The sequence below is a fragment of the Rattus norvegicus genome, chromosome 10, assembly GCF_036323735.1.
Source record: "Rattus norvegicus strain BN/NHsdMcwi chromosome 10, GRCr8, whole genome shotgun sequence".
Classification (NCBI taxonomy): domain Eukaryota; kingdom Metazoa; phylum Chordata; class Mammalia; order Rodentia; family Muridae; genus Rattus; species Rattus norvegicus.
This window is the reverse complement of record NC_086028.1, coordinates 95,739,212-95,871,845: the sequence shown is the minus strand read 5'-3', so window position 1 is coordinate 95,871,845 and position 132,634 is coordinate 95,739,212. Positions and strand designations below refer to the sequence as shown.

The window sequence follows — 132,634 nt, the reverse complement described above, 5'->3', positions numbered from 1 at the left end:
GATTTTTTTTTTAACTCGCCTGAGGCAGGCGGGGATGAAGGAGAAAAGTCCCTGGCCTTGAGCAGGAGGGGCGGGGGTGGAGGTGGGGCAGTAACCTTAAGTGAATAAAGTCGACTATCTTGAATGTTTTTCGATACCATCGAGAGATGTTTGTTGGGAGCCCGGAGCTTGCCAGGCATATTCCAGGGCTTTGGATTTTCCCTTTTTCCTGCAGTGCTCGAGGCTAGAGCTGGGCTGTTTTTTTTTTTTTGGGGGGGGGGAGCCTCTCCCCTTCACTAGGAATTTGGAGATGCAAGCCTTCTCCGAAAGGAATAGAAAAAAATCTCAGCCTCTCCCACCCCACCCAACCCCCTTTTTTCCCTTCATTTTGAAGCAGGGAGCTCCGGTTTGGCTTCCATTGCACCTAGTAGAACACCTTCTGGAATGTTCTTTCAAGGCAAATAGGGAGAGAATGATGGCTTCGGGCATCTGGTTTACCGAGAAAGCAATGCTAGGGAATAAGGGCCACCTGTCCATTCCTGGGACACACAGTTGACTTCTAAGCGAGCCCAGCGGAGGTCAGAATTTACCTGGGGTGAGGGATTTTACAAGGCTTTAACTGTTTGGACTTTATTCCAAAGCTCATGGGAGGAGGTAAACAGTTTTGAAACCGGGAACTTAATCAAAGCGTTGCTTTAAGAATGTAAATTTCCCCCGTAGTGATCTTGGTGGGTAGGAACTGGGAGAGGCCAGAGATAGGTCAGGGCAATTGTGGAAAAGCCACAGAGCCACTCTGAGAGAAGATTCATGTGTGATGGCTGCTAATGAAAATGTCTGGAATTGTATTAAGAATTCTAGGAAGCCAGGACTATCTGAGTAATGCCGGAATCAGAGAGAAGGCCACCATGTGTCAGCTGCAGATCAGCTTCTCCCACCGACACCCCCTCCCTTCGGTACCGGAGATTGAATCTAGAGCCTAGGCATTCCAGGCCCGAAGTCTACCACTAAGCCACAGCCCCCTCTCTTTTTTCTTTTTGAGGCAGGATCTAGCTGAGTTACCAGGTTGGCCTTTGAACCCAGTCTGCAACACAGACAGGGTCTGGATTTGTAATCCTCCTGCCTCTGCCCCATCCCAACACCAGTTAGCAAATCAGCTCTTAAAATAAAAATGCATTCAATTACTTCCACTGACCTTTGCTGACTTTCTTTCAGGGTTGTTTTTGTTTGTTTGTTTGTTTTGTTTTGTTTTTTGTTTTGTTGTTGTTGTTGTTGTTGTTTTAGTCTTGAGATCTTACCTTGGCTGGCTGGCTTAGAACTCAATGTGTAGAATTTGCAATAATCCTCCTGCCTCTGTACCCATGAAGTGCTGGGGATTATGGGCATTTCCCACAATTCCTGGCTCCCTTTACTGACGCTCAGAAAATTAATCAAGGCAAATTCGCGTACAGAGGGGCAGCATCTACCTGTGAGACAGCAGTTTTCTGTTCCATGTGTTCGGTTGTAAGGACTTCCTTTTATCTTCTGTCTGTCAGGTCTAGTCCGCGCTATTCCTTCTTCTACATATAGGCAGGCTTAGAGCCTCCTCCCCCCTGAGAGTCTCATTGAACCAGGACATACATGTGTGTCAATCCATTTCAACACACCCCCACTTTCCTTCGGAAACAATGCTAAGAACACCTGCTTCCTTCGGGTCCCGAGATAGCTTCTTGCAGACTGGCTTAGCCTGAACAACCACCTAGAGAGCTAACCCTTTGTATTGTCAACAACCGCGCTGCTCTTTCACGAGCCCGGCCTTATTTATGAAGAGAGTTCTATTCTCTGGTTAAAATTATTTAGTGTGCACACAATTATTTAGTGCGCAGACGGACGTGTGTCTGCATGAGCACATTCGTATACACGCCTAGCACGGAGCACATGTGAAGGTCACGGGAGGGACAACTTAGCAGGAATTAGTTCTCTCCTCCCGCCATGTGGGTCGCTGGAGTCAAACCCGGGTCATCAGACTTAATGCTAATTGTCTTTTCCCGCTGAGCCATTTCTGCAACCCTAGAAGAGTTCTAATCTCAGCTGGTGCGGCGTGCATCCTGCTGTCATGATTTGGCATGATCTTTTGTCTGCATAAGCGCACACGAGCTACAGCTGGTAAATGGAGCGCGGCCTGCGAATCGATCTGCCACTCACTCTCCACAGAGACAACGCGAGGGTCAACAGGCACTGGGCATCTGCAAATGCATGTACGCAAAACACCCTTTCGCCACAAGCCAACTGAACCATAGACTGAGAAATGACAGAGTGGGCCATTTGTCTTATATCTCCTGGTTTCCGAGCGAGCTGCTGGAATGACGGAGAGTTCAAGCCCCCTTGAAAAGGTGTGAAGAGGAGGTTCTTCCCTTGGCGTGAAAGGGCGCCTTCCCCCTCCCTTCTCTGCATGGTCAAGAAGCTGTTCCCCTTGTTCTGCCGGATTGCTGTACTGCGCAAAATCGAGAGAAAATTCCGGCAGTTTCTTCACAGGTTCAAAGAGGGTTTATCTTGGGATTTTTCCCAACTTCAGATCCTTCTAAAAGGCAAATCTGACAAGTTCTGCTTATATTCAGAACCAGTACCCAAACTTCTTGGCATAGCACCATCGGATGTTCGATGCCTGAACCTACATACTCCCGGGTTCATTTCTCATCCCAGGCTGACACCTTCCGTACCCAGGAGAAGGCAGGATTTCTGGCTCTTTTGAATGTATTTGCCCCTCTGCCTGAAAGACTCGTTCATGAGCTGATGGTTCTGATTTGTCCTTGACCACTCTCAATGTGTTCTGCATATCGAGGGGGTCCCTTCCAGCACCCTCCCTGTGAATTGGGTGCACGTTCTAATTCTGTAATACCTCGCACGTGGATCTTACCCAAGTCTCATCTCTAGAGCTGACAAGTGTTTCTTACCTATGTGTCTCCACGGGAGGCTAGAATACTAAAGATCAGAGACTTGACCAATGTCCCTGATCGTCTGTGCGCAGCACAGCATTGCGCACACCTTGCACTCCAAAACCTGCTGGAGTCCGGCCTGCATGGAGTAGATGAGGTAAGGACCTGTAACTTTGGCTAGCCTGGAATAACTACATTCCAGCAATAGCGTTAACACCTCTGGGGAACCCAGAACACCTGGAGAAACACCTATTCTGTCAGGTTGAAAGTGTGGAATTCTTGGAAGGAGGCCCTTAGGTTAGGCCATACTGGTTTCTGAAGCTGTTATTATAGACTTACAGGTTGGTGGGGGAGGAGGTAGCATGAGTAGCAGGAACAATCCATAGGTCAGGGAAGGCACCTGCTGTAACTTAGTGTCAATAGCTGTCGTCAGTTTGCCTCCTGGGGAGGTTGGGCAATACGTGCCTTGTAATACGGAAGACTGGGAGAGGCTAGCATCTGCGAGACAGGACTAAGGAATGCAACCAGCATACCACAGTACACAGGAAGTCCCGCCCTCAGCCAAGAACTATCTGGTTCGAAATGCCAGTGTGGCGTATGGGAATTGCTGGTGCAAAGCATGAGAAGTCACTCTTTGCTCTACGTCAGTTCAAACCGATGCCTTTTGGTAAGATGCAATTATTTGGAGGTGAGAGATTTAGGTTCTAATCCTGGCCACAGACATGAGTTGTGTCTTCTGAAGTAGATCCTCCCGCCTTTCTGCAATTCTTTGGGTCCCAGTGTCGAACATGGAGGGTTAGCCTACGGCCCCTGAGATTTTGGCATTTCATGGCTCCCGACTCACCTGACTATTGAAGCCACTAATGATTTAAGAAGAACTTTTTTTTTTTTAATTAGCTAAATGTCTTTCTATTCGGTAATTAGAAGGGTTCCTGATCTCTTGTTTGGCAAGGCAAGGGATAACCATCCTAACAACGCATCTTAAGAGATGAGACAAAAAAATGCTCCTATGACATTTTGCAAACTGGCCTCCCAGGGAGCAGTACCGATTTAGCAGAAGTGTCTGCTAGATGTCAGGAGCACGGGAGAGGAAGGTGGTGAGGTGAAAAGCTGGGAGTAGAAGGATCAAACTCGAAGTATGATAGAGAGAGGCCTACAGGGGAACTCGTTTAGACGTTCGATTGCCTCTGTACAGATGTCTTTGAAGATTTTTGTGCAGATGTGTTGTCTGTGTGTAGGTATGTGTCGTGAACATGGGTAACTGTGAAGGCCAGAAAATGGGGTCTGACCCCCAGAAACTGGAGATACAAGTGATTGTTGGCCAACCAATGTGGATGCCAAAAAACAAAACTTGGGTCTTTTGAAAGAGCAGCCTTGTTAACCACTGAGCTATCTCTCTCCTTCCCCTTGTAATTAATATATGTTATATATCATATATTATATATCATATTGTATATTATATATAATATCTATGACATGTGTGACTATATGTCATAAAGATCATATATAAATCACACACATACATACATATATACCTACCTACAATTATGCATACATTTTACGTAAAACATCCTAGGGAATGATGATTAGTGGCAGAAACCTTGTGTGGCACAGGTATACCTGTAGCCTTACCTTGTGCTCTGCAGTCTAATTAACATAACATTCTCATTAGGGTGTGAATTTACGTCTCACCAGCTCCGCATAGTTCAGTCCATGGCTCCTGCTTATTCTGGTCTCCATTTGGTGCTCGTTTTCCTCTCCATCTAAAACCACCTCTCCTATAAGGGTGTCCTTGATGATGCCATCCCTCTATCCTGTTTTAAGAGAATCCTCTCCAATTAGTTCTAACTCCACCTTAGTTCTTAGGAGGCATCTATCCAGTGAGACGTACACTTACCAATATCTCACAGTGATTATACTGCATATAAACCTTACCCTTTTTTAAGATTTACTCTTTGTTTACTTATGCCTATGTATGTGTGCCTGTATGAGTTTATGTGCAGCACGTGTGTGGAGAGAAGCAGGGAAGCCAGGAGAGGGCATTGGATCCTCTGGAGCGGAAGTTACAAGCTATCGTGAGTAGCTATCCATTGTAGGTGCTAGGAAATAAACCAATGTCTTCTGCAACACCAGTCAAGTGCTCTTAAACACTGAACCATCTCTGCCAACCTACAATGCTAGCCCACTCCTTTGGGAAGTCATCCTCACTGGACTCTTTTTTAACCCTTGACTCTAAGCTCAGCTGCAAACTCTCACATGTTCATGAGGTCTTTCTGAGTTGCCACGGAGACAAAATATAATACTCAGCTTATATTCGTTCATCCAATTGTGCTCATGCATTTATTACCTAATAAACTATCTATTAACTTACCTAATAATGACTATCTATTAGCTTAAATTGGCCATCTTCGTTAAAAGTTAAATAATGCTTGCATAGGGATTTGTTAGAAAGTTAGTTGTGATATTTAGTTTAAATATTTTAAGACTCCTATAATGATTCTGGTTTCAAATTACTGTGAGTTTTCCTTCATAACTGGCCGTGCTTGAGAAATACTGGCTGGCTACTCAGTTCTCATCTGACTGCATTTGAAGTGTGTGTGTGTGTGTGTGTGTGTGTGTGTGTTATGAATATTGGATGTTACCTAGCAACTCAGAAGTCATGTAAAGCTCCAATATAATAGGATTTTTAACCTTTACTCCCAAATCAGAGTCCTGGATAGGAATGTTATCCTGAGCTGACAAACAAGCAGTTATCATTTCTAGGAAGGTAAAGTGTAAATTAATCTACTCTGCCATGAAACCTACAAACATTTCAGGGTGCCATTTGTGTGGAGTATAATGTGTTTGCAAGTAGAAAATATTCCAAATCATTAAAAACCAACACAGGCCCCTCAGAGATTTCTAATTCTGTCCAAGGGGGAAAAAATGGGATCAAAACTTCTGCAATATGCTTGTTTCGTTTCCTCCACCCAATGCCTGATTCTTGCTTTTCATATGGAATTACATGCACACATGTACACATATACTAGACACATGTATGTCTAAGTTAGGGTTCCAATGCTGTGAAGAGATACCATGACCAAGGCAACTCTTACAAAAGACACATTTAATTGGGGCTGGCTTATATTTTTCAGAAGTTCAGTCCATTATCATCATGGTGGGAAGCATGATATTGTGCAGGCAGATGTGGTACTGGAGGAGCAGAGAGAGAGAGAGAGAGAGATGAAGGGAGCCAGAAGAGACTCTCTTTCACCCTGGGCAGAACTTAAGCCTAAGATCTCAAAGTCCACCCCCACAGTGACACACTTCCTCCAACAAGTCCATACTTCCTAATAGTACCACTTGCCATGGGTCAAACATATTCAACCCACTACAATTTATATATCCATGTATATATATCTGCATAATTTTCTCTCTGATACAGTACTGGTAGGTAGCAGTCTCCTTCAAGATAGAACATTCCATCTTAACAGGAAAGCCTGTTAAGATGCAAGATATTCTACAAGTGGGGGGAGGGTGGGAGTGAAGGGGAGGATGTGAACCATCCAAGTCTTTCAGAGAAGCTTATTAAGACTTAATAAGAGAAGTGAAACATTCTAACCTTCAGGGAAGCTCCTTAAGTTTTGGAAGCAAACAACTCAAAAGTTCCAGGAAGTCCCTGAAACTGATCAAACTCACCAATACCCTCCTTCCCCAAGCAAATATTAGTATTAAGGAAAGCTGGGAAACTCTCAGACTGGCCAAGGTGCCTGGAAGAAATACTGTCCAATCTGTCAAGCTTCCAAATTTTGTGTAATAAGCTCCAGGTTTCCAGTTTCCATGAGTCACTATCTGTGTTGAGGTGGGCTTTCAGAGGTTCAGCTGTCTTTGAGTCATTTCTACTCTTAAAAATAACACCTCAGGCATACTCCTGTGAGTAACTCAAATATAACTCGTTGGCTCACCAACTTGAACTTTGGTGATATTCTTATATAGTTCTGTCCTCCTTGGCTCCCTATGTAAATGAGTCCAATGTTTGTTTACTTTTCCTTAGGAAATAATATCACACAATAAATACTTATGAATTTCCTACCAGAATCTAAGCCCTGCTCTGTCTGACTTCAGAAAAATGAGAATAACCTACAGCTTTGTTTTGTTTTTTAATGATAGTATCTAAATCTGGAATCTCTATGACATAGACATTTGATGTTCCTTTGCAACATACCAAATCGATTCCACACTTAACTCGTCACTTCCTTGAACTCTACAGGACAACTGCAAAGGAATTGCATACTGTCCACCCAAACCCCTAAATATCTCAACCCTGTAACTTTTTCAGGGAGGGTGCCCCCACAGCCTCACCCTGGTGCTTCATCTTCCTTTAACCATGAAGACAGGGAAGATTCATTGTGGCTCCCTTTTCAGATGTCAAAGGTATTTTGCCAGCCGAGCCCACATTAAAAGGCCGAGAATGGCAGTGCATGTTTATAGATAGTCACAGTGCTGGAGAAGGAGAGACAGGTAGCTGAGATCTGCTAACTAGCCAGTCTATCAGACTTAGCATGAACACACACACACACACACACACACACACACACACACACACACTCATACACACACATACTCATACACACACATACTCATACACACACATACTCATACACACACACATACACACACACTCACTCATACACACACACTCATACACACACACACTCATACACATACACTCATACACACACACACTCATACACACACACATACACACACACTCACTCATACACACACACTCATACACACACACACTCATACACATACACTCATACACACACACACTCATACACACACACATCCATACACACACACACACACACACACACAACAGAGCTGACATCTTTTTATCTAAGGAACCAAAGGGAATATAAATTGATGTATTATAATCAATGTGTTTTATTCTACCTTTTAAAATAATAAGACTTTGATTAAGGTCTACACTTTTGAGAGATAGAGTATGGATTAGGAAAGAAGGGAAGCATGGTCCCTGGTGAGGACGTCATAAAGTCTTCTGGGTACTGCACGTAGCATTTCTGTACTAAAGACACTAAAATGGATTGCCCCGCAAACCCTAGTTTACCATCCCTTTATGTGGTTGCTTTGACTTTTTCCAAAAGCAGATGCTTGTGAACCACCCTGTGGGTACAGGAAACTGAACCTTCTGGGTCCTTTACAAGGACATCCAGGACTCTTAAAACCATCTAGCTATTACTCCAGCCCCATTTGGTACCTTTTGATATGAGCTCTAAAATGTACCTTCTTTAAGCTAGGGGGGGAAACGGTGGCCTGTTGAGTCATCTTATTACAGTTTAATGATACGACTTCATCTCATGACCAAGTAAGTCCTTGGACAAGACACTGTGACGACTCAGTAAATACCATAGTTTTTGAGGGTGAGTCAGAAGTCCTGATGCAGGACATAGTGTCACGCCCTTCAAGCCTCCTTGGTCTGTTTACGTTGATATTAATAGATGGTTCTGGGCTCCATTCATAGACACGAACTATTCCGGTCAAGCTGACCTGATGCACTTTGTTTAAAAAAAAAAAAACTATTAAGTATTCTGGGAAATTTCTTAGGTAGATGTCCTATTAAAGATATAGCGAAAGGTATGAATGTCTGCAGAAAGTTAAGCTATTTGCACTACAGTGGTACACAAATAGCATAACAAATTTTTCGTAAAATCACTTCCTTTGGGCTAATATCCAGAGGGTATATTTTGTAATCGACAGTGTGTGTTTATGCCAGAAAAGCTAAAAATGGTACTGATTTTTTTTTTTAATTTTACTCTTCTTTCTTAAGATTCGTTATGTTTATGAGTGTTTTGCCTGAGGGTATGTACATGTAACACATGTGTGCCTGGTACCCACGGAAGTAGGCATGTGCACACTAGTGAATCTTCCCTCAGAGGCCAGAGGCATCCACCTTATCTCGCCTGGGGCTGAGGTTGCAGGCAGTTAAGAGTTGCTCGATCTGGTGCTGGGACCTGAACCATGATCCTCTCTCTGGAAGAGCAGCCAACGCTCTTAACCTCTGAGCCACCTCTCCAGCCCCTCCCTCTCAGCCCCTCCCCACTTCTTTAAGATATGTCAGCTAATGCTTCGATTTCTACACCAAATTTAAAAAAAAAAAGTGAGTGTGATCTATCTTAATATATTACACAACCGAGGGATGTTTTATAAATATTATGTAAATATAAAGTATTTCTTAGGCACTATTTGAAAATGTAAAAGTATCCTATTAAGGTGGTCTTCCCATCAGCCATAAAAGGTAACGTTGGACTGGAGAGATGGCTCAGCGGTTGAGAGCACTGGCTGCTCTTCCAGAGGTCCTGAGTTCAAGTCCCAGCAACCACATGGTGGCTCACAACCGTCTGTCATGGGATCCGATGCCCTCTCCTGGTGTGTCTGAAGACAGTGACAGTGTACTCACATACATTAAATTAATTAATTAATTAATTAATTAATTAATTAATTAAGGTCAGCAGCATGACCTAGATACGATGTACATCGAAGTTCTGCCTACAGTATAAGGAGAAAGGTTGCAGGGCCACTTTCCATTTAGCATTCTTTGGGACTCTATCCTGAGGCCTCTTACTAGAACTTTTTGGAACAATGCAAACCACCAAGGTAAAAAAGTACATTCTGCTGCTCATCCTGTATCTTTAGCTGCCTGCTGTTTTGGTCAGTTCCGTGGGAGTCAAACCGATTCTGATTTTAGCTTGGTAGAGTGAAGGAGCTGTTCAAGTTTGTTCTGTTTTATTTTTAGTTTTTTTTTTTTTTTGAGACTCTGTCCGTCTGTGTGTGTATCCCTGGCTATCCTGGAAGTCACAGAGATCCACCTGCCTCTGCCACCCCCACATGCCCCCACGCTCACACGCCCACACCTCCACACCCCACACCCCACACCCCACACCCCCACAGCAGTGCTGAGATTAAAGGCATACAGGACCACCTACCAGCTTCATGTCACTTTTTTTTTTTAATGTGTATGCTTGAGTACATGGTAGCTGTGTTCAAACACCAGAAGAGGGCATCAGATCCCATTACAGATGGTTGTGAGCCACCATGTGGTTGCCGGGAATTGAACTCAGGACCTCTGGAAGGGCAGCCGGTGCTCTTAACCACTAAGCCATCTCCCTGACCCCTCATGTCACAATTTTAAATAACCTTTATATGAGGATGACCTCTAGCCAGTAATAAGGTAAAATAGCAAATCATTACTGACTAGACTCTTTTCTATCAAACTGTCTTCAGAAAAACAAAGGCTTTGAAAATAGGATTAAATAACATCAAACTGGATGTTACCAAAATAATAATGTACTTTCCAGTCCGGACGCAGACCTCGCTCAGTTGTTTCAGGTTCAAGCATTTACATAATCAATAGGCATAGGCTTTTATTTGTAGAGTTATTTTTTTAATGTCTGTCTGTCTGTCTCTGTCTCTCTCTGTCTCTCTCTCCGTGTGTGTGTGTGTGTGTGTGTGTGTGTGTGTGTGTGTGTGTGTGAAGTGTGCACAAATGAATTCAGTTGCCCAAGAAGGCCAGGAGGAGCATTAGATCCCTCTCAATCTAGAGCTAGAGGCTGTCATGAACCATGCGATCTGGGCGCTGGAAATTCAACTGTGGTCTTCTGCAAGAGCAGTGCTCAACCTGAGCTGCTGAGCCATCTCTCTAGCCCCGGTGCGGATTTGTTTCCAATCGGCACCAGAGAGCTAAAAGATGTAATTTATTGGCTGATAGTGACAGTGTATATAATATGTTTGGGGGGAGGAGTATTTTGAGTCCATTTTTAGTTAGTTTTAACAATGTGTGCATGTTGCGGGAGTGAAAATGAGGCTAAGTACACATAAGGTGCCCTTGGAGGCCAGAGGCCTCAGATCCTCCTAGATCTGAAATTACAGACAGTTGTGAGCCGCCTGACACGGTTGCTGAGAACCAAGCCCTTATCCCCCTCAAGACAGTGCTGTGTGCTCTTAAGCACAGAGCCCTCTTGCCACCTGCCTCAAGTCCATTTTTAAAATAAGGAGTTAACATGCATTGCATGAAAAATTATTCTGATGTCTTCTGGATAATTTTTTTCTTCCTCAGATATTCAATTTTAAGTGGGAAGAGTAAATTTAACCGATAAGGCATAAGCCTGTGCTGGCTTTTCATCTCTTAACTTATGGTTGCTATGGCTTTGGGCTTAGCAAATCACTTTCCTATGCTTTGTTTTACATCACCTTTGAAAAGATATTAGTGATAGGACCTACCTCTCCGTGTGAGAGGAGTATTTCGAAGCACTAAGAAAGGTCGCTGGTACTTGTGTGTTCCAAAAATCCTATTGAGAGCTTTTCCCCCCCTTTGTTTTGTTTGTATGTGTGCTTTGCATGTATGCATGTCTGTGCATGGCTTGTATGCCTTCAGAGCCCAGAGGAGGGCACTGGGTCCCTGGAACTGGAATTTCAGGCAGTCATAAACCAGTATGTGGGTGCTGGGAATCAAAACACAGGCCTTCTGCAACAGAGTCACGCTCTCCAGACCGGCTGGTGAGGGTTTTAACTCTGGGTGTAACTGTGTTGCTTGGAACCACACTTCCTTTCTTGAGAAGGAAGGCATTTGATATAGAATGTGCATATCTGTATCCTATCAAGGAAAAGGGAGGAGGGAAAACCTCTTATTTTAAAGCCACAGGAAAGAAAACTCTGAAACTAGAATGTAACTACCAATTTGAAGAAATATGAATAGAGACTCTCAGACAAATGGGAAGAAAAAGAAGGAGAAATATATATATATATATATATATATATATATATATATATATATATATATATATATATATCAAATCAAAACACTGTTGGATGCTTGCTTAGAGGAAATGGAGACCATCTGGAGAAAATTTCATTCCACAGAGTGAAATGGATTTTAAAAAAACAAGGACTAGCTAGGGTTAATGAATCACATAGGCCTTGGGCCACAGGGTGTCAGAGCTGAACAAGGCATACAGCAAGGCCCTGGTGGTGGTTAATGAGGGGAGGAGAAAGTTGTCCCAAGCCTATCAGCAGGACTTAGGATGTGGTTTTTTACTAAAGGAATAACAATATTTGTGATCACCTGAGGATCTTAAGGCCTTAATGCTGTGAGCTTCTGGCTTACTTACCCTGCCTCTATATCTATCTTTCTTTCTTCCTTTCTTCCTTCCTTTCTTTCTCTCTCTCTCTCTCTCTCTCTCTCTTTCTTTCTTTCTTTCCTTCCTTCCTTCCTTCTCTCTCTCTCTCTTTCTTTCTTTCTTTCTTCTTATCAAATTAACTCTCTGACATCTTCATTCACGTGTAACATGAATTCTAGTCGGTGTTCCCTCCCATCCCTGTCAATCCCCTGCCCCAAACCCCTTGCCCACATTCATGTCCTTTTTTTGTTTCATTTTTGGGACCAATTGAGCTGAACCATGGCTGTCTGTTATAAGCAGGGGTTCTGAGCTATGCACTGGAGTTTGGCGGGCACAGAGCAAGTACCCAGCTGAAAATGGTGATTTCTCCCTCTCGCCAAATCTTTCAGTAGCCAACATTTCAGCAGGATGGGCCTCTCTAAGTACTTCGTATGGCCGTTGAATTTGCATCTGTCCTTCCTTTGTAGCCATTACTAGTGGTGGGTTCCTTTTTGATATTTAGCTTGTCAATTAACTTACGTTAAGCATATTTTAAAATCTTTTAGATGGGTTTTTCCCACTTTCTTTCTTATCTAAAGGATAAATAGTAGAGGGATGTTTCATTATTAATCAAACGGCAAAAACCTTTCATTAGTGATCAATGGAGTCTGTATTTAAAGTAATTGTTTAATGTCTGTCCAAAGTGATCCACATAATATGTTTCGAATTAAACAGGGCAGGAGAAGAACAAGAAAGTGGGGGGGAGGGGGACTTAGATGGTTTTCCTTTTAGCTAAATACTTTGCTTTCCATCGCAGCGAGTTTTAGGAATCCTTGAGGAAGTTGGATGTGGTGGCACTTGTCATCTCATCACCTGGGTGGCTGAGACAACAGAGTTTTAAGTATGAGGCTAGCCTGGGCTACATATCAATAGCCTGCCTGTCTCTATATGGAAATTGAACAGCCTTCCCTCTTTGTATTAAGGGAAGTCAATCATAAACAACCTTCTGTAAAAATATGCAAAGCCTAAAAGCTTAGAATGTATTATACTGAAAATTTTTACATATTCAAAAAAATTTTCAAAAGCCTAACCTATGCTAAGCAGAACATACATGCTGCCACATTTTTCAGAAATGTCATTAGTATTTCCTCTGGTTGCTATGACTTCTAAAGCCAGGTTTCTTACTTCAAGGAAAAATGCACATACATTTAACCATTTACTTATTTATTCTGGTCAACTTATTTTAGGAAGTATTGGTTTTGAAAAGATAACAAGTGAAAAAAATTAAGATTTCATTTTTCAGGATGCCTGAAATTCCATTAAAGACATATAAGTTCCTGCAGGGCTAAACATCTATCAACAGGGCTGGAGAGATGGCTCAGTAGTTAAGAGCACTGACTGCTCTTCCTGAGGTCCCGAGTTCAAATCCCAGCAACCACATGGTGGCTCACAACCATCTATAATGAGATCCGATGCCCTCTTCTGGTGTGTCTGAAGACAGCTACAGTGTACTCATATACAATAAATAAATCTTTAAAAAAAAAATCTATCAACAACCCCCCCTTCCAAAAGTGAACTGAGCCTTGTCTCTGGAAAACGGTACCTAAAAAAAACAAGATCACCGGAGGGTTGGTGAGGCCCTACAGTGGTTAGAGTCGCTCTTGCAGAGGACCTAAGTTTGTTTCCGACCATCCATGTCAGGGACCTCACTACGGCCTGTGACGTCAGCTCTAGAGGATCGGACACCTTTTGGCTTCCACAGGTACCTGCACACACACCCATTTAAATAAAGTTAAAAATTAAATAATCATTCCTAGAGAAAATGAAGACCTGGAGAGCGATAACTCTCAGTGGTGGGTGGTGTTCCAGTCTCCTTTTCCATCCATTTTATAGTACTGCCTTGGATGCAGAACGACACCTAATGTAAAATCGTCTTTCAAGTCGCTGTGTGCACACACTCTTCGTTCTATTTCTGTGTTCATTGGAACAGACAATTTCGGTGATGCACTTGAAATACTCCCGGAACAAAGGCCAATTTCCCTGAAGGTTATGAGCACTCTTGAGTTTTACAAACACAGAGGGGAGGAAATCATTTCCCTGTTGTTGTAACATTTACATAACCAAATGGGTCAGGTTTACAGTGTCCCCAGGATGAGCCTCAGGAAGCAGCCCACTGTGTGTACTGATTTTATTTGGGGATTCACAGAGTGGCTGTAAACAGTTCCCAAGGAGCATCGACAGCAATAAGTAACAGTGAGCGAGCTTTGTGGATTGCGGAGGGCTGAGAGGATGTGGGCCTTAGTTCAGAACGTGGGTTATCTCGGTTCTTCTCCCGAAAGCAAGTATGCTATTGGCCTGTTTATCTTCCTTAGCCTAGGTTTGGGGATCAGAGCGCGAATCTGTGTGCACTCTGACTGCAACCAACCACCTGTTTTCTTCAAATGGAAGTGAGAAGGTCGCCTAAGGACAATGCATTAATCCCCTTGGCTTCGGGTAGCCGTTTGCTTGTTTTGTTTTACTTAGAAGAGATGCTTGGAGCTTTGAGTAGAACTGCCTTCCATTTGGACCCGTCACGTGACTCCACGTGACCCCACCCAGACTCTTAGCACGCTGTGCAAACACACAGTAGTAATGTAGGAGATTCCAAAGTTCAGAGTAACCCTGAGCCTTGGCTCCCTCTGCCTTTCTCCGGGGATGTTTACACAGTGACGCCGGCTTTAATTGCACCAATGGTGTCTTGCAGAACTGAGTCCCTAGACACAGGCAGGAGCAGTGTTCGTGTTTAAAGTGTTCCTAACCGCCTGGTAAATAATCAGACGTGCAAATCCACGTCTCACAAGAAGCGCAGCCCCTGCACTGCGGCTTTGCTTCCCTTTTCGTGTAAATGAACCTGCAAGGGCTGAGCCCAGAGACTGGTTGTTTTGTCTGCTGCACAAATTTCCCCTGAAGTTCCTCCACGGTTGGGGGCGCAGTCCTGCCTAAACTTGCTTCTGTCACATTCCACACCCAGGGCAGAGTTCTGCATGTGGGAACACCATGCCCTTGCCCGGGACCTTGTTATATAACAGCCATAAATGCTCTGGTGTGCCTGTGTAAAAGCTAGGAGGAAGAGGGGAATGAAAAACTCAAGTTTTGAAGCCAGGTGTGGTGACACACAGAGCCGCAGTGCCAGCAGCCAGATGGCTGAGGCAGAAGGATGGAGAGTTTGAGGGTAGCCTAGGCTACACAGAAAGACTCTTGTCTCCAAGTAAACCAACAACGACAAGAAAAAAAAAGTCAAACTAAGCCTTGAGTTCATTTCTACCCAAAAGAAAGCGTTGGGGCACTCTCTAAGTGTGTAAGCTCTGGTGTAAGGCAACTTCGCCTGTTTTACTGAACTCAGAGCACAGAAGGCAACCAAGACAGAAAAAAGGGTAGACGCTTATAAGTCTTGTTTTAGCTCTGAGTGCAGAAAATTATGGCCGGTTGAAAGTTTTTAATAATCTCCTTTTTTAAATTAACTGATAGCTGGATTCTAGCTGCTAAGAGACCAACATGCTCACCCAGGTATATCAGACCAGTTGTCGAATTCTGTGACTGGATGGACTCTTTGGTTGGGGGTGGAGGTGGGGTGGAGTGAGAAGAGGCCGGTAAAGGAACAAGGACCTAAAGTGAAACTTCGAGCAGAAATAAAGTCTGAGTATAACTCCACAGATTGGCCCAACAGACCGAGAGGGAAAATACAGTCACAGAGATATGACAGTCAGCCTCTTTAGTTATTCAAATGCTGTTTTCATTGTTCATTAGCTCACTGATTCATTTATTCATTCATTCACTCGCTGATTCATTCATTCACCCATTTGTTCACTCACTGATTCACTGATTCATTCAGTCATTCGTTTGATCTGTTTTGCAAGGAAGATCAGAATAGGGATGAGAATGGACCTACCTATCACCTTTGTCGACCTTTTTCTTCTGAAGTCATGTACTTTCTTGTGTTGTAGATAGAAAGACTTTTGATTGTAAAATCAATTTTAGATAGCTATAGATACTTGGTAGTCACAGCAATTGTTTTTTCTTGGAGATGGATTTTGGGGCTTTGGAGTACAGCTCAGTTAATCCTCATCACTGAAGGAGGGAAAAAGAAGAAAAGAAAAAGAAAAAGAGAGAGAAGCAAAGAAGGGAGGAAGGGAGTGAAAAAAGGAGGGAGGAAGACATCCTATTTTGACAGTCTAAGAAGCTATTACCATCAATGCTATAGCCTTTGGTCATAGAAAAAAATAGATAAAAATATTTTAAAAATAAGGGTTGGAGAGATGGCTTAGAGGTTAAGAGCACCGGCTGCCCTTCCAGAGGTCCTGAGTTCAATTCCCAGCAACCACATGGTGGCTCACACAGCCATCTGTAATGAGATCTGGTGCCCTCTTCTGACCTGCAAGCATACATGCAGACAGAATGCTGTATACATATATACATACATTAATACATACACATGCATACATATATTCATATACATACATATAAAATAAAATAAAACATACATTTTAAAAAGCTAACAAAATAAAGTCACAGCGAAACATACCATACTCTTTAGGGTAGCCATTAGCAAACATAAGCAAAGCCAAAATAAAGAAAACAGAGCTGAGCATGGTGGTGTGTACTCCTTTGGCCTCGGTGCTCTGGAGGAAGAGGCAAGAGGGTATTAAGTTCAAGGACAGCCTGGCTGAAAAAAATATGACCCTGTTTCAAAACAAACAAAAAACAACAAAACAGAAAAAGCACATGTATAGTTCTAAGTTGATAGAACTCAGCCGTAGATCCAGTTCTAAGTTGATTCTTAACCGAAAGCAAGAGCTTGAAGAATATTTGTGTTATCTGTATTGTATCAGAGTCCAATGACTACGGGGGGAGGGGCAACTAAATATTAATCTGTAAGAGAATGGATAGAGGAAAGAGGGTGTCTGTGTACAATAAAATATTATTTAGCCTTTTAAAAGAATAGCATTCTAATGTAAGCTACCACATGTATAAAATCTTGAGAGCATTTTGCCTTCTGGAAAAAACTAGTTACAAAAATACTCCGGTATTTATTTTCTGTGCAGTTGCTACCATGGTGAAATAGAAATAGAAAATAAAATGGTTTCCATGAACTAGTGCTAATAAAAGGGAGGTGGGGAGACTTACTGTTCAATTGGTATAGTGTTTCAGTTTTATAAGAAGAAAACTTTAGAGAGATCAGTAACAATGTACAACAAAATGCATATTGTGGAGTGACCCCCATATTTCTTTTTAAATTTATTTTGAATATTTATTATTTGTGTGTGTGTGTGTGTGTGTGTGTGTGTGTGTGTGTGTTCATGTCCAAGGAGGTCAGAGGGATTTTAGCTCCCTGAACCAGAAGATCCAGGCAGTTATGAGCTGACTGATGAGGCTTTGGGAATCAAACTCAGGTATTCTGCAAGAACAATGTGTGCTCTTAACCACTGAGCCATTTCTTTTTTTTTTAAAGATTAATTTAAATTAATTTATATATTTTATGTATCTGAGTATGTTGAAACTGTCTTCAAATGGCTGTAACGGGCATCAGATCCCATTACAGATGGTTGTGAGCCACCATGTGGTTGCTGGGAATTGGACTCAGGACCTCTGGAAGAGCAGCCAGCACTCTTAAGCGCTGAGCCATCTCTCCAGGTGAACCATTTCTTCAACCTCAGGCGCATATATTTCTATACTTGGTCCCAGTTAGTGGAACTACTTGGGAAGGTTTAGGAGGTGTGGCCTCGTTGGAGCATGTATGCCACTGGATGTTGGCTTTGAGGTTTCAAACCCCCCCTCCCCCGCCATTCTCAGTTAGCTTTCTCTGCCTCATGCTGAGAGGAGATGGTAAGCTCTCAGCTACGGGCTGGGTTGCTTTCTCCCGTGATGGTTGTAAACTCTAACCATCTGGAGTTGTAATATCCCAAATTGAATGTTCTCTTTTTACAGGTTGTTTGGGTCATGTTGTTTTGTCACAACAATAGAAAAGTAACTAGGACACATAATAAACAACACTACGATACTACAGATCTACAGTCAGAAATCAGAGTCTTGGATGCTAGTGCTCCTCCTCCCCCGGTACAGGACCTCAGCTGATTGGCTGGCGCCACCACAGAGGGCGGGTCTTTCTATGTCAGTTAACCTAACCTACAAACTCCCTCAGTTACCCAGAAGACTTGGATCCCAGGTGATTCTTGAGCTCATCAAGTCGACAATCGGCGCTAACCATCGCACCTCCCATGGCTCATCTACTGAGAGGAAAAACTAAAGTCTTCTCGTGACCCCAAAGCGGCTCACAGCACTCAGCGTTTCACCCATACCAGTCACCTTGACACTCCTTGAAATCCACGTGCACTGATCTGTGAAGGTTTTCCTATCATTTTCTTCTGCTTAGAACCTCTCCCTTACCCAGATAGCTATGCAGCTTACTTCGTTATTCAAACCTGTGTTCTGTCACAGGGAGACTTTCTTTGACTGTTCAGTTGAAAGGCACACCCACACTCTCCCTGGGTGTGTGTGTGTGTGTGTGTGTGTGTGTGTGTGTGTGTGTGTGTGTGTGTTTTAAAGAAGTTTAAACAATTATTTGTACATGTGTATGTCTTTGTATATATGCCACAGACGTGCATATATACAAGGAGGTGAGACAATAGTCTGAGACTCCCTGGAGCTGGACTTCACAGGCTATTGTGAACCAACCAGCTGATGTGGGTGCTGGGAACAGAATTTGGGTCCTCCACACGAGCAGCACGTGCTCTTAACACAGAACCATCTCCAGCTCCTGAATTGTCCTAGACAAGCTAGACAGAATAGAAGCGAGTGCAATACGGTGCCTATGGTCTAATCAAGACACACACACACACACACACACACACACACACACGATAAATAAATAAATGAACAAACAAACAAATAAGAAAGAAAGAGATGTATGGCATACAGATAAAAAAAAAAGGTAAAGGTTTGTGAAGCTTGCCGAAGGGCTCTGTGCTGAGATGTAGGGAGGGACGCTACTCAAGAGCCTTTCCTGACTGTCCATCTCCAGTCTGTTTTTTAGCCGCAGAGCCTCTGCTGTACAAATGTACCCTAAGCGGTGATGTCAAGCCTTGTTCCAGTGACTCTTCATCCAGCACACCTCCATATGCAGGGTGGAAGTGCATTTTATCACATGATCAAGGTAGGTGACTCAAATCTTAGCTTCCTGCCCAGACTTGCCCGTTGCTATTCTCCGGAGTCCTTCCCTCTGAATAGATTAATGGAATATGGGGCAGATGAGTCTATTCAACTACTTTTAAGTATTTTAGATTTGTTGATTTGTGTGCGGATATTTTGATAGTTTGCCTACATGTGTGTAAATGTACCGTGTGCATTCCTAGTAATCTGGGAGGTCAGAAGAGAGTTGTGAGTGCCCTGGAACTGGAGCTTCAGAAGGTTGTAAACTTAGCGTGTAAGTGCTAAGAACTAAGCATGGATTCTATAAGTGCTTTTAACCCATTAACGAGCCATCTCTCCATCCCCATTCAACTATTTCGAAAGGTGGCTAACCCAATCAAGTAGACCAGAATGGTTGTTATAACCAAGATTCAAATGACTAGAAAGTATGATATAGAATTGTATCTCTATATGACTATTTTCTATTTACTCAGCAAACAAATGGTCCAATATTAGGTTGATTGTTAAAGTCAATGTTTAATTGAATAGTTCTGTAATTGGAAGCCTAAGAGTTGTGCTAGTCCTATTACCTCTTCGAAAACCCTGTAGAATACATTTTCCTCTCCACTAAAGAAAGTGAGCCAGGCATGGTGAGGCACACATTTAATCCCAGCACCAGAGATTGGCAGATCTCTGTGAGTTCCAAGGCAGTCTGATGTAGATAGTGAGTTCTAGGACAGCCAGGGCTATGTAGAAAGACCCTGTCTCCAAAAAATAAAAGAAAACAGAAAAAAGAAAAACCTGGGCAACTTATTGCACATGGAAAACTCAAGGACTGAACCGAGTTCTTTCCAAAGCCAACCAACGGTTTTTTAAGTGTATGAATGTTTGCCTCCGTGAGTGCCTTTGCAGCACGCATGCGCAGTGCCCTCAGACGAGGACATCGGAGCCCCTGAAATGGAAGTCAACAGTTTCTGAGCTGCTGAGAATCAACCCTGAATCCTCTGTGAGAGCAGCCAGTGTTCTGTGTCACTGAGCCACCTCTCCAGCTCCTACTTCTTAACACCACTGTGCACGTCTGCCCGCGTGCAACTTAGTTCCAAGATTTCATCGCAAAGCTACGTAAATCCGAATCGAAGAAATCCCTTTCAACCAAACATATCGATACTTGGATGGCAACTTGGATACCACCAGGAATTATGATTATTCAGAGACACTTGTCTGGGCGATTTGTAATTGTATTCTAAACTCATTGAAATTAATAAATCAACTGGTAACAGTCTGAGTTCAGCGCGTCGACTCGGGCAGGTGCACGGCAGGCATGGTATCTAATTGCAGAGTGAGCTTTTGTAAGGACAGAGAATCTGAAAGGCTTTTGTCAGCAATTCCTGAATCCCAAGAAGCAGCTGACAATCCTTTGAAAACCACCCTGGGGTACGAAGGATCCCATTTTATATGAAAATGCAAAGCAATTGGATTTTTGCGGCTGAATCCGTGTACAACTCTTTTCACTTATTTCTTGATGCTAATCTTGGTTTCTCGCAACTCTGCAAAAGTATTGGGGAAGATGGGAAAGAGCCTGGGAGATGATATACAAAAGAGAATATTTTTAGGCTAAAGAAAAATGTTCGATCACAAACTCATCTAAGTCTAATGAGTTGTTTTTCCAATTGTGAATGCCTGGTTTTCCATTTTTATTTTTAAAATATCATTTTAATTAATTTTTTTGATAATGTAATGCCATGTTTTGGTCATATTCACGTTCCCTTCCCTCCCTCCTTTCAGATCCTCCCAAACTCCTTTACTTTCCAAACATGCCCTCCCTTTTCTACCCAGGAAGTTCGATTTGTGCCGCTTAGATACTCTTAGGTGTGGGGCCAACTCTGGAGCATGACTGACTGACCTACCAGGGGTCAGCCCCTTAAAGAAAACTGACCCTCCCTTAGAAGCTATCTGTTGCAATAGGTCCTCAGACCTCCCCTTTCTCACGGGATTTCTTACGTTCCCTCCAAGTATATACAGTCATTTGATGTAATTAAGCCAAGAGAGGTATATAAAAGTTTGAACATTTAAATGCTTATGGTTTCAACATGAAATAGCAACATAGGAACCACTCGTGAGTAACAAAAATATTGGCTTTTTTTTTTTTTTTTTTAGTGTTCAGATAAAGGATGGGTGCTGGGCTGATAACAAGATTGAAAAGATGCTCCTTTATAAATAAGTATGAATGCTACTGTAATTAAAATATTAAGCTTTCTTGAATTCTGTATAAGACAAAAAACAAAAAAAAAAAAAAAAGGAAATGAAATTGAAGGCATTGGTGAACTTCACACGTTTCTTCACTACGAAAGAAGTCGTCCCCTGAAATATGTCTGCAAGGTTAACAACAGCAACAGAAAGAAAAGACAGGTACAAACACTGATCATTCAGCTCTTTCCTTTGCTTTGTTGCCTTTCGTTTAACTTGTGTGGGGTGTTGCAGGTGGAGGTATAACTTTTCCCTGCTTAGGCAATTATGTTTTAAAATACATTGTAACTTCTGTCTTGGTACCCATGGAATACCTTCTGCGGAAAACTGAAATAGTCTTTCTCCCATTTCTCATTGTGAGAAAGAAGGGTTTTAACGTTATCCTGTCTGTGTGTCACCTTCACGTCCCCTTTCTCACGACAGGCTTCACGGATGTACGGCTCTCTGTTCCGACAGATTCAAAGTCAATACCCCACTTTCACTTCTTCTTTCTTTGTTCCTAAATTCTTTTCTTCTTTGAGCCATCTGAATTTTGTTGTCTAGCATTCAGAAGGGCTTGTGACTGCTACTCTTTAGATCGTTCCGTGGTTGAGCATGTGACCTTAGAAACAGAATGTCTTAGCAAATACAATGTTCTTTGCAGCGTCTCCCCGTTAGTGTGTGCAGATGCTCAAACTTCAGGATGCATAAGAATTACCTAAGACTTGACAGGCTGACTCTTCTTTATGTAAAAATAAAATTATTATTATTTTTTTTTTGTTCTTTTTTTTCGGAGCTGGGGACCGAACCCAGGGCCTTGCGCTTCCTAGGTAAGCGCTCTACCACTGAGCTAAATCCCCAGCCCCAAATAAAATTATTATTAACATAACTAATCATACAAGTTTGGTTTTGGGTGACCACCTCTCCTCCCATCCCTGTCCATCTCCCTGCCTGCCCCGCTTCCACTCCACGTACACCTGCCTCCCCTACTTTCATATCACATATCACGTGTGTTGTACTCTCTCCCCACCTTCTCCCTTCAAGTCTTTTTCACCCCCGTCTTGGGCTACTCTCTGGTTTCCTGGTTGCCATATAATTATACATATAACAAAATGCGGGCATTAGAAGTCAAGGAGGAAGATCTCCTTAACTGGAACCCTACAAAGAACTCTAAACCTTTTTGACGGCTAGCCTTCTGGAAGAGGGAAAACTGGTTTCAGCTGGAGTCTCCTTGTTAGACTTTCTTTTCTTTCTTTTTTTTTTTTTTCTTCTTTTCGGAGCTGGGGACCGAACCCAGAGCCTTGTGCTTGCTAGGCAAGCGCTCTACCACTGAGCTAAATCCCCAACCCCTCTTGTTAGACTTTCAATGCTGGTGTTCACCTGCCTCAGGTCCGGTCCTGGAACCCCATCCTCCCACCCTCTATGGCCTCAGGGAGGACTCTTTGCCCTCCTTAAAGTCTTGGCTCCAATGTCCCTTTCTCTGACCCCTGCTGACTTCCGCCCTTGTTCTGCTTGTCTATGTTCTAGCACATCCTATGCTTACTGCCTCTTTAATCTCCCATCAGCCTCTTCTGCTCTACTCGTCGCTTCCCAGTACATCTTGCGAGAGCTGAGCGTTTTCTGTCCATCGTGCAACGCCTGGCATGTGGTACTTCATCAACGGGGGCTGAATTTGTTTGTTTGCTTTTCTTGCTCGGCACGATAGGGAGGATGGAAATCCTTGGGTTTTTCTACTGCCATCTCTGTTCTTCTCAATCTTCTCTAGAACCCTTTCCAGAGACTCTGATGAAAACAGTCTTGTACTGAGAAAACTTGTCTAAGAGTAGGATGAGATTGTAATCAGGAACCTTCCTGTTCTCCCAAACTGCATCGTTAACCTTAGCCAGCTTAGAGTGCTTTGTTTAATGGGGAAGTATAGAAACACACATATACACATATTAATATATATTAAATGTGTTATTAATATATATTAATATATATTAAAATATGTGTGAGAAACATATATAGAAAGAAACATGTAAACACATACATTAACATATAAGAATATGTAATATAGGACACCGCCGGAACCTGAGGGAAACAGACCGGATAAACAGTTCTCTGCACCCAAATCCCGTGGGAGGGAGAGCTGAACCTTCAGAGAGGCAGACAAGCCTGGGAAACCAGAAGAGACTGCTCTCTGTACATACATCTCGGACGCCAGAGGAAAACACCAAAGGCCATCTGGAACCCTGGTGCACTGAGGCTCCCGGAAGGGGCGGCACAGGTCTTCCTGATTGTTGCCGCCGCAGAGAGCCCTTGGGCAGCACCCCGCGAGCAAACTTGAGCCTCGGGACCACAGGTAAGACCAACTTGTCTGCTGCAAGAGAGCTGCCTGGTGAGATCGGGACACACTGAGGCAGAGTTCATCTAGGACCGGGCACTTCCTGTGTTTGCCGGAGGTCCCACGCCCGCGGATCCCGGCCCGCAGCAGCTCTCTGCTCCCAGACCCTGTGGGAAAGAGACCTCACCGCCTGGTCAGGTGGGCACTCCTGAGGCTGCAGAGCGGAAGAGACCACCAACACTGCCCACCCCTGCCCACATCCCTGGCCCAAGAGGAAACTGTATAAGGTCTCTGGGCTCCCGTGTGGGAGGGCCCAGGAGCGGCAGGACCCCTGCCTGAGACACCGCCGGAACCTGAAGGAAACAGACCGGATAAACAGTTCTCTGCCCCCAAATCCCGTGGGAGGGAGAGCTAAACCCTCAGAGAGGCAGACACGCCTGGGAAACCAGAAGAGACTGCTCTCTGTATATACATCTCGGACGCCAGAGGAAAACACCAAAGGCCATCTGGAACCCTGGTGCATTGAAGCTCCCGGAAGGGGCGGCACAGGTCTTCCTGGTTGCTGCCGCCGCAGAGAGCCCTTGGGCAGCACCCCGCCTGGTGAACTCAAGACACAGGCCCACAGGAACAGCTGAAGACCTGTAGAGAGGAAAAACTACACACCCGAAAGCAGAACACTCTGTCCCCATAACTGACTGAAAGAGAGGAAAACAGGTCTACAGCACTCCTGACACACAGGCTTATAGGACAGTCTAGCCACTGTCAGAAATAGCAGAACAAAGTAACACTAGAGATAATCTGATGGCGAGAGGCAAGCGCAGGAACCCAAGCAACAGAAACCAAGACTACATGGCATCATCGGAGCCCAATTCTCCCACCAAAACAAACATGGAATGTCCAAACACACCAGAAAAGCAAGATCTAGTTTCAAAATCCTATTTGATCATGATGCTGGAGGACTTCAAGAAAGACATAAAGAACTCCCTTAGAGAATAAGTAGAAGCCTACAGAGAGGAATCGCAAAAATCCCTGAAAGAATTCCAGGAAAACACAATCAAACAGTTGAAGGAATTAAAAATGGAAATAGAAGCAATCAAGAAAGAACACATGGAAACAACCCTGGATATAGAAAACCAAAGGAAGAGACAAGGAGCCGTAGATACAAGCATCACCAACAGAATACAAGAGATGGAAGAGAGAATCTCAGGAGCAGAAGATTCCATAGAAATCATTGACTCAACTGTCAAAGATAATGTAAAGCGGAAAAAGCTACTGGTCCAAAACATACAGGAAATCCAGGACTCAATGAGAAGATCAAACCTAAGGATAATAGGTATAGAAGAGAGTGAAGACACCCAGCTCAAAGGACCAGTAAATATCTTCAACAAAATCATAGAAGAAAACTTCCGTAACCTAAAAAAAGAGATACCCATAGGCATACAAGAAGCCTACAGAACTCCAAATAGATTGGACCAGAAAAGAAACACCTCCCGTCACATAATAGTCAAAACACCAAACACACAAAATAAAGAAAGAATATTAAAAGCAGTAAGAGAAAAAGGTCAAGTAACATATAAAGGCAGACCTATCAGAATCACACCAGACTTCTCGCCAGAAACTATGAAGGCCAGAAGATACTGGACTGATGTCATACAGACCCTAAGAGAACACAAATGCCAGCCCAGGTTACTGTATCCTGCAAAACTCTCAATTAACATAGATGGAGAAACCAAGATATTCCATGACAAAACCAAATTTACACAATATCTTTCTACAAATCCAGCACTACAAAGGATAATAAATGGTAAAGCCCAACATAAGGAGGCAAGCTATACCCTAGAAGAAGCAAGAAACTAATCGTCTTGGCAACAAAACAAAGAGAATGAAAGCACACAAACATAACCTCACATCCAAATATGAATATAATGGGAAGCAATAATCACTATTCCTTAATATCTCTCAACATCAATGGCCTTAACTCTCCAATAAAAAGACATAGATTAACAAACTGGATACGCAACGAGGACCCTGCATTCTGCTGCCTACAGGAAACACACCTCAGAGACAAAGACAGACATTACCTCAGAGTGAAAGGCTGGAAAACAACTTTCCAAGCAAATGGTCAGAAGAAGCAAGCTGGAGTAGCCATTCTAATATCAAATAAAATCAATTTTCAACTAAAAGTCATCAAAAAAGAAAAGGGAGGACACTTCATATTCATCAAAGGAAAAATCCACCAAGATGAACTCTCAATCTTAAATATCTATGCCCCAAATACAAGGGCACCTACATACGTAAAAGAAACCTTACTAAAGCTCAAAACACACATTGCACCTCACACAATAATAGTGGGAGATTTCAACACCCCACTCTCATCAATGGACAGATCATGGAAACAGAAATTAAACAGAGATGTAGACAGACTAAGAGAAGTCATGAGCCAAATGGACTTAACGGATATTTATAGAACATTCTATCCTAAAGCAAAAGGATATACCTTCTTCTCAGCTCCTCATGGTACTTTCTCCAAAATTGACCATATAATTGGTCAAAAAACGGGCCTCAACAGGTACAGAAAGATAGAAATAATCCCATGCGTGCTATCGGACCACCACGGCCTAAAACTGGTCTTCAATAACAATCAAGGAAGAATGCCCACATATACTTGGAAATTGAACAATGCTCTACTCAATGATAACCTGGTCAAGGAAGAAATAAAGAAAGAAATTAAAAACTTTTTAGAATTTAATGAAAATGAAGATACAACATACCCAAACTTATGGGACACAATGAAAGCTGTGCTAAGAGGAAAACTCATAGCGCTGAGTGCCTGCAGAAAGAAACAGGAAAGAGCATATGTCAGCAGCTTGACAGCACACCTAAAAGCTCTAGAACAAAAAGAAGCAAATACACCCAGGAGGAGTAGAAGGCAGGAAATAATCAAACTCAGAGCTGAAATCAACCAAGTAGAAACAAAAAGGACCACAGAAAGAATCAACAGAACCAAAAGTTGGTTCTTTGAGAAAATCAACAAGATAGATAAACCCTTAGCCAGACTAACGAGAGGACACAGAGAGTGCGTCCAAATTAACAAAATCAGAAATGAAAAGGGAGACATAACAACAGATTCAGAGGAAATTCAAAAAATCATCAGATCTTACTATAAAAACCTATATTCAACAAAACTTGAAAATCTTCAGGAAATGGACAATTTCCTAGACAGATATCAGGTACCGAAGTTAAATCAGGAACAGATAAACCAGTTAAACAACCCCATAACTCCTAAGGAAATAGAAGCAGTCATTAAAGGTCTCCCAACCAAAAAGAGCCCAGGTCCAGACGGGTTTAGTGCAGAATTCTATCAAACCTTCATAGAAGACCTAATACCAATATTATCCAAACTATTCCACAAAATTGAAACAGATGGATCACTACCGAATACCTTCTACGAAGCCACAATTACTCTTATACCTAAACCACACAAAGACACAACAAAGAAAGAGAACTTCAGACCAATTTCCCTTATGAATATCGACGCAAAAATACTCAACAAAATTCTGGCAAACCGAATCCAAGAGCACATCAAAACAATCATCCACCATGACCAAGTAGGCTTCATCCCAGGCATGCAGGGATGGTTTAATATACGGAAAAGCATCAACGTGATCCATTATATAAACAAACTGAAAGAACAAAACCACATGATCATTTCATTAGACGCTGAGAAAGCATTTGACAAAATTCAACACCCCTTCATGATAAAAGTCCTGGAAAGAATAGGAATTCAAGGCCCATACCTGAACATAGTAAAAGCCATATACAGCAAACCAGTTGCTAACATTAAACTAAATGGAGAGAAACTTGAAGCAATCCCACTAAAATCAGGGACTAGACAAGGCTGCCCACTCTCTCCCCACTTATTCAATATAGTTCTTGAAGTTCTAGCCAGAGCAATCAGACAACAAAAGGAGGTCAAGGGGATACAGATCGGAAAAGAAGAAGTCAAAATATCACTATTTGCAGATGATATGATAGTATATTTAAGTGATCCCAAACGTTCCACCAGAGAACTACTAAAGCTGATAGACAACTTCAGCAAAGTGGCTGGGTATAAAATTAACTCAAATAAATCAGTTGCCTTCCTCTATACAAAAGAGAAACAAGCCGAGAAAGAAATTAGGGAAACGACACCCTTCATAATAGACCCAAATAATATAAAGTACCTCGGTGTGACTTTAACAAAGCAAGTAAAAGATCTGTACAATAAGAACTTCAAGACACTGAAGAAGGAAATTGAAGAAGACCTCAGAAGATGGAAAGATCTCCCATGCTCATGGATTGGCAGGATTAATATAGTAAAAATGGCCATTTTACCAAAAGCAATCTACAGATTCAATGCAATCCCCATCAAAATACCAATCCAATTCTTCAAAGAGTTAGACAGAACAATTTGCAAATTCATCTGGAATAACAAGAAACCCAGGATAGCTAAAGCTATCCTCAACAATAAAAGGACTTCAGGGGGAATCACTATCCCTGAACTCAAGCAGTATTACAGAGCAATAGTGATAAAAACTGCATGGTATTGGTACAGAGACAGACAGATAGACCAATGGAACAGAATTGAAGACCCAGAAATGAACCCACACACCTATGGTCACTTGATTTTTGACAAAGGAGCCAAAACCATCAAATGGAAAAAAGATAGCATTTTCAGCAAATGGTGCTGGTTCAACTGGAGGTCAACATGTAGAAGAATGCAGATCGATCCATGCTTATCACCCTGTACAAAGCTTCAGTCCAAGTGGATCAAGGACCTCCACATCAAACCAGACACACTCAAACTAATAGAAGAAAAACTAGGGAAGCATCTGGAACACATGGGCACTGGAAAAAATTTCCTAAACAAAACATCAATGGCTTACGCTCTAAGATCAACAATCGACAAATGGGATCTCATAAAACTGCAAAGCTTCTGTAAGGCAAAGGACACTGTGGTTAGGAGAAAACGGCAACCAACAGATTGGGAAAAGATCTTTACCAATCCTACAACAGATAGAGGCCTTATATCCAAAATATACAAAGAACTCAAGAAGTTAGACCACAGAGAAACAAATAACCCTATTAAAAAATGGGGTTCAGAGCTAAACAAAGAATTCACAGCTGAGGAATGCCAAATGGCTGAGAAACACCTAAAGAAATGTTCAACATCTTTAGTCATAAGGGAAATGCAAATCAAAACAACCCTGAGATTTCACCTCACACCAGTGAGAATGGCTATGATCAAAAACTCAGGGGACAACAGATGCTGGCGAGGATGTGGAGAAAGAGGAACACTCGTCCATTGTTGGTGGGATTGCAAACTGGTACAACCATTCTGGAAATCAGTCTGGAGGTTCCTCAGAAAATTGGACATTGAACTGCCTGAGGATCCAGCTATACCTCTCTTGGGCATATACCCAAAAGATGCCCCAACATATAAAAAAGACACGTGCTCCACTATGTTCATTGCAGCCTTATTTATAATAGCCAGAAGCTGGAAAGAACCCAGATGCCCTTCAACAGAGGAATGGATACAGAAAATGTGGTACATCTACACAATGGAATATTACTCAGCTATCAAAAACAACGACTTTATGAAATTCATAGGCAAATGGTTGGAACTGGAAAATATCATCCTGAGTGAGCTAACCCAATCACAGAAAGACATACATGGTATGCACTCATTGATAAGTGGCTATTAGCCCAAATGCTTGAATTACCCTAGATACCTAGAACAAATGAAACTCAAGACGGATGATCAAAATGTGAATGCTTCACTCCTTCTTTAAAAGGGGAACAAGAATACCCTTGGCAGGGAAGAGAGAGGCAAAGATTAAAACAGAGACTGAAGGAACACCCATTCAGAGCCTGCCCCACATGTGGCCCATACATATACAGCCACCCAATTAGACAAGATGGATGAAGCAAAGAAGTGCAGACCGACAGGAGCCGGATATAGATCGCTCCTGAGAGACACAGCCAGAATACAGCAAATACAGAGGCGAATGCCAGCAGCAAACCACTGAACTGAGAATAGGACCCCCGTTGAAGGAATCAGAGAAAGAACTGGAAGAGCATGAAGGGGCTCGAGACCCCATATGTACAGCAATGCTAAGCAACCAGAGCTTCCAGGGACTAAGCCACTACATAAAGACTATACATGGACTGACCCTGGACTCTGACCTCATAGGTAGCAATGAATATCCTAGTAAGAGCACCAGTGGAAGGAGAAGCCCTGGGTCCTGCTAAGTCTGAACCCCCAGTAAACTAGACTGTTGGGGGGAGGGCGGCAATGGGGGGAGTGTTGGGAGGGGAACACCCATAAGGAAGGCGAGGGGGGAGGGGGATGTTTGCTCGGATACCGGGAAAGGGAATAACACTCGAAATGTATATAAGAAATACTCAAGTTAATAAAAAAAAAAGAATATGTAATATATATTCTTGATTTCTCTGCATTGTTTTGACGATGAATTATACATACATGCACACACACAGAGAGAAACATTAATTATAAGGATATATATATATATATTTAAGATTTATTTATTCTATGAGTACACTGTAGCTGTCTTCAGGCACACCAGAAGAGGGCATCAGATCCCATTACAGACGGTTCCTGGAATTTGAACTCAGCCAGTGCTCTTAACCACATCTCTCCAGCCCGAAATAAATATTCTTAATTTCTTTTGCATTGTTTTGATGATGAATTAGGCTAAGAGGAAAAAAAAAATTAAGGCACTTGGGAAGTAATAAGGCTGGGGGTGTAGCTTGGTAGAGTGCTTTCTTCGCTACCACAAAGACCTGGAGTCCTTCTCTGGTACCACAGGAACCAGGTATGGGGTCACACGCCTGCCATCCCTGTGCTCTGCAGGCAGGGGCCGGAGGAAGAGGAATTCCAGGTCATTCTCAGCTGCAGAGCGAGTTGAGCCCTGCCAGCCCTACATAAAAAAAACCTGCCGCGAAAAAGGAAGTGCCATTATTTTTTAAGCCGATTTTTATTTATTTATTTATTTTAATTAAAGATATTTTATATTCTGGGACTAAAAACCAGGGTCTTGTGGATGCTGAGCGCTGAGCTACATGGCCAGTCCCTGACTCCCTCCTTCTTTCTGAAAAAAGTTGCCTTTTTTCCTGGCTACTTCTGCCGCGGTGCAAAAACCCTTAGTATAAATTGGTCTTCAGTAGCAGGCGATTTCCGTCAGCGTCAAAGGTATGCTACAGACGTCAGGGCCTGCGTCATAGACTGTTTCCTGGAACCTCTGAATCCCGGGCGCTTTTGGTGGAACCTACGATGATCCCACCTCTCTCCTGGGTTTCAGGACTACTTAGTCGAAAATCAAAATGCATCTTACCGTTGTCCATGACCGTAACCGTGCCTTCGACGCGGCGCTGGGCCCAGCGCTTAAGATACACCGTCTTATCTCATCCTCAGGGTAGCTGGATGATTTAGGCAAATTAAAAACCTTTCTTTTCACTGCTGGGGGTTGAACTCGAGGCTGAGCGAGTATTCTACCACTGAGCTTCACCTCCAGCTCAGGGATGGGTTTTAAAAGACGGAAATGGAGACTTATGTTTATAAGCATAAAACAAACACATGTCCAAGTTCTTATGAATGGCGTTCGGTAATAAGGAAACGTGTATGTTGTTGGTAATCGGTTCAGAGGAAAACTTTATAAGCCACTCCTGTACAGCCGGAAGTGAACTTACGAACACATGCACAGGGAGGTAATATTAGCAGCAAGGGGCAAACGTTAATGTCTCTAAAGTGGCCTTTGTTTTGATTTCACTAAGAACCTTTTCAGAGAAAATTAAGTTGGGTGATGATCAGAAATAGATCCGTCTGTCAGACTTCTAACAAAACCTGAGGGGACCGGAGGATCTCCATTTGGCCACTCTAACCTGTTGAACACAGACTCTACAACCGTGAGCTAAGTAGCCCCACGTACCTGTCTAGTTTCTTTCCTTCTTGACTTGTCCAGAAAGGGTTGCTAGGCCGTAAACTCTTGCCAGTCCTCTCATGCCACACTCCGCTCCTTAATTTACAAACCGCGCAACAAGCTCGCTGCCCTCTCATCGGAAAGAAAAGGAAGTCAGCTGCTCCACGTGCTTTCTTGGAGCTTTAACCTCATCACTAACTACAACCACCCTCCACCCCAACCCCTCGGGAGCCAGCAATTCCCTAGATTCCCCTCAATATGATGAATGGCTAATCTCCCGCTGACGGTGCTTGGGCAGTTATAAGTCACTGAAGGGAAAACTCACAGTACCATGACCCACAGGGTCACCAGCCTGAGGGATGAGTATTGAGAACTTTACGATCACAAAGGTGGAACTGGCCAAGGTAATCCCACTAAATACTCCCTTCTCCTTGCCACCTGTTGAACCTGAAAAAGCAACACCCCAGGTATCCCTAGTGTGGTCCTCGCTGTGCGGTCCCTACATTGCTTTATGCTGGGTATGCTTTAAAAACAAAACCAGACACCTTTCCCTTCTAAATAAATCATCGGTTTGCTGGTCTTCTGTGTCTATAAATTCTTTCTTTTTTGGCATCATATATTTTAGAGTAACACACGTATGACATGGCATGTAGGTGGAAGTCAGAGGGACATATTGTGGGAGTTTGTTCTTTTTTTTTTAATCATGGGGATCCTAGGGATTGAACTCGGGTTGTCGTACTTGGTGGCAAGCACCTTTATTCACTGAACCTCCTTGCCAGCTCCTGCTTCTCTGTCCGTCAATGCTAACGGTTGAACTGAGGGTTTTCCGCAAACTAGACAAGTGCTTCCCCAAAGCTCAGGAATATTGTTATGTAACAGGCATTACAGACCAAAGCGCACCTTTTATAGATGAGAGTCCTAGGTGAAGCAGATTGCCCCAAATCAGAAAGCTGGCTCTTAGCAGACCCGAGAGATTAGCAAAGTAAATTAGGGTTTCCTCCTTAAGTATTAGTAAGAGGCAAACGCCAATTAGGATAGCTTCCCCAAGCAAGATTAGAGACTGCGCTGGTACCAGGAGGCCTGTTTTCTTCCACACACCCAAAATATCATGAATCCTCATTACTTAATTATGCAGCTATAATCATTTTAAATTATGAGTATGTTCTCCAACTCTAAGTTCGTACCGAGCTAATGATTTGATTTAATATATATGCAAGGAGACATGTTCTGGGAAGGCACGCTCATCAACTGACATTCTCTTTTTAATTAAGTCAAAATATTCCTCTGTCTTAAAGATAACATTATGGAGGAAGTTCAATTATAGATGTGAAAGCTGGCTTTGTATCATTAAGGGTGTGCCTGCCATTTAATCCAACAGAGTGCTACAAAACTTCAATTGAAAGTTCAATCCTGGGCCAGGCCCGGGGGTGCACACCTTTAATGCCAGAGGCAAGCAGGTCTCCCTGAGTTCAAAGCCAGCCTGGCTAACAGTGAGCTCCAAGCCAGCTAGGTCTACATAGTGAAACCCTATCGCAAAAAACAAAAACAAAAACAAAAAAACAAAAAATGCCATCGTGTTCTGATCTGACTCCTATGTAACAAATTTGTGTTAGAGGAAAAATAATTTTTTTTTTCACTTAAGCTGCTAAACCGAAATACAGGGCATCAGGCAATATGTAAATATTTTAAGATGTTGGAAAGTCCTAGAAAATCACTGAGGTGTTTATTCATTTTTATAGTAAGAATATGATGACGAAAATACACGAAGGACAGACAGCTGAAGTAACTCTGTTGTTCAAATTTATCCCACTAACGCCTCTTGTTTGATTTGAGAACTACACAATCTGATTTGGGCAAGGCATTTCTTCTTCGATTATAGTCACTGATCAGTCAGCTAGAGTTTTGGAGAAAGATCGCTTAATTCTTCACTTGTTCTCAACCCAAAGGTCCAGGAACGATGGCTCTCCAAAATGACCCAAAGGCCGGGGCATACCTGATCAACAGGGAGAGCGGTGTTGCAATCTGCGTTTGGAACAGAGTGTGCCCGTCTTTGGGATAATGTGTGCTTGGCTTGAAATAATCCTTTGTGCTAACAAGGGCACAGGCTTTTCCAACATTCGGTGATTGTCTTTCCAGGTAGGCCTTGCGCTGTGGGAAAAGAAAATGTGGGAGGATTTTCTGCGCATGTCCATTTTTGAAAAACTGCCTTTAAACAGTCCTTGACAAGTTCTTGGGGGCTTTTCTTGACAGACAACAGAGCACCTGGTTATCTGAAGAAGGCTAGACCCGAACTATAGCCTGCCATCTGTCATTAAACCAGCACCCAGTAAAACAACACAAAATGGGCTTTGGATTATATTACAGTCTTAATCTGTTTGCGCTTTAATATCAAAAGTCCGTAAGCTGGTTGGCTTACATTCCAAGTATCTACTTCGCTTTCTAAAGGCAGAATCGTGGTTTGGGCTTTGAAGTTTTATTTTATTTTGTGAGTGTGTGTGTGTGTGTGTGTGTGTGTGTGTGTGTGCGCTCATGTGTGTGGGTATCAGCAAAGCCATAAGGCTTTTTAGCTCTCCTGGAGCTAGAGTTACAGGTAGTTGTGATTTGTACAATGTAGGTGCTGGGAACGAAATCCAGAGCCTTTGCAAGAGCAGAAAATACTTTAACTATTGAGTCATCTCTCCAGACCCTATTTAAAGCCTGATTTTAAAAATTATTATTATTGTTGTTGTTGTTGTTGTTGTTGCTGCTGCTGCTGCTAGGCTGTGGATACAGCAATGCAGTACCTAGTGAGGCCAAAAGGGGGCACGCGATCCTCTGGACTTGGAACTACATAAAGAGCCTTACGAAATTTCAGATGTGGATCTTAGGGGTCAAACTCTGCTACTTTGCAAGAACAGTACTCACTCCTGCCCGCTGGGCCGTTTCTCCAGCTCTTATATTTTTAATGCTATTTATTTCCTCTCTCTATCATTAGAATAGTGCCTGCGTTTCTGCTACCTCCGTAGCATCTAGTGTGGGGTAGCTAAGTATGCAGTAGGTACTGAGCACATATTCTGTTGAATAAACGAACAAATCAAATTAAACTGAAATGATTCAAGAGGCCTCTGATAAACCTTACACAATCTATCTTAGTTCTAAGAGGGTGGAGATGATACGACCCAATTGGAAGCCAGGATACCCTGGGATATACTGGCTTAGAGACAGAAGAGTCGCATTTACTGGGTTCTAGATTTAATAACTAAGAAGTATGGAATGTATCGTGGGGCTACGTTGGCCCCACTCTGAGCTGCTAAGAAAGCTGTATCTTTTGAAGATGCTCGGCAGTCCCTGAACCCTGCTACGTCTCACATTGTGGGGCCCAGCGGAACCCATTTCAGAACCGGCACCGGTAAAGCACTCACACCAGGCAATCATTTCAGATGAGCTCTCTTTGGGGGTCTGGGGGTGGTTACAGCAAAATCTATTTAATAGGGACAATATCCCTCCTGTTCCATGTGTTCAACACACCCGGAGACTTTTACACGTTCTCCAAGTCAGTAGCCGCACTTGGTCATAGGACTTTAGCTGGCAGAGGGTCCGTACCTATGGCCCGTAGTACTTTCTCGACTTGATTGGGCATGCAGCACTGACAGATGCCGTGATTCAGACTGAAATGAAGCTGGCTGTGGTGGGTGTCCTTGTTCCTCAGACTGACCACAGATGGCCGATGGTTTATATCATCTGTTTCCTCTAAAGGGAGAGAAAAGACCCTCCACGGGTCTGAGTTGCTTCTGGATCTCGCAGTCCCTAGGACGGATGACGGTAAGACTTTCATCAGAAAGAAGTGGCCCATTCTTCTTACCTGGAGGTCTTCCTTCCGCTGAAAAACACTGGGCAGTGTCCTCCTAGCTGACTCCTCCACGAAGAGGGTGGAGATGACCCCGTGCACGCCCATGTCACCTGTGGCAGAGCAGACGTCTTGATGCAGTGCATCTTGACATGGGCTCTTAGTTTTTACTTGATGGTAGCAGCGCTAACAATGTCCCAGGATAGCCCTGGTAGGGCGGCTGAGAACTCATTCTTGACTGAATTGTGTTGTTATCTGTTGGTGCTGCCGCAGTGGAGGATGGCATGGGTAAGAATAAAATAATATCATTTCTATAAAAATTGTTTTAAAATATATGGCTGGAGATAGGACTTAGCAGTTGAGAGCAGTTAATTGTGCTAATGGGTTTGGTTTTTGAACCTGGGTTTGTTTTTCAATATCCACAAGGAGGCTCGCAACTACCTGTAACCCCAGTTTCAGAGGCTTTGGCGCCCTCTGCTGGTCTCTATGGGAATTACATATAAGGGCCACACATTTTTTTTAAAAAACGGGCAGGGAAAACGCAACACATAAAATAAAAATAAGTAAATAGTTTTTATTGTTGAAACAAATCTCTGACTTTGTAAGTCGTTTTCTTATATAGACGATATGAAATTATAGTCTAGCATACAAAAAGTGACAGAATTGAGTTAGCAGGGAGTGTTATATATTTATAGAAGAAATGTGGGCATGTGGTTACACAAAACAAATGTTTTCAGATACAGCTATATAGCCGTCTTGTTATTTGTGGAGCTGAAGTAAAAGCCATTCGGTAGATTTCTCTAGAACTTTTATATTTTTCATAGGAAACTAATGTATATGTGTGTGTGCATATACATATGTTTCTATGTCATATGTATAATATATTAACTAAAGTAGATCTAATGTACTGTAATCTATAGTGTATATATATATATATTTGTTTTTAAGAAATAGGTTGAGTTAGTCCTTCTATTATGTTTTAACTTGCCCTTTATTTTTATATTATATGTGTGAGTGTTTTGCCTCCATATATAGATCTGTGCCTGGTGCCCTCAGAGGCCAAAAGAGAACATTGGATCCCCTAGGTCTGGAGTTCCAACAGTTGTGAGCCACCACGTGGATTCTGGGAACTGAACCTTGGGTCATCTGGAAGAGTAGCCAATACTCTTACTGCTGAGCCATCTTTCTAGCCTGTATTGTGTTGCTTTTGTTTGTTTGTTTGGTTTGTTTTTTAAGACTTGTTTTTAATTACACGTGTATATACACGTGTGGTGGAGGTGGTGGGGTGAGCGTGCACATCCGTGCAAGGCCTGTGTGCTCCGGAAGAGGGCACAGGATCCTCTGAAGTTGGAGTTGTGATCCAGCCAGCGTAAGCCCTGGAAGAAAACTCGGGCCTTCTGACGACAAGTCTGTGCTCTTAGCCACTGAGCCATCTCTTCAGTCCCCACTCTATCTTAGTCAGGTTTTCTATTAGTGTTGTGACAAAACACTATGACCGAAATTCAAGTTGGGGAGGAAATGATTTATTTGGCTTGCACTTCAATAAAATTGCTCTATATCCTTGAAGGAACTCAAGCAGGGCAGGAACCTGGAACCAGCAGGAGCTGATGAAGAGGCCATGGAGAGGTCCTGCTTCCTGGCTTGCTCATCATGGCTCACCCAGCCTACTTTTTTTTTTTTTAATTTATTTTATTTATTTTTTTTTTATTAACTTGAGTATTTCTTATATACATTTCGAGTGTTATTCCCTTTCCCGGTTTCCGGGCAAACATCCCCCTCCCCCCTCCCCTTCCTTATGGGTGTTCCCCTCCCAACCCTCCCCCCATTGCCGCCCTCCCCCCATAGACTAGTTCACTGGGGGTTCAGTCTTAGCAGGACCCAGGGCTTCCCCTTCCACTGGTGCTCTTACTAGGATATTCATTGCTACCTATGGGGTCAGAGTCCAGGGTCAGTCCATGTATAGTCTTTAGGTAGTGGCTTAGTCCCTGGAAGCTCTGGTTGCTTGGCATTGTTGTACTTTTGGGGTCTCGAGCCCCTTCAAGCTCTTTCAGTTCTTTCTCTGATTCCTTCAATAGGGGACCTATTCTCAGTTCAGTGGTTTGCTGCTGGCATTCGCCTCTGTATTTCCCAGCCTACTTTCTTATAGAACCCAGAACTACCAGCCTAGGGAATGGCACCACCCACAGTGGGCTAGGCCCTCCCCTGTCTATCACTAATTAAGAAAATGCCTTCCAGCCAGATCTTATGGGAGTATTTTTTTCAGTTGAGGTTCCCTTCTCTTGATGACTCTAGCTTATGTGTCAGGTTGACATAAGGCTAGCCAGCCCAGCCTCTATTACGGCTTTAGATTATGGTCATATGACAACCAGCTGGCAAAATAATACTCCGAACAGATATTCTGTCTTTGGATGGTAGACAGTTTCTGGGAAGGTGATAATTTATGTATAGGACATAATGGTTTTGAAATCTTAAAACAATTACAAGGCTTCTGGAGGTTTCCTAGAGATAGAATGCTTGCCTAGTATAGGATAGGCTCTGGGGTTAATCTCCAGCACCAGAAAATAAACAAACCAACAAACAAAATGTCAGAAAGGAAGAGGTCAGGAAACACTTGGGACGTACTTGTCTTCGGAAGATGGGTAAGGGTAACAGTCACAGGTTTGCCAACTCTCTTCGTTGAGGACATGGTTGAGACCATGCACATAAACAAAATAATTAAGTCAGTGTGAGCAGAAATAAATATATTACAAAACCGTGTTGCCATCCTAACTACACACAGGTGTTGAGACCTTGTTCCTGAGGTGGTGGTGCTGATCAATGTTTTGAATGTATAAAATAGCGAAGAGGTCACGCCCACAGCACGTCCTCACGCAGTTCACTACTACACTGTAAGAAGTGTCTTGGTAAGGACTGGGAAACCAACTCAGTGGGTAAAAATGCTTGCCTTGCAAACGGAAGGACAGGAGTTCAATCCCCAGCACCCACATGAAAATGCCATGGCTGGTGGTGTGAACTTGTTAATTCAGCAGTGGGGAGGGAGGTGGCTATGGGAGGATCCCAGGGGCTTGACAGCCAGTTAATGAGCCTCAGTCCAGTGGGAGACCTTGTCTGAAAGAAAGCTGATGACATCTCTGAGAATGACACCAGAGCTCATCCTCCAGCCTCTATACTTGTGCATACGTACATGCACAAACATACAAACACACACACACACACACACACACACACACACACACACATTTTTAGAACATCTTCTGGTGGATCCGTAAGACAAAACTCAAAGAATGCTGGCCTCATTTTTCTTCGATCTGTTTCAAACTTTCTTATGCCTTAGATTATAACTTGCTTGGATTTCTTTTAGTGCATTGATGTGTTATTTATTTATTTTTTTGCCTGACCTAGAGGAATAATGTTACCTGGTTTACCTTGTTGATGCTCTGGAAATCTATTGGGCAAGACTCTTATTTTTTTACTCGTCTGTGGTTTTATGCAGGAGGTGATGTGTCCAAATATCTTGCCTACATCTGCAGACTGCCACATACAGTGAGTGAATGTAGAATGACGTATATCTGGGTCACCAGTAAGTCTTTCACGAAGCTTCAGGGAGTCCTCCCATTTTATAACACATAAGATTTGATTATATTTCTATATTTTTGGTGTTTAAATACAGTATATAGGATAGAGCCTGAACACATAGTAGCTGTTCAGTGAACACAAATGAACGGAGGTCTTGTACAAACATGATAACCACCCAAGTTATTCCATTGAGGTTATCTCCATCCCTGTAAGTATAAAATTTGACCACGTCTGAGGGCTGAGCCTAGGAATACAAAAGACGGATTCATAGCATGTGAACTCTAACGTCAGCTCTCGGAACATCCAAATAACCACTTCTGTTGCTGTGCGTAGTGCCAGGGATGTGTGGAACCCCAGGACTTCAAGCCAGGACTCCACAGCTGAGCCATAGCCCCAGTGGAAAGAGTATTGTTGCAAACCTAAATTCCATTTCCCAGCGCTCGTCTTCTCTGAAGGACAATCACAGCTGGCGTTTCAGGATGGGACATTTAATAAATAACCAGTAGCAAACAGAGACTTCGATGACGAACCAGAACACTTTGCCTCCCACCCTCGTCTTCGTCCAGCTTCCCAAACTGTAAGAAGGTCAGCCTGGACTTAAGGGGGTCCTTGATGTCCTTTGCCCTGTCCCCTATAATTTGTTCCTGAGAAGGGAATGAATGTTACAGTTCCGAGGTCCTAAAGCAGAAAGGACTCACGTGCTACCTCCCTGGTGAAACCCAAGGATGCAGTCAATCAACTACAGGGACTTTCCCAACCCAGAATAGTGCAACAGTATTCCAGAGTAATGCTGTCATAATCTCAGTGGCTTTAAATATCAATGCGACAAGACCTAGAGTCATCTAGGAAGAGTCTCCATTAACGAATCGTCTAGGTCAAATTGGCCTGTGGGCACATTCATGGGTCATTGTCTTGACTGTGAAACGGGAGAGTGGGCGACACCATCCCCTAAACAGGCCACTTTTAGAAACCTGAAAAGCTATGTGGCAAGCAGCATCTTTAAGGTTCTCGCTGTACTTCTTTAAAACTATGAAGTGAGTTCTTTGATCAGAGGCCACGCTCTGCAGAATGCTGATCAGGCCAGCCTTTAAGCTCCTGCCTTGACTTCCCTCACTGGTGGACAGTCACCTAGAATTGTCAGTCAAATGAGCCCTTCCTCCCTAGAGTTAAGGTCTTGTATCACAGCCACAGAAATGAAACCAAACAACTCTCTCCTTCAAAGATCCATTGGATCTTGAAAGACTATTTCTGTACCTACGTATAATGAAAATGAACTTCATGAACTTAAAGTGTCAAAATGGGAGACATGTGGGGCTGGAGAGAGCTCAGTGGTTAAGAGCACTTATTTCTCTTGGGGATGACCGGAGTAGGTTCCCAGAACCATACGGTGGCTCACAATCATTCTAGGGATTCCATGCCTGCATCTGATCTCCATAGGCAAGAGCCATCTATATGGTATGCATACGTGGGTGCAGGCAAGACACTTACCAGCATAAAATAAATCTGTAAAAAAAATGGTAGACGCGTGATGACTCGGTCTCAGCAGAGAGCTGCAGAGGCATGAGGCAAACTCAGCGAAAATGGAGAACCTCAAAACAGATGTTACTGGAGGGCAGAGGTTTAAAACAGGTCTGAAATCCTCCCAACAGCGATTCTGTGAGCACCCCCACTCCGCCACACCCCATCCTATCCCCCACCTTGTCGACTACGTCAAATACCTGAAACCTTTTAGAGGAAGATCTATTTCAGCGCACGATCTCAGAAGTTCCAGTGCGTCGTTGGCTCTGGACTTGCAAAGGGGTCCGTGTCAAGAAAGGGCACAGTGGAGCCGATCTGCTGATCTCATGGTGTCTGGGAAGTAGATAGGAAAGAAGGGGCCTGGAGAAGACAGAGTCCCCCAGGGGTTGGGGATTTAGCTCAGTGGTAGAGCGCTTGCCTAGCAAGCCCAAGGCCCTGGGTTCAGTCCCCAGCTCTGAAAAAAAGAAAGGGGGGAAAAAAAGAAAGAGTCCCCCAAACCCATCTTCATGGCCTACTTCTTCTAGCTAGACTCTTCCTCAGATAAAGCCATCAAACTATGAATCTGTGAGTAAGGACTAAGGCTGATACACCTAAGCTTCCATTTAGGGTTTCAGACCAGTCCCTTCCTTTAGTCTCCACCATAGTCTGTTTCACACAGAAGGGAGAAAGTGCCAAAAGTGGAATCCCAAGGTCAGAATGTACGGACACTGTTCTAGGGACATTGCTCTGCCGTGAATTGTGCTGCCCTTAAATCCACACACTGGAGACCCAACCCCAAATATGACCAAATCTGTTAATGGACTTACTGGTAGGTAATAGTACCAGACTGGACCCCAACCAAAGAGGACTTTATTATACACAGAATATATTTCTTGTTCTCTACCTCACTTCTGCCCAGGCAGCAACCTGCAAGTAGAGTCCTCCCCACATATTAAATCACCCAGGAAGTTGATCTTGGACTTCAAAGGCACTTAATCTATGCCATTTTGTCGTAGCAGCAAGAGCAACAGACTAACACATACACATATTAAACAACACGCATGACCTATATCACATCGGTTTTAGGAAGTTCTTAGCAGTATAAGCTATTCCAGCGGCCAGAGAGATGGCTCGGGAGTTAAGAGTGTAGATCGCTCAGAAAACCTGAGTTTTATTTTGTTTTTGTTCAAGACCCATGTTAATGAGGCTCACGGTTGTAATTGTAGCTGAAAGGGGTCTGATGTCCTTTACAGACCTCCCCAAACACCCCACACACTAACACAAATGTACACGCACGTGCACACACACAAACACACACATGCACACACACACATACAAATAAAGACAAAGAACATCTTTAAAATAAACAAACATTCTATCAACACATAAGGAAGCTCATTGCCTTACATCCTCAACCTAACATTCATAGGACATAAATTGTTTAATTTTTTTTTTTCTTTCCACTTTCCCACCAAGGTCTATGCTAACACTGCACCACTGGGCTCTCTAAAAAAAAAGTAACTATTCACAGCATGGCTTCTTTACGGTTGAACAGTGACAGAGTGTGTCTAGAGATGACTGTTGATAATCATCAATCATGAAGACAAGCAGCAATGGCGTGGGTCAGCGTGTGAGTCACTTTTCCATTCTGACTCCACTCCTGTCCTCACCTTCTCCATCCAGTGTCACTTTCCTGTGAAGGCCGCTTTGCTCCCCTAACTTTGCCCTGAATTGGCACCGAGTCTCCAGAGATGAAAATATCTCTCACGTCAGTCCTCCTGCCTCATACCATTCTCAAGCCGTTATTCCCCGTTTTAGCTTCTCAAGGGCCATTCTGTCCCACTGCAGCCTCTGAAAGATGCTTGGGTTTCTGGGAATGCGATGCCTACAGAGTCGATAACTGAACAAAGAAAACCAGATCCCCCTGTATTGGTTAAAGCGCTTGTGCGTCAGTATTGGCCCAAGGGAACTTCAAAAGCCGATTAAAAAGGAAAGGCGTAGTTATTGTGTGTGTGTTAGCGCTTTCTCTTCCTGTGTCTGTGCCTTACCCTCATGCAGTGCGCTCAGAGCCCAGAAGAGGGCACTAGATTCCCCCTTGAACTGGAATTGTAGACGAATCAGAGCCTTTATATAGGTCTTGGAGTGGAAGATCTTTGCAAAAGCAACCAGTGCCCTTAGCTGCCCAGCCATCTCTCTCTAAACCCTCAAAAGCCAGTCTTAATGGTGTTCTTTTCTCATGGAAAACTCAAGCAGGAATGTTCTCAGCCCAGAAATATTTTCCTATGGACTTTGAGTTTGCATCTTAATGTTATTTTTATACCCTGTGTGCTGGTTTTCATCTGTCACACAAATAGAAAAAAAAAATCAAAATCAACTAGGAACTTAGTTGAGGAATTGAAATAGAAATTTGGGTAGTGAGGTCTGGAGAAAATACAAAATAAATTAAATAAAAAACCCCCACTATTTTCCCTTGAGATGGTAGTCATAGCTGGATGTGGTGGTACACTTAACCCCAGCACTTGGGGGGGGGGCAGAAGCAGGAGAATTTCTGAGTTCTAGGCCAGCCTTGTTTACAGACTGAGTTCCAAGATAGCTGGAGCTACACAGAGAAACTCTGACTCAGACAGACAGACAGACAGACAGACAGACAGAGACAGAGAGACAGAAGCAATGAAGCTTCTTTTGTTCGATTTAGAACTACAGATGTGCGAATCCTAGTTTACTTATTAATGTCTAATGTGCTTTAAACAGAACAGAGATCATGCAACTGGGTTGCGTGCCATTTACTTGAAATTAAATCAGTGTCAAACTTAGTATTTTGTTGTGGTCGTTGAAGTGTGGAAAAAGATGTCTTCCGGTCCTATAGAAAATCATGTGACTCTCTAGTAAAAGGTAATATAATTGAACGCAGCGTAGATGATATTTTTGTTGGTATTCTTTTAAAGATTTATTTATTTTTTTGTATACAATTACACACACAGATCCCATTACAGATGGTTGTGAGCCACCATGTGATTGCTGGGATTTGAACTCAGGACCTCTGGAAGAGCAGTCAGTGCTCTTAACCGCTGAGCCATCTCTCCAGCCCTTGTTGGTATTTTCAATGTAGACTTTTTTTTTTTTTTGTTTGTTTGTTTCTGTTTTTCAAGGCAGAGTTTCACTATGTAGCCCTGGCTGTCCTGGAACTCATTCTGTAGACTAGAACTCACAGAGATCCACTTGCCTCTGCCTCCTAAGTGCTGGGATTAAAGGCATGGGCCCCACCACCTGGCTTCACTGTAGACTTTTTAGAAAGACTCAGATATGAATCAAAGAACAGGAGCCGGGCAGATGACAGCGGTTCAGTGGTTAAGAGCACTTGCTGCTCTTGCAGAGGACCCAAGTTCTCAGCATCCGTATGGCGGCTCACAACCATCTATCAATCCAGTTCCAGGGGACCTGGAAGTCTTTTCTGGCCTCTGCAGGCACCAAGTACACAAGAGATGCCCATGCATAAATATAGGCAAACATCTATATACATGAAAAAAGCACGTTTTAAAATTAGAAAGACATGTTGACTCCTACACAAGAAGATCAGGCGGATAGCATTCCTTATATTTTCGGCGAGTAAACTGTGTCCCCTTTGAAAGATGGCAAACTATGGCAATTCCATGTCACGATACTTTATCCAGGATAAAGGGAATTTAATGTGTTGGTGTTTCCCCACCAAAACAAAACCTCCTTTAAAACATAAAACTATGACGTAAGAATACTAACTCATCTTTATCAAGACTACTCAAATGACATGTATATTGAAAACATTTAGACTAATTGGAGGTTGACAAACCCTGACCTAAAAACGAAGTAACACTATTATGTGATTAATTTGTGACAGTGTGGGTGTCACCCACAGCTCCAATCCCCAGTGATCTCAGACAGTTTTGGTCTTGGCTGACAAGACTACTCTTGGTCTTAGAAAATAGCCTTCCCCCACCACCAGTATGTAAGGGGCAAAAGGAAATAATATACACAACTCACTCTCAAGTAGCCCAAAATATAAAAACTACATATAAAGATATATTATTCTCTTAGATCTTCAAGAAACAGAACATGACTGTTACTGAAGATTTCTCATCTTCTGTCTCTAATTAGGGTCTCTCTCTCTCTCTCTCTCTCTCTCTTTCCCCTCCTTCCCCACCCCTCCTCCCCCTCTCCCTCCTCTCCTTCCCCCTCCCCCAAAGTATCTACATAACCCACTTCCCTAAGACCTATGTAGAGACACATAGCTATCACTCATAAAACATATAGGCAATGAAAGTCTGTGCCTTCATTCCCTCTTAGCCTCAGATCATCTCACAGAGTCCTCGGACTTGCCAGGGCTTTATCTGTGTGTAAATGGTTAGTTTTTAATGTCAACTTCACTGGAGGAAGAAACTTGAGCTGTGCATTAATGATACGCATCTTTGGGTATGTGTGTAACGGCATTTCTAAAGAGGACTGATTAAGAGAGGAAGACCCACCCCTAATGTAGGTGGCGTGGTCCAACGGGATAGGATCTCTAAATAAATAAAAGGAGGAAAAGGAGACAACCAGAAGAGTTCTGGAACTCCCTGTTGGGGATTGGTTCTAGTGCTTTGATTTCATCTGGAATCTGCGTGTCCAAATGCTGAAGGTCCTTTTCCCCAATTGGCTTTTAATCAATCAATAAAGATGCCAGCAGCCAATGGCTGGGCAAAGGGAGGGGGGCAGGACCTTTAGATTTGCATTGGCTAGGATGAGGGAGAGAGGAGGAGAATCATCAGGGTTCAGAGGGAGACGGGTCAGATTTAGAGCTGCAGAAGGACAATCATCCGAAATGTAGGTGAGAAGGAATGCGCGCCCCCAGAAACATCTTGAGCAGCAAAGTCTAGGGGGCTGCCCAGAAGGAACAGGGCAGCAAAGACAGACCACAGACTTAGAGGATGTTGAGTTAGGAGTACTGTGGCGGCTAAGGATTAGAACTGCCCAGCCTTTGAGCTAGCCAAGACATTTCAAAAATAAGCTTGTGTGTGTGTGTGTGTGTGTGTGTGTGTGTGTGTGTGTGTGTGTGTGTGTTTCATTCTCTGATTTCAAGAGCTCCCGGCGACCAGCTCGGAGCACAAAGCAGTGTAGGTAAACACACCCAACACACCGCTACAACGCTGTTTTCTGTTTCCTGATCCACCTACAAGTGAGTGAGCAGCTTTCCGTTGCTGCTGCTTCAACTGTCAGCAGCTCCTGTTACTATGCACCCCACCCTCCCACCACGACGGCCTGTAACCCCAGACAATTATTTAAAATAATTTCTTTGTCTTTGAGAGGTATTTTGTCAAAGCAAGGAGGAAAGTCATTAATTAAACTATTTTTATTTACTTTTCTTTTCTTTTCTTTTTTTGAGACGGAGCCTCCATGTAGCCCTGTCTGTCCTGGCACTCAGTATAGACCAGGCTGGCCTTGAACTCACAGACATCTGCCTGCCTCTGCCTCCTGAGTGCATGCCCAGCGATATTCTATATTTTAAGTTGGGCTGGAGTCGTGGATCAGCTGTTAAAGGCTAGGCTCGCCACCAAAAAATTATGTTCTCAAAACGTGATTATAGCACACCCCTTTCCTTGAGAATTAGGTACATGGGAAAGACAGTGCAAGGTAACATGAGCCCCGTTCTTCTAAGTGTTCATAACAGTATTTATCATGACTATTCTCAATTTTGGCCAAGAATCAGAACCACATGGAAGGCTTTTTAAACTTCCAAATTAAATCGGTATTTCATAACTCTTCTCCCATCTATAAAAGTGATTAGGTGCGAAAACGCCAAATTAATATATATATTCAGTACTTTAATATATATTTAAATTTCAAAATTAATTTATTTACTGTACATCCCAATATCAGCCCTCTCTTCCTCCCAGTACCCCCTGACACAGATCCTCCATTTCTTCTCCCTTCCTCTGAGAAGGGGGAGCCTCCCCCAGGTGTCACCCCTCCCCCCAGTCAAGTCAGTCTCCCACTGAGGCAGACAAGACAGGCTGGCTAGGGGAACAGGATCCACAGGCAGGCACCAGATCCAGGGGCAGCCCCTGCTCCAGTTGCTGGAAGGCCCGCATGGAGACCAAGCTGCACCTCTGCTGTATACGTGGGGGCCTGGGTCCAGCCTATGCCTGCCTTTTGGTTGGTGGCTCAGTCTTTGGGCGCTCCCTATAAGAGCTATTTATTTAATATGTATGGTCCGGTGTGTGTATGTCTGTAGCACAGGAGCTCACAGAGGCCAGACGAGGGCCTCAGATCTCCTGGAACTGGAGTTACGGGTGGTTGAGAGCCACCAGATATGGATGCTTAGAATCAAATCCAGGACCTCTGCAATGGTATCAAGCGCTCTAAACCCCTGAGCCAACTCTCTAGCCCCTAGAATTGGCTTTTGAAAGGTGAGAATTGGTGACTTTTTTTTTTTTTTAAGTTTAGGAAACGCTTATCAAGAACCATGAATCGAGTGTGCTATCTACCTGTTTCCCGCGTCTCTGGCAGACTTGACGAGTAGACAGAAATGCTCTTTTCACAAAGGTCGGATTTGGCTTCATTATTCCTGTTCACCCAATATCCCACACAGTTAGTAATGGGTTATGGTGGCGCGGAACGCCAATGAGGAAGTGATTGTCCATCCTTGAAACAAAGGGAAAAGTTATCAAGTTTGACGGATTAATAAAAAATTCATTTCTTAATTTCTGTCAGTCCTCTCTCGCTGCCCTTTCAATCCCCCCTCGCTTCCCCTCCCTCCTTTCTTACTGACAAGCTCTGCAGCTCTACCTTTTAATTGAAGGCGAGCAGGGAATCATCTTGGTGTAGGCGACTAAGAGAGACTCATAGACCGAAGCGAGGTACAGAAATGACTCTTTACAGAAGTGATCACAGCACAGAGTGGAAAGCCAGGTTAGGCTACAAATGCATTTAGAAAATGCTGTATTGGTACAGAAGGATCAAAATTACTGAACGGAACGTCCTATCCTGAGGGAGGTCTTCCCTCCCACCCTTCTGCGTCATTCCGTTTCCCCGTGCCAGCCTTGTGATTATAAAGCCCCGAGTCAAGGCTGAGCTAAGAGCGCTCAGCAGATAGAAAGCACCGAGAGCCAATTCTTGAGCGCCTTATCAAAAAGACATGCAGACCTAGTATGCCTGCTAATCCTGAGACCTTGCTAGCCCACCATACATATTATCTAGCTGCTTTGAATAAAGGACGTATGGAGCCAAAATGAGAACTTGTGGGTATTTAGTGATTACCTGACATTACCTTCTTGTCTACATAGTCAACAACCATGAGGTCATCTTAGTTCAAGTCTAATATCATATGTATATGTATATGTATATGTATATGATGTATATGTATATGTATATGTATATGTATATGTATATGTATATGTATATGTATATGTATGTACATATAACCGACTTCTTCCCTGACAGTAGAGTGGACTTCAGGGTCTTGTGCATTACTCCACACGGGAGCCACATCCTCAGCTCAGAATGCCATATTCTACTTTGTTTTGTTTCGAGACAGTGTCTCATTGTGAATCCATGGCTAGGACTCACTGTGTAGACCAGGCTGGTCTGGAACTCACAGATATCCACCTGTGTCTGCCCCCTAGGAACTGGGACCAAACGCCTGTGTCACACGCCCACCCTCAGAATTGGCATTTTCTTAAGTGATACAGTAATATACAAGTAGGTTGTCAGTCTTGACAGGGTTTCTCTCTGTGACAGCCCCTGGCTGTCTTGGAACTTGCTTTGTAAGCCTGGCTGGCACGTGCCTACCACCACTAGCTGCTCATGAATATGAACACGCATATTGAATCTTATAACGTACCCCAAATTAATATTATAGGCATCCCTCAAGAGACAAAATGTAGACACATAACATTTATTTATTTATTTATTCATTCATTTATTTATTTGATTTTTTTTTTTTTGAGACAGGGTTTCTCCATGTAGCCCTGGCTGTCCTGGAACTTACTCTGTAGACCAGGGAGGCCTTGAGTTCAGAGGTTTGCCTGCCTCTGAAAGGCATGTTCAACCACCTCCTGGCTAGAAATAGAATTTCTAAACTGACTTCTTCCATGTTACCATACCTCAATTAATTCCTTCCTTCCTCCCTCCCTCCCTTCCTTCCTTCCTTCCTTCCTTCCTTCCTTCCTTCCTTCCTTCCTTCCTTCCTTTATTTCTTCCTATCTTTTTGGTTATAGCGTGGGAGTTACATGTTAATATTTGTATAGTTTCCCAAATGCTTTAAACTAAATTTGCTTTGCCTCATGTTTCTTCTTGTATACAAACGCCTCCTCTAGACAATATCGAGTCTCCCTATGAAACTATAAGAAAATGTCCATTTCTAACCTTTTGTTCCTTTATTTAAGGTTTGTTTTACTTTTTGTATGCTTTCAATCATTTTATGGGTTTAAAGGAACTCTGATACTCCTGTCTGTGGTGCCCATTTAGTCTGCCTTGTGGCAAATTGTGTCCTTACATAGCACTTGTGGCAGTTTGAAAAGTATCGCCCCCATAGACTCATGAGACTGAATGCTTGGCCCAAAGGGAGTGGCACTAATTGGGAGGTGTGGCCTTGTTGGAGGAAGTGCGTCACTGTGGGGGCGGGCTTTGAAGTCTCTATGCTTAAACTCCGCCCAGTGTCACACTCTCCTGCAGCTGCATGCACATCAAAATGTAGAGTTCTCAAGTCCCCCGGCATCATGGCTGCCACAATTCCTACCATGATGATGATAGACTAAACCTCTGAAACCGTAAGCTGTCCCCAATGAAATGTTATCCTTTAAAAGAGCTACCATGATCACGGGTGTCTCTTCGCAGTAACACAACCCTAACCAAGACGCATCGAATTCAAATTTTGATTATTTATTCTTGTGTATTGTGAGGGGTTCCTTTCTGCCCTGAGTTACAGAGCTGTCTTTAGGAAGCAAGGACTTTTCACATTTGCTTCTGTAGGTGCTCGGTAATTTCTGTATGAACTCGGGATTCTATTTTCAAACAACGGTGTGAACTTAAAACTCTGTAGGTTGACATTTTGAATTTGAATTTTTTGTGGGAACCATCACCTTGAGTCCCACCCCTACCGAGTGGGATTATTGGGTTGGAATATGGGCTTCTCAACGGGTTTCTCGGGCTGATCACAAAGTTAAAGCTTTCTCGGGCTCCCACCGTCTTCACACAACCTTGTTAGTTCCAGCTCCATGAGTCTTCAGAGACAACTTCTTTTCCTCCGAGATGGCACTGAGGCTTGACTCCCGACCTTTATTACAGTGGCTTTGAACTTCTTTGTTATGGATGTCTAAAGGCTGTGAGTTTTCCGCTCTGAGTTCACTTTCCTGCTTTAAAAAACTACACTGTTTTAAACACTTATACTGAATAAAGGTTGAAGCAAGAGACTGTCACTTCTAGGTAGAAAGATAACTTGGTTTTCTATCTTATCAACACGTGCTATTCAGATCATCTAAAATATCATTGATATCCTCTCTCTCTCTCTCTCTCTCTCTCTCTCTCTCTCTCTCTCTCTCTCTCTCTCTCTCTCTCTCTCTCTCTCTCTCTCCTTTGAATTTTGGCTAGTAGGGTAGCAGGGTTTGAAGTAGCACTGTTCTTTCAGAGGACCTGAGTTTCGTTACCAGCACCTTTGTGGCTGGGAACAGGTCGATCAATAACCACCTATAACTTCAGCTCTAGGCTCTCCGATGCCCTTTTCTGGACTTTCCAATCAAGAACCTGCACTCAAATGTATGTGCGCACAAGCACATATGCATGCACACGCACCTGTGTGCGTGCACATGCGGGCATGCATGCATGCGCGCGCACACACGCGCGCGCGCGCACACACACACACAGAAATAAAGTAAAACAATTTTTTTTTATTAACTTGAGTATTTCTTATATACATTTCAAGTGTTATTCCCTTTCCCGGTTTCCGGGCAAACATCCCCCTCCCCCCTCCCCTTCCTTATGGGTATTCCCCTCCCAACCCTCCCCCCATTGCCGCCCTCCCCCCATAGTCTAGTTCACTGGGGGTTCAGTCTAAAGTAAAACAATTTTGAAAAGAAGTTTGGATGGTAGTGCTGTGAATATTATTAAAATCGGTCCCATAAATAATACTATTCTATTTAATATTTAAAGATATATTGATGTCTAAGATATTATGCATACGAAAGAGGCAAGCATTACGCAGAAACAGAGAGGGACTAATAAAAAGCCATACTACAGGAAGTCCTTAAGTGCTGCCGAGATGCACACGGTTCTTCAGTATAATGCAGGTTCCATGTATTATTAAACAATTACTAAACTCGCAAAGAACAGAGCGGAATCAGAAGGCGGCATTTTCTAGCTATGCCACGTAACAGGGGAGCCTTTCTGGTAGGCTGTGCTAATTGAAATGTACGTTGAGGAAGGATTTGAGTATCTAAGAGATAAATTTGCAGAGAAGGAGGTTCCTCTTTTAAGTAGAGGTGAAAATATTCGATTAGACGCGGAACTGGGACGTTGTGGGTGGACTTAAATAGAGGAAGGTCAGTCTCATTTTCCAGGTTCGGACGGTAGAAGATTGCTGCTAGAATATAGACCAAGGAAAGAGGAGATGAGAGTAACTCCCCAGTGGTGGCGGGTGCCTTAAGGTGAGCACGGGTGGGGGCGGGGTGGGCTACTGCAGGCAGGGATTTAAAGGTAGTTTAAGTTTGGATTTCATGCCTCCAGCTGCATATGGAGCAGAGGATGGCCTTGTTGGGCACCAATGGGAGGAGAAGCCCTTGGTCCTGCCAAGGCTCAACCCCCCCCCAGTGTAAGGGAATGTCAGGGCGGGGAGGCAGGAAGGGGTGGGTGGATGGGTGGGGGAGCACCCTCATAGAAGAAGGGGGATGAGGGATAGGATAAGGGGTTTATGGATGGGGAACCAGGAAAGGGGATAACATTTGAAATGTAAATAAATAAAATGGCCAATAAAAAAAGTTATATTGAGAGAGGATTCCATTGGGTTAATATTTAGGGATGAATTTATGAACCACGATTACTTAAAGTTTGTGTCGGGGTATTTTCTTCTCAGTGTTTGGGTCCTCGCACTAGTTTTCTAGAAGGTAATAGTGGGAGACTTCAACACCCCAATCTCATCACTAGACAGATCATGAAAACAGAAACTGAACAGAAACATAGAGAAACTAACAGAAGTTATGAACCAAATGGATTTAACAGATATCTATAGGACATCTCATCCTAAAACAAAAAAGGATACCTTCTTCTCAGCATCTTATGGTACCTTCTTCAAAATTGACCATATAATTGGTCACAAAACTGGCCTCAACAGATATAAGAAGATGGAAATAATCCCATGCGAACTCTCAGATCACCATGGACTAAGGCTGGTCTTCAATAACAGCAAAAAAGACAGAAAGTCCACATACACATGGAAGTTGAACAGTACTCAACTGAATGAAAACTTTGTCAAGGAAGAAATAAAGAAAGAAATTAAAGACATCTTAGAATTTATGGGACACAATGAAAGCTGTGCTAAGAGGAAAACTCATAGCTCTGAGTGCCTGCAGAAAGAAACAGAAGAGAGCATACATCAGCAGCTTGACAGCACACCTGAAAGCTCTAGAAAAAAAGAAAGAAGCAAATACACCCAAGAGGAGAAGAAGGCAGGAAATAATCAAACTCAGGGCTGAAATCGACCAAGTAGAAACAAAAAGGACTATACAAAGAATCAACAAAACCAGGAGCTGGTTCTTTGAGAAAATCAACAAGATAGATAAAGTCTTAGCCAGACTAACCAGAGATCACAGAGAGTGTATCCAAATTAACAAAATCAGAAATGAAAAGGGAGACATAACAACAGAATCTGAGGAAATTAAAAAAAATCACCGGATCCTACTATGAAGCCTATATTCAACAAAACTGGAAAATCTGGAGGAAATGGACAATTTTCTAGACAGATACCAGGTACCAAAGTTATCAGGATCAGATAAACCATTTAAACAGTCCCATAACTCCTAAAGAAATAGAAGCAGTTATTAAAAATCTCCCAACCAAAATAAAAGCCCAGGCCCAGATGGGTTTAGTGAAGATTCTATCAGACCTTCATAGAAGACCTAATACCAATACTGTCCAAACTATTCCACAAAATAGAAAGAGAAGGAGCACTACCCAATTCCTTCTATGAAGCCACAATTACTCTTATACCTAAGCCACACAAAGACCCAACAAAGAAAGAGAACTTCAGACCAATTTCCCTTATGAATATCGAAGCAAAAATACTCAATAAAATTCTTGCAAACCGAATCTAAGAACCCATGAAAACCATCATGCATCATGATCAAGTAGGCTTCATCCCAGGAACACAGGGATGGTTCAATATGTGGAAATCCATCAACATAGTCCAGTATATAAGTAAACTCAAAGAAAAAAACCCCACATGATTATCTGATTAGATGCTGAGAAAGCATTTGACAAAATTCAACACCCCTTCATGTTAAAAGTCTTGGAAAGATCAGGAATTCAAGGCCCATACCTAAACATAGTAAAAACAATATACAGCGAACAAGTAGCCAACATCAAACTAAATGGAAAGAAACTTGAAGCAATCCCACTGAAATCAGGCTCTAGACAAGGCTGGGCACTCTTTCCCTACTTATTCAATATAGTACTAGAAGTCCTAGACAGAGCAATCAGACAAAAAAGGAGGTCAAAGGGATAGGAAAGGAAAGGAAAGGAGCCAAAATAATCACTATTTGCAGATGAAATGATAGTATACTTAAGTGACCCCAAAAGTTCCACCAGAGAACTACTAAACCTGATAAACAACTTCAGCTGGATAAAAATTATCTCAAACAAATCAGTAGCCTTCCTCTACAGTAGGATAAACAGGCTGAAAAAGAAATTAGGAAAATGACACCCTTCACAATAGTCACAAATAACATAAAATACCTTGGTGTGACTCTAACCAAGCAAGTGAAAGATCTGTATGGCATGAACTTCAAGTCTCTGAAGAAAGAAATTGAAGATCTCAGAAGATGGAAAGATCTCCCATCCTCATGGATTGGTAGGATTAATATAGTAAAAATGGCCATTTTGCCAAAAGCAATCTACAGATTTAATGGAATCCCCATCAAAATTCCAACTCAATTCTTCACAGAGTTAGAAAGAGCAATTTGCAAATTCAGTTGGAATAACAAAAAAAAACCCAAGTCAGTGAAAACTATTCTCAACAATAAAAGAACTGGGGGAATCACCATCCCTGACCTCAAACTGTGTTACAGAGCAATAGTCATAAAAACTGTATGGTTATCGGTGCAGAGACAGGCAGGTAGATCAATGGAATAGAATTGAAGACCCAGAAATGAACCCACACACCTATGGTTACTTAATCTCTGACAAAGAAGTTAAAACCATCCACTGGAAAAAAAGATATCATTTTCAACAAATGGTGCTGGCTCAACTGGAGGTCAGCATGTAGAAGAATGCAAATCGATCCATTCTTATTGCCCTGTACAAAGCTTAAGTCCAAGTGGATCAAGGACCTCCACATCAAACCAGATACACTCAAACTAATAGAAAAAAAAGTGGGGAAAACCTCGAACACATGGGCACTAGGGAAAGTTTCCTGAATAGAACATCGATGGCTTATGCTTTAAGATGAAGAATTGACAAATGGGACCTCATAAAATTGCAAAGCTTCTGTAAGGCAAAGGACATTAGGACAAAATGGCAACCAACAGATTGGGAAAAGATCTTTACCAATCCTACATCCGATAAAGGGCTAATATTCAATACATACACAAAGAATTCAAAAAATTCGACCAGAGAGTCAAATAACCCTATTAAAAAATGGGATACAGAGCTAAACAAAGAATTCTCAGCTGAGGAATATCGAATGACTGAGAAGCACCTAAAGAAATGTTCAACGTCCTTAGTCATCAGGGAAATATAAATCAAAACAACTCCAGATTCCTTCTCACACCAGTCAGAATGGCTAAGATCAAAAACTCAGGTGACAGCAGATGCTGGCGAATATGCGGAGAAAGAGGGACACTCCTCCATTGTTGGTGGGATTGTAAACTGGTACAACCATTCTGGAAATCAGTCTGGAAATTCCTTAGTAAATTGGATATAGTACTACCTGAAGACCCAGCTATACCATTCCTGGGTATATACCCAAATGATTCTCCAACATATAACATGGACCATGCTCCACTATGTTCATAGCAGCCTTATTTATAATAGCTAGAAGCTGGAAAGAACCCAGATGCCCTTCAACAGAGGAATGGAAACATAAAATGTGGTACATCTACACAATGGAATATTACCCAGCTATTAAAAACAATGACTTCATTAAATTCACAGGCAAATGGATGGAACTAGAAAATACCATCCTGAGTGAGATAATAAAAAACATACAATGGTATGCACTCATTGATAAATGGATATTAGCCCAAAAGCTTGAATTACCCAAGAAACAATCCACAGACCACATGAAGCTCAAGAAAAAGGGTGACCAAAGTGTGGACGCTTGAGTCCTTCTTAAAATGGAGAATTAAAATATCCATAGGAGGAGATATGGAGACAAAGTTTGGAACAGAGACTGAAGGAATGGCCATTCAGAGGCTGCTCCACCTGGGGATCCAGCCCATATATATATATATATATATATATATATATATATATATATATATATATATACAGCCACCAAACCCAGACAATATGATGACGCCAAGGAGTGCATCCCGACAGTAGCCTGATACAGTTATGTCCTGAGAGGTTCAGACAGAGCATGACAAATACAGAGGTGAATGCTAGCAGCAAACCACTGAACTGAGGACGGGGTCCCCATTAGAGAAGTTAGAAAAAGGTTTGAAGGAGCTGAAGGGGCTTGCCTTCAAACTCCCCAAAGAGTACACATGGACAGACCCATGGCTCCAGCTGCATATGTAGCAGAGGATGCCCTTGTTGCACACCAATGGGAGGAGAAGCCCTTGGTCCTGCCAAGGCTGGATCCCCCCAGTGTAGGGAAATGTCAGGGCAGGGAGGCGGGAAGGGGTGGGTGGTTGTGGGGGAAAGACCCTCATAGAAGAAGGGGGAGGAGGGATAGGGTAGGGGGTTTATGGACTGGAAACGGGGAAAGGGGGATATCACTTGAAAAGTAATTAAGAAGTATCTAATAAAAACATTTTTTTTGAAAATTTCACATGTGCAACCTCTGATGTTTTAGATATAAACCTTGAGGCAAGGTCTGAGTTTGGGGAGAGAGAGCTGAGAAAAAAGAAAAAAGTCAGTATAAAACACAAAAAGAAATCGGAATAACGAAGACAAACTGTTCTTCCAGAATAGTCTCTTTTCCATTTCGTGTAGCCTGTAGTTGCTCTTCAGATTTTGAGATAGGTGTTCTCTAGACATGTTCTCCCAGGTTTGGATCCAATCAATCGCTAATGTCCAATACGTTGACCGGTGACCATTTTCCACCGTCACTTCCTGTCTCGCAGTCCTCCTCTCATGCCACTGCTTAACAGTTGGTACCAAGCCTGTTCTCCTTTCAAACGCTTAGGATGGTACCCTGCCTCAAATATGCCCTTCATCAATATTTACTGAATGTGCAGGCAGCTTAACGAAGAGAGCAACCAAGATGGAAACATGCGAGAGACAAATATGGGAAGCCACCCTCGGTCTGAAGAGAAAGAAAAACATTTCCAGGAAATGATTAGCAGAAATTGGTTTTGTGTTCGCCGCGTATTGATTTCCTGTCTGCTGTCCATTTGTCCGTAATCTTGAGTGCTCTTTAGTTTTCGGTTACTCAGCTCCTCTCTACTTCATTGATGGGGAAAAAAATTATACAGTTCATTTTGTTATCAGAGATGAAGTCAAATACTACACAGAAAGCACCCAGAACCCCATAGTGGCCTTACCTCAGGAGCGCAACCCACAGAGCATAGATTGACAAAGTCACTGCTGTAATAGCATGAGGGTATAAGGTTTTTAATCCACGTACGTGGGGTTGCTCATCCACGCAGGGAGAGGCAACCCGGAACCCCAAAAAAGCACACAACTTTTATTCATTACAGAGGGCAGACTTCAGCAACAGGGCTAGCTGGCTATTCTCATTGGTGGTGCACAGGACAAAGGATCTGGTCAGGTATTGGCTGGCCTGCCCAAGGGGTTGTTCTTGGCTCAATTGGTCACTTTCCTCGTCCAGCCCTACACCTGGCCTTGGTGAATCCCTGGGAAAGGGATAAGTTGGCATGTCCCTTAGAGGGGGGTGAACTGGGTGGTCGGGCAGGGTCAGGATGACATCTTGCCGTTGTTCTCGAAATTTACCACAGGGAGGGGTGGGGAGGTCTTTCTGAGAACAGTTGTTATTGTTTTGTCCTAATTAGTTTAATCAGAATCTTGATCACCAAAACTTAGTCCATATCATTGGACGTCCTGACCACAAGATGTATTTCTCGAGACCTTGTTTTTATAACTTTGTTTCTCATCTCTGTGAAACTATGAAACCTTTATTTCTTTACTGTGCTGAACAAATGTGTTTCATCCTTCCACACGACTCGTTTCTTGAGCTCTCCAAAACGGACAGTCAGATATGGCAGCTGTTTTACAAATGATGACGCTGATGTCAAGGAGGAGGAGGAGGAGGGGGAGGAGGAGGGGGGAGAGCAGGAGGAGGGGGAGGAGGAGGAGGGGGAGGAGGAGAAGGAGGGGGAAGAGGAGAAGGAGGGGGAGGGGGGGAGGAGGGACAAGGGGAAGGTAAGTGTGAGTGATCTGTTATAATGAAAGAGCATTCATTACAGCGTTTCTGAATCCAGGATGTTTGAATCGTAGGTGTGTGTGTGTGTGTGTGTGTGTGTGTGTGTGTGTGTGTGTGTGTATTAATTTATTTATTTGTATTTATGTACATTAGTGTTTTCCTGCAGGTATGTCTGTGTGAGGGTGTCAGAACCCTGGAATTGGAGTTAAACAGTTGTGAGCTGCCATGTGGGTGCTAGGAATTGAACCTGGGGCTGCTGGAAGACTGACCAATGCTCTTATCAATGGGCCATCTCTCCAGCCCCCCCACCCCCATCCCCAGGATATATTTAAGAACCAACACTACTTAAAGTTTAAGTCAGGCAGTTTCCTTTCCTTTCTTTTTTTTTTTAAATTGGATTTATTTATTATATATGTGAAGGTTTGTCTGCATGTCAGTATGCAGACCAAGAGAAGGCATTAGATCTCATAGTATTACAGTTATAGATGGTTGTGAGCCACCATGTGGGTGCTAGGAATTGAACCCAGGACTTCCGGAAGAGTAGCTAGTGCGCTTAACCTCTGAGCCATCTCTCCTAGTTTCCTTTTCTTAAAGCCCTGGTCCCCTGTTTCGTTAACTTCAACACTTTCCTTAGCTTCCCCTCCCTTTCAGGGACCCCTTTAATGATACTGAGCCCAGGGGAGAATCCTGTATCTTAAGGCCGGATGATTACTAACCTTCATTCCACCTACAATGCTAACTCCACACAAAGTGACACCTTGCTTCGTTCCCAGGATTAGGATATCAACATTCTTGTTGATTCTGCTTCTTATATGTTGGAGTGGGGGTAGTGAGTTCTTAGGGAATAGTGGTTCAGGAGGAAATGAAATAGGAGAGAGGAAGATTGGTTTTCAAATGGAAGCAGTACAGATATAGCTGCAAATACCACCAGATATTGTCGGCTCACACCAATTTTGTCAGATAGCTGTGCCTGGTGGCTTGTGCCTTTTAAAAAAATTAATTTATTTAATGTACGTGATCACACTGTAGCTATCTTCAGACACACCAGCAGAGGGCATCGGATCCCATTACAGATGGTTGTGAGCCACCATGTGGTTGCTGGGATTTGAACTCAGGATCTCTGGAAGAGCAGTCAGTGTTCTTAAACATTGAGCCACCCCTTCAGCCCGAACTTGTGCCTTTTATCCTTCTGACTTCACGTCTCTAGTGTGACAAAAGTAAACGTTTCAGAGTCTGACATACAAAGGAATTGTTAGGAGTCTGAACAGAGGTTAAGCTACAGTAATGAGTTCTAGTCCAGCCAATGCTGTAGCAGGAAACCCTGCTTCAAACTCCACGGTCACCAGCAGAATGTCAGGCTGCATACATACAGTAAGACACCTGGCTGCTTTGTATCCAGTAAACGAAAATTCGTATTATCTTGCACCTGTGCAGTTTTATCTTTCAACTTGACTGTAGCCATCCTCATGAGTTCAGGCTCGTTTTGTCTTCTAGCTCAGAGTTCAGGGTTCAAAACAATTTCATTTTCTATTTCAGTCCTTAATCATATTTTCCATGCTATGTAGTTTTTGTCTCATCCTTGGATTTGATCAGAACAAATTCTGTGGTTTTGGTCTTTGTGATTTATTAAAAAAAAAAAAAAACTATACAAGAAAACTAAGACACAATTATTTGACTAACTTTGAATCTGTCTAATGATGTTAAACACTTAATTTGGGGTCTTTCTCATACAAACATCACGAAAGATAATAACTAATTTATAAATTTATGTTAATTTGCATCCCGCTTATAAAGTTTCACACCAACTCAAGGTTACGTAAACAGCTGTAGCTTATTTTAGTTTGTCTTGTTTCTACTGACCACTAAAGTGTTTAGTGATCTATTCTGACGATATACTGGTAGAAGTTTTCAGGGTCAACCCTTTCCTGTGGTCTGCGTCTTTCACATTTCACAGTCTCTCAGTACTTACCAGCCGCTGGTCTCCGGTTACCTGTAAACAGCTGTGGGATATAATTTGTACCTGGAAACACGAACTTACTTGAAACAGATAGGTGTCCCCTTTCTGCCTCCTTACCTAACTCAAATTTCAGTCTTGCTTCCCTGTTTCAATTGTACCAACTTAAAGTCTATCTCCTTTTCCAAAGTAGGAAAGGACATTCAAATGAGCCGAGCCTGTCTTGACCCTTGACCTTGTTCAACTGCTACCTTCTAAATGCCTAGGGAGACTTCCCTCCTCTCTACTCTCTGCTATGTTCTCCTCATCTTTTCTTCTTCAAATTACCAGGTAGCTCTAGCCCTTGACAATTCATTCGAGGTAATTTGGCAGCAAAACGAATATTATCTCCCATTGTCTGCTGGGTTTTTCGATGTTGTTTTTGTTTGTTTCTGAGATGGGTTTTCACTAGCTGGCATACTGATTTCTACTGCACAGGCTCAGGAGAACTCCCTCCCAGCTTTCTGAGGTCTCAGAGTATATAAGTTCTTTCCACCAGGAGAAGTTAGATATATTATGTAGAGATCTTGAGCTTTGACTCCTCCTGCTTCCGTTTCTAGACTGCTGGGTTTAAAGCATGCTTGCTTTTCAAATACCAGGCACTACCCAGCTTGGTAGCACAAGACTTCAGCACTATCTAGCACTTTGGGGTGCTAGAAGCAGGGTGATCAGGAATTGAAGTCTAGATTTGGTTAGTAGGGTGTTTGAGGCCAGCCTGAGGTGTATGAGATTTTGGTTCCAAAAAAAAAAAAAAAAAAAAAAGAAAAAGAAAAAAAGAAAAAAGAAAAAAGAAAAAATTAAAATTAGTACAAATAAACAAACAACCAAAATCCAGACACATGGCAAATACTTGTTGGGCGACCAGATTTTAAACATTGATTTGATTTAAACATTGATTGCACAGGGCAATCTCTTTCTTAACTTTTTTTTTTTTAATCTCCCTGTTTAGAGAAATAAAAGGGATAAAATGCTCGTTTCCCCCCTTGTGAAATAGGAACGATTGTGACAACAGTCATAGTATTGATAGCAAGAAAGAAAGAAAAAAAAAAAAAACCAAACTGGAAATTACCGTCAGCACTCATTCCTTTGGCTGCCTCCCTAGAAGCCATCTAGGACCATTGATCTCTCCTTGAGTCATTTAACAACCACTTCAGCCAGAGTTGCTATGATAGTCAAGGACTCTGGCGTTACAGATGTCTGACTCTTTGTCTATGTCGATAGCCTAGTCTGATTTTATTTTTTTGTTACGCATTATGCTAAACCAAGATTTTCCCTTTGAAAAGATGTCAAATCTTTAGAGCTATTCTAGAAGGCACATGCCTTCTCTTGGCTCCTCTCCTAACTTTCAGAAGTGGCAAATAATGTTTAGTCAGATTTTAAAATGGTGCACATTGTTCCCAAACACTATTAATGTGAAATACTATACTATGCCCGTTAGACACAAAGTTGTTATAATGATGACAGTTATTGTTCTCTCGCTGTGGGGAGACACCTTGAAAAAGACAATTTATGAAAGGAAGCATTTAACTGGGGTCTTGCTTATGGTTTTGGAAGGTTAGCCCGTGACCATCATGGTGGAAGTGTGGCAGCCGGCCTGCAGGCATGGCACTGGAGCATTCTCTGAGACCTCACATCCGGTCTTTCCGTTACAGGCGGAGTGAGAGAGTACACTGAGGTTATCGTGGGCTTTTGAAACCTTGAAGCCTGCCCCACTGACACACCCCCTCCATGAAGGCCTCACCTCCCAATCCTTCCCCGGACTGCTCCTCCGACTGCGAACCAAAAATTCAAATCTACGATCCTATGGAGGCCATTTTCTTTTGCCCCACCTCAAATGATTCAGTAATCTTAATTTTAGCAAGATGGCCTAGGGGGGAAAAATCCATTTAAACCAATCTTTGGTGTCTAGCAAGCAAAAGCAGTGACACACATTGTTCATCAGGTTGTAAGTTAATATTCTATGTAGCAGGATTCTTTCTCTTACTCCACGTCAAATATTGTTGAGAACTGTGGCCCACTGTCAGTTTCCTAGAGCCATTGCGCTTCTTAAACAACAAGCTGGAACTCCTACGATCTGTGAACTCCCAAGTGGTTCATTTGTCTATCCAGTCTATTAATGAGATGTGGGGATTTCGGTTGCCGCCATGACGACCAAGATGTGCGTATTGCTTGCTTCTATTTCCTAGATACAGAAAAGCAGAAAGAAACATCTTTCTCTTCAGCTGCTGTGGAAATTTAGGTCGACGTCGTCGTGGTGTGTCCAACGTGTTTACAAGATTCAAACGGTCTGGGAAATAGCTTGCTTAGAGGCAGTAAAATATGTCACAGCCCACAATTCATTTGCAGCAGTCTTTTTATTTAAAATATCTCCTTTGTGTTTTATGTTATTGTCACAAACCTGCAATCTTGTCCATTTTATGTTTATTCTCAGAAGTCTATAATTTTGTTGTCCATCTTATAAGTTATGTATGTGTCTGCATGTATGTATTGCTGGGGATTGAAACCAGGACTGTGTGCATTCTAGGCAAGCAGTCTGTCACTGGACTACAAGTCCAGTCCTATAATATAATTTTAATATTTTCTGTTTCTACAGGTAAAATTTTGTTGGGTGAGTGGGGATATTTTGTGAAGATAAAAATATTTACATACTCTTTCTTGTAGGTGTTTTCTCCCATTCATAGTATTATTAATAATATTTACCATAGTCTATGTTTAACGAAACCTGAAATTTTAAATCGGTGTAAGAAAAAGGTCTTAACTTCAGGCTTTATGATGCAGCTTAGAGATTGGAATGTAAGACAGTGAAAGGGATAATATGGTGTCACCAGTGGGGTGTCAAGAGGAAAAATATCATTTTGTCAGGATGATGAGAAGTGCAAATATATTCACTGTATAATAGGGAACACATACATGCAGGCAAAATGCCCACCTGTATAATAAAGCAAAACAAAGTCTACAGACTTTGTTTTAAATTTGAGGAGTACACACACATACACAAAATATGTATGAATGATGTTCACTTTCACAGAGCTGAAAATGTGGGACTGGGGACTGCATGCACAAGACACATTCAAGATCAAGCCAGCAAAAATTCCAGCACGAATGGTTGTGTGTGTGTGTGTGTGTGTGTGTGTGTGTGTGTGTGTGTGCGCGCGTGCGTGCACGCATGCGATGAATTGGCAATCTGTGACTTCTGGCTAAGAAAGGGTCAGTTTTCTTCAGGGATGTGTAATTTTGGTATTGTGAACCTTAATTTGCAATACCTTTGGCCATTGTTTCTATCACTTTGGGTAACGACACTCCAGACATCAGTTTGCATTTTAAGTAAAAATTAAGTATGGTATATAGTCTCTGCCAGAAGTCAACACTTGCAGATTCTTAAGAGGATATTTAAAGGAACCGAAAGGATGTGCAGATTCTCAGTCTGAGGCTGGAGAGGGGAAGGCAGTCTCTACAGAAACAAGACGCTGCAGCAGGAGGGAAAAGGAGTGGCAGAGACTTTCATCAGCTCTTTAAATTGAAGAAAACAGGAGGGTGAAGAACCAAGGCTGCACTTCAGGAGGCGACAGGAGTCTCCTCAAACCCCTCGAGCCTCGGTCGAGAGTGCGGCGAGCTTCCCAGGAGGCTCTGAGCACCTGAACTAGAGTTAGCAGGACCGGTCAAGTTCGCTGAAGACCCGGCTTGCTCACCTCCGCCGGAGCCCCGCCCACCCGGAGCCCCGCCCTCAAGCGCGCTCGGGTCTTGAGTTCCAGGAGCAGGCGCGTGACGGACGCCCCGCCCTCAGGTGCATACAGGGGCAGGCAGGGGGCGTGGCTCCGGCGGCTCGCGCAGCTCTCTCTGCATCGCCGGGCGGCGGCGGGGACGCGCGCGCTCGGCCTCACGGACCGCTTCTCGGCGCAGGGTTTCGGAGCTCGATCATTTACCGCGGTCTCCGCTGGTGAGCTCGCGGCTTGGGCCCGCTGCGGCTGCGACGGCCGGGTGAGGAGAAGCCAAGGCCCGCGGCGCTCGAGGCCGCTCGCCATTCGCTTCAGCGGAGAGAGGTGACGCGGCGGCGGGGACGCGGGGACCCGGGGGACGGCGGGGATGGCCGAGCCGCTGGGGGCCGAGGAGAGGGTGTGGCGGGCCGCGGGGAGCCCGAGGATGCTGGCGGGTGGTGGGCGCTGACGGGGACCCCCATGGCCGGCGACATTCTCTGAACTTCGAGAGAGGCAGAAGGGGAAAAAAAAAGGACAAACCGAAATTAAATAAAAACCCAAACCAAACCGAAGTCAGTTTTCCTTCCGAGGGCTCAGGAGCGTCGCCCTGCTTGTGGGGCAGATGGGTTAGCGGATCATGTGTGACCAGAGGAGTTGGGGTGAGAGGAAAAGCCGCAGAGCTCGTGACATGGTTTTGGGGTTGAAAATATCTGAATTCCCCAAACATAACTAACGAAGATTCCCGGGCGCGGAAAGGTTTCTGGGAGGAGGAGAAAGCGAGGTCCATGGTGGGCAGCGGCCTCTGTTTGGGGCGATCGGAGTTAAGGGTTTTTCGTTCCAGCTCTCTAAAGCTTGGCTTTTACGTTTAAAAAGAATCAAGTCTGAGGACAAAAATTAAGGACATTCTAGAGCCCAAGATGAGGTTAGATCCTGGCTCAGGGCCAGGGTCAGTATTACTTCATCTTGACAGCCAGCCCTGAGGTTGGAGATGGTACTCTAGTTGAGGCCCTGTGGGAAATGGGTCTTAAAGGGGTTAAATAACTTTATTAAGGTCCTAGTTGGGGAAAAAAAAACGAGGTGCTGAGATTCTTTCTCAGAGAGTCCAGACTCTTTAATCCTGGTGCTTTTCCCACTGTGTTTTATGTTTATTTTTGCCCAGAGATCGTTTTTTATGTATCGTCAGAGAAGACTGAATAGATGAGAACATTATTAGAACACTTTGTGTGTATTTACCCTGGAAGCAGACCTAAGTGACAGTGATCTATTGTTATTTTGTCCTTTTTTTTTTTTTCTTTCCAGAGCTGAGGACCATACTTGGGCCTTAAGCGCTCTACTTCTGAGCTAAATCCGCAACTCCAACAGAGATCTTTGAACGTGGGCCTTTTAGTCGGTTGCGCTCTTGAGAATGCAAAACTTCTAGTTATATTAAACACAGGGAAATCTATTAAATTTTGTACAAATTTATCGACATGTTCGTTCCATGCTTATTGCCTTTTACGTTCCGGATAATAATTTTCTTCCTCAAGTTCCTAGATGAATATAGTGTGTAATGCCTGACGCTGAGTTTAATTGAGGGAGTAATTATATAAAAGCAATCTGTAATAATGTAAATTGTAGTCTTCACTAGTGGGTATATCAGACGGGAAATAGTCTCAAGTGTAAACTTGAGACCTTTATACAGTGCAAACTTATGCTTTTATAAATATTACACATAAGAAAGGCTATTAGCTAACTTGCCATCCTTTGTCTCCAGCAAGACGCACTGTTATAAAATTTAGGTTAAACTTGATTGGCATTAGTATTTTGTTTTGTCATGTTACTGCTTCCAGTGGAGTTTTAAAACATCAGTGAAGAAAGCGTTTAGGATGCCTTCTGTTACATTTAAAGGTTTATTATATCCATTGCGAAGCCGGTAAAGTGGTTGGGTAGGTTTTTCTTCCAACGCCTTGCTGTATAGTTTAGCAGCTCTTTTCAGAAAATTAAATCTCAGTTTAAAAGTATAGTTAAAACCGGATCGCCATCTCTAGGGGGAATGGAGTCTCTAGGCTGCCACGCACAGTGTTTAAAATGTAAGTTGTTGGAGGCACAGATGTGAGTGGATGGAATGGTGGAGGCATCCCTTTGGATTGTTTCTGTTTTCTCAGTGAGGTAGGAATCCCATCCCAGTTTGGAAGTGATGTTAGCTCTGGAGTTGTAGGAGTTTTGAGGATTGGGGAAGTGAAGGGACTTGTAAAGTGTGAGCATGGGACAGTGAAGCATCTCCCTCCCTCGGGTGTAAAGGTACAGAGGGGAGTGGAGTTGACAACTTGGGGTGCACAAAATCAGTGCTTCATTTTGCATAAAAGGCGTTTCATAGTCTGTTGTCCGTTTCACCTTTACATTGCTGTCTAGGGCGTACACCTGTGCCCTGCCACATTCCAGGGTGTCGTCTGCCTCTGCTGTGCTTCGAATAGATCTCTACTTTATTTTCCACAGATCAAGTCCTTTGGGAATTCAGCGTCTCCATAGTTTTCTCTCCCCTTAGAAATTCTTTTCTAACTCTTTTCCTCAACTGTAGTTACAATATTACATTTAATTTGGTTTACATTAAGTTAGTGATAGTAAGATCCTTTTTTCGTTTTTTCTGTTTTGTGCAGACATTCTTTAGAGAATGTTAGAAAAGCGACCTGCTTTTCCCACTTACGCCCAACCTTCTATAACTGATAGAAGGAATTAGTGAATCTTTTTTGGATGAAGAGTAAGGAAGTCAATCTCTTAGACCTTGCAGACTGAGTAGAATCTGTCTCAGCTTAAATTTGCCTTCGCACGTCCCAGACCACACATGCATGAAGCAGCATGGGTATATTTCCAACACAGCTTCATACGATGTATGGAGACCCTGAGATTTGAGTTTTGTATTTTTCACCTGTCACAGTTAATGCTATTCGGTTTTTCTCCTCCAAAACCTTAAAAACTGTGGATATCTGCTAGGTAAGTGGATCTCTGGGAGTTGACAGCCAGCCATCAAGGGCTTGGCAGGGAAAGCTGGTCTCATTCCCCTCCCCCACCTGCACACATTGTTAACTCTTGGATGGTGGCAGAGCAAGGTGAGGGCCAGACACTATGGCCTCTTGAATCTTAACTTTCAGACCCTTCATCTGTAAGGACTCCCAGGAACAGGCTTGAGAAAGGAGCCTGTGTTGAGATAATTAGCAGTGGTGGGTCAGCAAAGCAAATAGAAAGAAGACACGGAGTTTCCACTGAGGGTCTTATGGGTTAGGGTCAAGATGAAGTGGTGCCACAGTGTGTTAAGTAATCACAGGTAGATGTACTCAGTGTGAAGGGCAGTAAAGCAGAGGTGATTGTCTCGGCTTGAGTTGGCCAGAAGTGACCTCAGTCACCTTTTGGAAATACAGAACATATTTTCAGTTGAGAGCTGTTCCAAGAATCTCAGATGTGCTAAGAAGATCATCGAGCACATCGTATCAGTAAATAGCTCTGAATGTAAACATTGCTCTTTTTTTTATATGAAATAATCTTACTTCATACTTCATAGAAGTAAAACATGGATTTAAAAGTGGGCACTACATAATATTAATTTCAAGGTGATTTTACCTCTTATGAAATAAAATGGTATTGTTTATTCCAAAGTACTTGATGCATTGTTGCTAAAAGTGCTTGACAGAGGTAATGGCAATTTTAGATAAGTTAGAGTTTTTTTTTTTAAGTGAAGAATCTCATAAAAGCACATTTTAAACAAAGGCAATTAATCAAACAGTAGGATTCTCTTACCTTTAAAAATACTTTATAACTTTCAAGTTTTTATAACTTTCAAGTTTCTTAGTAAACATTCTTGGTCCAGTGAGATGGCGTAGTAGCTGAATGCACTTGGTGGCCAAGCCTAAAATTCTTGACTTCGGCCCCTTAAGCCCACATGAAGGAGAGAACCAGCAACACACAAACACGCAAACATTCACATATAGCAAATACATAAGCATACACACATAATAAATAAACAGAGTCTTGTAATTTTTTCTGATTTTCTGGCACTTGGCTTGTGAAATGCTTTACTTTTAACTTGATTACTTCTATATTAGGGAAGGAAGGTTTCTTTAGTAGACTTTTAGATTTTCTTTGATGCCTCGTTAGTGTCCTTGTCACTACTGTCAGGCTTTACTAATGTGAATGGATAGAAGCTCAGAAACGCTGAAATGTAATACTTTCCATGCATTTAGACCTGCTCTGCGGTTAGGAAGTCCTGTAGTCATGACCAGTCATCACAGCCATCCCCGTGTGTGCATCTGCAACGGACTTTGTACTTCACTGTTCTCTCCTCTCTGTTCTTTGTCGTCATTCTCCTTGATTCTGGCGGAGTCTCCTGATTCAGTTTTACTTGGGTTTTATCATTCATTTGTCTTTGGCCGCCAACAACACTGTTTATAGAGTCTCTGTCTCTGCTAGTTTCATCTCTGTCAGTTTCCTTTATTTACCCTGTTGTTCTTCCAATAATATGACCCTGTATTGGGTCTACTGTGTTTACATGTAGTATTGATCAAGATCTATAATTAATCACTTGGCTTGTACCAGGATTTCAATTTTGCATGTACCCATTCATTTAGTCGTTTTTAAGGACCCCAAGTAGGCACCGGAATTGTTTTACAAGTGGCAAATGGAGACAAAACAGTCCAGTAACTTTTCTAACATTTCACAGCTGTGAAGTGACAGAGGCAGAGTTCATCTTGGTGAATTTGATTGTAGAGGTCGCCTTCTTAACCACTATGCTGTTCCACGGCTTCAAGCACAGGTCATCGCTATATTGGTTGATTTTGGTGCTTTTGTTGGGTTGGTTAAGATGCTTTTGGTTGAAAAAAAATAATGGGAAGATATTAGAGCACTACCCCAAGGAAGAAAACCGTATGAGCATCTTAAGAATTTCTTATTAGGGATTGGAGCGATGGCTCAGCTGTAAAGATCACTGGCTGTTCTTCCAGAGGTCAGTTCCCAGCAACCACATGGTGGCTCACAACCATCTGTAATGGGATCCGATACCCTCTTCTGGTGTACATAAAGATAGCATACCCATATACATAAATACCCCCCCCCCCCAATCTGTCTAATTTCCCATTAGGAGAAAACCTAATGTCAGAAAAGTGAAGTTGTCATAAATGTCGTCTGTCTTTAAGGTAAATTCAGTTCCTGTGACTTTTTGGTCTGATCTCCTAATTAAAAATTCCAAAGTGCTAGAAGAAGCTATTAAAAATCCCATAGTGCTAGAAGAAGCTATAATAAATGCAACTCAAGGAGCAGTTGTAGGGAAGAAATGGAAATGGGGGTATATTTGTTATTTGTTGTGGATATTGACTGATGGGTGGGAAATTTGATTTAGGGGTTTTTTTTGTTAGTTTATTTATTTTGTTGTTGTTGCTGCTGCTGCTCTTCCTCCTCCTCCTCCTCCTCTTCACCATCATCATCATCATCAAAGACAGATATGTTCTCTTTATGTAGTCCTGGCTGACCTGGAACTCCCCGTGTGGACCAGGCTTGCCTCCAACTCTGCCAGACCTGCCCACCTCTTCTGGGATTCAAGGTATGGCTTATGTACTCAGCTTGGATTTAGTTTTGCTTTGAAAAGTTCTCACTAGATGTGAAGTGCGTAGCCAGGCTTGTGAACTCCGGACAAGAGGCTCAAATGTAAATTCAGGCAGCAGTCCAAAGAGGCAATAATAGTGAATCCAGCTGGAGGCTTTGGTATTTAAAAGTGGAGTGTTAAACATTCAATCTGAATTAATAACTGAGTGGTATTTAGTGAGCTGTGTTTTGGCAGAGAACGTGGGAATGTTTGCACTGAGTCGGTTGCTCTTTCTGTTTTGTAGCAAATTACCTTTGAAGGAATGCGTTTTTTCGTTTTATTTTTCCTTTGTCTTTTTATTATTATTATTTTGGCACAAAGATGATTGTCGTGTACTCTTGCTCGCTTTAGCTGTGCTGTTTCTAGTTCCTTCTTATACCTTTATAATACGGTATTGTTTTTCCCGTGTAAGGATTTACCTATCAGTGACAAAGGAAAATTGTAATTTCGTTGTTAATTTAAAGAGCTCTAGTCTAGTCACTTTTCTCTGCATATAAAAAGTTAACTCTCGATGAACATTTGCTCTGGAGAAGACAAATTGCTTCTAAAAAGTTCTTTGCTTTTTTTAATTGAAGTGGACAGGGTCAGAAGCTGGAACAAGTAGTCTTTGTTTTGGAGAGGACTCCCACCAGTGGCCTCCATTGCTCACGTTTATGTCAAACAAGGCAGTGAATGACAGTTGCTTTGGAAGGGGTAATGAGAAAACCTGGGGGGAGGGTTGTTTTATTTGTTGTTTTTGTTTGCTTTGTTTTATCAATTTTAACAGTTTTTTAATTAATTAATTAATTTTTAGGAATTATTTATTTTATGTGTATGAGTACACTGTCGCTGTCTTCAGACACACCAGAAGAGGGCATCTGATCCCATTACAGATAGTTGTGAGCCACCATGTGGTTGCTGGGAATTGAACCCAGGACCTCTAGAAGAGCAGTCAGTGCTCCTAACCATTGAACCATCTCTCCAACTCCCAGTTTTTAACAATTTCAATTCTTGAAATATATATTATATATATTATATATATTACACTTCAGTCATGTTTTTTCTTAGTTTCTTGCCCTTCCATCAAACTCCTTCCTAACAAGACCCTTCTTATTTTTATCTTAAAATAATAATAATAAAAAGACAGAAACAAAAACTTTTATTTTTGTGGTGCAACACATTTAATTAGGACTGCATGCCTGAGCAGGAGTGAAGTGGTGGGAGCTTTTTTAGTAAGGGAAACTTAACAGTGGCCACACCACTGAAGAATATGACGCCCCTCCCATTAACTGTTTATGGCTCCTCAGGGAGGGTTGTGGTCCCCCTAAGCTGATTGTCACACTATTCTATGGGCATAAACATAGTTATTTAGAAGGCAGTTTGAGACACACATCAGGTCCATTTAGCAAAACAACTGTAGTAGTTTCCCTCTGGGACCCAAGATTTCCCTAGGCTTTTGATGGGTTTACAGTATCAGGTGTACATTCCCTTCTGGTGTGGGTTTCAAGCCGGTTAGAAAGTGATTGCTTACCGCTGGAGCAGGCTTGCCACTCACGCTGCACCAGTTATGCCATTGAGGCCTTGTTTGGCTCGCATCACGATAGGGTTGCAGTTAGGGTCTGTAGCTGAGTGATTTGACAGTTTTACCCCTGCACTGTGAGGGCCAGCCATCAGCAGGGGTGGGGGTGGGGGTGGGGTGAGGGTGGGGTTGGAGGTGGGTGGGAGGGTGTTCCAGGCTAGTTTCAAATTGATTTCTCTATGTCTCCTAGAAGATCACTACCTACTTTGAAGTTTTTGTCAGATAATTCTAAAATTTGTGGGTAGGACTGTAGTCCCTCAGATCTTAGCCAGCGAACTCCTGTCTTTCAGCAAACACCACTTGCTGCTCTGTGTGCCAGACTGAAGCCAAGTAGATGATTCCTTCCCATGGTATGAGAGTTGTCCAGAGCAGCCAAACCTACAGTAAGAGCAGAGCACATGCAAATGTGTCACCTTCTCCACGTCTGAGTTTATCTCTGACCTATGGCAGGCTTTAATTCCACGCCTATCTTGCCACTTTCGTGTTGATTCTTAGTTCAGATTTTAATTGATTAACTAACTTATCAATCATTTTTGCTGCTCAATTATGGCTGTGTAAAATAAGGACTTTTTAGTGTGGCGTTGATCACTCTGATCCACAGAGAGTCATCTACCACTTCACAAATAAATAAATAAATAAATAAATAAATACATACATACATACATACATACATACATACATACATACATACTTTTTTTTGGCTTATTAAGCTGGACTTGTTTGAAGTTTTGGTCTGACAGCACCATCACAGTTTGAAGGCAGAGGCTGTGCCCTTATGGGTCCTGCAATACTGGGATATACTGGCCATTTGCCAAGTAATTTGGGGTTGTTTGAGATAGGAAGAAGCTTGTTCTCAATTTTGTGGAGGATGTTGACAGCTTCCTTTGGTAGGCTGTGGAGGTGTTCAGTTTGGGCTGTAAGTTTCTCCCCACATTCTGTGAACACGTCTTCAGTTGAAGTGTGCATTCCGGAGCGCCTCATTTTACTTTATCTCCCTGTTTTCTCCTCCCCTCTGGCTGCTGTTTTGGTCCTCTCATGAGTTTCACTGTGCCACTTAACGTACGCAGTGATCACTCCTCAGGAGCCAGTGGCAGGAGAGCAATGTACAAAGAGTAGACGGTGGGGAAGACTAGGAATTGGCCCAGCCTGCCAGGACTGTAGCCCTGCCAAACGGAGAGGATGCTTGAGTTTTGCTGCATTAGGCTTTCATTGCTATAGTGGGTGTGGTACTGCCACCAAGGGGAGTTTTCAGAAGGACAAGGACAAGAATGGAAGGAATAAAAACAAAGTTGACACTTCCACATCTCCTTGAGTACTGAGACTAACTTGTCCTGGAGTCAGAATTATAAGTTAAATTCTTAAGAGTTTCTGTCTTGGTGCCCACCTCTCATGTGGTCAGTTTGAGGGATCCCAAAAGAGAAACTGTGGCAAGCTCACTGCTGCCAGGGGCTGTTTCAGATTCTGGTGTAGCCCTGTTTCACATGTCGCTGTACACCCTGCGCACCACAGAGGCTCTGACGGGTTCTGTACAGGCAGGGAAATGGCTTGCAGACTACTCAACCTCATTTTACCTGGGAATGAAAAACATGAATATTATTGCCATTAGATAGCACACGTGATTTACTGTGTAGTTCATGGTTTATTTGTTTTCCTTTTAGTAAGCTGACCTAGAAAACATGGCTACTGCAATTAGGGATGTGGGCGTTTGGAGACAGACCAGAACACTTCTTCTGAAGAATTACCTCGTCAAATGCAGGACTAAAAAGAGTAGTGTTCAGGTGAGTTAAGAATGTTTGTTATCGTGCCTTATAGTTTGTTTTGCTTTGATGTGTTCTTTCAAGAGATAATTTTACTGAAAATATTTTTATTATACTTTTATTTTCTTGAGGTTTTTTAATAAAACAAAAGCATATTGTATTGTTCGTGATAGTGAGATAGGAAGGAGTGAGCAAAGGCTCCTGAATGTGTCCATGACTCCCCAGGTCGGTCCACTGCCAGCATCAGTGTGGAATGTCGGACCTTGGGCATGCATTTTCTCCCCGCTGCGGATGAAACCTCCAATATTACACGATTTTAAACCCCTATATTTTCCCACTTTATGGTCTCTGAAGTAAGTTGTCAAAGAATACTAAAATTATGTCACAAGAATTGTACTGTAGTGGAGAAGTCTTGGTAAGGAGAGTACAGAGTACAGCTAGGAAGCCAACGGACGAGAGTTCCAAGTACGGGTATCTCTGAAGCTAGCAAACCCAGCGAGCACAAGACAAAATACTATCCCATTCCTAGTACAGCGGGCCGGAAAGCTAATTAAGTATAGTTTTAGTGGTATAATCTTAGTAAGATAGTATTTTTTATTTGGAACCAGAGGGTTTTTCATTTATTTACTTACCTACTTATTTTTCTTATACCAAAGCCTTTCATTTTAATGATAATCTTTGTAGGGATTTGTTTTATAAGTTGCCTTAAGATTTTAAGAGTAGACATAGTGGGTAGTGGGTGTTTTCAATACAGTGTTTCTCCTTGAAACAGCCCTGCTTATCCTGGAACTGCCTTTGTAGACCAGGCTGGCCTCTGCCTCTCCAGTGCTGGGATTAAAGGTGCGCTCCACCACCGCCTGGCAGATATAGTGGGTCTTAAATCACCATTAAACATTATTTTCATGTAACTTTATTATGTAAGTTGCGTATTAAAACACTTCAGTAAAATCAAAATTGAGTTTTGATGTCATGTTGAAAACGATTGACTGTGTTTGGGTTGGCCGTGGTGTCCAACACAGCAGTCGTTCTAGGATAGGCCCGCCTTTACTTTGTACATGTGAGGCCCGCAGTGCTAACCCTTCTGTTACAGGTGCTATTTGCAAAACAGTCTTTACTCTTGCCATTATTCCTGTACATTGTAATCATTTTGTTTATTTGTGTTTATTGTAGGAAATTCTTTTTCCTCTATTTTTCTTATTTTGGCTGATATTAATTAGCATGATGCATCCAAATAAGAAATATGAAGAAGTATCTGATATAGAACTCAGCCCTATGGACAAATCCATCCTTTCCAACCTTATCCTGGGGTACACTCCAGTGACTAATACTACAAGCAGCGTCATGCAGAGAGTTTCTACCGATCATCTTCCCGACGGTATGGCAGTCTCCCAGTGTATTTACCTTACTTTATGCCTGTGTTGTATGTGTTTGTGTGAGTGTACATTCACATGTGTGCAGGGGCGCAGGGAGGCCAGAATAGCCCTTAGGATTTCTGGAGCTGGAATCACTGCAGTCCAGCGTGGTCGGCTGGGCTCACGTATGAGGGGAGAGTGAGATCACTCATCTGAACATACACGGATAATGAACAGTTAGAGGCCTGTCCCCCGACCACAAAATCTGGAGCTTTCGTAGTGAGGTCAACTTAATGCATGTAAAACTGCACAAGGACATATTTTTAAAAAGAGTCTGAATTTACGTGATAGAACGGCTTCACAGCTTTCTGCATTTGCCTTCTGAAGAGGAATAAGCAGTATTAGGTATGAGTAATGGTTTTTATTCAGTTTTATTGCAGAGCTTGCTGACCTACATCTTGGGGTGCTCAGCTGTGGGTCATAGGTCACAGATAGTTGAGGTAGAGGACACCTATGAAGACGGTTCAACCCACATTTACTTTTTTTTTTTTTTTTTTTTTTGGGGAACTTGGTTGAGTGATTCTTGAACATGAACCTTGTAGATAGTGTAAGCCCGTCAAAAGCTGGACATGCCAAGAAGAATTTTCTCCATAGAAACAAATATTTAAAAATAAAACTTTAATTGTTAGGAGTTATTTTACTTTGAAGCAGGTAATTGAATTATATTATTTTTATAATTTCATTTATGTCTGAAATCTTATAGACTTTAAATGTATACCTAGCATGTTCAAGGACAGAGGTTTATTTCAGTACCAAAACCTCCTAAAAATTAAAGGTATATGATATCAAACTATGCAGCGTTAGAATATAGAATTAGAATATGTTACAATGTATTGATATTTCAAATAGCATATTTTGATGAAATATCCTCCATATTGTTTTATATTTTACTGTACTATAGACACAGATCATATATTATCCAATCATGGTTTATGTAATCAGGTCACACTTTAGTGTCTGTAAAGTAATGCTGCTTATTGCTGTCTGTCGTTATTCCCTTTGTGCTTATCATTCTCTATGAAGTTAGTGAGACGAGGCAGTGGCGAGGCATCCGCTAACCCACTGTGCTGTAGCGTGAGTTCATCACACCGTCTTCATGTTACAGTTCTAGTTACTGAAGAATACGCCAGTGAGAAGGAGCTGCTGGCATCCAGTTTGTCTAAGCCCAGCAACTTCGTGGGTGTGGTTTTCAAAGACGTCATGTCCTATGAACTGCGGTTTTTTCCTGATATGGTTCCAGTGTCTTCTGTTTATATGGATTCAAGAGGTAAATAACTTTATCTAGTCACTGAACTCAGGGTTAAGTGCATTTCTTTATACTCAAAATAAGATGGTGTCCAGTGTTGACATTTTCAGCTGTACTTATTTTTAGGGAAACTGTCGTGTGCAGCAAAATAAATTTAGGAGTGAGGTTGGATGTGGTGGCATCCACCTTACTGACAGGCAGCTTTCTGTGTGTTCAAGGCCAGCCTGGTCTACACGGTGAGTTCCGGGCCATCTGGGGCACATGGCAAGACCCTGTATCCATAAATAAAAATTGTCTATGCACGTATATCCAAATGTCTTTGTACATTATGTGTATGTTCTATAAAATAACCATAATATAATTTTAATACACTTACGTAAATGCCATTTATATTTAAAAGACAAAATTGAATCTTTCATTATATGTCTTTCCAAATACAGTTTTCCTGCATGTAACCACTCTCACTATTGTATGATATAAATGTTTAAAATCTCAATGTCTACTACCAATGAAATTTCTTGTTTACATTTGAAACATAGAAAACTGTTGTTAAAACCCATGCAAAGACAATATCAACTGTTTATTGTACAATATTATAGTCAACTTTATTAAGTATGGGAAGTTTTTCCTTTATTCTAAAGTCTTATGTGGAAAATTCTTATTTCTTTTTATGAATTTGAATTTGCTTATGTGTCAGATGCTTTGAGATGGGCACCGTGGAATAGTTTATCCTAAACCATAGAAGCAGTTTGTTTTTATTTTCTATTTATGAATATTCATTTTGCCTGTTTGTATGTATGAGCATCAAGTGCATGCCTCGTGCCCACAGACAGGATTATCAAGTGGTTGTGAACCACTCACTGGGAATTGAACCTAGTGTTTGTTTGTCCTTCCTTCCTTTCTTCCTTCCTTCCTGTCTGTATTTTTTGCATTATTTATTTAAAAGAATTTTAAAACTTAAATATATTAAATGTTGTTATATTTTATATTTATAAATTAAATATATTAAATGTAAAAATTAAATAATGTTAAATATATCCTTCCCCCTCCCAAGTTTGTCCAGGATTTTTTTCTCCTCTACCCTCTCAACTCTAAGTTCTTTCTCACAAAACAAACCAAAAGCTCAATTCAATAACAAAATGCTCAAAACCTAGAAAATACACCACTCAAAAAGCAAAAATAAACAAAAACCTCCAAAACTGTATCTAATAAAAGTGCACACACACAAAACCCTGTGGAGTCTTCATTATTTGCTGGTCAAGTCTTCCTGAACATGAGATCCGTTCTGTAGAGGTTGTTATATCAGTGTCATTCCATTGAAGAAAACTGATTTCCCCTCTCCCAGCAGATATAAACGACAGTTCCATTATCCTCGTGGGTAGCTTTATATACATTCATTCCTCTTTAGAGGAAATATAACAAAATAAAATATCAGGTAAAGCAAAACTACCACCTTGAAGTCAGACAAGACAGACCATCAGAGGGAAAAGAGCCAATAAAGGGCACAAGAGACCCACTCACTCATAAGCTCAGGAATCCCATGAACACCAAACTGGAGCCATAGTGTAAGCTCAGAGGCCCTCGTGCAGAGGCACAGGCTCTGTACCTGCTGCTTTAGTCTCTGTGAGTTCATATGAGCTTTGCTTATACTGACTGGGAAGCCATATTTTCTTGGTGGCCTCCATTCACCTCCACTCTTACATTCTTTTTACTTTTTTGTTTTTTAACTTCTTCACTTTATATCCAGCTCACTGCCTCCCTCCCCATCACTCCCTCCTACAGTTTTTACCCCCACTCCCTCCCCTTCTCCTCTGAGTGGTCCCCTTTGCTGTCCCCCATCCCCTGGCACATCAAGTCTCTGCCAGGCTGAGCATCCACTCCCGGAGGCCATACAGGCAGTCAGCTAGAAGAACATATCCTACATACAGGCAACAGCTTTTGGGTTACACCCCTCCCACTTCCCCTTCCCCCCGCCTGCCCAGCTCCAGTTGTTTAGGACCCACATGAGGACCAAGCTGCACATCTGCTACCTATGAGCAGGAAGGCCTGGGTCCAGCCCGTGTATGTTCTTTGGTTGATAGTGCAGTCTCTGAGAGCCCCAAGGGTGCAGGATAGTTGATGCTGTTGGTCTTCCTGTGGACTTCTTATTCCCTTGGGGGCTGCAATCTTTCCTTCTGTCCTTCCACAAGAGTCCCCAAGCTCCATCCATTGTTTGGCTGTGGGCGTCTGCATTTGTCTGAGTCAGCTGCTGGGTGGAGCCTCCCAGAGGACAGCCATGCTAGACTCCTGTCGGTAAGCATAGCAGTATCATTAATAGTGTCAGGGACTGGGGCTGGGGATTTAGCTCAGTGGTAGAGCGCTTACCTAGGAAGCGCAAGGCCCTGGGTTCGGTCCCCAGCTCCGAAAAAAAGAAACAAAAAAAAAAAAAATAGTGTCAGGGACTGATGCTTGCCCATGGGATGGGTCTCAAGTGGGGCAGTTATTCATTGGTCATTCCCTTGGTCTCTGCTACACCCCCGTCCCTGCATGTCTTATAGACAGGGTAAATTTTGGGTGGAAAGTTCTGTGGGTGGATTGGTGTCTCTGACACTCCACTGGGCTTCTTGCCTGGCTACGGGAGGGGACCTCCCTACTGCTGTGAGTCACAGCTATTGATTCTTGGCCACCTCCCTTATCTCAAGTCTCTGTCTCATCCTGGAGATGCCCTGCCAGCACCCCCAACACTCCCATTCCACCCCCCCACAGATTTTCGTTCTTTCCCAGGCCATCTGGCCATCCCCCACTGTCTCCTCTTCCTCAGGCTCCCTGAGCCCTGAGGGGATGGATTTGCTGGCGACATTTTATTTAGGACTGAGTGTTCTGAGGCCTCTGATTCTCTGTGTCATGGCTGGCTGTGGGCCTCTGTGTTCATTTCCGTCCACTGCAGGAGAAGCTTTTCTGATGATGGCTGAGTAAGCAGAGATCCACGAGTGTAGCAGGATTCCGTTAGTGATTACTTTACCACTGCATTTTGTCTGTCTGTTTTCACATCTGTACTATTTGGTTTTGCCCTAGGTCCCTGGGCTCCCTAGTCCCTGGTTCTTGCTTACTCAAGCAGTGTTGGTTATGGGTTCTGTCAAGTGGGCTATATGTCAGATCAGCTTTTGCTTGGCTGCTACCACAGACTGTGTGCCATCGTTGTCCTAGCATATCTTATAGGTAGTTGACCATTGTAGTTAAAGGTTTGTGGCTGGCTTGGCGCTCCCATTTTCTTTTTGGTAGCACGTAGAGAGCTGTTGTATAAAAGATGTGGAACATAGGGGTAAACGGTGCCTGGAGGCACCGGCTTGACCTCTCCGTGCTCAGTGGAGGAGTTTTCTTTAGCAGTGGAGCTTGGCTGTCTGTCAGTGTATGGAAAGCAACCCGTGGTTTTTGTAGCCAATAGCCTTAGCTGTTTGGAGATTCCTGTGGGGCCCTTTTGGCTAAAACTTAATTAGATGTAACCCGAACCTGGTATTGGATGCTTCATTTGGTGACAAGAGATGGCCTTCATATGTGTATATTTTTACTTTATTAGGTTTCCATACTACCCCTCAAATGTCCCTTAACCTTATCTGTCTCTCCCCATACTCCTTTCTTCATCCCCTTCTCCCCTTCCCATCCCTACTTGATCTGCTACTCCCCCCTCATCAATATAGTCATATATTTCCCTTTTCTCTGAGATCTATTCATTACCTCTAGTCCCTTATTTATACCTACATCACATGGTTCTATGGATTGTGGCTTGGTTGTCATTGACTTCACTGCTAATATCCACGTATAAGTAAATCCATTCCATAAAACTGGATCTGCAGTCCCTCATTCAGGGTGATTTTTTTTTCTAGTTGCATCCATTTTCCTGCACATTTTATGATGTCTTTCCCCCCCAATGGCTGACTAGGAAGTACGCCATTGTGTAGATGTACCACATTTTCTTTATCTAGTCTTCTGTTGAAAGGCATCTAGGTTGTTTCCAATTTTGGTTATTACGAAGAGAACAAAGAGCCTTGGCATGGTTGGGCAAGTGTCTCAGCGGTAGGATGAAGTATCCTTGGGGTATATGCCCAAGAGTTGGATAGTTGGAGGTTGAAGTAGATCAATTTCTCTCTTCCTGAAGAGTAGCCACAGTGATTTCCATAGTGACAGCCTCACCACTGAGCCATCTCTCCAGCCCTAGAAAGATGACTTATAAATAATTATGATTATAATGACTTTTCATCTTTATTCATTTACTGTCTGCCAGGGGCCTGCCTGCCTTAGGGGCTGACGTAGGACACAGCATGGGACACGGGCCAAAAGACTGATGATCTCCAGCCTTGTAGAAAACTTAACTCACTCCTTCTTCCTCTTCTGTGCTTCATTAAGCACTGGGGAGATTTAATTCTTTGTCTTTCATTTACTTTATAATTCTCTGCACCTGAATAAGTGCTGGAAAACTTAACTCTTACTTTATAAACTTACTTTACAATCCTCTGGCAATTAGCATATGGTGCATAGCAGCCAGGAACATTGTAGACTGATTCCTAAGGCTCCTGTCTCTCTTGCCTCCTCTTCTTCTGCTGGCCAGGCAAGAGGGAGGCTTGGGGCAATTAACTTTTAGTGAACTAGGAAAAGAAAGTCATGCTCTCAGAAAGAAAAACTTTTACCCAGGCACTATGCCCAGAAACACACACACTTATACATACACACTATTTACATGTCTTTGTTGGGCCCAACCACCTGTCCCATCCACTCCACAAGTATTCGGTGGATAGAGCAAAGCAAAAGCCTCTAGGAGCAGGTTTCATTGAGCAGGCGCCAGTGCAGAAAGAACTTATTCTGGATGAAAAATAAGCTCCAACCTTTATTGCTCAGAGAAAGTAATTTATCTACCTTTTTATTGAGTATGAAAAAGCCCTGTTCTTGTCAGTAAGAAGAAACCTGCTGTTAAGAAAAACCCTGTCTCATGGTAAGAAGCAGCCTGCCTGCTGTGTCTGCACTCTGTGCTCTCTGTGTTCTCTGTGTTCTCTGCTCTCTCCGCTCTTTGCTTTTATTGTCATTGTTCCTGGTTCTTGTACTTTTTCAGGACACGTGATCACATAGTATTCTAAACATCTTTTTTCAAACATTCACACGTTCAAACATAAATTCAAATCATACGTTGAATAAGAAGTTATGACAGAGATGTTTATGTGTGTTTCCATTAAGACTAGTTATCTAATTAAACATTCATTATTTGTCACTAGCTCTACAGGTTCATTAAGAGTTTAAAACAATAATTATTATGTCTTACTTAAGTTAGCACGGTTTTGGTCAAGAGGCAAATCATCTGCCTTGTGTCTCCTTAGTATTGAAGCTTTGTATAGATAAATCCAGTCAATATTTTATCTTTTGTCTTTGCACCTACAATAAATTGCCATTCCCAGTTTATGACCTTAGTTATTAGATAATGGTTTTATAGCTAGCCTAAAAAGAATGTTTTCTCTGATCATAAATCTATGTCAAGCCTGTTTTCTACCTTAGTGCAATTATCCTATGACATGTGAAGGTTTATAGAGCCCTTTCTATAGAAGGCACAAAATATACTTGTATAAATTTAGGAATTCTTTAGAACCATTATTAGGAATTCTGAAATCACCAATTTGTCTGCATAGCATTGCTACAAGAGAGTACATCTTCTTTGGTTTGCAGAAAAAAATGCCCAATAGGGTGGGCTATTGCCCAGGAATTATATTAATTTAATAATGACAGGAAAGACATAGCACCCGCAAGCATCAATTCTGAGATGAGATTTCTGAAGGCCCTGGAAACTAGATTTTCCATCACAGACCATGCGATGTGATGTCCTCTCCAGATGCCACTTGTATGCCTTTAGCCTTTCCTAGGTGGCTCCTGACAACCACCCAGTATCCTATCACATATAATTTTTGTTTCAAGTGGGGTATATTTTAAGTGGTGTGTGTGTGTGTGTGTGTGTGTGTGTGTGTGTGTGTGTGTGTTAGTTATGTGGTTATATATGTATGTATATACTTATGCTCATGACTGTGTGTAAATTCTGCTGCATCTGTGGTAGAAGTCAGAGGAAGCTTTCAGAAGTTTTCTTCTATTTTGTTGAGGCAGGATTTCTTCTGTTGTTTCTATTGCCTCCTGCTCCAGGCTAGCTGGCCCATGACTCTCTGGGCAGTTCTCCTCTCCCTCTGTCTCCCTGTCTATCATCCGTCTCAGCACAGGGATGCTTGGGTCACACATAACCACCACATCTGGCTTTCCGTGGCTTCATGGGTACAGCTTGGGTTGTCAGGCTTGTGTGGCAGGCACTGGCCCACTGTGCCAGTGCTTAACTTGTGTAATTTAGTCTGGGCATTCAGATCAATAGAAATCTTAACAGATCGCGTCTTTGAAGAATGGTACCAAGTTTACTTTGGTTCTGTAGAGAATGACTGATTAGGCTACTTTGGTAGCCTGCCATGCACGAAAGCACTTAGTATTGCAGACTCTGATGTCTCCTATTTTCTCCCCACAGCAGGCTGTTCAAAGTCATGTGATGCTGCTCAGTACTGGTCTTCAGGGTTTACAGCTTTACAGGCCTCAATAGATGCTGCCATTATACAGGTAAATGTAACAGGAAGAAAGCCAACCACATTTTAACAATTATTCCTGAATTCCTTAAAGTTCAATTTGGTTAATTAAAAATATAAATAATATGTAACTTATAATCATTTGAGAAAAAAGATAAAATGAATTTTTGAATCTTTTTTGGGTTTATGAATATGATTAACATACTAAATATTAATATATTTATTGATTATATGTAATTTTCTGAAATATTCTTATATTATGATATTATAATATCATAAATATTATATTATGAAGGCTCTGAGCTTTTAGACCTTTCCCCTTGAATACATATAAGTTAAAGAAGGTAGCTACTTTTATTATCTTAATTGTAGTGCTATGTTTTATTTTCTATTTCATAGGCATTTATCTCTTACTTATTAAACAATGTTTTTAAAGTTATGTTCTAATATAATTCATTACTGTCTAACCACCCTCCGAGACAGAACCTGGAATAAAGTAATACCAAGTAACTTTAGGACTGAATCACGGCAGAGGACCAGTTATGTCCTTCAGACTCCTAAATCTGTGCTTTAGTGCAGTTTCGCCTCTAAGATGGTTTATAAATTCTTCAATTACATTCTAAAGATATGACCTGCTTCAACATTTAACTCTTTAGAAAAATCAGCCTTAAGTTTTGTGCCTTAGGATTAGAACTGTGAGAATCACGTAGCACACTTCTCTATCTCCCCTTGGATCTGGGGGGGCGGTCCTAAAAGGTGTTTCAAGTTGAAATTGACTATAGAATATTTTAGCTTACAATATTGCATATGGCTGGGTGTGCCTTTAGTCCCAGCATTTAGGAGGGAGAGGTTGGTGGATCTCTGTGAGTTCAAAGCTGGCCTGGTCTACAGAGTGAGTTTTAGGACAGCCAGGGCTGCACAAAGATAAGCTTTGTCTTGAAAACAAACAGACAAAAAACCAACCAAACAACAACAAAAAGAAACGAATATAAACAGTCTTCTCTAGCAAACTCCACCTCCAGAGTATGTGTGAGCAGCAGGAGAAGGGGGACTGAAACTGGCTTTCCTGTTGGTACACTGCTAGGAGCACAGCGACCGGGACAGTAATGCCTTTCTTTGCAACAAGACTCTTGTAAAAAACAAATGAACTACGTATGTAGGATTGTTTTATGAATTCTTGAAGCTTGCATGCTATAAAGGTATTAGGGATTTGTAGTTTTGTGCTAATTCAATTGTATTGTGCTTTAAGTTAAAGTCTGAAACATTAGATGATACTACAAAACTTAACTGTGTTTCAGTTAGACATTAGCAATTATAAGCCTAGACTACTGTGGATGGTACCGATTTGTAGTTTAGGCATTCATTTAAATATTAGAATTATTAATTGGTAAACATTTTATTACACAAATCTGTAACTGTGTTCTTTCTACATGTATCAACTTGAAAGTAATAAGGAAACATGCTCTTTTTTAAAAAATCTATTTGCCTTTTTAAAAATGTGCACAGGTGTTTTTCTTCTATGTGAGAGGGTCAGACCTTGGAGTTACAGACAGTTGTGAGTTGCCATGTGGGTGCTGGGACTTGAACCAGGGTCCTCCGGAAGAGCAGTCAGTACCCTTAATTGCTGAGCCATCTCTCTAGCCCCAGAAAACATGTTTTTTAAGACAGCTTTTAAAATATAGTCATAGGAATGGTGACTATTAATCATCCCTTTGACCCTCAGCTCCGAAGAAACATAGCTTTTCTTTTCTTAAAATATTTTATTTTTATTATATATCTATTGGTGTTTTCCTTGAATGTATATCTGTGTGAAGGTGTCAGATCGCCTGGAATGGAGTACAGATTCCATTGCGATCTGCCATGTGGTTGCTGGGAATTGAACCCAGGTCCTCTGGAAGAGCAGCTCTTGACTGCTGAGCCATCCCTCCAGCCCCAGTTGAAGTTGAAATAGAGGACGTCATTTTGGCATGAGTGAGAGTAGGGTACGCATTGTTCATCCACCAGGATGAAAGATTTCAGAGCACTGGTTCCAGTTTCATAATTGAAACATGTTCTTATTATCCCTTTAATATGCTTAACGTAGTAATAAAATTGTATGATTTTATTTTATTGGGTGAATTAACCAAAATTTATTCATTCACAGTCTTCAAGCTTTTAATATCCAGAATGAATTAAAAGCAGAATTCTCCTTTATATCATGATATTATGATTACTCACTCTTATTTCAGCAGTGTGGCTTTTCTAATATTTTATTTGCATTGAGGTTACTTTTTTTTTTTTGGTTCTTTTTTTCGGAGCTGGGGACCGAACCCAGGGCCTTGTGCTTCCTAGGCAAGTGCTCTACCACTGAGCTAAATCCCCAACCCCGAGGTTACTTTTTTTTTTTAACTGTTTAACAACCAATTTTATTAGGAGCTATCGTCAGAACTAAATTAGTTTAATGTATTTGCCCCTTTTAATTATAGTTGAAGACCAATGTTTCTCTGTGGAGGGAGCTGGAGTCAACCAAAGCTGTCATCATGGGGGAAGCTGCGGTCGTGGAGATTGACACCTTCCCACGAGGGGTCATCCTCATCTACCTCGTCATAGCCTTCTCGCCCTTCGGGTACTTTCTGGCAATTCACATTGTAGCAGAAAAGGAAAAGAGGTTAAAGGAGTTTTTAAAGATAATGGGACTTCACGACACTGCTTTTTGGTATGTTTAACAGTTTACTATGTAGTGCAATTAGCAGTTATAGTACATATCCTGACCCTCAGCGGTACACTTTCATTTACCCAGTTTGACGTAGTGCTGATCCTGGTTCCTCCTCCTGCTTCCCTTTCCTTAGAGTTTGAGACTAGTCAGTAGCTGCTTGTGACAAGACATTTACTTTTATTTCACAGTCTGTATGCCATTGTGTCGTTGCTTGGAAGATAGGAAAGCTCTAGGAACTAGAACTTGACTACTAATGCCCTTCCCTGATGTCAGAGCAGACTTAACACTGAAAGCTTAGCTAGAAAGATTACAGTCTATACATGTAGTTTCCAGATTCTTTTCCTCCCTTGAGAACTTCAGTAATTCAGATGAGGAATATAAAGGTAATTAGAGAGACACAGTGGAGGAAAAAGTTCCCACAAGTGAGGGTTAAATATGAGCATTTTTATACAGTGCTAACTTTATAGAGGCATGGATATGTATAAATAACTAAGCACTTCCCCTCCTCTTTCTTCTGTGTAATAAGACAGTTGGTCTGTAAGCTGGCAGCGCTTGCCTGTAATGCCAGCACTCAGGAGTCAGGAGGGAGGCTTGAGTCTGAGGCCAACCCAGGCTAGATTGCCACATGCTGTTTCAAACAAAGATTGGTTTCTTTTTAGCCCATTTCAGAGGAAGGTTAGTACTTTTAATAGAAACTATGTTGTTTACAATTTATCATTGCATTTATAAAACAGTTTTATAAATATAAAAATGCATTTTACAATTTTTTAAAAAGATTTATTTATTTTATGTAATGAGTACACTGTGTCTGTCTTCAGACACACCAGAAGAGGGCATCAGATCCCATTACAGATGGTCGTGAGCCACCATGTGGTTGCTGGGAATTGAACTCAGGTCCTCTGGAAGAAGAGTCAGTGCTGAACCATCTCTCCAGCCCACATTTTACAAATTTTATTTGGTCTATTGTAATATATATATATATATAAAACTTTATGTAGTGGTATTACTATGTCTTAACATTTTCTTTGCTTTTTAAATTTTTTTTTTTTTTGGTTCTTTTTTTCGGAGCTGGGGATCGAACCCAGGGCCTTGCGCTTCCTAGGTAAGCGCTCTACCACTGAGCTAAATCCCCAGCCCCTTAAATTTTTATTTCATGTATATGGGTGTTTTGCCTGCCTGCATGTCTGTGCACTGTGTGTATATAGTTTCTGCAGAAGTCAGAGGAGGGTTTGGATTCCCTGGAACTGGAGTTATAGATAGTTCTTAGCCACCATGTTGGTGCTAAGAATCAAACCCAGGTCCTCTGCAAGAGCAACAAGTGTTCTTAACCACTGAGCCATGTCTTCAGACCCCCACTGTTTTTTTGTTTTGTTTTGTTTTTTGTTTTTTGGTTTTTTGTTTGTTTGTTTGCTTTTGTTTTTGTTTTGAGAGAGGTACTCTACAAGTAACTCTGACTGTCTCCGAGCTTCCTGAGTGAATCAGACTGGCCTTACACTCACAGGAACCTGCCTTCCTCTGCCTCCTGAATGCTGGGATTAAAGTATCCTTCACCACAGCCACCTTTTTTCTTTTCTTTCTTTTTTTTTTTCTTTTCCTTTTTTCGGAGCTGGGGACCAAACCCAGGGCCTTGCGCTTGCTAGGCAAGCGCTCTACCACTGAGCTAAATCCCCATTCCCCACCTTTTTTCTAAAATGTTCTAGAAATGGTCTTCAAGATGCATTGGAACATTACTTTTGTATTGAAATTGCTAGATGAATTTAGCTCGAGGTGCTTAATATATATCAACTCAAATATTTAAAATAAATTTGCAGTTTTCTTTAAAATGATTTTTCAATGCTAATGGGAAAATAAATAAAGTGTGAACTTAAATACTGATGATAATTCCATTGAGCTCTGACTGAAGGGAGATCTAAAGTTAAAATGGTGATTTTAGTTGGTCTTTTTAATCATCTCACATCGTTTAAGTACGGTAATTATTGCTATTAATTGGTAAGGACTTTTGGGTTTATGATTACCAAAGCCATCAGGGGTGTAAGTATAATTTATTTCACAAAGAAAAGAAATGTATTGACTTAGTAAACTCTTAGAGTTTAAGGGAATCAGAGCTGCCCGTGTTCCTGGGCTTTAATTAAGCATGCACTGCTGTTGTATTGTTAAGCTGTTGACTCAGAGATGTCACTGTGTCTGTCAGTCACATCCACCGCGGCGTGGCTAGCCCTTTATTCTTCCTTTCCTGACACATTAGTGTTCAGCACATGAACATATGCAGATAACTGACGTAAAGAGTAAAATGGCTGAAAGAATTTCACACACAGTGTAGAGTGTTCTGCTGTCACTACCGAAGCTTGTTCATGTGACAGTGTGTGCACGCTTTCCTCGTAGGCTGTCCTGGGTTCTTCTGTACACGAGTTTGATCTTCCTTATGTCCCTTCTTATGGCCGTCATTGCAACAGCGTCCTCGTTATTCCCTCAGAGTAGCAGCATCGTGATTTTTCTGCTCTTCTTCCTGTACGGATTGTCATCTGTGAGTGTCTCACCTCGAAATGTCAGAGTTCCTTGGTGACGTAGCTGGGGTCTCTTTCTTTGGTTAACTTAGACAGTTTTCCAGTGAAGATATTTGTACTGTTACAGATAACTAAATGGTATATGGTGCAGTATTATATTGCCGTGCGTCTTAGAAAAATGACACTATAACCTCATGTTTAGCGCTAACTTGTTTTGGTGTGTTATATTCACACACACGTCTTCTATTATTGTCTCTCTTTGTCCTGTGGGAGACTGCACACTGCTGCACTTGTTTCTCCTTTCATGACGCCCTGACCTTGTCAAGTTAGTCTATTCTGTACGACAATTAGTTTTATGGTTTTGAGGTCGTTTTTCATTTTTTAAAATATAATTCTTCAGTACTCTTGATACTCATTTGGTATATTAACTGAATATTGAAAATGATGACTGACCCTTGTGTCATTATGATCGGTTTAGGTGCCCATATGTATAGTTAAATAAATTTACTATCTCCATTCTTTAAAATAATAAATTATAAGTAACTCACATTTCTAGTATAATAACCTAATATATCATTTTTAACACTCAGTCTAAAGCCAGGTTTTTGTTCAAAGGCTACTGGGAACCCCTGGGATGACGCAGTGGTTAGAGTGCTTGTCCTACAAAGATCAGGATCCGAGTCTAGGTTTCTTGCACCCACATGGCACCTGGGTGCAGCAGTGTGTGCCTGAATACTCAGTGTGGAGGTTGGGGATTGGGAGGTGAGGGGATAAAGGCAAGTGGGCCCCGGAGCGAACTAGCTAACACATGGCTCCTTGTGGGCTCTGTTGTGTAAATGTGGGTGTATTTCCCTATCATACAGATAAATGTAGTCATTAATATTTGTCAGTTCTGAAAGCAAAGTGTCTTCCCATAAAAGTTAGAAACTGCATTTTAATAGCTGTACTTTTCCATGAATGCATTTTTCTTTCATAAAGAAGTAAATTTTCCCTTGTGTCAGTAATACAAAGTATACAGTAACCTTACATTTATTTGTGTCAGTAATATAAAGTGTACAGTAACCTTACATTTATGCTTTTTAGGTGTTTTTTGCTTTAATGTTGACGCCTCTTTTTAAAAAATCAAAGCACGTGGGAGTCGTTGAGTTTTTTGTCACCGTGGTGTTTGGCTTTGTCGGCCTGTTGATAGTCCTCGTAGAAAGTTTCCCCAGGTCGCTAGTGTGGCTCTTCAGTCCTTTGTGTCAGTGCGCCTTTCTGATTGGGATTGCACAGGTAGGTCCTGCGCTCTGACGCTCACTCGGTCCTTTCCCTTGCCGCTGACAGTTCATACAGTATCCCATCCTGCCACGAATATCACCCTTTGTTTGTAAACAAACAATACAGCATTTCATGAGAAAGAAATGTCAGAAAAGTTAAATTCCATCAGAAAGAAAGTACAGAATACATTTTATATCTGCGTCCATTGAAGTTACTTGTTTAAGTGCCAAGTAGTCTTCATTGCTCTACTGCAAACATTTATAAATTTACAAGAATGCTGCACAGAAAATCGTACGTGACACAGAACAAAGCTGTCGAGATGAAAATGGTAAACTCTGTATCCGTAGTAGGCTTTCTTGGCTAGGAACTGTGAGACTATCAGTTGTCTAAATGACTTGTAGCATTAGGGGAGGTGAAGTGTCTTAGTTGTTAAGCTACTCTTCCAGCACCCACATGGTGTCTTTCAAGTGGCTATAATTCTAGATCTAGTGATCTGATGCCCCTCTTTGCTGTCATGGGCACTAGGCATACATGTACTGCTCAGACATACATGCAAAAGAACACCTGCATGCACAAAGTAAGAAAACATTATACAATTGAGAATATTTAGATTTATAAATTTCATTTTTATTTTTTCTTATATGTATAGTCAGAATCAAATGAAAAAATCCCCTAAGTCAGTAATTGTATAAATAAATATGATTTCATACTATATTTGATTTATATTTGATGTTATGTAGGTGCTCTTAAGGTAACATTACAATAAATTATTTATAAGTACATTAAACAAGATTTAACTACTTAGGAATTATTGTTCCACACTTTGAGACTATACTGAGTCCCTCTTCTCTTCACAAAGCGAGACTGTGGTCATAGGTTTTCGTTGGGAGTGACAGAGTCCTTAAAGGTCATCTAATTGATCTCCTTAAGTTCACAGATGAGAGGACTGAAATCGAGGGTGGTGAAATGAGTTTATCCTCACAGGAAGAACTTGCATCTGAGCGGGGTCTGAGCCTCCAGAACATTTCCCATTAGCGTATGTGCCTGCTGGGCGTGGTTTAGGACTATGTTAACAAACACCCTCTCAGTATTACACGCATGCTGACCTGGGCGTGGTTTAGGACACATGTTAACAAACACCCTCTCAGTATTACACACATACTGACCTGGGCGTGGTTTAGGACATATGTTAACAAACACCCTCTCAGTATTACACACATGCTGACCTGGGCATGGTTTAGGACGTATGTTAACAAACACCCTCTCAGTATTACACATATGCTGGCCTGGGCATGGTTTAGGACGTATGTTAACAAACACCCTCTCAGTATTACACACATGCTGTGACCTGGGCATGGTTTAGGACATATGTTAACAAACACCCTCTCAGTATTACACACAAGCTGGCCTGGGCATGGTTTAGGACGTATGTTAACAAACACCCTCTCAGTATTACACACAAGCTGGCCATTACATTGCACATTACTTTTATTTCCTCGTTTATTATCCATTAGAGTTAAATGACTCGGGGAGTGTGGCATACAGGCTTGAGAAGCACTGACTGGGAAAAACGATAATTAAAAGGAGAGCCTGTGGTGCACACCTTTAATCTCCACATCCCCTTAAACTGCTCCTTTAGTAAGGAGGCAGAGGCAGGTAGGTCTCTGAGTTCAAGGCCAGCCTAGTCTGCATAGAGAGATCCTTCTCAAAAAATAAAAACAAAGAATCCCCGCACAGAAATCATGATAAAGGGAATCTTTTAGATAAACTTCTTTTGTGGTCTGCTTTCCTTATAAGAGCATGTTATTAATTACTTTTTAAATAGTTTTGTTAATGTTACTCTAGATTTAATGAATTATGCTTAGTGATGCTAGCTTTGTTCTAATCATTTTAATGGAAAAAGTTGTTTTTGTTTTTTTTTTCCTTTCAGGTCATGCATTTAGAAGATTTCAATGAAGGAGCCTTATTTTCTAGTTTGACTGAAGGCCCCTACCCGCTAATTATCACCCTTACCATGCTCGCTCTGGACAGTGTGTTCTATGCCCTGCTGGCTGTGTACCTTGATCAGGTCATCCCAGGTGTGTAAAGGCTCTGAAGTCATTCTGCTCATATACCGTCAATTGAATTTTCTCCTAGCCAGAGTATTCTGCATCATACTGTGGTTTAATCTACTTTTGAGTAATATTTATACAAATATTCACAGTACGTGGTCTATTACGTATTCACTAGCCCCTAGTGAATATGAAGAGATTGTGTAACAAGAGAGATGTTTGCTTTGAAAGCCTAGCTGCACTTCACAACTCAGTCCTTCATTATAATAATCTTTTAAAACTGTTTTGTTCTACTCTCTAAGATCCAAAGCAGCCTCATAACTCCAGACACTTTCCTTCATCTTTTTAAAATTTAGCTTTATTTTTAAAGATTAAAAACCAATTACGTCATGTCTCCTTTCCCTTTCCTCCCTCCAGGTCTTTCCCAACCCCCATCCAACCCCTCCCATGGCCTCTTTGTTTTTGTTTGTTTTTTTGAGATGGGGTTTCTCTGTGTATCCCTAGCTGCCTTGAAACTTGTACAGACCAGGTTGGCCACCAGCTCAAAGATCCACCCGGCTCCTTTTCCCAGGTGCGGGCACCACCACTGCCTGACGTTGGCCTCTTTTTTGTTGTTATATTTTCTATATTCCAGGCCCGTCTAATATGATAACTACTAGTTAATAGGACTTTATTTATTTAATTTTTACTTATTTTCTTTGAGATATGGTTTGCTGGTCTGGAACTTGCTATGTAGCTTCTGCTGGCCTTGAGTTCTGCCTGCCTCTGCTTCCTAAGTGCTTGGATTGAAGGTGTGTGCTATTGTACCCATGTATTAGGACTTTTAAATTTAAAATGAAAGTAAGGTTATTTACTATGATTAGAATGGTTAAAAACAATTTAATATAACTCAGTTTTTATGTTCATTTTTAGGGGAATTTGGCTTGAGGAGGTCATCTTTGTACTTCCTAAAGCCATCATATTGGTCAAAAAACAAAAGGAACTATAAGGAGCTATCAGAGGGCAACATCAATGGGAATATTAGTCTCAATGAAATTGTTGAGCCCGTTTCTTCAGAATTTATAGGAAAAGAAGCTATAAGGTATGTTTAAGCTTTAAGTATAGGTAGAACTGTTGGTGGGAATTGTGATATTTAAATCTATGTTATACCACCATAGAGGATTTGGGATGAGAAAATCCACATTGTAGGCAGTTTGGTACTGCTTACAGGAAATGATATCTAGTTTGTATCCCCTTACTAATGTAAGAAGCATTTGATTAATGAAGGATGAAACAAGTGCCTCCCTTCAGTTGTCTCAGGCTGAGACGAGTGGGCTCAGCCTACAGGGAGCCAGGAGTCCCATTTCTGTAGCGTCTTTAGACACGCGTGTCCTCAACGTCAGTGTTACTTGGCTCTTTGTTTTAGCAGGAAGGTAGTTTATTATTTTTCCTATTAAGTACTTCAGCCTTTTCTCCTCTATATTTTGTAATTTCAATATATCCCTCCAGTTCCTCCCATCCAATTTTTCTCCTCAAATGTGAATAACTGTTACCTGACTTTGTATGCAACCCTGTCTTAATAGTGTGTAAAGTGTCTCGTATTGCTAGAGATGTGAAGCTAGCTCAAAATTTAAAACAAGGCAGCTTGGATAGAAATATATGTTAACACAGGTGATTATAAAATTATATATATATATATATTTAATATGAATCTGTGTTTTTCAGAATAAGTGGTATTCAGAAAGCCTATAGGAAGAAGAATGAGACCGTGGAGGCTTTGAGAAGTAAGTAGCTGGCCCGGGATTTAGTCCATAGCATCGCAGTACAGGTGGAGAACCCGTCTGCATTGTCGTTGTGGAAGTTAAATCTACCTGTTAAGATGTTCTGTCTGTCTCCCATTATAGATACTGTATGTGACTAATGTTGATAATAAAATCTACCACATGGAAGTTACAAAGCCAGAAAGTAGTATCTGTTGACATGAAAATACCTAGCAGTTTGAACCAGCTTATATTATATTCTAGATTGGTTAATATTATATTTTATTGTATATATGTATATATGTCTTATTTACCTCGTAAGATTTGTGTGTGTGTGAGGTCTGTCTGGAGATGCGGTACATTTAGCAACGGGTCAGTATCTTCCAGGATCTGTAAAACACGCTGACACTGTTAGTTCATGTGACTGTGTCCCGGGAGGGTCCAGTGGTATGCTAGTATGGTTTTATTTTACATCGGCCCATTAAATAAGGCTCCTTATCATCTCTTCATTGGGCATTTGAATATTCTTTTTCTTAAAAAGTACCTATTTACGTTTTTTATTTTTTATATTTTAGGCTCATGGCCTTTGTTAGATAAAGGAATTCAAATATCCTATTCCAATCTGAAGCCTGTCTTTTGGTTATAAATAATGTGTTTTGATGAGCGTAAACAAATTCTTCACTTAAATTATACCCAATTCCCGAGTGAGTCTCATCATTTCTGGCTACAGTGCCATCCATGATAAATGGTTCTTCTGTTGTTTTACTTAACACTCAAGGTTATCTATGATCTCCAGCATGAGCTGCTCAACTGGAAGTTATTGCCAAGAAGCAAGGGAAGGGATAAGAGATTCCTAGGTTGTGAGGGAGCAGATGAAGTGATCAGTGTGTGCAGTGCATATAGTGAAACTGAAAGTGTGTTTAGAAAGGTATAGCATGTAAGATAATAGAAAAATCATTCTGTGCCAGTATTCCACCACCATGGAATTGACAATTAAATAAAAACATAAAAATACTGTGTACTTCTAAGACTCGTATCTTAAAAAGTACAGATTATTGTTGGAGAGTTTAAGAGCTAGAAATACCATGTTTAAGGGTTGGAAGAACAAATGTGTGCATGTAAATTCTATCCATATTTTGAAGATTTGCACTCAGACAAAAGTCTATTAGATTTTTTCATTCATTTTGAAAGATGGATTCTGAAATTATATACAAATGCAAATGACATAGAATTGGCAAAACAAATGTGGAAAAACCAACAAATTTGGAATTTAACATGACATTGTTTCAGGATTTCATATAACTGCTATAGGAGTCAAGACTGTAATTTTGGCTTAAAAGAAACTGAAAAATCAGTGAAATAGAGAAGACAGAAATAATATTATATTTTTATGAATAATTAATTTCCATTAGAGTTTAAAACAAAACAAAAACTATAAAACATGACCTGCGATCCATGCTGAGCTGTAAAGAAAGACGAGTGGAGATGAGTCATACAACTGAATACAGAATTTAAAGTGACAAGAAAACCCAAAGAATGAAAAACACGACACATATCTTGAGACTCGATTAAACAAAGGTTTTATAGCTATGGCTCCAAAAGCATGAACTGTAGTTGATTGAAAATCAAAGTCTCCTGCTGCTTGTAAGACACTGCTAAGGAAATAAAAATGTCCTAGGTTTGGAAGAGACATGTGTAAATCCCGTGTCCAAGAAGGCACTTTTTGTATAATGTTTTAAAATGCGTCAGAATCCAGCAGTGAGACAAGAGCAGCTCGTGTGTCGTAGTTGTTACTGTGGTGAGTACTGTGTGCAGAAGCAGCTTGGAGAGGAAAGGGTTATTTCATCCTACTCTTCTACCTTACCTAAGGAGTCAGGGCAGGGATTCAGGCAGGGGCTGAAGCTGAACTGTGGAGGACACACATACCGGCCTGCTGCCCAGGGAGCACTGTCTTATTTCCAGAGGACCTGGGTTCAATTCCCAGTACCTACGTGGGGGAACAGTCATCTGTAACCATAGTTACAGGAGGTCTGACACAGATGCAGGCAAACATCTGTACACACAAAATGAAATTAAAAGTGTCACACGTGGAGCCTTTCTGTCCTCTTAACCTCTTAGCGTTTGGTGTCAATTCCTTGCTTGGTTCTTTTTGTTCTACTTCATGTAGCTTCTCTTCAGACACCTTGGTGAGGTAAGTTTTTGTATTAATTTCCTTGACAACTCTTTAGAAGTCAGTACACAGTTTCTTCAAACATTTTGAATATACCGTAATTCTTACTATCAGAGCAAATCAGTAACAGTTTTTACATTTCCTGCTATTGACATCACTGACAAGTCCAGACCACTTAATCTGCTTACACTGTGTTGCTAACTTTATGCATTGAAGTTTGTCTCCTTAAGACGTGTGGAATTATGAATTCTTTTATAGAGCTGAACAGTTAACATAAAAATTTGAGCTTTATTTTTTCCATGAAATAGATTTGTCGTTTGACATCTATGAAGGCCAGATTACTGCTCTGCTGGGCCACAGTGGAACAGGAAAAAGCACACTAATGAATATTCTGTGTGGACTGTGCCCACCTTCTGATGGTAAGAGTTTCCTCACTTGAGAAAAAAGATCTCCCTATTTCTTTAGTGTTATTAGGAATCACAGTATGTAGCAATTGTTGTCCTCTATGTGTAGCAGTCATTTAGGTCAGTAATTTGGAATAGCCTTTTCTATTTGAGGAAGTTTTTGCATACTATATACACTTAATTTTAAAAAATAAAAAACTGGTTTCATGATATTTATTAAAACAAAAAACTATAATTTTAAACTTTATTTACATTTAAAAAACTTATTTTACATACCCACTTCTACCACATATTTATACGTGTACATATCTTTATTTCTTATTTACTTGGAAGAATAAATCAGCAACTAATTGGAAATTAAATTGCCATTGGAAAAACCACAAATATCTCCATATGCAGCCAAAGGAAAGAATGGTAACTACTAACACTGTGTTCTAAAATCAGACTTAAATGGCAGTACCTCAAAGGAATAGTCTTGGCCCGGGTTTATGTTCTAGGTGTGAACTCTGTGTGGGAGCCCCATGTGTCCACAACTACTGAGTAGTGTCAGTGAAATACACTTTGTCATAAAGGGGCCAGACTGTGTCGAGTCTGCATTTCAACTTTGTAAACGAGACTTCGTTTTCCAAATTAGTTTGATTAGTTCTTTTTACTCGAGCTGTTCTGGGACTCTGGTCATAGCATCTTACAGCTTAGACACATGACTCAGAGTTCTCCATTCGTTGTCACATAGACTTAGTAGTCCTTAAGGAAAGCAGCCTGATAGTCAAGTTGCCTTTTGATTCAGCTGAGATAAGAGGCCTGGAATCGAAGGCATTATGATGATCAAGACGGCAGGACCACGCGGCCATTGTGTGTGATTATAGAGCTCTCCCACTGTCTCATAGTTGGATGTGGAAGGAGTTGGGCTGAATCTCGAACAGTCACTGCAGTTGTGTGTGTTCTGTGCTGAGCTTATAGTTCGCTGTCTCTCTTTCCACTCTGTCGTACGCCGTGATAGGGGAGGGAAATGAGGTGGGGATAGAACTGATGCTATCAACAGTGCTCTCAGAATGAGACTGTGTCTTCCAAATTCCTATCAGCTCTGGCTTTGCGTATGCACAGTGACCCAGTGAGTCAGTTGTTAGGTACTTCAGAACATGGGTTTTTAACACTCTATGTCTTTAATGTAAACGTAAATGTTTTGCTTTTAGGGTTTGCTTCTATATATGGACACAGAGTCTCTGAAATAGATGAAATGTTTGAAGCGAGGAAAATGATTGGCATATGTCCACAGTCAGATATGAACTTTGATGTTCTGACAGTAGAAGAAAATTTATCAATTTTGGCTTCAGTCAAAGGAATACCAGCCAACAACATAATTCAGGAAGTATGTTATTCATATATAAGCCGTCACTGTATTTCCTGTACATTAATATACCTTATAGTAATTGCACAGTAAATATGCTTGAAAATCTAAGCATAAAGAGAAAATATGAAGGATTAGATGGATTTGCACACATTAGCACATGTGAATGATCCTCTGTTCCTCCTGAGGGGACGTCTTCCCCTCCCTCCCCCCTCCCTCCCCTCTTCCCTCCTCCCCCTCCCTCCTCCCTTTCCTGTCCTCTGCCCTCACCCCTGTCACTCTCTGCCTCAGCACACACAGAACCTTTGATACTCACCCAGCAAGGCACAAAATCAAAGCAGACTTTTCTCTAAGAACCTAGCTACTTACTATTTTCAAAATTATATATAATATTTGAAAATTAAGCACATTCTCATTTAACATTTTGAAGTTGATATTAAAAATAATTTTAAAATTATACTGCTTACTTGATGCTTAAAAATTACTTCAAAGCTTAAAATATGTAAAAACTAATTTTGATGACTATGAAAATGGTATGATTGTTGATTGAACATTATTCACACTTTACTTTTACAGGTACAGAAAGTTTTACTGGATTTGGACATGCAAGCCATCAAAGATAATCAAGCGAAAAAACTAAGTGGTGGCCAAAAGAGAAAGCTGTCTTTAGGAATTGCAGTTCTTGGGAATCCAAAGGTAAATTCAGTGTTAATTTCAGTGATGAGATCACTTTAAATAATATTCGATTAGAGATGTGGCTTAGTGGTTAAGAGTACGGGCTGCTCTTCCAAGGGGACCTGTGTTCAATTCCCAGAACCAGCATAGCAGCTTAAAGCTGTTTCTAAGTCCAGTCCCAGCAGGACTGGAGTCCACCAGGGATGCATGCAGCGCATGGACACATATACATGCACAGTGCTCATGTGCATAGAAATAAGAAATTTAAAAAGTTAGACCGAGACAAAATAATGGTTAGTTGAGTTATTCGCTGTCTGGTGCAGGGACTCCACTGTGTCTCTTTTATGCTGTTCTCTGGTTGTAGACCCAGAAGCAGCCTCACCTTCCACACACTGAAAAGCTCTGTGTGCTTGCAGGGAGAGCCCATGCAGACCACTGCCTTGCTGTGCTCCTCCCTTCTACTGCAGCATGGGGTCAGGGTGGGGGCTGGCTGTGTGTTCATTGGAGTGCCTGCCGGCACCCTGTCTGCTTTCTAAATACAAACAGCTTGAAGCCAGCTGAGGCGGCAGTGCCTCTAATGCAGCACTCAGGAAGCTGTCGGGAGGGTCATGAACTCAAGGCCGTCTAGGCTGTATAGTAAGACTCTTATTTTAATAAAAAGTGCCCTCAAAAAGTATCGGGGAAAAGTTCTTCCCCTAGCCAAGAACCCATCGCGTGCAATGATAGAGAACGTCTGTCTCTGCAAGTCAGTCGCTCCACTTGCAGGTCTAATTATGTTTAGAACAGATTTAGTATTTTGTCATTTTGTTGGTCTGATTGTTATACCAGTGTCTTCTATATAGTAACCAAGGAAAAGATTCACAATTTTAAACATTTATACAAACTTTAAGAGAGATTTTTGAGTGAAAATATTAACTTGAAATAGAGAAAATTTCCAGTGTGCACATACATTTCAGTATTTTGATTTCCTTGCCTTTTTATCCCCGGCTCGCCCAGATCCTCCTGCTAGATGAGCCGACAGCAGGAATGGACCCCTGCTCTCGCCACATTGTTTGGAATCTTCTCAAGTACAGGAAGGCTAACCGAGTGACAGTCTTCAGCACTCACTTCATGGATGAGGCCGACATTCTTGCCGGTGAGATGTTTGCCTTACTTTTAAAAGATAAGGGAGACAAACATGAACATGCTAAATCCTGGGGAACAAATAAAGAATTATTTAATGGTGTATATTCTAAACAAAATGTTTTAAAAATTAAAAATTATAAATTTTTATATTTCTGTGTTCAGTGTTTTCCAGATCCTGTTTCAGTGATTTCTCAAAAACTCATACAAGAGTCCCTTATCATCATACTCACTGTATACTAATTTGTTATTGCAAAAGGCTATGAAGCAAAACTAGCAAAGGGCTAAGTCACGAGAGGCAGACGTCTAGGAAGCCAGGCACATGCTTTCCAGAGGCCCTTAATTTCCCCATGATTTACTTGTAAGCAAATACAAATGAAATATTGTCTGCTAGTTCATTAGAGACTCAGTGTCCATAATTCCTGTGTGTACTGGTTCATAGAGGTGCTCTTCCAAACACAGCACAACTCCAGAAGGAAAGGAAAGCAAGCATTCAGCATAAACTTGGTTTTGACACTAACCAGAACCTTCCCCCATTCAGATTCCCAGTTGCTAGTCAAGCGCCAGCTTTGTAAGTAGATCATTCTAGATAGCGCTCACTGGTCTGTTAGCCATTTCTGTGCAGTTTTGTGTATGTGTACGTTAACACACACACACACACACACACACACACACACACACACACCCCCAGGACAAGAGTTTGAATCACTGTAACTTCTTTTTCTAGCTGATCGTATAGGATTAAATGGATGTCACTTATGTCTTCAGTCGTATCTATATCAGAAAGAATTTAGTGAGCTAACATCTTTATTTTGTCATTATGTCTCCTTTCTTCGGTCCATCTGGTTATAAAGGAATCATGAGAACTCTTGGATTACAGGAAGGGTCTGAGCTATTTGGAGTGTGTACTCTGGAGTCAGGCTGCCTGACGACAGTTCTTGGCTTCGCTGTGTTAGTAGCTGTGTGAAACATGTTTAAGCAATGTGGATTTGTCTTCTCTCCATGTTCTCATCGGATAGAATAAGTGATGATATTCTGCTGTCTTCCTTGTAAGGTTATCACAATGATTAATGATAGAGAACTTAGATGCACGCTATTGTTAACTTAGAAATTGAAATGTGAATTCACTCTGTAGACAGGAAAGCTGTCATATCACAAGGAATGCTGAAATGTGTTGGTTCTTCAATTTTCCTGAAAAGTAAATGGGGAATCGGCTACCGTCTGAGGTAACTAACGCTTGTTCTTCTGTTCCCTTACTCTGTTTGTCTTCGCTTAGCCTACTGTACTGTGTCCGAGGCTTGCTGTAGCATGCCTTAGGCATGCTTAGTGATAAGTTTAGAGCACTGAGAGCGTACCCATTGTTTGGTGACTAATCACGGTCCTGGCTTTGACTTTTCTAGCATGTATATAGACAGGTACTGTGCCACAGAGTCGCTCTCGTCGCTGGTTAGACAGCACATCCCTGCGGCCGCTCTGCTGCAGCAGAATGACCAGCAGATTGTCTATAGCTTGCCCTTCAAAGACATGGACAAATTTTCAGGTATTTTATTCTCACTTTCTTGGTTGAATAGAGCTTTTGTTTTGGGAATAGGTTTTTCTCTGCCTGTTTTGATTATTTCTCTATGTAATAGTCTCAGCTGGCCAGAGTTTGCAGTTTTTCTGCTTAAGCTTGTCTTCGTACCTGGAATACTGTACACTAATATGTATGATTTTTGTTTCTGTCTTTTTACAAAGAGTACACAACTTTCATTTGTTATTTTAAATACTTAAGGGAAATAAAGAGAAATATGTGTATGTTGTTAAGAAAACAAGAAAATTGGGGTGGGTTTGGTGGTGCCTGTCTATACCATAGCAGCTCGGGGACAGAGACAGCCAGAAGATGGTTATGGATGTGAGGCCAGTCCAGTCTGCATAGCAAGTTCCAGGCCCACACAGCCACTTCACAATGGGAGCCCTGTTCCGAAGCCGGCAGAGTTGCTCGTAGTTTTCCTAAGGGCGAGGTGGTGTGTGTGTGGTTTTCCTGAGGGCGGGGTGGTGTGTACGTGGTTTTGCTCTTTCTTTTTGTCGTTGCTTACTGTATATGTGTGTAGGGAGGCTGTTCATGTGCTTTCAAATAATTTCTAATTTCAGAATAAGTTACATAGTAATTATTTTAATTTAGGATTATTTTGTTTAAGTGCTATAAAATATTAATTTGAGTTTAAAATACATTAAAGTTCTAATTAATATTTTTCCATAAATATAATTTCCATGGCATTCTGTGCAATTTATAATGTTAAAAGTATTCTGACAGCAAAATCTTTGAGTACCGCTATGCTGGCTAAGTAAATTTAGTCCTTCCTTCCTTCCTTCCTTCTTTCCTTCCTTCTTGTGTTGTGTATTTTTTGTTTGTTTGTTGTTTTGTTTTGTTTTGGAGATAGGATCTTAGACTACAGTGCAAGCTGTCTGGCTGTCTTGGAACTCACCATGTGGTGTGGGTTTGGCTTAATTTCCTAGCAGTTCTCTTGCCTCAGCCTCTGGAGTGCTATGAGCACAGACGTGAAGAGCCTGCCTCAGACTCATTCTCTGATGGCATTTCAGACTTTGTATTAGTTGAATGGCATTGTAGGTCAGTTTATGTTGATTTCGTTTTAAATCATGTGTGTGTGTGTGTGTGTGTGTGTGTGTGTGTGTGTGTGTGTGTGTATGGGTGTTTGCACATGAGTACGGGTACTTGGGGAGGTTTCTCAGAGCATCAGATTCCTAGGAGCTGGAGTTAAGGCAGTTGTGAGGCACCCCTCCCTGGGGATGGGGAAGGACATATAAGGTGCTCTTAATGACTGTACCATCTCTCCATCCATCCATCCATCCATCCATCCATCCATCCATCCATCCCATGTAGAGAGTCCTGTATCACTTGACCTATTTCTCCTTTCTTTCAGGCTTGTTTTCTGCTCTAGACATTCATTCAAACCTGGGTGTAATTTCTTATGGTGTTTCCATGACGACATTGGAAGACGTGTTTTTAAAGCTAGAAGTTGAAGCAGAAATTGACCAAGCAGGTAAAAGTAGAACTAAAAAGATCAGTTAATGAACTGGACAATGCAAATAATTATGTAAGTAAATGAATTAGCTATGCACGCATGTGAAGTCCGTGTTGACGTCACGTGGCGCCAAGGATGGAAGTAAATGGGTAATTGAAGTATTGCTAACGTGGGGGATTGCAAAGGCAGTGACGTGATATTCTTGGAAGGTCTTACTGTCAGGGATGGCTTTATTGAGGTGGCTGAACTGAGATGCGAATCACCAGAAAAATTTACGTATGCCAAACATCTTAGGGCAAAATGTAGTAGATAAGAAAGTTTCCACTTCTCAGGTGTTGAGACATAATTAGATGTCTTTGAGGAACCAAAACGCAGGCCCCCATGGTGGGAACCATGATGGAAATAATCGGTGTTGCTATCAGGGAGTAGCCAGAGGGCTGGGTTGGGTTTTGCCTTTGAACATCTGAAGAGCTTCCTTTAGTTGTGAGTGCAGTGTCAAAGGTCTAAGGAAGGACTAACTTGGTAATCTCTGGCCTGTTTGTAGTGAACACTCTCTTGGCTGGGAAGGTAGTTCCACAGTACAGGTCTTGTCTGGCATCTGCAAGGCTGGACTCATGTTTAGCATTGAAAGACATTTGTGATTCTGGAGTGATAGCCGCAGTGTGAAGGATAAACAGAAGGTCAGTCAGGAAACTCGTGTGTAAGATTGGGCTTGAATTCGGGTGGCCGGACAGTGTGCACACAGTGCACTTGTACTGTGGATCACAGCTTGTTAGGAAGGGTCAAGAGTCATTCTCAAGTTGTTGATTGAGAACTCGATGTAGTTGCCACTTCCTAAGAGTAGAGGAGCAGCCTTACAGAACGGAAGGATGTGTGTTCGCCTTCACTGTCTGACGTGGATCAGAGGCTACGTGAGCTGTAGGGGCTCAAGCTAGAAATCCTGAAGTCACAAAGATGCTGTTATGGAGATGGGGAGGAGCCCTTGGATGGGGAGAACAGTCAGTGGGGGAGGGGACCCTGATGTGAGCAGCAGGGAGAAAAAGAAGGGCTGACAATGTGAATTTTTCTTCACAAAAGAACAGAGAAGCAAAATGATAGTAAAAGCTGTCTTTGGTGCAAGAGAAAGTGGACTCTTGATTGTCAGATACACAGAGTAAAACAAGGAAGGGAAGAATTTGGAAACTGGAGCTGAGAGGCTTGGTGGTGAGGAATTCAGTGGTGACCTTGCTGGGAGCGTCTTGGGTGGTGTGGCCAAGAGCAAAGCTGGAGCTGTGGTATGTCGGATGAGACAGTGAGCTGAGAACTTTGTGATGAAGCTTAGCACGTGTTCAATGTCCATAGATGATGCCAAGGTGTGGAAGAGTTCCATTTTGATCCACATCACATCCAGATGTGTTCTGTAACGTTGATGTGTCTTAAGTTTTTGATCTTTCTATTTCAAACATTCCAAAGTGTTTTTTGTTTGTTTACTTTTATTGGCAAATAGATTATAGTGTATTTACCCAGCAGCCACGGGAGGAAGAAACAGATTCAAAGTCTTTTGATGAAATGGAACAGAGTTTACTTATTCTCTCTGAAACCAAAGCTTCTCTAGTGAGCACCATGAGTCTCTGGAAGCAGCAAGTATCTACAATAGCAAAGTTTCATTTCCTCTCACTGAAGCGAGAAAGCAAATCAGTGCGCTCTGTGTGAGTATAATTACCATTCTCCTCGGAAGGCCTGTCTTTCTGAGGTTGCAAATAGAATTTGCTCTCCAAACATTTAAATAATGACACGTACACAGCTTTGTACTCCTGAAAGATTACATGACAGTTTGACAGTCACAGTAACTTTATCACACATCCATGGTACTTTCACCTTTTCATTCTTATCATGTCTCTCTGTCTTCTATCTGTCTGTCTGTCTGAGACAGAGTCTCACTGTGTAGCACTGGCTGGCTTCCTCCACCTGTCTCTCTCTGCCTCCTAGATGCTGGGATGAAAGATGTGTGCTTTTATGTCAAGCTCTACCCGTTTTTCCTAAACTGGTATTGTCTCATCTCTAAAATCATGAAGTAACAAGTAATATTATCTAATGTCTAGTTTTTGAGTTATTGTCAGTACATCTAAATTTTTATTTTGAATTTAAATAATTTCATAATGTTTCTATCCATTAAGCTTTACAACTGTTTTTAGTAAATAGCAAGAAAGTTAAATTTATCCCTCTTTATTAGATGAAGAAAGTTGAACCATAAAGTTCTATAGCTAGTGAACCTAGGATGTAAAGAATTCTCCAGATCATTTAGTCTCCCAGTTCATATCTCTTCTCCTCAGCTCAGAATGACTGATGGAAAGTAGCATCCTGCTACATGTACCACGTGTCTCTCTTTTTAGAACTAGAATGATTGTAGGAATAAAATTTTATAAGAAGAACATTCATACATATCTGAAACATTCTGGAGTTACTTGAGGTTTTGACCAAGTTCATTTAGTGAAAAACAAATGCTAGTCAGGTATCTGATTGTTTCTATGTAAGTTGTCCTGAAAAAGTTTTAAGTCAGTGTGTTTTAATTTATTTAGTTGAACATCATTTTGCTAAAGCATTTTCTGAAAACCAATAAAAGTGGGTAATACGGTAATGTGTGTGTATATGTATATGTGTTGACAGTATATTATATGATAGAGATTGACAGCATCTCAGTGGAGTAGTAGCAGCCAGTGTAATCGCACTGTGGTAAGGATGACTGTTTTCACTGTAGCCCTGTCCCTGGGTCCGATGCTTGTCCCAGCCCTGATGTGGCACTTTCTCCTGCATAGATCAGTGGCACGAGCATTCATGGCCGTACCGCATTCCTTAGCAGTGACGCTTATATGTAGTTTAAGAGTAAATTTAGGGGTTAGGGATTTAGCTCAGTGGTAGAGCGCTTGCCTAGCAAGCGCAAGGCCCTGGGTTAGGTCCCCAGCTCCAAAAAAAGAAAAAAGAAAAAGAGAAAAAGGAAAAAAAAGAGTAAATCTAGTCTATATGTACTTTTCTAACTTTTCCTTCTCTACCTCAAATTTAATAACCTTTACATTTGATATTGCATTTCGTTTCCTCTCCAATATTATTATCAGGCCATTTTTGGTAAATTTTTAGGAAGGTTTTATTTTTCTTTGCTTTTTGTTCTTGTTTTGTGGTTTTGCAATTGAGTATTGAATCGATACTAACGTGAGGGAAGATAGCTAATAGATTTATATGTTGATGTATATTAAGCTATATTATTTTTTCCTTTCAGGTTGCTTCTGCTTTTAATTTTTTTTGCAGTTCAGATTTTTATGTTTTTGGTCCATCATTCTTTTAAAAATGCTGTGGTTCCCATCAAGCTCGTTCCAGACTTGTATTTTCTAAAACCTGGAGATAAACCTCATAAATACAAAACAAGCCTGCTGCTTCAAAATTCTACTGGTGAGAGCGTGTGAAGGTCTGTGAGTGTGTGTTGGCGGTGGGCGGGGCAAGGGGTAATGCAGCTCGGAGACTGGGCTTTTAGACCTTTTAAAGATAAAGCATGACCCATTGTAAAATTAAATGAAATATTTACCTATTGACCTTGAATGATAGCAATTTATACTACTTGCAGTTATTAAATTCTTTTTAAAAACAGTAATTACTGGCATACTTTATCTCAAAGTTTATGATGGGCTTAATGAATTTTAGAGTGTGTAAGATTTTCTAAGCAAGAGTTTATAGTATGTAGTATTTACACATCTTCATTGAGATGCTAAAAACTCATCAAGAACTATTGAAGAATTCACTATAAATTAAAAAGAAAGCCTTACTTACATATAAATATCTACAACCAGCCAGGCGGTGGTGACAGTGCTTAGGTAAGCAAACATCTGCGAGTTTGAGGCCAGCAAGTGTGGTTAACAGAGTGAGTTCTGAGACAGCCAAGGCTAGAAACCCTGTCTTGAATAACCAAAACCAGAACCCAAAACCAAAAAAAAGCACCAAAAACCCCTAAAGCAAACAAGCAATCCCCCAAAAACCAAACAACACAAAACAAACTACAGCTGAATATCTTAAGTTTGCAGTTAATAATTTCGTATTTACTATTTTTATTCATGCTTTATAAGTGACAAGAGATTTTTTCATATTTTTATGGACTTGAGCTAATTTTAAATTAAGATTCTAAGTTTTTAAAAATGAAAACTTAGTAAAGAATCATTCATTCATGATCAGCGTTCCTATAACATCTGCTTACATAATAGCCTGTGGCCTGAAGACTATTGTAGAAACTATTTACTTTTGCAGTCATTACAGTAAAAATACAGTGCCGAGTGTGATACATGACCTTGATATTTTCTGGAAAGATGGATTTAGCAACAAAAATTTCTCCAATTCAAAAATATTTTACAGTTTACTTTTTTCATTTAGAAATCTTATCTTTACTTTAAAATGTATTTTGCATTGCTAAAATACAGTACTTTTGTGAGATCTCATACTTTTGAGTTTTTATGTGTATCTAAAAATTATATATGTATCTCAGTCTTTCTGTTCTGTTTTCATTTCTTTTCCTTTGTAGAAATTCTAGAATCTTCATTGTTTGTCTCTTCTGTTACTTTACATATTATTGTTTCTTGTTTTTGGAACAACACTGCCACTGCTGGTCCAAAGTGAAGCATGTATGTGTGTATCCACACATGTATTTAAGACATGTCTACATAATACACAAGCACATACTGAATATTTTCTTACCCTTCTTTGGAGCATAAATCACATAGTTTCTTCCCTTGTACCGTAGCTGTTTTCTCATCTACATAGCCACTCTGGTAAAGTTAGGAGACAGGTAAGGTTCTGGTTAGGAGAAAGTTTTGCGTCAAAAGCACCATTCTTTCTGATGTTCAGGACTGGTACTCGGTCTGCCCTGCCATTCTGTTCAGTTACTGAGTGCTTGGTTTTGTGGGAGTTGGGTTTCTGTGAGTCACATTGTGTTTTGTGATGGTGGAGCAGGACCTCTCCACTAATCAGACATGATGCTATGCAATTAAACGTGAACAGGAGTCAAGCGTTTTGGAGGGGAACATTTGAAGAATGTAGGTAGAAGACTGATTTTTCTGCTTAGCTACTTTGGTATAATTAAAATTACCAAATAGATCATCTTTACTTTTTAGTCATATTTCATGAAAACTTTATACTGTTATTAATATTTTTGTAGGCAGCAGGTAAAATTTACACAATACTGTGTGCCAGGTTTTGTTTATGACACTAATTGTCATAAACACTGTACTTAGGTAGTCACACTTCTTCCTCCTTGTCAGAGGAGGAAGCTAGGATCTAAGTATCATTGTGGCTTGTTGAAGGACGTACGGTGTAAGTTGATACAGCTTGGATTTGAATCTTGGCCAGCTGACTACAGTGTCTAAGCTGAAGAGAAAGGGTCCCCTTGAGTGACCACTCTGCTAATGTTACTAAAAGTCTCTGGCTGTTTCTTACTTAAGCTGATTTCTATTATTCTTATTTTTCAATTACAGATTCAGATATCAATGATCTTATTGACTTTTTCACACAGCAGAACATAATTGTGGCCATGTTTAATGACAGTGACTATGTGTCTGCTGCTCCTCATAGTGCGGCTCTCAATGTGGTGCAGTCAGAAAAGGTAAGAGTGCTCCATGTGCGTCCTCATCTCACAGTTGGAAGGCACTAACACGGTTGTCCTGAAATTAATTGCCGAACCCATCCCATTAGTCTGCTTTTAGAAGTAACTGTATTAGATGTGATAGCTTTTATGCCCTGGTAAGTGACCAGTAAGCATTTTTGATTTTATTTTACATTATATTTCTGCTAAAATTTCTGCATATTGCAAGCCAGGTTATCTTTAGCTATCACTATTTTTCCTATCACTTGTTGAAGCAGTTTTTTATAATATCTAGTAAAATTTAATTAATGAAATAATTAATCCAATAAGGTTAGTTTCCAAGAAAAGTTTGGCCCTTAGCAATATTAGTATGCTTATGTCAAGTATGTAATAACTCTTTTTTTTATCTTTGTGGCTCTTTACAATGATTCTTTTCTTTTTTTTTCTTTATTAATTTGAGTATTTCTTATTTACATTTTGATTGTTATTCCCTTTCCCGGTTTCCAGGCCAGCATCCCCCTAACCCCTCCCCCTCCCCTTCTATATGGGTGTTCCCCTCACCATCCTCCCCCCATTACTGCCCTCCCCCCAACAATCATGTTCACTGGGGGTTCAGTCTTGGCAGGACCAAGGGCTTCCCCTTCCACTGGTGCTCTTACTAGGATATTCATTGCTACCTATGAGGTAGGAGCCCAGGGTCAGTCCATGTATAGTCTTTGGGTAGTGGCTTAGTCCCTGGAAGCTCTGGTTGCTTGGCATTATTGTTATAACTCTTCTTTTTAATTGTAGGACTATGTTTTTACTGCTGTTTTCAACAGTACTATGGTTTATTCTTTGCCAGTAATGATGAACATCATTAGTAACTACTATCTCTATCATTTAAATGTGACTGACACTATCCAGATCTGGAGTACCCCGTTCATTCAGGTAAGCAAGCATATGAAAGAGGGATCTATCTGTGGAAATCTTAATGTTAAAAATTGAGGTGGGGAGTTTAGGAGTCTCCAAGATTACCTGGCTTCAAGACCAGAGCAGCTTTATTTGATGCTGATAGATTTGCAAAACAACGATGTATTAATTGTAGACAAAAAATGAACACTGTTTAGTATTTGTGTGTGTGTGTGTGTGTGTGTGTGTGTGTGTGTGTGTGTAATCTAGTTAGATAGTGAAAGACATCTCGAGTCACCTAGACAACCATTTTTACTAAAGTATCAAATGTTGAAGACCGGAGGCAGTGAGACAGTGACATAGTATTTCTGTGTCATCTGATAAGATAGTAGCCAGGGCCAGGGTGCTTATTAGACAGTGGGTTCTGTTTTCATGCAGAGTGCCTTCCCTGTTTCATAAGTGTGCCATCGTACATAACAAGGGTGAGGATGAGTCCAGGATTTGCTCCTCCAGTGCTTGCTTACGAAGCATGTCCAAGACACTGGCTTGGTCTCCAGCATGAAGAGCAGGGTAAAGGGGGGCAGAGATGGACTTGTTGAGGGTGGGGCTAATACAAAGGCAGCCTTCGCTTCAGGCATTTGGAGTTCAGCTCCTTACTGCACTGCCTGAGAAAATTAGCTGATTCCTTGACTCCTTAGGATGACAAGGGACATGGAGCTGTAGGCATTAAAGTCACCTTTGTCTGGGAGTCCTTGACTCCTTAGGGTGACAAGCTTGGATATAGCTTTTCCCCAGGGGAAGGAGGTCCAGATCCTGTTTGATGGAGCCAGGAAAGTCTTCACACAGTCAGTGAAAACACCAAACACCGTTCCTGGGACTTTCTTATTATGTCTGGCCACTGGTGGATATGCTAACTGTATATCTCACTTATTAATTAGTGGCAGAGTTGGTGATGTAATCCAACACGTCTGTTAATAAGTGTTGTTATTTATTCTACCCCTGCCTGTGGTAGATATCATCATTGCTTAGATCCTTAGAGATTTAAATGCTCTTTCAGGATGTTCTAAGGTATTAAAGTGATTCTCAGATTCATTTTCTATTTTCTATTTGTCTTTCAGGAAATTACTGACATTGTTTTTAAAGTTGAGCTATATTTTCAAGCAGCTTTGCTTGGAATCATTGTTACTGCAATGCCACCTTACTTTGCCATGGAAAATGCAGAGAATCATAAGGTAATTGGTCATGTAAAAAATTACAGGTGTCAGGTTCTGTCCAGCTTGAGGACCAGAGTCCAGTCCTTGGAACCCACACATGGAAAGAGAGAAGTGATTCCTCTAAATTGTCCTCCCACATCCACTCATGCCATGTACACGGGGACACAGAGAAGTAAATGTAAAGAAATTGTTTTTCAATCTAGCTAAAATAAATAACTAGGAGCTGGAGAGATGGCTCAGCAATCCGGAGCACAGGCTTTCCCTGAGGAAGCCCCCGGTTCAGTTCTGAGCATCCACGTGGCAGCTCGCAGCTGCCTGTGACTCTAGTTCCAGGGATCTGTACCCTCTTCTGCCCTTCATTGTCCCCTTCATAACCATCACTCACACATACACACATACGCGAATAAGTATATATCTTAAAAAATAAAATACTGGGGCTGGAGAAGTGGCTCAGTGGTTAAGAGCACTGACTGCTCTTCCAGAGGTTCTGAGTTCAATTCTCAGCAACCACATGGTGGCTCACAGTCATCTGTAATGGGATCTGATGCCCTCTTCTGCTGTGTCTGAAGACAGCTACAGTGTACTCAATACAGAAAATAAATAAATCTTAAAAAAATAAAAACAGTTACAGGTATCAATTCTGCTAGTTAGAAGGGTAAAAATAAGCTGTTTGCCTCATAGAAAACTTTCAGAATATTCAATTTAGAGAGTTTCTTAGTTATATTTCTATTGCTAGGATAAAACACCATGACCAAAGCAACTAGGGTTAGGGAGGGTTGGCTTATAATCCAGACAGCAGCCTATCACTAAGGGAAGTCGGCAAGGAACTGGAGCACAGCGAAGGAACATAAGAGCAGGAACCAGAGCAGAAATCATGGCGGAAAGCAGCCCACTGCCTGGTTCCTGGCTGGCTCTTGGCTGGCTCACTTTGTTTTCTTACACCATAGACCTGTTCTCTGTTCCTGTGATTTGTGTATTTCAAGATCATATACATGTAATCACAGTACACATTTTTGGGGGGTTGGCTTTATTTTTACTACTTTAACTTCCTAGTGTTTCTTGAAATTCATGACATTTGTGTCAGGAGACTCAATAGTCTATTTTCTTTTATTACTGAGAACTATTTGAAGATACGGGTGTATTATAGTTTGTATAGTTTACTTGTTTAAAATCATCTGGACTGTTGGTAGGTCTCACTATTGTGAGTACGGTTACTATGAATGTTTGCATGCGGGTGTGTGTATGAATACTAGTGTTTACTTGTATGAATGTCTGCACTGCAGGCCTGCAGTACTCACAGATGCCCAAAGAGGGCGTCAGATTCTCTGAGGCTGGAGTTGCAGATGGTTGTGAGCCCCTACGTGGGTGCTGGGAACCAAAGCTTGGGCCTTTGGGAGAGCAGCCAGTGCCCATAGCCTGACCTATCTCTAGCACCCTGCTTCCTCCTCTAATCTTTGTGTCTTGTTCCCGTCTCTCACTCTACGCCCTGCTCTTTGATGTAATACTCTTAGTTAATATGAGCAGGTAGTTTAGACGTGGTACAGATCACATGAATAGTATTGTTAGGTATCAGGACTTGGGAGAATTTTTACAAAAAGTAAGTAATGAGCGCACGAGAAGGAAAATTGATTAAGTTCTAATATGCATGAAAACGCCAGCGTGAAACCATGCATTTATGTACGAGGCAATTATTTTAAAAGTATTTAAAATGTTTTCAAGTGTATTTCTTTGCACCAAGTTTCACCCATAATCTGGGGTTCTGTGCACATGCAGAGGGTGTTAGGCAGTTTTTTAAATACTATGTTTAGCAGTGTTTTTATTAAAGGTAGACGTTGAGCATGGGAATCCTTTTCCATTTAAACTTATCTTCATTTACTTTTGTATAGCGTCATATGACTGTGCTTGGCCACTCATCAGTGACACATCCATCATTTCTATGCTATCTTTTGTCTTAGTGTATTTTATTCTTAAAAATGCTGTTGACATTGTGAAATCTCACAAGTGAACCCGACTAAGGGCTAAAATGAATGCATGGAAAGTTACTTTTTGTTTTGTTGAATAGAATCAAAAGTTCTACAATAATTGACTTGCTTTTTATTTGTAAAATGATTAAGGTTTTAATAGTTTCTCTTTCTTTTTTTAGATCAAAGCTTACACTCAGCTTAAACTTTCAGGTCTTTTGCCATCCGCCTACTGGATTGGACAGGCTGTGGTGGACATTCCCCTGTTTTTTGTTGTTCTGACTTTGATGCTGGGAAGTTTATTTGCCTTTCATCACGGACTGTATTTTTATCCTGTAAAGTTTCTTGCTGTGGTAAGTTCACATCAGTTGTGCTCATGGACTTTATAGTTAAGTATTCCTTAAAATCTATTTACATATGAACATGACAGCTGTAATCTGAATAACGTGTGTATGAGCTTCTTAAAACAAAATGAAGCAAAAGGCTTTTATTGTATATGATACATGTTATTCAATTTATATTACAAGTTTATATAAAAAGAAAGCAAATCACCATTTAAACATAACCCTGAAGCTGTGCTGGTCTTTCCAGTAGACTAGGTGCTCGCACCAGGCACCTAAATATAGCCATCCTTCCATCTTCTCATGCCTAAATATTTTACAAGAAAGGACTAGGCTTTGTAAAAAGACTTGATTTAATTAATTCGTGTGAATGGGTGTCACAGATACGTATGTGTTTATATGTGCTAGCCAGGGCAGTCAGGGGTCCTATCCCTCAGAGCTGGAGTTACCAGCATTTGCAGTTTGCCTGTCTTGTTACGAGGGTACAGAATCCATATGCCAGTTCTCAAAGTTGCCTGGTTCTTTTTTTTTTTTTTTTCCCCGGAGCTGGGGACCGAACCCAGGGCCTTGCACTTGCTAGGCAAGCGCTCTACCACTGAGCTAAATCCCCAACCCCTGTTGCCTGGTTCTTAACCAGTGGGCCATAGCGAGAGCCCAGGGAAACGAAATCCTTTCTCTTAGGTTTTAAGTTTGTCTGCAAATGTGAAAGAAATATATAACTGACATTTGTGATCTGTGGAAGTTTTAATTAAGAATCCTTTGGTTAAATGTCTTTTTAATAGAAAAAAAGCAAAGCAGCACAGAGCCACATAAGAGGGTGCTGGGTGCAAACCTCACTTTGTGAGAGATCATTTGTATTTGACACATTAATTCCCACCCTGTAAAATAAACATGGAAGTTACAGTAAAACCAGGCGTGGTCGTGTTTGCCTTTAATCCTAGCACTTGAAAGAAAGAGGCAGACAGATCTCGTGAGTCTGAGGCCAGCCTGGTCTATGTGGTGATTTCCAGGCTAGCCAGGACTATATTATGAGACCCTGTTTAAAACAAAACCAAAAACCTAAACTAAAACAAACAAAAAGTTATACTGTGATGTGTTAAAATGATTGATAAGTACTAGAGAGATGGCCCAGCAATTAAAATAATTTTGTTATTTTTGCAGAGGATTTGGGGTCAGTTCCCAACACCAACATGGTTTCTCACAATCATGCATAACTCCAATTCAGAGGGATCTGACGCCCTCTCCTGACCTCCATGGACACTAGTCATGTACACGGTACATACACGGTCCATGCAAGCAGGGAAAGCACCTCATGTGTTAAAATAAACACGTCTAAAGGCTTCGGAGCATGGTGGCTTGTGTGTGAGCAATGGATAGCTGTAACTAGCTGCAGTGGTTTGAATGCTAAGAAAGTGAGAGAGTGTTTTACTTGGTATAAAAGATTACAAGTAATATGCAACCTAAATTACTTGGTGTTGCATAAAACGTTAAATTAAAACATGACTTTTATTGGCTTAATAGAGCTGTAGATTATAACTATTTAAATTACTACAATGACAGTTTTGGGAATGATTTGTTGAAAATGAAATTTGATAAATACAATTACTTAATATTTTAATATTTCTGAGATATTTTACGATGTTATTAAGTGCTCATTTTTATAGAAACGTTTCTGACTTACAGGTTTTTTGCCTCATTGCTTATGTGCCCTCGGTTATTCTGTTCACTTATATAGCTTCGTTCACCTTTAAGAAAATTTTAAATACCAAGGAATTTTGGTCATTTATCTATTCTGTGGTAAGTCACACTTCTATATTATTTCAGCTTTTCAGATCAGCTTAGGTAGAAGTCAGGTACACCTTGGCGCTGGGGCACAGGGCTGGGGCACAGGGTGTGGTGGCTCTTCCATGGTGGGCGCCTTGATCTTCCTTCTCCTCATCTCCTCTGCGAGACGCTGCTCACAGTATTTACAGCCAACAACCCCTGTCAGCGCATTGCTGCTTCCTGGCGTGGGACCGTCTCCGGGTGCCTGGTTTATTTGAGGATCAAAGGCCTAGTTGGAGGCACTATTTGTAAATAAATCTATGAGAGATTTGCAAATACTCCATCACCTGTTTTCTCCTGTCTCCTCTTTAGACAGCATTGGCTTGTGTCGCAGTCACGGAAATAACTTTCTTTCTGGGGTATGGAGTTACGGCTGTTTTTCATTACACCTTCTGCATAGCCATCCCAATCTACCCGCTCCTGGGTTGTCTGATTTCTTTCATAAAGGTATGTCTAGTGGATGTTTCAGAAAGTCTAAGGTCTAAATATACATTTCTTAATCTTTAATGTCTTAGTTCTTGTACTGAAAATAGCAACAAATAAGATGATCTGCTAATGCTTGATCATAAAACCAGCAAAGGGATTTAAAATAACAGGAGTTTTCAAGTCTGATTTCCAGTTGTCAAAGGAGAAAAACTTAACAGTCACTACATGGTGTCTGATGCTCAATTTGATATGCATAATTTGATGTATGATCGGCTTTAGTCAGTTCTATATTGAGGAATTCCTCAAGGATTGACTACTGTATTATATATAAAGTGATGAGAGAAAATTGAGTGTAAGAGATCCCCCACCCAGAAAAACATAAAGGAAAAATTCCATTTAGTTTTGAGCATAGATAACTCAAGATATTTCCACTTTATTAGGAAAAAATAAGTAGTTGGTAGGAGTAGGGGCGACTATGAGCAAATGATATTGTATGAAATTCTCAAGGAGTTAATACAAAGTTTATATTAATTAACCAGTAAGTTTGTACTTTGATTGCTAGATAATCTCCCCACTTTGGTTTAATATGTCTGACTATACTTGCCCCCAGAGACATTTTTAGCAAGGAAGATTTTAAGCTAGATATAACACAAGATATAGCTTATTAATAGTAACAACTTATGTATAGAGGTCACATATTTATGACTGAAATATATTAAACATTTTAAATCCAAATATTTGTGTATATATATAATAAAAATGTTTTGTTGTAGGGTTCTTGGAAGAATATACCAAAAACTGAGAATGCCTACAATCCCTGGGACAGACTTTTAGTTGCTGTAATCATGGTAAGAAATAAAAAACCTATTTTCCTGTGTTCATGTGTCCTCATAAGAGTATTAGTGGGGCTGGAGGGATGGTTCAGTGGTTAAGAACAGCGGCTGATTTTCCAGAGGACCCAGGGCCAATTGCCAGCAATTACTTAGCGCCTTACAACTTAACTCCTGCTGCAGGGGATTCTACGATCTCCTCTGTCCTTTACAGACACCAAGTGTTCATCTGGGATACAGAAATTAACAAAGGAAACAAACTAAAAATCCGCATACACATAAAGTAAAATTAAAAAACTAAAAATAGGGGTTGGGGATTTAGCTCAGTGGTAGAGCGCTTGCCTAGGAAGCTCAAGGCCCTGGGTTTGATCCCCAGCTCTGAAAAAAAGAACCAAAAAAAAAAAAAAAAAACAAAACTAAAAATAAGTGCAACTGTTACAGGTTGAGGACATAACTCAGTTATTAAGAAAGCTTGAATGCTTGTCCAGGGGCTGGAGAGATGGCTCAGCGGTTAAGAGCACTCATTGCTCTTCCTGAGTTCAATCTCCAGCAACCACACGGTGGCTCACAACCATCTGTTACAGGATGTGTCTGCAGACAGTGACAGTGTACTCAGGTACAGTCAATGCGTCTTTGAAAAAGGACGCTGGTCCAGTATGAGGAGCCATTGATTTAATCCTGAGTTCAGTCATGGCCAGGGTAGCCTGTGGTCCAGCACTAAGTAGGCGGAGGCAGGCCGCTCAGAAGCATGAGCTCGTCCTCAGGTTCCATAGCACAGGATAAATAGCCCTGTTGGGGCACCGGGGGAGGGGAAGCCCTTGGTCCAGCCAAGGTTGGACCCCCAGTGCAGGGGAATATGGGGGGGCAGTAAGGGGGATGAGTGGGGGGGAGGGGAAGGAATGGGGGCTTATGGACAGGAAACCAGGAAGGGGAATAACCTTTGAAATGTAAGTAAAGAAACATATCTAATAAAAAATTAAGGGGCTGGGGATTTAGCTCAGTGGTAGAGCGCTTACCTAGGAAGCGCAAGGCCCTGGGTTTGGTCCCCAGCTCCGAAAAAAAAAAAAAAAAAGAACCAAAAAAATTTAAAAAAATAAATAATTTTGAACACTAACTTACACATATACCTACTAATTTTATATGCCCTTGAAATATTTTGGTGCTTTCCAAATATTAGAAGCTATTTATCACATCTGTTACCATATATTTATACATTTTAGTATATTTTATGTAAATGATTCAATAATTTTTTAAAAAATATTTGTAATTGAAATAGAATTATCACTCGTTCACTCACTCACTCAAAAAAAAAAAAAAAAAGAATGGCTTGGTTGTCAGTGTTGTGATTATCCTGTTAGGTATGGCACAAGCCCATAAGTTAAGTGTGTTATGCTAGTGAATCTGCATTTTTGTAGTAATACCTTTATTTTCCAACTATCTCCACTACCATGCTACTAATTCTGTTTTAATAAAACTGGCTTCCTCCAAGGAAGAGCTTAGCCTTTTATTGTTTGTGAGACAGGGTCTTGAGAGCTCAGGCTGGCCTCGGTCTTATGATCCTTCTGCCTGAATTCTTTGGTGTTGAGGTTAAAGCCAGTGACAGATTCCCAGCTAAGTTTTTATCTTGATTATATTTGTAAAACTGACAGTAAATGAATTTATAGGGGCGGAGAATATGGGAAGAATTGATTTATGGAAAATAACGTTACTTTGTTAGTGTTAAAGTATACGGCTGGGGTTGTAGTTGGTGGAATAATAAAAGCTCTGTGTACCTGAAGCCCTGAATTCAACCTCAAGTACCAAGAAACTAAACAAGACACAGTACTTTTAAATGTCTTTATTATCACAAACGTAAAGCAGTTGGATTTTCCCCTGGTCATGGTAAAGAACTTGAGTTATGTAGTCCTGGTTCTGTGGGAAGAAAAGATGATTTAGTAATGAGCTGTTCCTACTCTTTCCCTAGCCCTACCTGCAGTGTGTACTGTGGATTTTCCTCTTACAACACTATGAGAAAAAACATGGAGGCAGATCAATAAGAAAGGATCCGCTTTTCAGGTTAGTTACAGAATTACACATTATCATTTTAAATATCAATATAATTTTAAATGTGTCCAGCACTTTAAAGTAACAGTATCCATCTATTAGCAGTAACTTTCCCACAGACTTTCCGTGCCTTTAAGCCCTGTGCTACCCCTAATCTATATTCATGAAGTTTGCCTGTTCTGAACATTATATATATATGACATTATATATATATATGAAACTGGGGTTTCATATATATACATATATATATGTATATATATAACGTAGTCTTTTTTTACTTCATTCTTATGCGTACTATAATATCTTTCTTTTTCTGTAAACTAAACATTAATGTGCAGTGTCCTTCACATGTTACTTGCATGTTCGTTCTGAGTAGTTATATAATACATGAAAACATTGGTTTAGGAAAGAAGACATATATTTGAAACTAAAGACCGTGGTTCTATTAGGAACTTTAAGTGAACTTAAGTTGAATAGTCACCTGCTTTTTCCTGTATTGGGCACATTAATGTTTAAAGAAGTCAGATTGTGAGGATGTGACTTATTCACTTTTTATTACATTAATATTTATTTTGTATCTATATGTACTTTTCAAAAATTTTTTGTTAGATATATTTCTTTACTTATATTTCAAATGTTATTCCCCTTCCCAGTTTCCTGTCCATAAGTCCCTATCTCCTCCTCTCCCCCTCCCCAAGTCTTTCTTCAGAGACTTGAAGTTCTTGTCATACAGATCTTTCACTTGCTTGGTTAAAGTCACACCAAGATATTTTATAATATTTGGGACTATTGTGAAGGGTGTCATTTCCCTAATTTCTTTCCCAGCCTGCTTATCCTTTGAGTAGAGGAAGGCTACTGATTTATTTGAGCTAATTTTATACCCAGCCACTTTGCTGAAGTTGTTTATCAGCTTTAGTAGTTCTCTGGTGGAACTTTTGGGATCACTTAAGTACACTATCACATCATCTGCAAATAGTGATATTTTGATTTCTTCCCTTCCAATTTGTACTCCTTTGACCTCCTTTCGCTGTCTGATTGCTCTGGCTAGGACTTCGAGTACTATATTGAATAAGTGTGGAGAGAGTGGGCAGCCTTGTTTAGTCCCTGATTTTAGTGGGATTGCTTCAAGTTTCTCTCCATTTAGTTTAATGTTAGCTACTGGTTTGCTGTACATGGCTTTTACTGTGTTTAGGTATGGGCCTTGAATTCCTATTCTTTCAGGACTTTTATCATGAAGGGTGTTGAATTTTGTCAAATGCTTTCTCAGCATCTAATGAAATGATCATGTGGTTTTTATCTTTCAGTTTGTTTATATAATGGATCACGTTGATGGTTTTCCGTATATTAAACCATCCCTGCATGCCTGGGATGAAGCCTACTTGATCATGGTGGATGCGTTCTAGGATTCGGTTTGCAAGAATTTTATTGAGTATTTTTGTGTCGATATTCATAAGGGAAATTGGTCTGAAGTTCTCTTTCTTTGTTGGATCTTTGTGTGGCTTAGGTATAAGAGTAATTGTGGCTTCATAGAAGGAATTTGGTAGTGCTCTGTCTTTTTCAATTTTGTGGAATAGTTTGGACAGTATTGGTATGAGGTCTTCTATGATGGTTTGATAGAATTCTGTATTGAACCCATCTGGACCTGGGCTCTTTTTAGTTGGGAGGCTTTTAATAACTGCTTCTATTTCTTTAGGAGTTATGGGGTTGTTTAGATGGTTTATTTGTTCCTGATTTAACTTTGGTACCTGGTATCTGTCTAGAAATTGTCCATTTCCTCCAGATTTTCCAGTTTTGTTGAATACAGACTTTTGTAGTAGGATCTGATGATTTTTTAATTTCTTTTTCTGTTGTTATGTCTCCCCTTTCATTCCTGATTTTGTTAATTTGGATACACTCTCTGTGATCTCTGGTTAGTCTGGCTAAGGGTTTATCTATCTTGTTGATTTTCTCAAAGAACCAGCTCCTGGTTTTGTTGATTCTTTGTATAGTCCTTTTCGTTTGTACTTGGTTGATTTCAGCTCTGAGTTTGATTATTTCCTGCCTTCTACTCCTCTTGGGTTTATTTATTTCTTTTTGTTGTAGAGATTGTAGGTGAGCTGTCAAGCTGCTGACATATGCTCTTTCCTGTTTCTTTCTGCAGGCACTCAGCGCTATGAGTTTTCCTCTTAGCACCATTTTCATTGTGTCCCATAAGTTTGGGAAATGTTGTATCTTCATTTTCATTAAAGTCTAAGAAGTCTTTAATTTCTTTATTTCTTCCTTGACCAAGTTGTCATTGAGTAGAGCGTTGTCCAACTTCCATGTATATGTGGGCTTTCTGTTATTACTGTTGTTACTGAAGACCAGTCTTAGTCCTTGGTCTAAGGCTGCATGGGATTATTTCTATCTTCCTGTATCTGTTGAGGCCTGTTTTGTGACCGATTATATGGTCCATTTTGGAGAAGGTTCTATGAGGTGCTGAGAAGAAGGTATATCCTTTTGATTTAGGATGGAATGTTCTATAAATATCTGTTAAATCCATTTGGTTCATAACTTCTGTTAGTTTCTCTATGTCTCTGTTTAATTTCTGTTTCCATTATCTGTCCACTGATGAGAGTGGGGTGTTGAAATCTCCTACTATTATCGTGTAAGGTGCAATGTGTACTTTGAGATTTAGTAACGTTTCTTTTATGAATGTAGGTGCCCTTGCATTTGGAGCATAGATATTTTGTATTGAGAATTCATTTTGGTGGATTTTTTTCTTTGATGAATATGAAGTGTCCTTCCTTATCTTTTTTAATGACTTTTGGTTGAAAGTCTACTTTATTTGATATTAGAATGTCAACTCCAGCTTGTTTCTTTGGGCCGTTTGCTTGGAAAGTTGTTTTCCAGCCTTTTACTCTGAGGTAGTGTCTGTCTTTGTCTCTGAGGTGTGTTTCCTGCATGCAGCAAAATGCTGGGTCCTCTTTACGTATGCAGTCGGTTAGCCTATGTCTTTTTATTGGGTAATCGAGTCCGTTGATGTTGAGAGATATTAAGGAATAGTGATTGTTGTTTCCTATTATTTTCGTTTTTAGAGGTGTAATTATGTTTGTCTCTCTTTTGGTTTCATTGCAAGTAAGTTCTATTCTTGCTTTCTGTACAGTGTAGTTTCTCTCCTTGTGTTCCAGTTATCTATCTATTATCCTTTGTAGGGCTGGATTTGTAGAAAGATATTGTGTAAATTTTGTTTTGTCATGGAATATCTTGTTTTTTCCATCTATGTTGATTTAGAGTTTTGCTGGATATAGTAACTTGGGCTGGCATTTGTGTTCTCTTAGGGTCTGTATGACATCTGTCTAGGATCTTCTGGCTTTCATAGTCTCTGGTGAAAAGTCTGGTGTAATTCTTATAGGTCTGCCTTCATATGTCACTTGACCTTTTTCCCTTACTGCTTTTAATATTCTTTCTTTGTTTTGTGCATTGGTGTTTTGACTATTATGTGACAGGAGGAGTTTCTCTTCTGGTCCAATCTATTTGGAGTTCTGTAGGCTTCTTGTATGTTTATGGGCATCTCTTTCTTTTGGTTAGGGAAGTTTTCTTCTATGATTTTGTTGAAGATATTTACTGATCTTTTGAGTTGGGGGTCTTACTCTCTTCTATACCTATTATCCTTAGGTTTGATCTTCTCATTGAGTCCTGGATTTCCTGCATGTTTTGGGCTAGGAGCTTTTTGCGTTTTACATTATCTTTGACAGTTGTGTTGATGTTTTCTATGGTATCTTCTGCCCCTGAGATTCTCTCTTCTATCTCTTGTCTTTTGTTGGTGATGCTTGTATCTATGGCTCCTTGTCTCTTCCTTAGGTTTTCTATATCCAGGGTTGTCTCCCTTTGTGCTTTCTTTCTTTCTTTCTTTTTTAATTTATTTTTTAAATTTTTTTCCTCCATCTTTATTAACTTGGGTATTTCTTATTTACATTTCAATTGTTATTCCCTTTCCCGGTTTCCGGGCCAACGTCCCCCTCCCCTTCTATACGGGTGTTCCACTCCCCATCCTCCCCCCATTACCGTCTTCCCCCCAAAATCACATTCACTGGGGGTTCAGTCTTGGCAGGACCAAGGGCTTCCCCTTCCACTGGTGATCTTACTAGGCTATTCATTGCTACCTATGAGGTCAGAGTCCAGGCTCAGTCCATGTATAGTCTTTAGGTTGTGGCTTAGTCCCTGGAAGCTCTGGTTGGTTGGCATTGTTGTTCATATGGGGTCTCGAGCCTCTTCAAGCTCTTCCAGTCCTTTCTCTGATTCCTTCAACGGGGTCCTGTTCTCAGTTCAGTGGTCCTTTGTGCTTTCTTTATTGTTTCTATTTCCATTTTCAATTCCTTCACCTGTTTGGTTGTGTTTTCCTGTAATTCTTTCAGGGATTTTTATATTTCTTCTCTAAGGGCTTCTACTTGTTTACTTGTGTTTTCCTGCATTACTTTAAGGGAGTTCTCTATGTCTTTCTTAAAGTCCTCCATCATTATTAAAAAGTGCGATTTTAAATCTAAGTCTTGCTTTTGCAGTGTGTTTAGATATCCAGTATTTTCTTTGGTGGAAGAACTGGGCTCTGATGATGTCAAGTACTCTCGGTTTCTGTTGCTTAGCTTCCTGTGCTTGCCTCTAGTCACTGGGTTGTCTCTGGTGTTTGCTTGTCTTGCTGTTTCTGGGAGTGACTTGACCCTGCTGTAGGCCTCTGTGTCAGCACTCCTGTAGAACTGTTTTCCTGTTTTCTTTCAGCCTTTTCTGAGAACAGGTGCTCTGATTTCAGGTGTCTCAGCACTCCTGGAGACTGTCTTCCAGCTCTAGGCGTGGTCAGGAATCAAAGGGTCCAGCCCCTGATTGCTCCTAGGTCCTTGCACCCAGTGGGCACAGTTGGCACTATGTGATTCCCTCTTGGGTCTGGACTGTGGGCAGAGAGTATTCTCCTCTGACTTCTCAGGAGTATCCACACTTCTGAGGGTCCAGCTCTCTCCCCCATGAGATTTGGGTGCAGGGAACTGTTTGGCCGGTTCAGTTCAGTCCTGGGCGCAGACCAGAACCACAGGAACCAGCGGCTGACTGTTCCTATATCCCTGTGTCCAGAGTCACTGTGCAGTTTCCCCTTGGATCGGGAATGTGGGCAGAGGTATGCAGAGGTGGCAGTCTGTCTGCGGTCTCAGGAAGTCTGCACTCCTGGGTGCATATGGTCCATTCAGAGGACAGCGCAGAAGCTCCTTCTGCCTTGGGAGCCCCAGGGATTGACTTTAGGACATGAGGTTTGGCAGTGGACACCTCCTGCTGCCATCTCACTGGCTCAACAGGATCTGAAGCGCCAATTCTTATGCAGCTCATGTAGTCCTATGTTGGCAGGGTCTGGGCGGTTCGTTATCCATCCCATAGTGATGCTCCTTTACCTTTTTAACATTTCATTTTGACAAATAACACTCTGATCACCTTTTCATAGGTTGTTTTTATTTTAATGTCTTCTGACTCTGCCTCTCCCTATTCCTGCTGACGTCATGGGGAGGGGTCCTAGATCCACAGAGCAGTCTTTCCACTCACCCACTGCGGCCTTTGATTCGAGTGGAGCGTAATTTTGTGCAGGGAGATAGAATTCTTTTTTTTTTTTTTTTTTTGGTTCTTTTTTTTCGGAGCTGGGGACCGAACCCAGGGCCTTGCGCTTCCTAGGTAAGCGCTCTACCACTGAGCTAAATCCCCAGCCCCGGGAGATAGAATTCTTACCTATACCATAGCGTCATAAACCTCAGTGTCAGATTTCATCAGTAATTTCTCAATTCCTACTTCTCATTTCTTAGTCCTGTTGGACTTTTCTTCATGTGCTTCAACTCCTGCAGCTTTTCCCCTTGTAACTGTGTATCAGGGAGTTCCTGTTTTAGTTTGTCCTCCCTGACACCCCTTACTCTGTTCAGTTTGCCTCTTTCATTATTCTCAGCTTCATATCTCTTTGCACTATCGCTAAAAATACATTTCTTCTAAATGAAAATAACATAAAATAACTTGGTAATAGTGTATGTTTTCTGTAAAAAAGAAGCTGTTTGATCCTACTTGGTAGCCATAACATTTTCCTACTTAACCTTACTTGTTACTTGAGCCTTTCTCCGAATTTTTCAAATTTCCCAGATCACCTTGCATCCTACTTCTTAGTAAAATATTGCCATTTATCTCTGAAAATACAGTACTTGATTGTGTGTGTGTGTGTGTGTGTGTGTGTGTGTGTGTGTGTGTGTGTATGTGTGTGTGTGTGTGAGAGAGAGAGAGAGAGAGAGAGAGAGAGAGACAGAGAGGGAGACAGAGAGAGAGAGAGACAGAGACAGAGAGGGAGAGGGAGAAAGAGAGAGAGAGAGAGAGACAGACAGAGAGAGACAGACAGAGAGAGAGGGAGAGAGAGAGAGACAGCTGGCAGAGTAACAATCTACATGAGGCAAGAACGTCATTTAGTTCAATGTGACCTAGTTGGGTGGTGTGGGTTCTTACTTGTACAGTCTGACAACAGGCCGTTTATTTTATACATATTTAAGTACAACTTTGGAAAACAGTTTTCTAGGAACCTTTATATCAATTCTATGTGTGTAATAAAGCTTAAGGATTGACCACATTGAAATTCTTCTGCAAAGTACTAGTGATTAGTAGGGTTTTCAGTTAGCTAAATGAATTGATTCAAGCCAGTTCAAGAGTAGAAGGGCAGGTTTATTGAGAGGGGGCTCTTGGGTGGGTTCACAATCCCATAGGTAGAGGTCAGGGACATCATGTGCCTGGGCTAAAGCCAGTGGTTTTATGGGTTTTTAGGTGCGGGGTGATAATGTGTGAGCTAGGAGCTTGGATTATGCCCGTATAAGGTAAAACAAAACAAAACAAAACAAAACAAAACAAAACAAAAAAACTAAGTCACTGGGTAGGCACTGGTAGATGGGAGAGATGACGTTAGCTTGGAGTGTTCTCCTTCCTGGTGGGGTTGAGGGGAGAAAAGCCAATAGGGTTTCTTAGCTTGTACAGGGGATGAGCTGGGGTTCCAACCAACCAGTGATGTCTTCCATAAGCACGGTTCCTATAGTTTAAGACAGGTGGTCTTAAAAAGCTTCAAAGTATGGTGACTTCTCCCCTAAGAATGGACTGTACTGACTGAGAGACAGTGTTCAAGAGAAAGGTCTAGAGAGGAGGATTCTGGCTTACACATACATGATGGTTGGGGCAGAAGCGGGTGGATTTTGGTATGACCTGGTCCTGCAGATGGCACAGATTACCAGGCCCTTAGCAGCCACTCTCAGCCTCTCGGGTAGAGAACAGGTGCACATCTCTCCTCACATAGACGACCCGAGTGCCCAGCACCCCTTTCCCCTCGTGCCTCTGTGAGAGCACAGGACTCAGACCTTAACGTAAGTGCCAGTGTCTGCAGATTCATCTACACCGACAGTGCTTTTGCCTTTTCATGCCCCAGGGAAGCGCTGGCTCTGTTATGGATCCTGTATTCCATGCTCTTAAGGATGTTGCTCTGACAGTTTTCTTTTCTCTTTCATACTGAATCATGTGTGTGTGTTTGTATGTTGTGGTGTTTGTATGTATATATTCATGTGTGTGCTGTATGTATGTATGTATGTGCTGTGTGTGTGCTGTGTGTGTGTGTGTGTGTGTGTGTGTGTGTGTGTGTAGGCCTGATGGTTGATGTCTTCCTCAGTCTCTCTACCCCAGGGATCCTTTTGTTTCCACTTCCCCATCGCTGAGATTACAGGATTGTGCTGCCTCACCCAGTTTTTAAAATATATGCTAGGGATCCAAGGTCAGGGCCTCATGCTTCTGTGGTAGCAGGCACCTTACCAAATAAGCCATTTCTCCAGCACCTTCCTTCATAATACAGGAAAGGACCTAAAAGTCTTTTTCAAGTATAAATCCATTTCTGGTTCTTTATGTGATATCTTTGTTTGTTTTCTAGTCAGATGCCCTCTGTCTTTTGTTGTTTATGTCCCATTCACTCCTTCATACTGTATAATCTGGCTTTCCTCTCAGCCCTTCACCTACAGCATCTTCAGTCTTTGCTGGGCTCAGGGGGCTTGGTTCCTTGGTTGATCCCTCCCCCACTTCTTGTCTCCGGTCCTTTTGTTTCTTATAAGGTCACGTTCATCGCCTCTTTACTCTCTTCCTACTCAAGATTCTCTTCAAGCACTTCTTCCCTGTCTGTCATTAAATCAAGGATTCCTTCCCCTGTCTGTCATTAAATCAAGGATTCCTTTGGGTTTTGATTTCAGCCTTATCTACTCTTCCTAGACCATTCTATGTTTACTCAGACTACTATATCTTTGGGGGAAATATTCATAAATTAAGTTAAAGATGGTTTTTTTAAAAATTTATGTGTATGTGTGCATGTTTGTGTGAGTGAAAGCTAAGGCCAAAGAGGGTATCGGCTCCTTTAAAGCTTGAGTTATAGGGAGTTTTGAGCCTCCTGATGTGAGTGTTGGGAACCAAATTCATGGCCTCTGGAAGAACAATACATGCTTTTAACTACAGAGACATCTCTTTAGCCCCCAGTTCCCCCTTTCCCTGTGGAATAACACCTTAAACATACCATATATACCAATTTATATATACATATGTATGTATATATATAATGTTGTAAATGATTGGATTTGAATAGTATCGTTTAACCACTAACAGTCATTCATTGAGAAGTACCATTTGTAATTATTCTTTTGAGAGGTAACATTAAGTTTCATGTTGATGTTCTTTTAAAACCATTTTATCTATTAGTGCCCAATTTTTTTAGTATTTTAATTATGTAACTATCTACTAAATTTCTTAGTATTTTAATTATGTAACCATCTACTATTTGTATGTGCTTAGGGCCCTCTCACAAAAAGCCAAACATAAGAAGTTTCCAGAACCACCCATCAATGAGGATGAAGATGAAGATGTCAAAGCGGAAAGGTTGAAGGTTAAAGAGCTGATGGGTTGCCAGTGTTGTGAGGAGGTAACCTGCCCTTGTTACTAAGTCATGTTCAGTGTTGTGAGGAGGTAACCTGCCCTTGTTACTACGTCATTTCAGTGTCGTGAGGAGGTAACCTGCCCTTGTTACTAAGTCATTTCAGTGTCGTGAGGAGGTAACCTGCCCTTGTTACTAAGTCATTTCAGTGTCGTGAGGAGGTAACCTGCCCTTGTTACTAAGTCATGTTCAGCCTCAATGGTAAATCACCAAGGCACTGGAATGAGGAAGAAACACTTTTCCTATGAATGTAAAATTTATATTAGACTGCCCTCTCAGAAGTGAATCAGTTCTTGGCATACATATATGAGATATGAAATGATAGATATCTAATTTGTGACTCTGTTTAAAACTTTTTTGCTTATTAGAAACCGGCCATTATGGTATACAATTTGCATAAAGAATATGATGACAAGAAAGATTTCCTTCACTCAAGGAAAACAACAAAAGTAGCAACAAAATACGTCTCTTTCTGTGTGAAAAAAGGTTGGTATTTATTTTTCTTAAGAAAGTTTTCCAGAAGAGTAATTTCCGATTTTAGTTTGACTTTAATATATAATTTTTTCCCCAATACCTGTAGGAGAGATCTTGGGACTGTTGGGTCCAAATGGTGCTGGCAAAAGCACGATTATTAATATTCTTGTTGGGGATGTTGAACCAACTTCAGGCAAGGTACGCTGTGGACAACCATGGGTTATGTCTAATCTGATATTTTAATTTAAGATACGCTCACTAATGTCAAATTATGAACTGGATGGCCAGACATTGTGTTTTAGTATTCTTAGTATAGGTTTATGAGATTAAGGTCTTTTGGTTATCTGAAAGTAATACACGTGAAATTTTCACACACAAATAGACATATATAGTTCTGCTTTTAGTGAGTCTTTACACGCATGATAGATTTATCCACCCACTTATGAAGACAGATACAGTAATTTCTGGAGATAGGCGGGTTAGTCTGGGCCCTGTCAGTGAGTCTGCAGCGTGCTTAGGACCCCACACCCATGTGCTTCTTCTTCCTGGCTCCCCTTTGCTCTCTTCACTGTGAATTACCAGGAATACTCCTTTCTTGGGACTTTGCCTAAGATTAATTTTTATGTCAATTACACCTTATACATGAGAAACAAAAAGGACTTGTTTTACTTATCTCATTAGTTTACATACAGTGTTTCAGTGAAGCCCTGTGATGATAATACTTGATTTCCCATCCACCAGTATAAAATTACCACCTTCTCTGGATGGAACTCTTAAATTCTGACTTACTTATTCATGACCTTGCACCATTACAAAGCATTAGGATGCTGGCCAGGTACTACCGTGACCTAGGGGAGGAGCTTAACAGATCAATGTACTTACTGTCTCCTTCACAACACAAAGCAAAGATATAAAACATGGTTTGCATTTCGTAGATATTTCTAGGAGATTATGGTTCACATTCAAATGAAGATGATGAATCCACCAAGTGTATGGGTTACTGCCCCCAGACAAACCCACTCTGGCCAGATATTACTCTGCAAGAACATTTTGAAATTTATGGAGCTGTGAAAGGGATGAGTTCAGGTGACATGAAGGAAGTAATCAGTCGGTAAGTCACCCTCACCCCTTGGGGACGGAGACGCACACTGCAGCCTCTTTACATTTTAAAACAAGCATCTTTGTGTAGATCATGTTTTCCATGGAAAAATGGTCATTGCTTTTCATTTGTCCCTTACAAGTTATGATACATATGGAAAAAAATCAGCTCTTCTATTTCTGTTCATTCTGATTCTTTTTTATTTTTTTGAGATACTCTTTCGTCGGCAGCCCCAGCCAGTCTTGAAACTCAGATCTGCAAGCATCTGCTCCTGAGTGCTAGAATTAGACATATGTCAGCATGCCAGCAGGGTTCAGTTTTTCTATCTCTAATTATAGGAAAATGTACCATGCATAATATGCAAATTAATTGAATTATTTCTAAAAATTAATTTGTTTACAATGATATAAATTGGAGATTTTTTTCTTACCTAATTAACATTACCTGAGTGATACTTTTAGAACAGTATAAATAATTATATGTAACATGTTTGTATTAATACAGATCCAGGTACATAATTTTGTGTTGTCCGTTTTGCAGAATAACAAAAGCCCTTGATTTGAAAGAACATCTTCAGAAAACTGTAAAGAAACTCCCTGCAGGGATCAAGCGAAAGGTATTCTTCATCAGAGGACAGATACGTGTATTTCATTAGTTGAGGGTCCATTGCTCTCTGGGCAGACGTCCTCAGACTGAAGCCTTAGTCCAGCCTCCCTCTTTCTTCCTCCTAGCTGTGTTTTGCTCTCAGTATGCTGGGGAATCCTCAGGTGACACTGCTGGATGAGCCGTCTACAGGTATGGACCCCAGAGCCAAACAGCACATGTGGTGAGTATGACACTTGGGACATTTGCCGCTTGGTGCGTTGCATCATGGGGTAGAGTCACTGTGACCAATAGCTTCCTGTCAGTGATGAGTACATCTTGATTGTATAAAATAGCAATTAAACTTTTAAAGCTTTTGTCATATCTTTGTTGAAATGTTAATGATATTTTGTATACTGCAGAACAGAAGTCAACACACAGCTGATTACTGAAATAAATAATTCTACTTTCTGAATTAATTTTGGAAGATTTTTCTCATAGTCATTTAACAGTAAACTGTGTTTCATATTATTGTTTTGAATTTATGTTGTAATTTGTTGAAATTTAAAGCACTAGTTGGTTGAATAATTTTTAGTTCTTAATTTCCTTGTTTTTCAAGTATAAGGTTTGGGTTAGATCTATATTAATTTTATGAGTATGTCCATTTTTAAAACAAAATCACATTTTGTCATACTTGATTCTTTCTTTCTTCCTTTCATGCTTTTGTATTTTCTTTATACTTTTGTTGTTATTGCTGGGGACTGAGACCAAGATACTGTGCACTGTAAGCCGGTGCTGCACCTCTGAGCTGCACCAGCCTGGCTGTTAGGCCTTAGCTCATGGGTACCTGTGACCCAGTGCATTTGTCAGTCAGGACCAAGGAAGGGTAGGTTAGGACGGAAACTGGAGTTTGGCAGGATACAGTCGTTTACAACACTTGGTAATGGGTAAGTTTTAGTCAAGTAGTTGGGTTTTGAGAAAGTATTTCCCATATTAAACAGGTGTCACTTAACTTTTATTCTGTTTATAGGCGAGCCATTCGAACTGCGTTTAAAAACAAGAAGCGGGCTGCCCTCCTCACTACGCATTACATGGAAGAGGCGGAGGCTGTCTGTGACAGGGTGGCCATCATGGTGTCCGGGCAGCTAAGGTAGACATTTAAACAGCTCACCTTTCAGACAAAGAGAGGGAGGGCAGATTTTTAAATGTGATCTTTAAAAAATGTAGAGAACTATGCATTAATTTGAAATGTCAAAACTTTTAGTTTTAAAAATCAGTTTTGTATAGAACATTTTGGAAATACATGTATATCTATATTTTATAAAATATGTCCAGCTACTACCTGCATTCATATGTTTTTATGTCTTGTGTTTGTTATTTAAAAACTATTAAACTATTTTAAAATAATGGACATTGTTTTGAATTATAACACAAAATATAAAATAGTATTTGAGCTTATATTTGCATAAAGAAATAGTTGATTGAATAATTGAGTGTGTGCAAAGAGGCAGATTTTCCTTCACGATGGTTTCAAGTAATCTATGTCTGTATTGTTCTCTCAAAGGAAGCTTACCCGTTCTTGATCTCAGGTGAATGCTGGTTATAACCAGTTTTTCCTAGAACACTGAGTAAGGAAAAGGAGTAAGAACTGTGAGAGGTAGTGTTCACGGCTGAAAAGCTTACAGACACCCTAACTGAGCAGACACTGCATATCCCTGAGTGTGCTACAGTGTGGTGAGGTGCACACGCAGATGGGGTTCTTTGTGCACAGCTCATAAGCCTGCTTTAACACGGAGGAAAGTAAACACAGATCGAAGGGCATCCCAGCAAGACATGTGATCGGAATTCCTTAAAACTGTGCAAGTCGGGAGAAAGGAGGACTGAGTAATAAATGTCCTTAGCATTTGAAACGAGAGAGACAGCAACTAATTGCAGCATGGAATAGACCCCTAGAAACTAGGTGTAGCTTGGAATAGACCCCTAGAAACTAGGTGTAGCTTGGGATAGACCCCTAGAAACTAGGTGTAGCTTGGGATAGACCCCTAGAAACTAGGTGTAGCTTGGAATAGACCCCTAGAAACTAGGTGTAGCTTGGGATAGACCCCTAGAAACTAGGTGTAGCTTGGGATAGACCCCTAGAAACTAGGTGAAGCTTGGGATAGACCCCTAGAAACTAGGTGTAGCTTGGGATAGACCCCTAGAAACTAGGTGTAGCTTGGGATAGACCCCTAGAAACTAGGTGTAGCTTGGGATAGACCCCTAGAAACTAGGTGAAGCTTGGGATAGACCCCTAGAAACTAGGTGTAGCTTGGGATAGACCCCTAGAAACTAGGTGAAGCTTAGGATAGTCTCCTGGAACAAAAGACACTAACAGAAAGGAGCAGAATCAACCCAGGTCTGACCCTGGCCAGCCTTGTGTAATGGAGGTCACTTGATTTTGACAAACTTGTAAGAATAGAAGAAGAAAATATTATGTAAAATGAGACTAGATAAAGAGTGTATGAACATGTTGCATGATGTTTGCAACTTTTCTATACGTGTAAAGGATTGCCAGAGTCATTTTATAAAAAAAAAAAAAATGTAGCAGAGATTTAAGGGAGAAATCATTCTTTGAAAACGGTCAAGCCATTTTAACTCTTTTAAAAATTATTTCAGATGCATTGGAACAGTACAACATCTAAAGAGCAAGTTTGGCAAAGGCTACTTTTTAGAAATTAAACTAAAGGACTGGATAGAAAACCTGGAAATAGATCGCCTTCAAAGAGAAATTCAATATATTTTCCCAAATGCAAGCCGCCAAGAGAGGTAACAACTTTTAAAATATATTTAATACTTTTTATACAGTTGTTTTTAAAACAAAATCCTAAACATTCAGTTTTACCAAATGACAATTCAGGGCCTAGTTGCTGTGGGGAAGCCTGCTAGCTCAGAGAGGCAGAGAAAGCACCCAGCTGACCCTCCTCCTCAACCAGTGTCCCAGAAGGAAAAAAAAACAACCCATTTCTTCTCCACAGTCTTGAAAACCCTTCCAACTGAATGTCCCTCCTTTCTACCTCCTGTGTGTCTCTCTGTCCGTCCTCCTGATTTCCTCTCAATCTCTAGTTTTTTCCTTTGTTCACTCTCTGTCAACTGGTTGCTTGCTCTGCCTGTGACCTTTGGCTGGCTTTATTCAGTCTTGTTTACAATAAACAGAAAGCTCTCGGATTAAGGATGTGTGCCAGGGCTCAGCCACACAACAGCTAGAAACAGGCTTTTCCAGTACACAGTCTCACAGTGTGATCAAATACCCTGCACACTCTTAGATTAAAGGTGTGTCCTACGACTGAGCCGTGCTGAAACTAGAGACAGCCTTTAATATCCGGGGTCACAGTGTGATCAACAAGAAATCAGGGAAGTTGACATTTTGAGGTATTTTCCATGTGTCTTCGACTGTCTTACTTTGATGTGCTGTGTTCTCAGCAGCGCAGGGCTGTGCTGTCATAATAGAGGCTTGTAACTACTACAGGGGGATAATTACCTGGTAGTGTCCAGATCATTCTGCACACACTTTTAGGGAAATTATCAGATTATTAAAATGTACATTTGAACTTAAAAAGTTTTAAGCTTAGCATTCAAGCAAACACAGCAGTTAAATTTTCCATCTTCCAGTATTTTATCTTTCTTTTTCAGCTTCTCTTCTATTCTGGCTTATAAAATTCCAAAAGAAGATGTCCAGTCTCTCTCACAGTCCTTTGCTAAGTTGGAGGAAGGCAAGTAGCATTTGAGAATACTGTAAAATGGTTTTCAAGTAAGGAAAGGGTTTTATTCAGAAAATTTAGAACTAGGAGTCAGGTTATACTTGCAGTTATAGAAAATGTAATCTTTTGTTCTTTTATTCTAAGTTAAATAAATATAAATGTATATACTCATCCTATATATTTAACAATAATTAAAAAGAGAAAAGGTCAAGTCTTTGAAAGGGGATGTGGGAAACACGGGAGAACTTCAAAGGGAATAATGCAAATTCAGTTCTCATGTATATAAGTCACAAAAACTTAAGAATTTGAAACATGTAGAGTTTTTATCATTTTCTAATGGGGATTCTGAATCGGACAATATTTACTTATATCTTATGTATCTCTGTAGCTGTAGACTAATTATTAGTTCTGAAATTTTTACCTTACTGATAATTTCTTTATAATTAAAAGAATAAGTATACTAAGAATTTGGTATTAGAAATTTGATATTAGAAGGTAGGATTTGAAGTGAAAACAGCAAAGCTGATAATGACCAATGATATGAAATGAATTTAAGAATCAAACCAGGCTCTAGTGGTGTTTGGAGAATGGGGACTAGGGCTCTGACACCACAAGGAAACAGAGGAGTGATGAAGAACAGGACACTGGAGAGGAGGAGGCGCTGACCCAGAAGAAGAAGCAGGCCACAGCACAGGTGATGCAGTTGTCTACAGAGGGCCAGCAGTGGGCGTGGAAGGGACAAGAAGCAGGGCTGAGAGAATAACAACTTGGACAGCTTCAGTTTCCAAGAAGTTGTTGACAGAGTTTTAAAAAGCAGAGTAGATTCTTTAGAACTAATTGCCATTTCACTCCTTAGAAGTATCACTAAGTAAAATGCTATTTTTACATTTTAATAGCAAAACACACTTTTGCCATTGAAGAATACAGCTTTTCTCAAGCAACCCTGGAACAGGTATTGTAAAGTTAAATTAGAAACGATTACTGTATCATTAAGTGTATCTAGTAGCAATTGCTTAGGTTTACAATGTAGAGACTGATACTATCGGCATTTAAAACTACGTACTTAAAACACAGTTACTCACCTCTTTCATGTGTGGGTGTACAGTTGCCACACGTTTTTGTGAGGACCGGAGGACAACTCAGGTCTTGTGTGGGCTTGACAAAAGGTACTGCCGAGCCATCTCACCATCCCCAAATTATAGTTTAATTGTAATTACAACTTTAGCTTCCTCTTAGTTTTTTGTCCAATTTCATTTTAATTTCATTTTCAATTAAATCTTTAATTGAAAAATCATGTAATTTATATTTATTGGCTACAGTGTGATGGTTTGATATATATGTATACTGTTAAATAACTCAAGTAAATTTTATTTTGTTAAGCTTGAACATCTTTTTGTTTATCTTAGTAAATATTTAAAAGACTCATGGCATTATTTCATATTAGAATACTTTAAATTGTTTAAACATTTTAAAGCTATTTTATGACACTGCTACTTGATATATTAATTAGAAAATTTATTAACCCTCTAACTATGTGTTTGTCTTTGTATCTACTGGACAGAACTTGCTTCGTTTGAATAGCATCAATATCAGCAAACCTCTCGATACTTGTTAGATATTAGTATGGCATTGTATCATTTCTGACTTAGTTAAAATTCACTTGAATGATACAGCAGTCTCCTTCCCCTTTTTCCTCTGGCAGGTTTTTGTAGAACTTACTAAGGAGCAGGAGGAGGAAGATAATAGCTGCGGGACTTTAAACAGCACGCTCTGGTGGGAAAGAAGGCAGGAAGACAGAGTCGTGTTCTGAATGTCTGCGCTCACCCCGCCTGCTGACCCTGAACTTACTCTTTTTTATTTTGTTTTTCCTTCTTTTATCTTAACTTTGATTTTAAAAGTTTATTACTTGAATAGTCACAAAACATGAAAGCACTTGGAAATTTCCTAAACTCCTTAATTTATGCACCATGGTTATTTATGTGTCTGGGTTTTCTTTAAATAAATGTGTGTGTAGTTGTCCACCTGCATGCTTGTACCTGAAGTATGTTGAAGATAGTCTACATGCCATTATTCTCAAACAATGTTTCTCAACTTAGCATTTAAAGAAATAATACAAGAATAATTTTGAAGAATATTTAAATTTTATATTGTTACATAATTATGTAATTTCCCAGTGCTAATTAAAAAGATCAATACCTGACTGGTAACGTAGAAAAGAAACACACAAAGCAATGCAGAAACTGGGTTTTCATTTAAGATTCCTGTAAAAGAAGCTCTTAGTGGAGGTTGGCCTGTGTAAATGTGGAGCGGTTGAGAAGCGACGTCCACTAGGTGGCAGTCATTAGCCACAGTAAATAGAGCGAAGGCATGGGCAGCCTAGTGATTGCGGACGTGGGTAAGTGGATGTTTCAAGT

General features: G+C 41.2%; 1 protein-coding gene across 3 annotated transcripts; it reads left to right on the top strand.

Moving 5' to 3' along the window:
* Positions 1-63,212: 63,212 nt before the first annotated feature.
* On the top strand, positions 63,213-132,236 carry Abca5 (ATP binding cassette subfamily A member 5). 3 transcript variants are annotated; one of them, NM_173307.1, is made up of 39 exons: positions 63,422-63,438; positions 71,918-72,037; positions 73,187-73,391; positions 74,534-74,695; positions 81,195-81,283; positions 83,715-83,944; positions 86,327-86,468; positions 87,532-87,720; positions 89,636-89,783; positions 90,669-90,837; positions 91,461-91,519; positions 93,974-94,084; positions 95,263-95,438; positions 95,994-96,113; positions 97,089-97,227; positions 98,350-98,440; positions 98,615-98,754; positions 100,136-100,255; positions 101,724-101,925; positions 103,491-103,660; positions 105,727-105,854; positions 106,623-106,760; positions 107,840-107,953; positions 110,079-110,249; positions 111,921-112,034; positions 112,374-112,508; positions 113,261-113,335; positions 115,281-115,372; positions 124,190-124,316; positions 124,697-124,814; positions 124,909-125,000; positions 125,738-125,913; positions 126,442-126,517; positions 126,633-126,727; positions 127,514-127,633; positions 129,139-129,288; positions 130,153-130,232; positions 131,117-131,172; positions 131,923-132,236. In NM_173307.1, exons 2-39 carry the CDS (start codon positions 71,936-71,938, stop codon positions 132,028-132,030), a joined length of 4,929 nt encoding a protein of 1,642 aa, NP_775429.1. In that variant the 5' UTR covers positions 63,422-63,438; positions 71,918-71,935; the 3' UTR covers positions 132,031-132,236. The 3 variants fall into 3 exon arrangements, 2 of the variants coding, with proteins under 2 accessions (XP_063124573.1, NP_775429.1); XR_010055131.1 differs by lacking the exons at positions 112,374-112,508; positions 113,261-113,335; positions 115,281-115,372; ... (9 more) ...; positions 131,117-131,172; positions 131,923-132,236 and having other exon boundaries at positions 63,213-63,438; positions 110,110-110,249; XM_063268503.1 differs by lacking the exons at positions 106,623-106,760; positions 107,840-107,953; positions 110,079-110,249; ... (13 more) ...; positions 131,117-131,172; positions 131,923-132,236 and having other exon boundaries at positions 63,213-63,438; positions 103,491-103,676; positions 105,727-105,855.
* The last annotated feature ends 398 nt before the right edge of the window (positions 132,237-132,634 follow it).

What these genes read in the sequence shown, in the direction of transcription:
- Abca5 (NM_173307.1), top strand. Translation starts at nt 71,936, where the DNA reads ATGGCTACTGCAATTAGGGATGTGGGCGTTTGGAGACAGACCAGAACA. An exon ending in CTAAAAAGAGTAGTGTTCAG is followed by an intron (nt 72,038 to 73,186) that starts GTGAGTTAAGAA and finishes TGTTTATTGTAG; the next exon opens with GAAATTCTTTTTCCTCTATT. An exon ending in GACCGTGGAGGCTTTGAGAA is followed by an intron (nt 91,520 to 93,973) that starts GTAAGTAGCTGG and finishes TCCATGAAATAG; the next exon opens with ATTTGTCGTTTGACATCTAT.